This window comes from Motacilla alba, chromosome 1 (assembly GCF_015832195.1).
Source record: "Motacilla alba alba isolate MOTALB_02 chromosome 1, Motacilla_alba_V1.0_pri, whole genome shotgun sequence".
NCBI lineage: Eukaryota > Metazoa > Chordata > Aves > Passeriformes > Motacillidae > Motacilla > Motacilla alba.
This window is the reverse complement of record NC_052016.1, coordinates 68,335,387-68,479,565: the sequence shown is the minus strand read 5'-3', so window position 1 is coordinate 68,479,565 and position 144,179 is coordinate 68,335,387.

Below are 144,179 nucleotides of genomic sequence, written 5' to 3'. Positions count from 1 at the left end.
ATCTGCCATGTTCATATAGCTTTCCCAATATTTTTCTTATCTGATCACTTTTGAAATGTCAATTCTTCATACCAAAAATTCCATACTAAGAAATATACTAAGAAATTAATCCTATCTCAAATTTCCATGTGTGTATCTTTGTAAATGCTTTGAAGCCTCAGTCAAGTCCTGCAAAACAGCTTCAGAAAGCCCTGAGGAACCATTATAGTGTGGGGTGCAGTGCCAGTCCAAAACTGCTCTGGCCATGTTGCTTCAAAAAGCCTGAGAAGATGGACAATGCATGCAGGAAAATTTCTGGATAACATGTTAAGCCAGCTGGTTTGAGGCTTGGTGATGCATTTTATTTTGGCAACAAGCATTATATAGACTTTATTAAAAATAATGACAGCAAGCAGATGGTCACTCTTCATGGAATTATACTGAAGACATTTGTGATTTTTTTTTCTTTGAATGAATTGAAAATGTCTTAAAAAGTGAAGAAATTTTAATTACATTCTTGTCAGTTTGTTTAGTAAGAATTTTTCACCTAAAGAAATGAAGAAACCGAAGCACAAACATGCTTCCAAATATTTTGGACATCATGTACAGCTAACATTGGTTTAAACTCTGTGTGGAAAATCAGTGTAATAAAACATATTAATAGTGTATGAAAGATTATATTTTTTTTTTTCAGGAATGAAACCACATTGTTCAGTAAGGAAATACGCAGACATATGTAAAAGCTTTAATCTCATGAAAAGCTTTATCTGGACAGAATACATTAGTCTTATGTTGTTTTCAGGGTAAATAAACTCTGTAAATACAAATATTTTTAATCATGACGAAGGGCGAGCTGGCAACAAAGGGTTATTGAGAAAGACCAGTGAAAAATCCCATTTTATATATCAGTCTTGAGCATCCCATGAGCAGGTCTCTTCACTTATTTCCCTACAGTGTGCCATTAATGCCTCATCATGAATTTCTGTGTCAGGTTGAATCCTATTGACTTCAGTTTTGTCTGATTGAAGAGCGGAATATGTGTTTTTTACTTGTGTGAACAGTAAATAAGTTTTGAAAGAGACTTTCCTCTCTAAATTTATGATGTTGTACCACCAGCCATCTCTGTGAAACCCCACTGAAGCTGTGTGAAAGCACACCAAACATGTTCATCCTTCCCTTCAGAAATGTGTCCCAAACAAAGAATGGCAGCATCTGGAGTTAGTCCATTTGGTTGAGGGGCAAAGAACTTCGCTGCAGAGCTACAGATTCCCCCTCTCCTGATGGCTCATCTGAGTGGTCTGTGCATTTCTCTGTAGTGGAAGATAGAACTTACTTTTAATTTGATTCTACTGAAAAATGGAGATTGTGGATTTGAAATTCAGATCATGCAGTGCTGTTTTTGCATTTTTTATGTTATTAAACTACCAGAATATTAGCACTGCAAAGTCAAGCACTTAAATTATCAAATGCATTATTTAAGATCCCTAAGCAATCTTAAATCTGCCTCTCTTTCTGTATACCCTTTTGATGTGAGACCACGTTATGTTTTTCAGGTTGTTCCCCTGCTTCATTTGTTACAAAGCTAGATATTGTTGGGACTACCTAAAAGAGTCATAGAACTGTAGAATGGCTCTAAATGGAAGGGATCTTAAAGATCATCTAGTTCCAACATCCCTGCCATGGGCAGGGGTGCCATTCACTAGACCAGGTTGCTCAGGGCGAAACTGACCTGGCCTTGAACAATTCCAGGGATGGGGCATTCACTTCTCTGGGCAGTGTCTCAGATTGGCAAAATTCATGAGGTTTTGCCTATAAGAACCTCTTCCTTGTTTGTGTGTTTGTAGTGAATTTGTCAGGGAACTGAGGAGATAGTGTAGCAAGTTTTTTCTTGCAGTTAATGCAGTAAAATGTCACCCTGGACATATGTCTGCCACAAATGTCCTGAACTGAAATATGATGCAATAAATGTTTATCATTCACTGCCTATTCCACTGGAGAAATGAAATACTTCTAATTTGTTTTGAACGAGTGAAATATTCTTCTTTTACTGACAATGGAAATTAATAGATATTACTAGATTGCCATCACCTTGACCTCTGTGTTCTCCATTTTGAAAATTACTGGAGAAATCATAATACCTACAGATTTCAAGTGAAATTGAAAGAAGCTGCCTTTTGATCAAAGAAAACCTGCTTCCAGATGTTTCATATGGAGGGCAAGTATTGAGTTGTGTCGTGCTGTGTGAATGTATCAGCTTAGTTCTGGAAACTGGCAGGCAAAAAGAGAAGTCTTTCCAATTTCAAGCCTCCATACACTTCATTAACATGAGCACTGATTGGCTTGGACTGGCATCAGCTCAGGAGTCTCTGCACAAGGTGATATTCCCAGTAGGGCAGTGTAGGATATGTGCTGGCTAGTCGAAAATCTCTTTTGCGCTTAGTGATGAAGCTGAACAATAGCAAAATTTTTATTCTGGAGAATGTTATTTCAAATTTCTGAAACACAAGAACAATGTCCAAAAGAAGATTAAAGGGACTCACACATGATAAATTTGATTTGGGGATACATACATAAGGAGTCAAATAAAAATGGAATTCAGTAGTTATGAGTTTAGAGCTATATCCCATGTCCAGAAGAAGTCACATTGTGGATCTTTTGTAAGTATTTATTCAGGCAGTTCCCTGTGTCCCTCTGGTTAGTTAAAGGACGTAGGCGTTTAATAACAATAAAACAAAAATCTGTATGTACAAGGATATAAATAACTAATGTTACTTAATCTGTGTTTATCAGAGGTTTAGCATATAGTAATGGTTTTGATAGCTTGACTATCTGGGGTAAGAAAAAAAGGGAGAAAATTCCTAAGTTGTTATATATAGCTTGGCTCTAATGGTTGCAACTATTTTTATCAGCTGAGGATTTATTTGCTCTTATTACTCTATTATCATATGCCATAAATCCTACAGGCCAAATTATATGATTATACACATTGCTTATGCTGTGTATTTGAGAGAATATTAAAAAAAGGAAGAAAGTTTTAAAAATATTTTAGCTCATTTCTTTTTTTATTATTACTATTTTTCATGCCCTTCTACTTTGAGTCAGGTTGCCTTCTTTACCATGCCCTCCAGATCACGGGATACGCAAGGAGAGGAAAATGGTAGCTAATAAATTTTTGAAACCTCTAAAAATTACCTTCTGTAAAATAGCTTTTCTATATATTATAATGTCACTATTTTATGGCCTGATGTTGCCTGACCTTCCATTATGAGAAGCTGAGGCCCTTCTTCAATGGTGTGAAGCTCACATTTATAGCCTTGTGTGGTTGTAAGATATTGGCCCCTAAACATGTTATTTATGGCTAAGAGAGAATTTCCTGTTCTGGAGCTCAGTATTATTTGAATGCATAGAAAGGAAAATAGGGGAATCGTGATTTTGGTATTTGTGTCTGACAATATATACTTCAGAAATAGATTTAAAGCTAAATATAAAATTCTGACACTAAAAGCCCCAACCTATCATTGACTACCAAGATTTTATTCCATCATGTGGATACTTTACCATGGCTCTGTGTGGCAATACAGCACTCGCTAGAGTAGAAGTCACTTTCAAACAATCTTAAAGAATTTATTCCAACATCAATAATGATTTTTAAAAGATCTTAATGAAAGAGAGTGAGAGAAGTAGCAGACCTTAACTAGGTAATTTTGCAAGGTGATGTGTACTTAAGGTTGTTAACAAATTAGTTTTACTTAAAGAAAAAAAGTCACTAGTTTTCCAAAATCCACAAAGCTGTAGGATCAATGTTCATCACAAAAGTGTCCAGTTCTCTGTGTTTTTATTGTAAGCCTAAAATGATTTATTTTTCATATTTGAAAGATGTATTTCTTCAAAATGTTTCAGTGACAGTACTGGAAATCTTTAATTTTGAATGACTGTGGGTTTTTTTAAAGGATTTGCCGTGCTTGGTTATTAACCCTCAGTGTTAACAAACTCAGGAGAGTGAACACCTGCTACTGCTTCCAGTTTACTCCTTTACCAGTCTCCAAATTTACGCTGTTGGAAGAGGAATTAATCATCCAGTGCAAAAGTTATGCAGATATTTTATTTGGCTTAAAAAAAAAAAGGGAATCCCCTAGCTTTATTGGAATTCTGCTTGCAGTCTGAAAGCCTGATTTTTATAGAAGATGACAAACATAATGTGGGGAGGATTGAAAAAACAGTTAGAGACTAATGATTTCTTTTGTTTGGTACTTTATTTGCAACCAAAACATTTGTGCTGTGCTCTTGAACCATATTATGACGCAAGTTGATGTTTACCCCATCTGTGTGGGAAAGAGCTGATACTATGTTTGAACACACTCTACACATTGGATCCTTAGAGCACAGGTTTCTAAACTCAGTGACGTTAGATTGAATATTTTCAAGTGCTTACTACAGCTTGAAAATCTTTTTCTACTTAGTAAAATCTTGTGTTTTGAAGTGCTGCTGGAGCAGCACAGGAGTTTTATCTGGAGTATAAATCATGAAAGATCTCAATATTGAGTCTCAGAGGTTTTAGTTATATTAACATTCCACTAGAATGCTAAAGATGTTGTTTTACTAGCAAGAACTTGATGTAACTTGACCTGTTAATAGGAAAATGGGATTTTTCTATTCAGGATTTCTAAATGCAGTATCAGGGCAGATGTGGGAAGAAAAAACCCATCATAATGTTTTAAACACCTCTTACAGTAACTGTATTTGCAGTGCTAGAAAAGAAGTTGTATTTAAGTATTTCGTTTAGGAAATCCAAATTAACTACTCCTATTTCTCCTCGTCACATCTCTCACAGCTACATTGTATTAGGCTGTTCCTTTAGAAATATTGCAGAGGAATGAACATTTTGTGAAGGAATTCCTGAGCGCTTCAGTGCAGTTAATTTAAGGAAAGATTAATAGAAATTTCAGCTGAACACAAAGGCAGCCCAGAAACCTTGAGACAGTTGCTTAAAAATTGCTTTTTCATGATTGCACAAGACTGCATTGCTATTTTTTGAAAAAAAATCCAGTATGTTGCTTCAGTGTGATAAATGCTCCTCTACAGCCTAAGTATTTTAATATTGCCTAGATATCTTCCAGTTGAAATCTTGGGTTGTTATTCACATTCGGATTTTGATGAATGTAAAACAGGAATCTTAATAAACAGTAACGGATTAGATGGATAGATCCTAAACACAGGTGGTGAGGAAACTGCAAAGCAGTAGTGGTTCTCAGGTTACAGACTACCTAAGGAACAGCCTTCATGTCCAAAAAAGAAGAAATAAATGACTGATACACCAGAAGGCTAAAGCTATGTCAAAAACTAAATCAGAAATTATGAGGTGGTATTGCTAAAAATTTGAAAGCATCCTTCTAACTCAAAAACGCTCCAAAGTTTTGGGAAGGAAAAGGCTTTTAGGAACTGCTTTAATTTGTTTCTTTTCCTTTTTCTTCATCTTCTGTCACAAGGGCAAGAACAGCTGACTCTCAGGGTCATGGCAAATTGATTTTGTGTTGTACACTTAGAAGGAGATTTCTAAAGTTTTGTTTTACTATTACTTGTTCTCAAACATTTCCATTTTTATTATTGATTCTAATTTTTTTCTTTGCTGTGAAATGCTATAGGAACAAAAGACATTATTTTCATGGAGCAAAAGTATAATCTTGTATGGAATACCTGTGAGCATTTTGGTGTTGTACATCAAATCCAAAACAAACTAGACTAAAAACTGCAATGCATTAGAAAAGAACTACAATGACTATTGTGTGTGGTTTTTTGTTAACTGTAACAGATTTTGTGCTTTAAAGGGCATGACCCTCGATATAGGAGGTGGAGGCTAGAGGACAGAGAGCTAATCGTGGGATTAATGTAGATTTTATTTATAATCCCTGCTGTGTTTATATGCTTTTATCCACTGTTAGTGTGGAAACAAGACAAATCCCCTTTTAATTCTTGTTATTAATGAAGATTTGTCCAAAAGCTTTATTGTGTCTTCAGTGAAAGCTTCATGCTTGGAAAATGCATAAGCTTACCATTGCAGCTGGAGGACTTAGAGGTATTATTCTTCAGGGACTTGCAGTACCATCTCAGGTTCAAGAGAGGCGTTGTGGGAGCACATCTGCTGGTGCATCACATCATGTCACATTCTGTTCTGACACAGAAGGGCCATTGCTGTGAACGTGGATGTGGAGGGCAGTGCTTGCCACCAGCTCCATCCTGCCATTCCCTCCTGGATCCTGACGTTGTTGCAGAGTTATGCTGAGCAGCACCAGCTTGCTCTGAAGAGTGTAGAAATCCTGAGTAGGCTCAGGGCTATTTACACAGGACACTGAGCATTAGTCCCATTGTCTTTTGGCTCATTTAAGGTTTTCATTCAGTGCCTGGACTCAGTAGAGAGGAATGTTGTGAATGGCTATTGTGAATGGCATGAGGAAAGGGATGGAGAGTGAGTACAATAATTTCACAAAAGTCAACCATTCAAATTTTGTACCTTCTCAGCCAGAGCTGATTTGCTGAAGTATCCTTTATCAAATATTAAAAAAATCTCCTCCAAGCTTAGTTGAATGTTGCACAAAATCCCTTGCCATTCTTTATGGTTGGAAGTATTTGGTTCAAGGGCTCACAAGTTTAGATTCAAGATTTGGTTCAAGATTCGCACCATCTTTACTTTTGCCATTCCTTAGGAGGCACTTCTGAGCATTTTTTCGTCATCCATACTTTTGGAACATGACTTTTTTCTTTGTTGAATATACAGCTGCTGAATACTCAACTTAGTGAGACTATTTTGTCAAGGTAAAGGCTTGGTATGAGCTGTCCAAATTTTAGTGCTGTATAAGAGACATAGCTAATATAAACTGAATGGCTTTTGGTTTTTGTTCTTTATTGACAACCTCAGTACAGGATTTTTCTTGTCAGAAATGTCTGTCTCTGAGTCCGAACCAATCCATTTTGAAGGCTAAGTTATAATCAGATCTTTTATTACCTTTGTGTCTGTTGATGTTCTATCAGATAATATGCTGTTGGGAGCTTGTGCCTGACCAAAGTACAACGTTAATAAATAGCCTATCTGCGCTTCCTGTGGTTTGAGCCAGCATCGTGGAGTGTGCAGGCTGAGCTACAAAAGGAATGTGGTAAAGAAAAAAACACCCAAATACTCACAAGATTATAAAAAGAATGACTCAAATTATGAGGGAGAGAAATCGTACGAAGGTTTTCTTGATGAAATTACTTTCTTCACTGCATGAAAATTAGAGAATCCCTAGATCCAAGCCCCTTTAATACCCCAAAAAAGACTCTTGCCACCACAGGAAGTCAATTATCTCCATGGTAACCAAAACAAACAGTGAATATTGCTTTAGCAGCCACAAAGAATAAAAATTGCATCTAAAATTAATTTATGTCTTGGGATCAGACACTTGAGATGAGAGAACTGGTCCATAAAGTACCCCAGAGGAGGTAGTAAAAGGAAAGGAAAGTCACTCCCTTTGAACAGCACAGGGAACTGTGCTTGGGGTGAATAAATTTGCTTTCCTGCTTTTTAAAAGAATACTGTCAATGGGTCCATATTTGCATGCATGCTCCCTTAACTTCCCTCTATATTTCCCCTTATTTTTGGCAAATTTTTGGCAATAGTCGCATGAAAAGAAAATTACCTCATAATCTCCCTTGCTGTGCAGAATAATCTCATATATTGCATTAATTAATTTGGGATGAATTAATTTATTCTCATTTCATAGAATTTGTTTAATAAATATTTCAGTGGAATAAAGAAAAAGAGAATTAAAACTTGGAACCATATAAAATTTCCTTTACATTTATAGAATGTGAAGGCAAGCTCAATATAATAACTAGTAAGGTGAATCAAAATAGGGAAAAGGCCACAAAAATCATGTGATTTCCATGTAACAGTGCAGCTAATCTAGATATTTGTGCACTTGCAGCCAACACCAATACCTTATTTTTCTTTAGAATCCTCCTTTTCTACTGCTGCAGGACAAAGTGTTTTGGCTTAGAAAACAATTGTGTCAATATATCTGAGATACCGTCCCTATAGATGGGCTTTGGTTCATGCTACAGAGCCTAGGGAATAGCATCCTTATCAGAACTGCCTTCAGCCATTGACATTTAGGAAGACCTAGCTAAGGTGAGGTCATTCATCACATACACCCTGTTTCTGTCATCAGTCACTAAGCAGCTCTGTTAGCCACAGCCAGAGAGAGTCCGAGTGAGTCTCTGCTTCTAGGGCATGTCTCATGTTCTTATGGTAAGCATAAACAATGCCCAGAATCTCAAAATGCTGCAAATCTGGCATCTCCTACTACAACACCTCAATAAATGAATTTTCAGAAATCTTTTTTCTCAGGTTGACCTGCTGTGTATTGAATGCCTTGAAAGGCTGTCCCTTCGCCTGAATTTTTGTGTTGTTTTTCTTATTTGTGTATTATGAAAAGTGTAATTTAATTCTGTCTTAAAAGTGTGTTTTCCCCAACACCCTACTCCTCCTCTCCTCCCACCTCCCCCCTTTAAAGATATAGTATTGTGACATTTGTATTGGTTAAAAAAACATCACAAAAATCTTTGGACCATTAGTGAGACACAGCAAAAAGAGCCTTGAAAAGTTCACAGACAGGAAAGAATTGCTGTTATTTAAGTTAAATAAGTCTTGCCACATCTTTCAGGTTTTGCTGTGAATTATCATCTTTCTGTAGTAAAATGCAAAGAAAAAAGCCAGTAAAGAATTTTGATCCATATGCTTTCCATGGCCAATGACATTTTCTCCAATTTAACAAAACAAGAAAGTGGAAGAGGATTTCTTGCCATTTGAATATTATTGCCAATTATTAAATGATGAAAGGACATTACAGCCAGCTCTAAAATGTCCCCAAAGGGAAGAGCCTGTTCTTGGTCCATATTTTCCTTTTGTTAATTTATTAAAAATTGAAAAGAAAACTGCCATATTAGAAATATTTTGAAATTATGGTCTGCGGGATAAAGTTGATTGCAGTCACTAAAAATAACTCAGAACACCTTTTCTTGTTAGCTGTAGAGATTCATCTTCTGGCCTAGCTGGCCAGTTAATAAGTGCAGCCAGACATGACAAATCTGAGCCTTAGCTCCCTTTTTCATTCATTAAATTTCATTGAAGAAAATGCAGACATTTAAAATAAAGTCCTGCTGTCACTTTAGCAATTTCTTTCATGGAAAAGGGAGTCTGTGTGACTGCAAAACGTGCCCATGAGATAATACTTTTCCCAAGTAATTTGAAGTTTAGACATCCAGCTGTATTTGTCAGAACTCATTGGGACTGACAAAAGCAGGGCAGGCTGGTGGCCACTGCTTTGGGACCAAAATCATGTGGCTATATGTGACATACCTGTTGTGAAGAGTCCCTCGTACATTCTAGTTCCCAGACTGTGCCCAGGAGCTCTTTCAAAATGTGGGAATTAGCATTGCCTAAAATCATGCCAGGCAAAGTTTGAGTAAACATCACCAATGGTCTTGCCTGAAAGGGATTCTGTGCATTACTTACCTCCTTAGCACACATCAATCCCCAGTGTGGATACCTATTCTTTTGTGAAAATTCTTGTCTTTTCCTACTCTAATTAAAGAAGGAGTAAAGATGGCCAGTCAGGATCACTTGCCTATATTTTAGAGGGCTGAATCCAGAGGTGGTAAGTATGATTCCTGTAGATACTTAATGTGTTCAAAACATTTTTTTTCAGATGTTATTTTATACTTATCAAAAATATCCACACAGGACCTCAAAAAGGAGAAGAAAAATCTTTAGACAAACTGATGTGAATTCCTCTTACAATATACTCTGTCCTGGGTCAGCCAGGAAACCTAGAATAGAATAAAATAATATGTAGTAAGAGAAAACAAATGAAGAAAAACTCTTACATAATGATTTTATTTATTTAATTAGGACAACATGTTACAGTACAGTTACTAACATGATCCATATTCTAGATTTAAAAAAACAAAAACAAACTAGAATATAGATCATGGTAGTAACTGTACTGTAAATATTATTTCAGTGCTTTAAAAAAGGAGATGTACAATTTATTAATCTTACCTTGAACAATATTCTGTTCTAGGACCTTAAGTATTTTAAAAGTTATTGGTAAGAAATCTATTCAAATCATCTCCTACATGCTCAATGTAACTCGACCTTTTTGTAACACTGCAGGACTCTTGTCCAGTGTTATCTAATAAGCTGTGGAAAATCCTTAAATATAAAATGAAGAACAGTAAAAGGGAAATACAACATTGTAAATATGAAGAAAAAAGAGAAAAATTTAGAAAATTGGCACATGTCTTTACACTAGGAAGGGGTTAAAATCTGGATGATATGACAAGACATAGTAAACAAACCAGGAAAATTAGGAAACTTGTACAAAATTAATGTATTTCAAAAAAGAAAATGAATGAGTAGAATAAATTACCGGTAAAGGCAATTGAAACAAAGATTATAAATAAAATATGAAATATAAAGTATAAATGAGGTTGGAAGACTTAGATTTATTTCCTAAGAAAGAGGAAAGTGAATGATCACACAGGAAAAGAGGCAAAAGTGTGAAGGTGAGACTAATATGTTAAAAATGAAAGGTTGCAATTGCATTCAATAATTTACTTTTCATACTTCATTGAAGTAATTATTAAAGATAATTTATAATATGTAATTAAGAAACAGTAGTCAAGATGATTTTTTTTCCTTGTGATTTAGAAAGACCCCTTGACAAAATGGAAAATAATCAAGGAGAGCAGCAGCACAAATAAAGACCATGATGTATAGGCTAAACATGTGGTACTTTACCCGGAGAAGTTACAATGTAAATATTTAAAGAGAACAGACAAATGTGAGGGCCCCCAACATAAAATAAAGGGGAATAATAAATACCCTGCAAGTTTGAAAGGTCAAAAGTCTCTCAGACACAGATTAAATTTTCATGGTGTTTTTGCTAGAAATATGACTGTGTTCCCTTAACAGAACCATGACCTCAATTAATTTGTGTTCTAAATAGAGGAAAAGCAATACAGAACAGGCTTTTTATTGTTGCAAAATAAAAATAAGTATGCTAAGAATCTTCTATACACAACAGACTATTTATAAAACTTTATGAATATTAAGTTTTTCCTCAGTTCCTTTTGCACATTCAGTGTCATAATCTTTAGGAGTAAAAAGGTTTGCTGTGAAGCATCGGCAACTGTCCAATAGGAAATCACAATAATTTTTTAAAAATTATTTTGTAGTTAAAGAGAACAATAACACTATGCAAGGATAGACAGCATTATTTCAAAGAGGAGAAAAGAGAGATCTAACACTGAAATAACCAGACTTCAGTGGGATGCCTGTGTATAAGGATACTTTTGTTCTAATCCAGGTAGTGTTAGTGCCTTGGGCAATACCTTGCAGAATACAAAGAATTTCACTATTGCAGTCAGTGCCACAATACTAAGACGTCAAGAACACTAACCTCAGCCATATCTTTTAAAGTTGATGTTTTTTAGCTCAGTGTTTTGGCTTTCTCAAGGGCATATCCCTTTTAATGCTAATTTATTTGCAGTCTTTTATCTCCATAGGAAGAATCAATGCCATTTAATACTCAAACCTCCTGGAGGGGAAATAGCAGAACCTGGGTTAGGTAAAGTCCAGAATGAACTTTCAATCATCATAGCATGAAAATATACAAAGACCCTGAATTAATTTCTGCCTCCTCACAACTGGTAGCCCACAGCCTGAAAATTACTTTTCTCTGGCAACATTTTCCCCAAAAGAAATGTGTAACAGTCCAGTGTCTTCCCTGCTCCTGCACAGTCCTGTGCTTACCAGCCATTTCACTCTGACAGAGAGGAGTAATAGGGTACCTCTCGTAAATGTGAGTGACCCAGTAGAGATCACTGGGCTAAGTTAGCAAGGCAGGGGCACAACTGAGATTCCTTTACTGCAGCTGTACGCTATTTCCAGCCCTGTGGTTTGAATGCAATGGATTGGAATGGATTTGAATGGAAGCCTATCATATACAGCAGGGACTGCAGCAGTAAAAGTTGAAACTAGAGTTTGCAGGTGACATTCCAGAACTGGGAGTGGCGTGGTCTAGCAGCACTGAGATACTCATGTTTTGCCATAGGTGTTCATTAGCACATGTATATAATGATTCAAATAATAGGAAACAAGGTAAGTAGAAATATTTCCAAATGTTAGATTCAGCTTAGTGGGAGTATTTTGTCAAGGCTGTCTTTATAGACAGTGGAGGGGAGCACCTTGATAAGGCTGATTGCAAGCATCTAAAATTAGATTTTTATTCTGAATCAACTACAGAAGGAATCACTCCTTTAAATGGCTGTAAACAAAACCTACACAAGCCTCTTTTGATAATGCAAAAGACAGACTTTGTAAATACTTTACACTGTCTCCTCCTTAAGTCTCATAATTTGGGTATCTTTGCTATAGCTTTGGGGTTTATTTACTCTGTTGTCGTGCATTATTTATTGAAGGAGAGCACTCATTGTGCTGTTGAATTCCTTGGAAATAATTTTCAATTTTAAGCACTCGACCTATAAAGGCTTTTCAGGCCAGCAGGGTTTTTGGTAGTGGATGGCTACAGGAGTGGATTCTATGAGAAGTTGCAAGAAGCTTCCTCCTACATCCAACAAAGTCAGTGCCATCTGGGTCCATGAAAGACCCACTACTGGCCAAGGCTGAGCCCATCAGCCATGCTGGTAGCACCTGTGGAATAACAATGGGAGAAATCTGCAGAAATACAGCCAGAGAATACGTGAGAGGAGCAGCCCTGCAGACACCCAGGCCAGTAAAGAAGGAGAGGCAGGAGGTGCTCCAGGGGCTGGAGCTGAGATTCCCCTGCAGCCTGTGGTGCAGACCATGGTGAGCCAGGATGTGCTCCTGCAGCCCATGGAGTTCAGTTGGAGCAGATTTCCACCTGTGGCCCATGGAGGACCCCACACAGAAGGAGGCTGCTTCTCTGTGGGAAGCCTGTGCCTGCTCCTGGCAGGACCTGTGGGCTCATGGAGAGAGGAGCCCACTCTGGAGCACATTTACTGACAGGACTTGAGTGCATGGGGGACCCACTGGAGCAGCCTGTTCCTGAAGGGCTGCACCCTAGCAGGGACCAATGGAAACCCACCAAGATCTATGTATTTTTGATTTGAATGTAAATACATTGGTTGAAAGGTGTGTTGTAGGAGAGTCTGTACTCTCTGCACTAATAGCACTCTTGTCATGCTCACTACTCCTTCCTTTCATTGTGCTAGAAGTCTTTCCTGTGCAAATTAAGTCACAGGAGCACTTTGACATGTAAATCACAATCTGCCTCACATGTGAGGAATATTTTAAATTCCTTGTCTGTGGGGAAGTAATGAATGGTACTTATTTAATATAGACCACTACTTATTTAATATAGACCACTACACTAGGTGCATCTCCAGTACTTAGTAGTGCTCCGTACCAACTCTAATATAGTGCTCATGGTTTTGAGAACACAAAAGTGAAGGACCAAAAATCGATGCTAAATGTATTTATTTTCCTCTTTTCATCAGTAGTAATGTTGATAAAACATTTAGTGGTCTAGGATTTTTGCTGAGAATATGGTACTGTTCTTTCATTGTGGAGTGAATGATTACTTCTATGGGAAAATGTTACTGGATATTTATTTGTAACTGAATCCAGAACATTTTACATTAAAAAATGAAAAATAGAAAATTTGTCAAGTGAGAAGAGAACTGATTTGCCAGATGACAGTATGGTATCCATAAATCAGAGGCAGAAGAGTTAGACAAGCTAAATTTGTGAAATTTAACCATGTAGAAATTATCAATTTGGAATAATATGCAACCTGGTGTATAAAAGGAATGAGAAAAAATATATGATCCAATGTTTTGGGGTGAAAATTTAAGTGAACTTCAGAAGAAGGTAGGGGTTTGTGGGGGAAAAAACACCTGATACTAAAACTGGTATCAAAAGACAAAATGCTGTGGAGTGTACTTATCAAAGAAAGGTCACAGATCCTGTGATGTATGTGACCATATCAATATGAGTGTATTATGCTAAAGATACCTAAGATATTCTGTCTAAAAGATAGATTTTTTTCTTTACCAGAAAAATCGAAGGTTTGTTTCAATTTGATTTAAGTCAAAAAATGAAATCTAGCCTCATTGTTTAACACATGATAAAATGTTTGCATGTTCTAGCCATTTTCTCTGTCTGCAGTGTGGACTCCTCTCTTTTTAATAGTTAAGAATTCATTTCTACCTAAATCTGTATGCCATTCTGCATTCCCTGAAGAATTACTAAAGAATGACACATGTGAATGAGGTTAGTTTTAGAAAGATGAGCGGTCTAGATGATTTTTATTGGTAAAGAACATAGTTAGGCCGACTGGGTTTATCATTACAGAGAATATAAATATCTAGGCACATTTTATGGTGCAGAATTGTAAGTTACCTTTTATATATATATATATATATATATATATATATATATATATATATATATATATATATATATATATATACACACGAGTCATTTTACCATTTTCCCCCATGACCCCTTCCCCCCACCTAAAATATGAAAAGAGTCCCTCTCATCTGTAACTAAACCCACAATAGTTAATTCTCAGATCTTCTCTAATTCTCCGGACTAAGAAACCGTAATGAAATTTTTCAGAAACATTTTGAGGAATGAGAACCAGTTCACTGAATGTAAGCATAGAATAGGAAGGACCATCTAGGTAAGTCATATCCCTTTATGAAGAGAAATAGGCATTTTCAGGGCATGAATTATCTGTTTCTAAAATAGGTCAAAAGATTTGTGCCTTCAAATGCCCATTTTTCTTCTTTGACTAAAAATGGAAATTCAGTGGAATGACTCAAGTGATTCAGACAACATAGGTGTCTAAAATGAGGTGAAAAGTATATTGCCCATAATTATTTCAATGAAATTATTAATTTGAAAAACACTTTTATAAAGATGAAGTTGCATTATCGTCTCTCACTTGCTATACAAGTATGTCCAAGTACATCAAACATTTTTATGTTGGGCTACAGCATATTTTAAAATTACTACTTGAAACAATAAAATTTCAAATTATTAGATTGGATAAATTATTATATTAATCATTCTTTAAAGCCTTCTCTGGTACAAAGGCTTTTCCCCCCATTTGGCTAAAAACCAAATGTAGAACTTGCATTCTCTCTCTCTCTTTCTCTCTCACACATACAGTACTCTTTCTGAAATTGTTTGAACTTGCACAGACAATTGACAGGTTGTTCCTGTTTCTTTGCTTTTATAGGAAAAGTGCTTGAGATTTTTACCTCCTCCCTCTTTTCTCCATGTAGCAGCTTTACATAGATGAATGTGAGCAAACAGAATCCTCAAGGACCACCTTTTCTTCTGTGGTCTAGTGGCCACAGAGGTTAGATTTATCTCAGCTAAATTCGGTCACCACTGCAATTTTCCCTAGCTCAAATAGTTGCTATAGCCTTCTTTTGTAATCAGTAGTGAGAAATAGGTGTTTTAAGGCGTTATTAAATTAAATATTAAATTCCTGTAGAATAATCAGTCCTGAGAAGTACCTTCTTCTCATTCATTGGAAATCATGCCGATCATGAGTAATAAGGCAACTGTACATTTCTCACCAAAATGATCTAAGGAGCAAACTTTTGAACAGGAGTTAGTACTATCTAGGTTCTTGGCTCTGTGTTCGAGTCAGGTTTCTCTTGCCAGAGAGACAGAATATGTACAGGACTGAATAGGAGTTGGGAAATGTCAATTAGTCTTGGGAGCCAGGACTTGTTTTCTTACTTTGGCCTGCGCATGAATGTTTACTTAGCAGGTTGTCTGCATTTAGTCAAAAGAATCCCACTTAAGGTCTTTCATTGCATTTATAGTATCCTGGACAATAAGGCAATGTCAAAATTGCTTAGTTTCCCAGAGCAAAAACAAAACAAAAAAAAAGGAGTCAATTCACTCTGTCCAGCGTGTAGGGAATTTTTGTGTGATGTCCTAAATTCATACAGCACAACTGGCACTACTACTACCCTAGATGAAGCCTATCTGAAAATATGGCATCTATAAGAAACAGACCTTTCTTCACCTCAGTAACTGCAAGCATGGGAAAAACCAGAAAGAAATGCAAGACTGAAGTAAACCAGAAGACATTTAGTGGCATGGAATGGTTGTTGTATGTGTGATGTATGATTAGGAAATAACTTGGAAAAATGACTGTAAGGTTCAAATAAATTCACAGTTGCTAAGTTTTGGCTGCTCTGGCATGACATTTTCCCCTCTCTTTAATATGCCAGTTCATACAGAGCTGTGATTAAGTAATAAAATGCATAGCATCTTCAAATAAACAGCTTGAGGACAAGTGTGGCATCCAGTGGAAATTTAAGCTTTGGTGGTGATGCAGTAGTTAGAAATGTTAGAGAATCATACCTTACTGCATTACAGTACTGTAGATAGTAATCTCATTTTTTTTCTCTTTATGTGCCATCCTACTCTTGTGATGTAAGCCAATTTCTTCATATAACATTTTTACAGTACTTCTCTGGTGCTGTCTGATTCTGTTTAGTTAGATGCTTCTTAAAAGCACAGTAAGATGATATTTTGTGCCCTTTCCCCTAACATTTATAGTAAAGTTATAATGTTAGTAATTCACTGTTTTTCCACAGTTATTTAGTGTTTTTTTCCCTTGTGCTGTAAAACAGAGCTGAAAAAGATTTGATAATCCCTGTGAGAAAGGTATTTTTTGCCTTCCATTAGAATTCTTCAGAGTTTGACTTTATTAGGATACCTGTTTCGTGTTAAATGCATTATGCTTTTTAAAAGTAATTTGAAAAAGTGGCTATGTACATTTTCAGTTTTCTTGTAGAAATGTTCACACTCCTATGTATCCAAAATGAGTGAAAAACACAGTGGTGAATTTTCATTCCATTCTCTTTTAGGCAAATCCTCACTGCTTGCAAAGGAACCTAAAAGAATTGCTGTGGCTTTAGAAACCATTTAAAGGATCTTTTGTAGGTCAGTTGTAGTGTATGAAAAGGTGGTGACAGTACAAAGAAGTGACCTTTATTTATGATCTTTAAACGCTCTTGATATTTTCAAAATAAGTTTCACAGTTTCAGTGATCTGGTGGAAGGGTTTTGTTTTGTTTTGTTTTGTTTTGTTTTGTTTTGTTTTGTTTTGTTTTGTTTTGTTTTGTTTTGTTTTGTTTTGCTTTGTTTGCTAGTGTTTGAAGGTTTAGACAATATAAGGTCAATAAGGGACTTGTTATGACTCTGTATGCCTTCATTTCTGCTGTTATGAGCAGTATTGAGACTTCTGCCCTTTCTAGTAAATAGAGTTGGGTTTTTAAGAGCACAGTATAGCATGCACAAAATTTTTGAGGCTGTGTTTTTCATGTTTGCATCTTTAAAATATAATATGCTGTATACTTTCCAAAAGACACAAAGAGGGCAAAGAAAATCCCATCCAAATAAATGCATGCCAAAGTATATTTACAAGATCCTTCAAAATCATGCTCTAGTTTTTTCTTTTATCTCTTCTTTAGATTAATTCTCTTTGTGTCTGCTTATATTCACGTATGAGTTGTTAAGGAAAAGAAGTGTGTAAGAAGAGAAGTTTGTTTCTGTTGTCACAGTTTGATGTCTAGTCATCAGTCCATAAAGCTTGTCTAGTTTTGATTTTATTTGTTGGGTTTCTAAAAATCATTGTACAATGAGAATATATGTGTTCATACATATTTACTTATCTGTGTATATTTTAGTAAGGGGATTATTTTGCCTGGGCTGGCCGGAGGACACTGCTTGTCAACATGAAAATGTCTCTGCACCTCTTTGCTGCCAGCATGGTGTTAGAGTGGATTTCTGTAAAAATAAGCTCCTTAGTGTATTTATATTTGCCAGGTCTCAAATTATTCAATAATAGTATCACCTTATGAAGCTTGGAACAACTATGCCATTTTTGGGTGAACAAAGTGCTATTGCATTAAAAAAACCAGCAAAAGTGCTGTTCATTATACTTTAACAAATGAAGAATTTAAAATCCATCAGGTTGTCATGTGTGAGACAATAATGTCATTTACATGTTAAAATGCCCCTGTGGGTGGATTACCATTGAAAAGATCATTACATAGTAGGGCTGTTTTTCCCCTTCATCAAAATCTCTTTTAAAATGTCTCTTAGAGAAACAAGTGAAGTGAAAACTGTCTTGATTATATATCTCATTTCATTTCTCTTGTCTTTAAAAATCAGAGAAGTTGAAAGCAAAATGAAAAAGAAACAAAAAAAGAAATCGTAAGAGATAGGAGTAAAAATCCTTCCCAGACTGAAAACAGTTATGGAAAGAGGAGGGAAAAGGTGGAGCAGAGGAAGAGAGGAATGTATTCTGAGTTTATCAATACATGATTTGAGTTTGCACAAGCAGAATAGGCCTAAAAAAATTTATGTCAAAACCCAAACTGGAATGATTGTTCCAAGATCAGCTACTGTCATGTGTACAAGGTCAGCAAACGAGGACCTATTTATTCTACAAAAAAAAAATCAATGCTATGAGTGCATTTTTCTTCTCTGCTTATCTATTAAAAGTACAAGAACAATAAAATTGTGGACAAAAAAAGGACTAAAGTATGTAGACTGTAGTCCTACTATATAGCATGTAGAGGACTTTGACTGAAAGAAGTTTTTGGTGTAGCAGTCATGCATCTCAGATTTTGTACTCTCATAATTATATAATAATAAAAAGCAGAGTGACTGCTTTTGCCTGACATATAAATGCTAACACTGACAGTTCTTGGAGTTAGAATTTCCATCTGTAAAACTTATCCACATATATGGATGTCTGCATGCAAGTTTAGTCCTTGGACCTCCATAGAACTGATGCGACGAAAGTGTAGACAAGTGTCTACACATCTAGACAAGTGTCCACGCATGTCTTTCAGACAAAAGAAGATAATAACTTGAAAATTAGACAATGAAGACCTACATTTCCTCACAGATTTACTTTGTGGCAACACTGCACACACTGGTGAATTTTGATTGTCAGTATGGCTGCAATGTTTTGTTTGGAGTGGGAATTCTTGTATGGGTTTTTTTTGTTTGTTTGTTTGTTTTTTTTGGTTTGGTTTGGTTTTTTTTTTTTTTTTTCCTTTCACAGAACAGACTGCAGTGCCTTTTCTGTGATTCACATCCACTTCCTCTGACGAAGCAATGCAATGACACTTCGTAGAGTGAAGCTTGAAGAATTTCCTAAACTGTAGCCTGTGGTCTGCCTATGATTTGCAGAAGAGTCTTGCTTTTTCTATATAGATTGCTACTGCTGACATAATCCAGCCCTCTTGTTTTTCTTTTCTCTTTATAAATCATGCTAAAGAGAAAAAAAAAAATAGGATTTCAGATATCAATTTACTAACATTATGGTCTGATGAAAATGATGGTTACTGTGTCTAATCATTAGTAAGTTGTTAGTGGTCAATGTGAATAGAGGGTGGTCCATGAGACAGATTCAATCTTTAAACACGTTCCAAAAAGAAATTTCTGGAAACCTTATCTTTTAAAAATTAAATTGAAGCTGACAAAATGTCTCTGTGCTGGCTGCCACAAATTCCTAAAGCCTCTAGCTGCTGATATAGAGATTTTTTTGAGATTGTATATTCTTGAGGCAAGTTTAATAAAAACATTCTGGTTTTGTATAATCAATCTTTTTGTCTGTGTGTTTGCTCTGATCCAAAACCTATTAAAGTCAATTAGAGTGACTGTGTAAATGAAATGATGCAATGATAATGTAGGAGTCATTGTGCTGTGACTTGCATTAAGCTCTAAGCCAACTTCTTGTAACTCAGCTATTTCCATAAACCTCAGCAGATTTGGACTGACCGAGTGATCATTCAGTTAATGAAAATGTCATACTCTATCTGTTGATAAACCCCTCTGTGAAATAGTTTCTAATAGTAGAGAGGATTTTCCATGTCTTTGCTTCTGAAATTCCTTTTGTTTGTTGGTAGTGGTCTGTATCAAGTAGCACTGATATTCTTTGACTTGTTATCAAATGAAAATTACACTTAATATTAAAATTATTATTAATATCATATTGATGACAGAAGAAATGAATAAATCTTCATTATACTGCTTTGGCTTAGTACATATAAATTCTGTCTAGTACATGATTAGGAAAAAATGGGATTTTTTGCCTCCCATTTTAAAGAAAATAATACTTAATTCAAATTGGCTGTTCCTATACTTTTCTTTTTGTTTTCAAATCTGACATTTCCTCTTAGGAGAAAACATGATATATACATGGATGGAGAAAGAAAAAATAGCAGAAGCTAATAAGAAAGTGGATTATGAAGATGGATGTCAATTAATTTGTTAAAAGACTGCAAGGACTGTGACAAGATCACTGTTACTGTCACAGAGTCTCTAGGATTTTAAATATTTGGTTTTTGTTTGTTTTTATTTTTCCAGTGTGGTACAGTCAAATGTTTTTCTGTTGGTTCAGCATTGATTTCAACATGAAATCAAAATGTTAAGAAGGTAGAAGAGTAAGTGGCAAAACTGGAACACAAAAGATTGATAGAACAATAGAAAAAAAGATAGGGAGTACTAGAAAGAAGGCTGTTTCCATTTGTTTTTAGGGAACATATTGCAAGAAATCCTGTTATTTAGTTTCCCCTCTTAGTTTATTCTATAGCTATTGTTTAGTTACCAAGAAAGGAGCAAAAACCAAAAAAGCAGAAAACAGCATTGTTATCTTGGGGTGCTAATGAGGACTTAAGTTCCTTAAAATGTAAGAATGTGAAATAAGATGCCAAATGAAATAATAAATGCTTTTTTAAAATAGACACACAACTTTTCTCTCAGAAGTATCTATCAGATCGATAATGCAATAGTGTAAGAGTTGTGTAAATGCATGTACCCATCCCACTGTAACAACACTGTGGTCTTGGTGCTCCAGCAGTCCTGTAAACTTGCCTGGACAATTGTCCATGTAGTTAACAGTCCTAATCCAAAAACCATCCTTTTTATTTGTTTCATCCAATTTTCTGAGTTTTCTTTCAATAACAGTTTTACTCCTGTCTTGTATTTTTCTGAAATGGGAGTTATTGTCATAATTGTGATTTTTTTTTTTTTAAAGGAAAAGGGCTTTATTGGCTCCCATGAAAGTAAAGTTAGCCCCAAGCTTCATATACTCAGAAATTGAAAGTCATTATATTTTCAAATCTTTCTGTGATCTTCAACCTCTCTACAGTTCCCTTCAACCTGCTTAGGACTTCTAACTCAATGTTCTTCAAATACAAAGATCAAAAGTATTGCAAGCAGCTGTTATTCATGTCACATACTTCAGATAAGGAAAGGTAAATATTTGGTCTGAGCTAGATGCTACACTATAGAGCCAACACACTTGATTTCCAAAGTGTCTTCTCCCACTCCAAAAGGTTTAGGCCTGTTGTTCTGAATGTAATTTTTAATGGAGAGTTTAATCTCTTTAATAAGGATTCTTTCTCTTCTTTAACTCTGAAATCAAGCTTCAGTTAGATGTATGTTTCTTAGCTAGTTACATCTAAGTGAGAAATCCCATTGCTCAGGAAGAATTTGAGTGAGCATGTATCTACCATGAAGCGTCAATATTGCCCTGAATAAGATTCCTCATAATTTCCCAGTCAGGAGATTTTCCCTCAGCGTTATAATTGCCACAGGAAAAAAAGTCCTGAGAGTTATCAACCAGAGACAGAAGCTAAGGAGCACTTTGCAGCACCTTAGAGTCCTATTTCTTGTCCATGGAAAGCGCAAGCTTCAGTCTCTTTAGAATATTTTTATAAATTACATTCCAGAGAGTCTAGGGTACCATTGGAAATACTGCAAAAAATATTAGAACAAGACAGTAAGCTGTATTTTTCTTTCAGTAATAATCTTGATATCACACTGGGTAAGATCAAGTGCTGCTAGCAGAACTTCTGCCTTTGCTATGACAGACCACCTTCTGCTGGTATGCTAATACTAGGGGTCACTCATTCATTCCTTTAATAAACATCCTGTCTGAGCAGGGAAAAAAAGGGCCACAGTACATATTCTATATTATTTAAATTTATCTTTATAATCTTACTTACATTTGCCTGTTATCAAGAAAATGGCATGAAAACGAAGACACAAGCAAAATACGCCAAAGCTTCAATCTTTGAGTCAGGACATTTTTTGGCAATGTAGCAAATTTGGACTAATTATTGTACAGTGCCAAAGGCATTCTCATCAAAAGCATGATGAAGTTCTTTCCTCCCACATTCCCATTAATTTACTTTTACCTCTGTGTAGTTTCTGCTAATGTCACTGTGATTCTGTTTTAACAGAATCTGAAAAAAAAACCCCTGACCCACACCACCTCAGGAGAAATTACTGAAGATTTTATGCAAAACTCTTCAAAATGTTTAGTGTATGCATAGAATATATGGTTGGAACTGCAACATCTTTGAAAGTGACTGTTGCCTTCACTGAGATAGGATTAATTTTTGTGGGGAGAGTTAGATGTACCCCAATCTTCTTCATATGTCTTCCTTTAGGGGCACTGGGGGTCCTGGGAGAGCAAAGAAGGGACATTCTGTACATCTAACAATTCTGAATGGTTTTTGTTTCTACAGGATCCTCAGAGAATCACAGAATACCAGATTAAAAGTCACACCAAGGATCATCTGGTCCAAGTCTTGGCAAAATCATGGTCCAAACAAGATGACCCAGCACCCTGTCCAACTGAATCTTAAAAGTGTCCAGTGTTGGGGAATCCACCACTTCCATTGAGAGTAAATTCCAATAGCTGATTGTTCTAATTGAGAAAAATTTTCCTTTTGCTTTAAATTGGAATCTTTCCAGGAGGAACTTGCACCCATTAGACCTCGCCTTTTCCCCATGACTTCTCATAAAAAGTGACTCACCATCTGAAGATGTTTTTTCTCCTTTTTCTCATCTTGAGAGGCATCTAAGGAACATTTGTTACTGTTTTGATTGTCCTGGTTTGTTGTCCAGTTGCTTGCAATGGAGTTGCCAGATTGGACCCCTCCCCGGGGTCTGTTTAAACCCATCTTACCAAGATGGCCAGCCCTGCTACCACAGGCTCCCTTGCCATCCATTGTAAGATAGGTAAAACCACAAGACTATTGTTTCTGCTTTTTGGCATGAAAACCAATTTTAATTTGCTCCTATGTAATATTTATCATGTATAGAAGAAAGCATATAATGATTGAGTTAGCATGCTCAAATAGAAAAGAGAAAAGTGGAAAAAAAAAGAAAATATATAACCTAAAAAATATCCCTGGAGTTCATATATTTTTAAGCATCACACTTAGTAATAAAATGAAGATTTTCATTTTACTTGTCTCCTAATCAGCTATCAGAAGAAACTCCCAGAAGCTTTTGTGTTGACATTCAAAGGCTTCATGGGCTGCTGAAGCTGCACATACTTCTGCAGAAGATAGGAATTATATGCCTTACAAGCCAAGATTTTGCTGGTGCCAACTGGGGCAAGCTGTACAGTTGCTATGTGAGATATCTGTAATAAAATTTTACTCACCTAGGGGGACAGCTGAACCACAGGTTTCCATCCTTCTTCTGTTGCTGTTGCTGTGTGTGTGTTCTCTAGTGCATCATTTTTTCTGTTGACATAAACATAGCTTACTGAAGTATCTTCAGTAAATATTTAAGAGCAGGCTAATACAGTTTCTATCTCAATGTTTCTTTAGAATTGTATTCCAGGCTTCTGAGTGACATCAAAGAAAACAAAACCATTTTGTTTCAGTGAATAAAATAAATGAAATACACTAATTGTATGAAACTCAAATAGTGGCAGCTGAGGTTTCCTCACACCTCACACACTCCGTAATTTTCTTTCAAGGGAAGACTTCACAGCAGCAATTTTAGATGTGCAGCTGAAGCACAAGGGTAATTTCATTTGACTGTTGAAATAAAACAGCACTGACACATACTTGGGTGGAAAAAGCATAGAGGGAGATTGTAACCATACTGAGGCTATCTCACTTAAAATCTAGGATTCCTCTGCCAACAAACAAGCAAACAAAAGTTCTTGATTTGCTGCACTGTACTTAAAATCAAAGCCTTTCTTGGATTTTATGGATTGAACCTCTGACATCATTGGAAGCCAGTTTTAATTTACCAGAATGGCCTCTGATCTGTAAAGAGCTGGAAGATAGGATGCAATTTGTGACAGCTAAATAACTTGCACAATTTCTCAGCTTTCCAAGAAAATCTACACAGACACATATCTCAAACTGTTTTTGCTTTTAGGCATTCTGAAGATAGATGGAATGATAATGACTTACATGTATCACCACACTTTCCATACAAAAAGATTAAAAATATATGTCATAAAAGGAACATAAAAATAGCCTGAAAAAGGGCAGGCACATAGTCACATTTGTATTATAAATTCAGTAAGTGCTAAACACTGACCACCACTACAAAAAAATGCGTAATGGAGAGTAGAGAAGATTCTTGTATCTAATTGAAAAACAGCAGCAGGGAAATCTGGTTTGTGTTTAATTACTCACACTGAAATTTTTCTCTATTCTACCTGGGCTCTGATACAGCCCTCACCCAAGCAATATGTGAGTATATCCCAGAAGATCATTAATTGATGTAGCTAGCATTTGTCACATCTTATTCTCACTCCTTTCTTTCAAGTGGAAAATTATCTGAAGTTTTTTGACCTAGGAAGATGCATATACTTGTGTAATTTATGCCTGAGATGCCATGGATATTTATGATTGAAAATAAGATCAAGCAAACTCTTACAGGATTTGAAATGGCAGCCGCTGAAATTCACGTAATGATCTCAGAATCTGGGAATTTCTTCTGTGCTTTGAGAGGGGACCACAGACAGCTTTATACAAACATATTGTCTTCCAGGCTAGAGCTGCTGTTTTGCTTGCTGGTTGGTTTGGGTCTGTGTTTGTTTTGTGTGTGCGTGTTGTTTTCGAGTACCGTTTCCTTATTTACAGTAGCACAGGAGTGTCACTGTGCAGTAATGCAGTAAGATTCATTGGTATTTACCTCAGAGGAATATATGAACTATGGATAATCACAGTGGCTAGCAGAACTCAGCAATGCCAGCAATTGTCAGTATAACAGAATTATAATAAGATAATAGAATGACTGTATATTACTATTTTTATTTTACTTTTAGGTTCATATTATGATGTTCTTTATAGATCTATGAGTTTTTGAAAAGACTTTTATATTTAACCATATTGTCTTACACTGTTTTCACGAGTAACTAAAAACTCCCAATTTACTGGCGTAGAATGGTTAATTGTAAGAATTTCCTTATTGCCAAGAGAATATTTTATTTTTTACTTCATCTTTAGTTTGTGGTTGGATGTATGTGACTGTGAGGAATCTATCAAGAAAAGTGAAACTAATTATTACCTTTTCTTCCCTAACATGGTAATTTGAGAAGCTAGTGATGAAGCACTGGAAAAGAAAATGAGAAATTGAAGAGGGCTGCTGGAGGATACAAAGAGATATCAGGCAGATCTGGAAAGAAAGCCTTGAAAAATAGATTTTATGAGATAAACGGAGTAACATGAGATGAAAAAGATCTCATTAATCTCTCATGTTTTTCTCTCTTTACAGATTGAGCACTAAAACAGAAATAATGCAGCTGTTTTGAGATCAGCAGTTTTGTTGCAAATAGAAGTCTGAGGAAACAGTTCAGTGAGCACCAGAGTGTTATAGGGATAAGGATGCAGATTCTCCCTTAGCTCAGCCTTTCAAACCATTCCAGCCTACTGTGATTGTTCTTGAAAGGATAAGAGAGGCAGGACTCCCAGACCCATAAATCATTTAGGAAAGTCTGTTGTATTAAATTTAAAAAGGAGGAAAAAAAACCCCAGTCCCTCTGTTGCAGTAATTCTGCTCCATTGTTGATGTACTGTATTCTTCCTTTAGGATGAGTCCTGCATGCTGTTTGGAATTTGACCATTTGATGGAATGTACTTTAGGGAGGATTTTCCTTTGTGTTTAAAAAAACAATTAAAAAATTACAAAATTTTTCATTACTTTTTAATCTAATAAAGACTAAATTAGTAGTGGTAAGCCTAAAAGTTACAATTCCTTAAAGATCACGTTTGAAATTTCAACACTGATTTAGAATTTTGCCTTTAATAGCTGTTTCAAAGATCAAGGAGAAACTAAGGGTGGATATAGACACTCTGATGATATTGGCTAAATTGTGACTATCTATTTGACTGTTATCTTGTAAAGTGGATTGAGATGTCCTTCAGAACTGGCCCCTCTCTTCTACTCTTGCTCTGCAGTTACCCTGGGAGCCATCCAGATTTTAAGATTCTCAAGGACAAAGCTAATCAAAACCACTTTATCCCTCTCCACTAATTCAGTATCTGCATTGTCTGTTCCTTACCTCAAAGACATGTTATACTTCTGCAATAGACATTATCACTGCCTGCCCTGCTCTGAGCTGTAGTGCCATGGTGTTGTAGACAGCCAAAGGTACAGGTTTTTAGCATTTTTAGAGGATGTCTGGTTATTATGGTGCAGTCTGAACCTGCTCTAGCAGGCCAGATGAGAGACGTGATGTGCTCCTTGAGTTAGTTCTTCTGTCTCTGTATTGCTGCTGTTGGAACATCTACAGCTGCAATAGACCTTGCATGTTGATTTGGAACTGGAAGGCTTCAACAGGCCTTCCTGCTTGCATTTTAGAAGACTCCATCCAGGGTTCTCAAATGAAGACTGAATTTTGGGGTGGAGCAATTTCAAGAGTCTTAGACCTTTCATCATGCAAGTAAGCTCACACTTTGTGTTAGTGAGAGACATAAGTCAGTATATTGTTTATTTAATGCTCCCCAAAGTTGTGTTACAGTGGTTTCTAGATGAGGAGGCACATCTACATATTGTAACTGTGAACTGGTTTTGGCTTGATCCATGAAATACAGTGTGGACCTAGATAAGACAAAAAGTAAGATCCCTTCTGGATGTGAATTGTAAAGCCTATGTTATCTCATGGAAAGAGAGCAAGAAAAAGGATAATTATGTACAGAAATTGTGTGACAAAAAAAGTCTAAAAGCCAAGGAGTTAATGAAATTGTGTGAGACATAAACAAAGGAAATTGTTTTAAGGATTCTCAGATTTTGATACAGATTTTCACCAAGAAATGTAAGATTTCTTTAACAACCAAAACATTCAAATCCATAAAATGAAGTTATTCCACTGAAAATTGGGCTTGCTCTGTTGCTTCCTAGAGAAATACTAAAAACACCAACCCTGTATCAACAAAAAAAATCACTGACCTGAGTCAGTCTTTGAGACTGAGCAGAGAACTGCATTCAGCGTGTGGCAGCACTTCTGTATCAAATTCAATTCAGAGAATTTAATAATTTTCTCTCTTGTCCACTTGTTTCAGGTATTTTCTCTATAGACATTTGAATGAATACAAAATATGTCACTCATTTCAATGGGAGGGACACAAGAGACAGCTGCTTCAATGCTTTTCTCTTTTAAAAAACGACCAACTCTCTGATGCAGATTCTCATCTGGCAAGCATATCGTCATTTTTAAATGGTGTTATCACACTCATCCTCTCCTTTCCCTTTTATATTGATCTTTAGAATAGACAGAATGTTTTAACCTTTGGAATTTATCACAATGGCTTTTCTTGCCTTATCAATTCTAGTGGGTTGAGCTCTCTGTATCTGCATGGAGATCTTTCCTATCTTCTTGCTTTTCTCACATTTCAAGAAGTCTGTCTTGTTGCAAAACTCTTGTTAGAAGACATATATAAATGTTTTTGGGTTTCTAATCTGAAAAAGAAATAGTCGCACTCTCCAGGAATTAAAATTAAGTCTCCAAAGGAAATAACTCTCCTTTAGAAAATCCAGATGTCTAAAGAAAGATTATTATCTCTGACGTGATCCCATCCCTACCATGCCATTTACTGTTTTTCTTTTCTCTTTGGATTTGATATTTCTGCCAGAACATTTAGTTTTATTTAAATGCAATGACACAAACATTGCTAATCTGGTTTCCCTTCATTCGTTTGTGTACTTGCTGTCAACAATGGTTTTATCAGCCATCAAAATCTAATTGAAATGGCAGTGCTGCATGTAGTCATCCAATAATTACAAAATAAATAGACTGAACTTTCAAATGCATTTGAAAAAAAAGGCCCTAAAGTGACATAAACAGAATAAGGTAATTAAAGAGCTCCCTCTATGATTTTTAATTCTTTTAAAATGCATATTTATCTGAAGACATCACTTCTAAGCTCCAGAGGTAAGTTACTATGCCTTGTTTCTGTATTTCAAAAAGAAGACTGGCTGGATGGAGTTAATTTGGAAAATTGTTCTAGTAAATAGTACAAAAAAGCACTTCATCATTGTACCACCAAACCATGCTTTGCTTTCTCTTCAGAGAACTCCTGCAGTAATACACACATGACAGTTAATAATAGATTATAAAAAGCAGTGCCCTTTATCATCTGAACACCAAATCTTTAGAGGCTTGCAAATAGAACAGTCTGTTCAGTGATTGTAGAAATGTGACGTCAAAGGCCTGCTTCTTATTTGAAATGTCTTCATGTTACTCTAGATACTCCATGCCCTATCTTTGAAAAAATCAGGGCTGTGCATTGTAGTACACAGACAACAGAGTTTTGCCTTAATGGAAACCATATAGCAGTAGTATATTTAAACTTTTGGAAGAAAGGGTAACAGAGCTCTCAAAATTAAGCCCTGGTCATGAATGTGCATATATATATATATATATATATATATATATATATATATATATATATATATATGTAGTCCTGTGATGGGTTGGCATGGCAACTATTTCTTAGAACCCTGTTGCTGCCTAAGTAAACAGCTAAAGCACTGAGAATGTCTCAGCTAAGCCGTGCCCATCTATAGAATGAGCATGTAATGTACACGAACATTTTCTTCTAAACATGCGGATATTCCAGTGCTGCTCATTTATGCTGCCATTGTTGTCAGTGTTTTTATCAAAAACCCTAATTTTCTTACTGATCTCATGATGTAATTTATCTAAAGATTCTTTTTTTTTTTCAATTCAGAACAAAGCTTGGCATAAATAGTCTCAACCTAGACACTTTTTTAAGCACTTAATTTGTATAATTTTGATGGCATATTTTTCTGAATGCCAGCAAAAGCTAAATGTGAACATAAATTAGTTATGGCAATCACTTAAATGAGCAGCATACCAGATTGTACATATAATGAAAAGCTATTCCATAATTCAGTCTTTTTATTTGTATTTGTGGCAATTTTTATTAATTGTGTCACCCTAACATATTTTTTACATTCTAATCACTTAGGCTGGTAGCCTTTCTTAACTGTAAAACATACATTTAGATGTATATCATCTGATCCTGAAAAAGAATTGAAGCTTGTGATCCTTTAAATAAAGATACATTTATGAATAGTTTTTACTGAGTTTACAAAATGATTCTTTAAATTGGTCAATAATTTATAATGAAGTCTAACTGATTCGTATGTGTCTTATAATCAGTTCAAACACCTATCAACATGGTTATAATTATCTGCAGCAGATGGTACTAATGTCCATAATATACTGGTAAACTATTAATAAATACTGTTTAGATGGCAATAATCTGCTCATTAGAAGTTACTATTGATAGATACAAGCTCCCTACTATTCTGTTTCAATCTTTAAAAAATGACTAACCATTTTAGTTAATAAACCTTTGCAAACCATTTATCCATTTCTAATGAATGAAAGAATGTTTCAATTAGTGAATTCTAAGTGTCTGATTCCCAGCATGGAATGTTAGATTCTCTTTGATGTGGTTTCCCTGAACATTTTTCTCTGCACCTGTCTCCCTAGTGAAATAGACAATTCATGCCATCAAGGCTCAATAACACACTCTCCTCTCCTTGTGCTTTAATTTTTCTTTCCTAGGATCCTCTTAACAGTACTCTTCTTTCTGCTGCTTAGAAAGGTGCAATTCATGGGGGAAAGCCCTCACATCCCACCTGAGAGCATTTGGGCCCAGAGGATGGTAGGGAACCAAAATTTTGTTCCTTCTCTGGTGTATTTAGATATTATACAAAATACACTGCCTAAAATAAATCACTACAGCATTGAGAGTGGCTATAGTATTGTTTTGGGGAGGGATTTGTCTCACTTCACATTAGTCCTTCCTAGTCTCTTTCAGTAAACTGCCTCTGAAGTCAGTAGGGAGAAATAAGCATCTCTGAATAGGCACATGAGATCTTGGGAGAGGTGTCTTAGTAGATTGGATGAATCAAGCTCTGGAATGGTTTAGTTCTCAAGCTTCTGCTGACTATGGAAAGAAGTTGGCAACATGCTTTGGCTGCATACCAAATTCTGTATAATTGAAATTAAGTGATGTGAATATGCCACTTGTGTGTGCTTCAGCTAAAGGTTAAAAATCCTAAATTGTGTGTAAAGTATCTATGCACCTTTATGTGCACCAGGTATCTAAACTTCCATTGTAGTTGGTAGTGGCCTGTCAACACATCAGTCTGGAGACTGAAGAATAGCTATCCTCTGTAAAACAGGCAGATCTATTCCTTCAGATTAACAGTCTTAGGGACTTCCTTGGCTGAGTTGGTTATATTTCCAGTGATTGTAGCAGAACTTTGTGCTTCTACCTCTTCAAACACAAAACAAGAACTGAAAGGATCTGAATTTTGTCATCCATGTCCAAATGGTGTTCTGCAATGAAGAAATAATCTATGTTGACTTGCAGAGAAAATGCCAAGTTATAGTTATGGCTGTGGTCTGTTCCAAAGCCTGCTGAGAGGCTGTGTGACTTCATTGTCTTTTGTCCAATACCACCATTAGACTAAAAACCTTTAGCAAACATAGTGTCCTGTAGGCTGGCTTCTGTTTCATCATAAGCATGACAAAGCTGTTTCTGAGATCTCAGATGTCTTGGTTTAGTGCAGCACTCCTGCAGAGCGTGCAGTGTCACTGCATTATGGAGGAGCAGGACGCTGTTCCTGTAGGACTTCAGTGTGTACCTGAGGGAATTTATTTTTGCTGACCTTGGGTTTTTGATTTAGTTGATTTTGTATATGATACTGTGTTGGATTCTCAGCTCATCTGGGCAGTTCCGGTATTCTTGAGAAGCAGACAAGGCTTCTCCCACAGCATCTGGCTGTCCTGACAGAGTGTGACAGAATGATAAATGCAATCACTTGTAAATCTATGTCTTGTATCATTTGTTCTTAGATGTGTTGTAGCCCCTACCTTGAAACTGCACATTGCAGACTTAGCTGATGCTTCTGTCTCTCTGCATTTTCTGCATTAATATCAGGCTAGAGATTTCACATTCTTGTTAAGTTACTGTAGTTGTGCACTGCAAGGCTGCTCTGGATAAGAAATCAGCAATGTATTTGTCAGTCTCTTTCATGCTTACACTTTGCAAGTTTCAGTAGCATAGTCTAAAGGCTTTCTGTGACTGACAGTGTTTTTTAAAAAGCACTCCCAAGTGATTTATGGGCACTTACTACTGGAATATTTTATCTATCTTTGACTATATTGTTTAAATTTTTTGCATGCAAACACTGCTACAAGAAAGTCTTTTTCTATTGTGACTTTTTTGGATTTGGGTGATGCTAGTAATCTGTATGAGTATTGCCCTGTGTCCCATCTCACTAGCATCACAGGGACAACAGTTGCTTTGCACATATCTGTGTCTTGATATGTTTAATTGGTATGTTTTATTGAACTATTTGTGATATGATCTCTTCTTTCAACAGTAGATTGAAAGATTTGCACACACAGGCTGTTTCCCTCTCCCTATAAATGCATTTTGTGATTACTAGTAGTCTTTGAGTAATTAGTATCTCAGGTGTAGACTACTTACTTTGTATTTACTTTTTTAGATTTGAGGTGTTGGGGGAAAAGGACTGGTCTATGTGACCTATATTGCAGTGAGTATGGCTCACCATGAAGTCATCTTTTACGTATGCAGTTTTGACTGATTTCCCTGACTCTTGTATCATGCAAAAGAACTTAAAATTGGGGACTGCTATGCCTTCTACAATACTGCGTCTTTCCAACATCAGCTATGGTGTAGTGGATTAATTTTCATTCCAAGGAACATCAGCAGAATGTGGTGAGGTCAACACTTTTGCTACTCAGGAGTACTTGCCAGTATCTGTCTTTTGAATCTTGGAATTTGGCACCAAGTCTTTTCCCTGTAATTTTTAATTTTTGCTTTTGCCTAGGCAATATTTCATGACTCTAGACATTTGGCAGTGAGCACATTTTGTGTTTTATTCAAATAGCTTGTGTCTCTTCAGATGTGGTTTTTGCCTGACATTTCAGTATCTGCCACATTACATAGCCAACATGTATTCTTCGACTTTCACAAAGATGTCTTTATTTATACCATCCTTATTAGTCCCTCTTCTTTGTATACTCTTTTTCTTCTAATTTTGAGTGCTGTTCCAGTTGCTGTTCCAGCAACACTGCTTCAGCTATCTTCATGTGTAATATAGAAGAAACCATGTCAGGTTTTCTAAAACCTACAACCTTTGGCAAACAAGTATCACTGTGAGTTTGCCTGCTCTGTGTGCTTGGGGTTTCTGTGTTTTTAAATTTTGATTACACTGAATCGCTGCTCTCAGCCTGACTCTACTAAATTTTTAAATGAACTTCTTTTATCTGAAAACATTATTCCTGTGTTAAATAAGACACTTGAAATTCCAACCAATTTCTTTGGTTTTGTGCTTGCAGTTGTTATTGAAGATATCATATGATTTTAAAACAGGTTAGCCTGACTGCAGGCTCTGTTGCTCATGGAATGCTAAGGAAATCTTCATTTAGTGAACTTGCTACCTGCCCTTAAATTGCCCATATTTTCTATTATCTTGTCTTTGCAGTTGATGATAGCCCACACTATGTAAATAATGTATTTTTGTGAATTTCCGCTGCATTGCTGTGATATATGTTAAAAAACAACAAAAAAAACCCCTCTTTTTATCAATACTTACTTTTTTTTGACTTGGCAGACTGATTTCTCTTTAATATAACAGTTCTATATATCATAATTTGCAAAGCTTTTTCAACTCTGAGCTCTCAAGTCTTCCTTTCAGCCTTTACTCTGCACTTTGTTGTGTTTAGCCTTTTGGATGACGTACCTGTTGCTTTCTGCAGAGCTTCTTTGGGATGCCTGAGCATTTACATTTCAGCTGCTCTCTCTCTCATCTCTGTTGCTGGTTTATCACAGGGTATCTTCTTGTGTTGAACTGATCTCAGCTGGCATCCACCCAGTAGTTCACTAACCCCCATCCTTAGTGGAGTTGGGGCAAGAGACAGAGGGTAAATGTGAGAAAAACTTGTGGGTCAAGGTAAAGAAAGTTTAATAAGTGAAGGGAAAAACACCCAGGGAAACATGAGGTGATGCAAAGGCAATCACTCACTGCCTCCCATCAGGAATTTGATGCCCAGTTAGTCTCTCAGCAATGGCTGCACTGGCAGAACTCCCTCCCGCAGTTTCATTGCTGACCATTACTTTGTACAGTTTGTGATATGTTCTTGGTCAGTTTGGGTCAGCTCTGCGCCCTTCCAGCTTCTTGCCCACAGCTCAGCTCACCTGTTGTGCAGGTCACAGTGAGAAGCGATGAAGATCTTGACATTGTGCAAGCACTTCTCAGCAACAGGTGAAACATTGCTTTTCTATCAGCACTGTTTTTGTCACAAATCAAAACTGCAGAACTGTATGGGCTGCTGTGAAGAAAATTAACTGCATTCCAATCAGACCCAGGGCATTTCTAAAATTTCCAAAATGCACACCTGCCATCCTGTGAAATTTAACAATTTATTTATTGTTTTATTAGTCTTGATTTTAAATTATTGAGAAAAATCATGCAGCATTTTTCTGTATACATAAAACTTTTCAAAAGATTTGTTTTATTATTAATCATTTTCTCTGAGATGCGTAAGTTCCATTAAAGCTTGGACCATGCATTGCAACTTACAGAACATCATTTTGGTCTTTTCTACACTGAGGAGTATAATAGTGCTTCTCACACTCAGACCCTGATAAATCTCTCTTCTGCTCTGTCATTACAACTTTGGATTAACATTTTCTCTGCCTCTTCTTCACGCCCTTGTTCTTGTATGAAAGAAATCTGAATTTGAAGGAGGATCATGGTGTGCTTCAGTTTTGTCTTCCAGCTTGAGCAGTCCAGGGAAAGGACAAAGGAGGCACAATTTTGGCCTCCAATCTTGAAACATTTTTAATTTGCATCCTTTTAAAATGGATTACTTTCCAGTTTTTTCTGTGGGAATGGACTAAAGATTGCTTATTTAGGGAACACTCTCGTGCTTATCTCCTTATGGGCCTGAATTGTGACCATTTCTTAGTTTCTTTTTTTTTCCTTCTTTTTTTTTTTCCGCTTCTTCTTTTTTTTTTTTTCCTTCTGATTGTACATTTCTATTGGAATAAATTTCTCATACAAAGAGATCAAAGAGGGGAGAGAGAGACAAACAGGGGGGTGGGAGTGAAGTGAGGAGAGGAGCAGAGCAGAAAACCAGCAGTGCCTCCAGATCTTAGTTCTTCCTTGATTCCAGCTGTTGTTTACTACCAATGACCTCCTGGAGCAGGAATGCTGTAAGATCCTACTGATCACACTATAGGGCCACCCTGTCTGGACACTATTTATCTTGGCAAAAAGAAATATGAATCCAAGATCTGAATTGAGCTGTAGCAATAATACAAGTATCTGGATCAATCGGGATCTGTATTTAGTGATGATGGTGGTGGTGATGATGATGATGATAACAACAATAACAACAACAACAATAATAATAATAATTTAAGATCTACTGTTGGTATCTGGTCTTGCATTTCACAAGTTCCCTGCTTATGTATTAATAGTAATTTATCTTACTGCCTTACAGAAGTGCTGAAAGTTTTCATTAGTGCTTGTAAATAGGATTAATATGCTTGTCTGAAATGTGTACAGAAGCTGTAATGAAGTAAACTGTTTCTTTTAATGTAGTTTTACACCTCAGACTTTTGTGTTATGACAAAGTGTTCTCTGTACTAGACCAAATGACGAATGTATGAATATTTTTATTGGAAAAGTAAATGCATTGGATACTGAGACCTATCAAGCAGCTGTCTTGCATACAATGTGACTGCATTATAAAAGCTTTAATATTCAAATTTCTTACCTGTGCTTGGTGTGTGATAGTGATTGTAGATTTTTTTTTTGTGATGATAGAATGCAACTACTTTGAAGGAGGCATTACGATGTATAAAATTGATACACTGTAGATTAAAATTCCTGTAGTTTCTCCTCAATAACAGCAGATTAGAATAATTATGATCTATTGTTCTCAACAATCTGAAGACTCTTTTTTCTCTTTTTAACAAAATAGAGAATGGGGAAGCACAGTCAAAAGAATATCTGAAACCTGGGAAAAATACAAACTGAGAAATTCCCATTTAAAGTTTCAAAACTATTGCTTCAGAAAGTATGTATTGATTTCACAGTCCTGGGAAGCAACAACGAGGCAGAGCTTTGGCAATGACATACCCACACATAATTCTTTTAGTGCAAGCACCAGCAGTTTCAGAAGCACAAGGTAAAGTTTTGTCCCATTCCTGATGAAATCTTAGACAGACAAAAAAAATGCCTCCCAGATTTTATTTTTTTTTTCTGCTTTACTCCTAATCATCTGCTATCTTGTATCTTTCAAAAGCATAAGAAGTCAAGAGGGTGTTGCAGAGTGGAGTGCACATGTTCTGTTGAATTCTTGGTGGCTGAGGTCAGACAATGCCCTGCGTAGGGTTATGTGCTGTGGTTACGGAATACAAATTCTGTGGGCAAGAAATAAAAGTTGTGGAGGGGAAATGCTCTAAGGGTCTTGTGTGAGATGCTGCAATGGCTTAAATGTTAGGTGTCGATGCAGACTGAACATGCCTGGGGCTAGAAAGCTCAATCCAAAACAAACAAAAAAAAGACATAATGTTGAGCTTTACAATGCCTAACTTTTATGCCTCAGACCCTGGATTGCAGTCCAGGATTCTCTAAGGCATCCACATTCTGTGCAATGTGCAGGAAGAGACAAACACCTGCAGAATGCATTCACAGCAAATAGCATAGTGTACAGGTGCTGTCTAGAGGCAGTCCATAAAGAAACATGGAAGAAAGGGATTTTTCTGAATGCCTGCCTCTTTCTAAAGTCCAGGCATGTAGATATTGTGGTTTTTTGCAGCTAAATCTATAAAGCAAGTAAGGAAAAAAATCTAAGCATGTATTTTTATCTTTGTTTTATATGCATTATACCTTTCAGAGAAATCAGCAATTGTGTTTTGTATGGAAAGGCTACTACCATTTAAAGATATAGTCTGCCAAGAGCTGTGGTTTGGGATAATGTGTGTAGTTGTCTCGAGGAAAAACACAAGAAACTATTGCATGGTGTGGCATATGATAGTGACTGGGAGAGCACACTCAAGATTTCTCTAGGGTCAATTATAAAAGCAGGAAACATTTCCACATGTTGGCTTTGGAGGTACCCCCTGAATGGAGCTCATGTATTTGGTGTATCATCCTGCAGAGCAGAGTTGTGCCAAGGAATGAGCTCAGATACCCAAAGCAGTGCTGCAAGTGACAGCTGTGACTGAGCCAGCAATCCCAGCTTCTCAGCAGAGCTAGATAGGTTTAAAATGTGCTCTGTTGATAGTTCTGTACCCCTTCTTGCTAGAAGATAGCCTCAGTGATGAGGCTATTCCAGTGTTTTCATACCACACTCCATTGCTTGTTGGAGACATGCCTGAAATGTCCTGAATTGCCTTTGACTGCTTCATTAGACTGGTCTGTATTTTCATACTGACTAGAGTAAGTTGTTCAATGCTTCAGGGTAAAATACCACCTGGTCTTTTTTTTTTTTTTTTCCTTTTTTGCTATTTGTTGCGATAACCGGTGCCATAAGAGTGCCACAAACATAGGTAAAGATTGTTTTTGTTTAGACAGATATGTGCACTTCTTTCCTAAATATGTGACAACGTGTAACCTGTGTGAGGTATAGGCTTGCAGGCATGAAAGTACATAGACCAAATTCTCATTACAGTAATGTTAGCCTCCCCCCAGTCCATTAATACATAATTTAAAGTTTGACACAACTGGAAATTAAACTTTATTGGGTAAATGAAATAGTCTTTCATTAAGGCCTCAATTGTACCCATTGTTTGGTGATAGAATAGGCAAGGTCTTTCTGTGTTAACCCTTCAGAATCCATTATAAAAGCATTATCCACAATCTTTAATAATAGCTGAAATAGCAGCAACAATAGCAATAATATGTTGAGGTTTATTTTTGTAGAGAAGAACTCTTTCAATTTTTTTTGATCATTGTGTTATTGATCTGCCTTTCTTTTTGTTTAAAACCTGACGAAGCCTTGGGGAGCAGTGTCTGCAACACTGATGGAGAGCTGCAAATACTGTTTCTGTGTATGGGGGCCTTTTCTTTCTTGGTATTTTTGAAAGATAGGCTCTTGATCACACTAGCAGGGATCTATTGATTTATACCTTAGGCTCATCTCCTGAGGACAAGTTATCCTACATTCTGTAGGGTGTATAAAAAAATGCTATTGTAGTCCCATGTGTTGGTAAATTCTGTGAAGAAGGATACATATTATTAAAAGAACTTCAGTGATAATACTTGTAAAATCTTAGCATGTAGGTGAGGCATAACTTTTGTGCCACATATAGTCTCATCAATGATCCTGCAGTTATCCAATGCACATTACTGTCCACACACTGTGCCAGTCTATCAATCTCTCCTCTTTGCTTTTTAAAAAATGCTCTGAAATTCAGGGTGAAAGGTTCCACAAAAAAGCAGCCTCCTTATTCTAGTACTTGGGGGGAACTTAGAAAAAGTCTTTAGTTTGCTCACTCATACTCATGCTGTTGACCAAATGCTTCTAAATTTTCCTTCCATGATGAAACAGCTAATATTCTGCTAAAATTTTTGGTGAAATATTGGAATACCTGGAAACATTAGCTGCTGAGTGTTAGTGCTGGAATTTTCATCAAGTACATACTTGTCATCTTAAAACAGGGGGGTCAGCAGAGAGTTTCTTTACTCGTGTCACAGTAAAAGTTATGTCTGTATGACTTCATCCTGAGTAATGTAACTTTCATTACGTGTTGTGAGCACCTGGAAAGCGTAGTGCCTACAAAAGCATTTCCCACTTAAATAAAAAAAGGGTGAGTATGAAAACTTCATACTGCTTTTTTTCTTTTAGTTTTGTGTCTAAATCACAGCATTGCAAATATTGCATTCTGTTTCATTTTAAGTAGAATGTTTTAGTTTTAGTCTGAGTAAAATGAAAGGTTTGGAAAATTTCTTTTCAAAAAAAAAGAGGAAGATTTACATGCTGAAAATGAAGGCATTTGCCTTTTACAGATATCTACGTTTTTCAAGTTCAACTTAATATGTTTCATTGCAATTTTAATTTCAAAATGGGAAAAATACACTCAAGTATCTTAGTTTTTCTAAATTCAACATATTCACTTGAGCAATACTTGTGTAGTTTAAATTTGCTTATAACTTCATTTTTCATCTTAATTTTTTTGCCTTACAGGGTTTGCTCAGTCATAATTTGTACTTGCAAGTTTCTCTGGAGATATGAAAGTGCTATTGGCAAAACCCAGTTATCCTGTTCATATAGATAGCATGATTTCTTATTTGACTTATTCTGATGAAATTGTTCCCTTGCTAAAAGCATGTAAGACAAGATGGCAGACAGCATTCCTTATTTCCTTCTTAGGAAAATTGAGAAAGTTTCACCCATTCTATCATCCTGTCTGATGAACAACAATTAACTGGAAAACTATTTAGGTGCAAAAGATGTTATGTGCAAGATTCATTTAACTTTTACATTAATTGTTGGCAGCTTGCCATTCTTATCACTTCTTTATTTGAATTTGCCCTTGCATCCTTATGCAATTTTTTTTTACTATAAGTTTCTTACATGAAAGACAGTTTTGTTTTCTTTTTTTTTATAATTAATTCTCATAAAAAATAAATTGTCAAGATGTAATGCTTCACTGATGTTATCCTTCAACTTAATTATAAGATGATCAGAGGCTGATTTCACAAGCTTTTTGAATTTGAGCTATATTTTTAGATATTTTCCAACTACCACTGTAAAAACTCTTGTCTAACCTTTGAAAAATAAAGACTCAAAAACCAGGAAGTAACACCTTTAGATCTAGACACTGCAAATTGCTTACCCTCATGTGTATGAGTGCGTCTAACTCCTCTGCTAGATTTTTGTTGTCTTTAACCAAAATCCTGCTGTCCATATTTAGATGTGACTGTGTTAAGCATAGCATGTTTGGCAGGTGTGGGTACAATAGGCATAACCATGGAGTCAGCTGTACTATCCATTTGCAGAGCTGGCTCAGGGAAATGAGAGTATAAGTGTAGGAGCAACGAATTTCTTCAGTTAACATAAACAAATCTGTGCCTAATTTGTGTTCCACGTGCTCTTCCTCCTGTCACAAATATGAGTTCTTTTTCTAGCAGGGCTTTTGTTCTTGTTGAATGAGGTAAACACTAATATTTACCTTACAGATATTGTTTCCAAACATTGTCTTTTGTTTTGGTAGGCCTAAATGGTCTTACCTTATATTTTTAATATTTTTTCCTATGTTACCTTGGAGTTCACCATGTGTGGTATCTTTAAAGAGCTTCACATGAAACTGAGAGCTCTGGCTTCAGATAAGGCTAGTGACAGGTCATAACCATTCCAGTCTTAAGAGTTAGGACCACTTTCTGCAGCTCCCTGTCCTGAGCAATTATTCTGAGGCTCATGATCTCCGTACTTTCTAGGATACTTGTTATAAATTCAGTTTGATGTACCAGTACACTTTAATCAGTACTACCTCACTCCTGTCAACTGTTCTGGAGAGAGAGTACATAAACCTCAAATCTTTCTTAGACTTGTGTTTGATTCGCAGATCTGATCACCCTAATAAAAAAAAAAAATATTTTTAGGGAATGGGATCCACTTGTTACAGCTTAGTCACATCACTGGCAACTGCATTTGAGCAGCTAGCGAACAAGTTTGCTAAAAATGCATGCTTCACTTCCCTAAAGTGACTAAAAGGCAGTAGATGCTCATGAACACCTCCAGGGGGAGATCCTGTCTGCTGGAGTTTCACATGTCTAAGTTTCAACAGTACATGAAAAAACAAACAAATTGTTTTCAAATGTGGTTGGTGTTGCAATTAAAGAGGTGAACCGTGCCATATCCTGTTACTAAGGCTACACGGAGTCTCCTTCTGCGCCTGACCGTCCTGACACACGGGTTGTATTGAGGATTACGGCTCATTAGGCGACTGGGACCAGACTGCTCTTATCAGACTGGATGTGAATCTGGAGACAACTTAATTTCCTTTTCACTGCCAAAGCACCTTTGGGCTAGGGACTCTTTTCTTAAGATCTTTGAAAGTGTTTACAAAGGTTTGCAAATATCTGTCTTTTACTTTCTTTCCACAGAAGCACTCCTGTTCTCATTGTAAATATTCTTACATACTTTGCCATTTCAAGGACTCCTTGTATTTCTTCCCTGCCATTTTGGGCTGGCATGATGATCACAGACTTAATCACGTCAAAAACAAACTCATAACCTTTTATCACTTGCAATGTTTTCCACATTCATTAGTGCCAGGAATCTGCATGCTTGATTGTTTAATTTGAAATCTGTTGCTCTGTTTTTCTCTAAAGCTTTCCAGAGATATAGGTGATATTCTTCTGCTTTTTTTTTTTTCCCTATATCAAAACATGAGCTTTCTGACTCTTAGAACATTCTGTGACATTAGAATCAAAACCCAGTAAATGGACTAAGGTAGGCTTTTCATAAAAAAATATCTACCAGAAATCTTTATATATATATATATGATAAAAATAATTATTGGGTTGTCTAAATACTTCAGTATTGTTTTCCTTTTACTTTTCTAAAAGACCTATGTAGTTCTTTTTAGCTATATTTCAGTAAAAACTTGTGACCTCTTTTTATTGACCACTGAGTGTACTCACTTAGTGGCCATTCTAGTGACTGTATGATCTTAGATCAATGAGTTGGATTCATTCTTGATTGACCTTTATTAAATTTGAGCTTTTCTTTGTTCCTTGAATGAGAATGTCAAACTTCTAGAATTGTTTTGGTCTCTCCTACCTCTAATAAATGCAGTATTGCCATAATGTTAGTGTTCTGCATGAATCGTTTTAAAGTAAACTTTTACATCTGCATCTTTTATTCATTAGCCAAAACCCACTTTCAGTTTATTTAAGATAATTATAATTGATAGCTATGACCCTTTATGGAACCAGATAGTTGAAAAGTAGCTTCCCCCCAAATTCAGCCACCTGTCACTATCCAAAGCACTGAGAACACGTGCATGTGCCCATATGGATGAAGGAGCTCTGCTAGTTACTGTTTTTAAAGATGTGTATCTCTGTGAGAGAGATGCAACTCCAGAGAAGCAGATAGGCAAGGCTGTAAGCAAGGATCTGATGTATTTTGAACAAATCCTGAGAGTGCAGCTTGAAGAAAAGGTAAAATTAAAAGCTTTTGAGAAAAATTCTGTTTGAAAGTAGCACTAACAACTGTGTCCAAAAGCAATGTTTAATACATTTTAAATTTCTTTATTTCTTGCTAATTTCCTACATTGTTATGAGAAGCAGGATTCTGAACATTTTCACAAAAAAAACCCCCAAGATTATCAAAGAAAAATCTGACTCTATTACCAGTTTATCTTTGAGACAGAAATCATAGTTACATCTTCTTGTTTAGGTAGAAGGCAGACACAAGTACCTGTGTACATATGTGCATATCTCTAGCCTTCTAATGCTGATTTTTAAAATGCAAATATAAACATAAATAAATAAACATCAGAAAACTTATTCTGAATGGAGTGATCTGTATTCCCTAAGTCTCTGTGCTTTTTATTTACCTATTACACATTACTTATTCACTCTCTGTTTCTTACTCCATTACAAAATCAGTGTGTCAAAACATTGGTTATTGGTCTGTGCTGTTGCAGAAGAATATGCCAGCTACAAAACACAGACAGGAGCATGTGAATTATGACAACTTATTTTTCTTATTCAATCTTTTTCCATAATAAGCATAAGTAAGCACAGCATTTGGTCTTCATTTGGAATTTTATTTATTGCTTATTATTAAGGAGTTGTGGCCTTTGAATTGGTTTTCATTTTCATTTTTGTATAAGTTTGTGCAGATACTATTTTTATTTTTTTAAAGGAGATTGAAATTGGATTGTTGTTTCAATAAATAGCTGAATACACGTTTAACTTCTGAAGCATTAATTGTCTATTTGTTTAAATTTGTATTAGGCCTTTTATGAAATATATATTACTTACTGGACTGCTAGTTCGCAACATAGCTCTTGAATAACATGCAATTCTGCAATTCTAAAAAGTTTTTGTAAGATCAGTAGTCTGTTTCATTTAACACTGCTATTTGGAAATTTCTGTACTAAACAAAGTCCAGCGTACATTAATTAATATAATGAAATACCTAATTCATAGCAAAATGTGGCAGTTTTTTATTGATGAAGGAAGACAACAATTTGCCATCTAGGTTTCTCTGTTGGTATCTGAATATTGCAAAACTCGGATTATACCTTTCCTGCTTTTCCCATGGGGTTGCTTTACTGCATTAAAACCTCATAGTAAAAATCCACCTGCTGTGTAGGCTCTTTTCATCTTTCTTAGTTCTGGAGAGCTCAGTCTGTTCAGCTGGGATGTTTCCCTTAGGAAGACAGGAACAGTAAAATTGTTCTCCCCTCCTCTTTGTTATCTTCCAGCAGACAGTTCTAATAAAGTTGCAGAGATATATATTTAATGTTTGCTAATAGAGGACTTGAGATTTATTGTGGTATGTTTGAACAGTCATTTTCTGACTTGTATCCACCCTCTACATCTTGCCTTTTGTATGCTTGAGGGTATGTTGTTTCCTTCTTGCTTTCTTTGGGATGCTGAAAGTTAACCTAGGGCTTTGAAAAGTGACAACTTGGCCCTGTGCAAATAAGGGTTTTTGTTGCTTTGCTCTAAAATGCAAACTTTTTACTGTTAAGTTGAAGGTTTGCACCTCCAGAGATTCTTAAAGATGTATTGCTGAAGCCCAGTCAGAAAAGTGAAGCCCAGTATATAAAAGAAGAACGTGCAATGATGGGACCTTCAAGCTGGAATGTGGCTTCAGCACAGACACTAAGTTCAAGTGGATGCTGCCAGCACCCTTCTCTTCACTCTTCTGCTCACTGAGGAAAGATAGTGCCATCCTTCCATGGGTGCTGTATGTGGTATGCAAGAACGTGGCATGAACTTCCTTTAGCTGGCTTTGCATGTTTGTAAAAACAAATGCGAGTTGTGATTCTGCACAGACCTAGCACTGTGGTGTCTTACCTCCAGTGAAAATTGGATGAAGTAAATTTAAATGCATGCAATTCCTGCAAAGAGATATTAATAGATGATATTGTTGGCATAAAAATACATATTAATTGACTTTCCACTGGGAATTTTTCCTTTTTTTCATGAATGAGATGCTTCTCTATAATTTTATTTTGCATGAGAGCAGTTCTGTAGAAAACTGAAACTTACAGGATTGCAGTCTTCATAGATCTTTGCATTCAGGCTTCAACAATGATATTCAGCATTTTCAGAGATAAGTAGCACTGACTGATGTTCACATGGTTACCATTGCTTCTGATGGGAGAATATCATCAACAGTTGTATGAGGTTGATTTGCAAAAGCTGTCATTAGTAACAGCATCTTATTTTTCTGTCCAAAATTTGCTTACAAACATCCTGCTTGTGGAATTTAAGATACAAAAAGTGCTGGCTTGTGAGGGAAGGAGCTGGATTTTGCTGTACACACTTCCCTACTTGTCTCTGCCAATACACCACAATCTTGATTAGTGATACAGCCTAATATTCCAATCCTTCACATCTCCTGAGCCCAGATTTCCACCCATGCAGAACTGTGCCATATTTGGAGGTTCAGTGGGGTGTGATAAACAACTCATTTGAGACTAAAAGCCGTTTTTGAATTTGGATCTCCTGAGGTAAAAGGCTAGTTCACTTATAATTTATGTTACCTAGCTCATTCATGACAAAGATTTTCTGCACCAGAAACACCTTGACAGGTGTTAGTACAAGACACTATAGTTACAATTAATGCAACAGCTTTATTAAATTTGACATTGACATGTGTATTAATAATCCTTGGACTGGCATAAGAAAATCACTCAGCTATAATTTGAAAGTTTGCTTATACATGTGCATATTTGTGCTTGGTGTATCACACCAAAAGCCCTTTTTCCTTGTCTAATGCCTTCTGTCACATCAGTGTTATAAAGCAGATGTTTATTATAAATGATAGCTCTTTAATATATGAGTATGTAAGGATGCAAAGTGAGTTTATGACTTTTCAAGATTGTGCCTTACAAATTAAACTACATATTAACATCAATCCTACAGATTCATTTACAAATAAGATTACCTGAAGTGCAATATTGCATAACTGAATACTAAAACTCCTAGAGAAAGAAAGTATTCACCAACAGTTGAAGTACTGAAACATATCAAGTCTAAAAGAGACAAAAGACTGCAAGGCAAAAAAAATAGTCTCTTTCACTAATAGAGTGAAAGATTTCTGCGTTGTTTATTTTCTTAATAGTCTTTTCTACTCTCTGTTGTTTCAATTCCTTCCTATTCTGAAAAGAAAAAAAAAAGAAAAGAAAAAGATTTTTTTCAAATTGTTGAGCTTGTATGACATGGTAATTTGAAAATTAAAAAAAAAAAACAAACAAACCCTGAAGTAATTGCAATTCATCTGTAAATCTGTTAATTGCATTTTAACTCTTGCTGAGTTGATGGCTTTGAGTCCAGCTGTACAAGTAGTGCATAAAATTTTAACTCCTTTTCTTTTGTCCAGAATTAGTGCTTGTGAGTCCCTTAACATGCATGAAAACAAATAGAATTGTTTAGAATTGTTTAGAACAAGTCAGAAGCAAAAGGGGCCAAATTAGGAAAAAGAATGCCCACAGTAATTTCAAAAATAAAGAAACCTCTGAAGATGCATTTAAAAAATGGTTTCAGTTTTTCCTTTAGGATAAATCAACATTCCTCAAGTTCATATATTTTGAAATTTATTTTTTGTGAGGATACTAACATATGTACCACACAGAACAAACTTGCAGTTGTAGTGAGTTAGCTGAACTTTCAGTCTAAAATTAAGGGAAAAAGATAACATGCTTCTTCCAACCCACTTTGTGCAGATGAATCGAGGCATTTGTGTTCTTTTTTGAGATGCTGTTTGACTTTTAATCTTTTTTATCTTTTTTTTAATCGTTAAATTTGTTGATTAGCTTTTGAATTTTACGTTACAACATATACATCATATACTAGGAACTCTGATATTATTTCTTCTCTTAGTCCTTTTCTCTCTTTTTCTCTCTTGGTCTTGTTTTCTTTTTTGTCTGGGATTTATATGACAAATTAGAGATATTTACAGTGAGGGTGTGCAATGTAGATATCCGTGTCTGAACTCCTATGGCTCACCCTAAATAAAGACAGTACTGAAGTACAGTTTACCTCATCCTAATGCAGATATTTAAAATGGGTCAGAAGAAACACCTTAAAAATGCCTGTTCCTCCCTACTGACTGCAAAAGGTGACAAGGGGGAACAGCAAAAACGGACATGTGTAATAGCAGGAGTCTAAAAGTAATACAGGCATCTAAAAGAAAGTGATAACATTTTGTTATCTACTCTCTTATATAGTATCAATTTCCATGAGTGCTGCTGATGCAAGATCAATCTCTCCCACAGGGAAGGCTGTTTCTTGCAATTCTCACTCTGCTTTCCAGGGGTTGGATTTTTTAGAGGAACTGCTGCATCTCCCTTTTATTGGGGTGAAGGAAGGAATACCAGCCTTGCCCAGTGATGAAGGAAGAGAGCAAATACAGCTCACTACATATTTTTCATCCTGTTTCTGATAGAACCAAACAAATTTGGATGAGAATTGTTTCTTTTTTGGCTTTGGCTCTCCACTTAGAAAGAAATCATTCTTACGTTCCAACCACTTTTATACTAAAATTCAAGTAAGTTTGGAGCAATAAGGGAGAGTAAAACTGAGCTAGGATTTCTTTTAATTTTTAAATCAGTTCTCCTTGCACTAATTTTATCTATTTTTCTTATCAAAATGGTTACAAGCGAACACTTAAAAAACTCTTCTTACATTTTAAGACAATGCTGCTATGGTTAGGTTGGAGGTCTAAGCAATGTTATTCGTGGCAGTACCTTTCCATGTCTTCATATGCCAGATTTCTTTTCCGTTCCTAGCAAAAGTGGTCTTCTGATTTATTATTTAAGACTATTTCTAACCAGTCCTCTTCTTATAGCTTAGCTTTTGGCTGTGCTTTTTTCGATCAGGATTCCCGGTACACAGCACTGGTTCATGAAATGTTCAAAGTTGGTTATGCCTTCTGTTTTCATTTGGGAATGCAAACAGCATTGTATTACTTGGGATAAAGGTGGGGACCTGTGAAAATACCCCAGTGGAGCAAGACAACTGAAACAATAGCAATCACCAATAGGACATTTGAAATACATACCAGTGTGGAGGTATTTTCTCAGGTTTTGTGTTTTTAAGGGTTGAGACCTTCTGACAGAGAAGCAAAAGCTCAGAGAAAGGAGGAAAAACAGGCTAGCAAGGAAGGAAAAGGACATGTTTTCAGTAGCTGGGTAACAAACTAGAGTAAAGTCTGAATGGGTTATTTTTGAAGCTGAATGTTACCTAGTGTTGGGAGGAGAGGGTTAAAACTGGAAAATTTGTCAAAGAGGAGGGAATAGTTTTACTCAAAGTGACCTTGCAGCTGCAGATGCTAAAAATGTCACTGTGGGAAAACCCTATTTTTTATGCCTAATCTTGTCCAACCTCTCCCTGTTTGGAGAAGTAGAATTCCTGTGGAGAGAGAACACACTCTCACAGACATGAGAGTGAAGCCATGACTAAAGCTTTTGTTATAGTGAGGTGCAGAGTGCCCCTCATCCACCTCTGCTGCCCTCCAGGATGAGCTGAGCCTAACTAAGCCTGTGTGTCCCTGTGTGTCTCTGCTGCCTGGAGTTGTCAGAGTGGTAATGAAATAAATCTGCTCTTAGTGTTTCAGCTGGGGTTTGATGGTTGCCTTTGGTTACCTGTGTTTGTCAATTCACACACCTACCAAGAGCTAGAGGCACTTAGCAAGGAATATGCCTTGTCTGATTCCATTTGAGCTCAAGAAAACCAGTATGTGCAATTTGTTGTAGATAGAGAAGGTTGAATCAAATATATCTGAAACATTAATATGTTCCTCTAGTTGATTTTCTCTTCCTCAAAGCAGAGTAAAATTAGATTAATTGATCAAGTAAAATAACCTAATGGTACGCAGGGGAGTAGAATAGATGGTGTTGGCCTAAATGTGCAGATGAAAATAGTTTCCAGCAAATACTGATTTTTTTGCCTCTTTCTTCTGTCATTTTTGTACTTGAGAGGCCTGTGGCCTCTATTGTCATTCCACTGTCTAGCCACTCACTAGTTGCACTGGTGGCAATATATTTTTGTAGGTCAAAGTGATCCTCCACATGTGTTTTATTGCACTAAACCTGAGAGATTACATTTGTCCTTTTTTTTTTCCTAGCTGCTGTTGTCTTTCTTAGATTATCCCTGTGCTTCTTATCAGCACAAAACGTGGGCATTCTTCCTTGTGGTATACCCTGATGAGGGCAATAGATGCAAAGATTTCAAATGTCAAACTCTTCATTATTGAAACACTTGAAAAGCCTCATTAGTAAGAAACAAAACAGAAACACCTACATCCGTTTTACTTATCTGTGTCATCAGTGACAGTTCAGAAAGACAAACATGTTTCCCCTCTATTACTGGCATCATTCAAATCATAAAGCTTGAAGGAAAACAAATGCAAATAAATACATGAAACTTACTGAAATATTTAATGGTGGCTTTAGCCTAACATGCCAGCTGAATTTGAGCCAGCAGCATGCCCTGGAGACCAAGAATGCCAGTGGCATCCTAGATTGTATCAGCAACAGTGTGGCCAGCAGGACCAGGGCAGTGATTGTCCCCCTGTACTTGGCAGTGGTGAGTCCACACCTCGAGTCCCATGTCCTATTTTTGGCTCCTCACTACAAAAAAGGCATCCAGGAGCTGGAGTGAGTCCAGAGAAGAGCAATGCAGCTGGGGAAGGGTCTGGAACACAAGTCCTGTAAGGCGCAGCTGAGGGAGCTGAGGGTGTTTGGCCTGGAGAAAAGGGGAGGCCTTCTTGCTCTCTGCAAATATATGAAAGAGGTTATAGCAAGGTGGGAGTAGGTCTCTTCTCCCAGATAAAAAGTGAGAGGACAAGAGGAAATGGCCTCAAGTTGCTCCATAGGAGCTTTGGATTGGCTATTAAGAAAAACTTTTATTCACTAAAGGGATGTCAAGCACTGGAACAGACTTCCCAGGAAGCCGGTTACACCAAGAATACCTGAAGATATTTGAAAGATATGTAGGTGTGTCACTTAGGGACATGATTTAATGGTGCACTTGGCAGCATTAGGTTTATGGTTGAAACTGAAGATCTTAAAGGTCTTTTCCAACCTAAAATTTTCTATGATTCTGTGATTCTATGTACTGCAATATTATTTAGTACTAAGTAATGCCAGGAAATACTTGGCAACATCCTATTTTTTCAATGACATCCAGTACTCCTTGAAATCTGAAGCAGAATATCTGTATTATTTCCATAAGAGCTAAGAAAAATAACCTTTCAAGAGCATTTCAAAATGAGAAGAAAGGATTTAATTACTTCCTTTTTGATCTAAAACCAGAAAATAATTTGTCTAAAACTGAGTCACTGAAGAGTGCACATATGAAACCCTCACAGATCATCTTCTGTGTAGTGCATGCACAAAAACTGCTTCTACATTATTAAAACCTTTAATTACTGTGGTTGTGTTTTTTGTTTTGGTGGGTTTGGTTTTGGTTTGTGTTTTTTTGTTGTAGGGCTGTTTTTATTTTTTATTTTTTTTTGTGTTGTGTTTTTATTTTTTCCCAGCAAAACACTATCTACAAGCTATTGGGCAAACTGTTGCCTGCAACATGTAAAAAAATACAACTGGTAAATGTATTAACTGCACAAATATATGTACTACAAGATGAAAGAAAGTACTGTGAGTGCAGAACTGCTACCACACTCCCCACAGTCTCATTCTCACTTGTTTCTCTGGTATGCATGTGTGGTTGGCTGGCAAGTCACTTGATTACAATGTGGGAAGTGTCTAAGTTCAAAGTTAGTATTGCATCTCTATTTTCCCTTTGGAGATTTTTTCTTTCTTACCAGTCTTTTTCTTGTTTCCACTTTTTATTTTTTGAAACGAAACATTATAGCTCTTTATTTCAAACAAACTTTTTCATTTCACATTTTGCTGTACATTTTCCCCCTAGAGGATTAGTAGAGGGCTGAAATAACTTGAAAATAAAGCCAAATATTAAGCTGAATTTTTGTTGTTGGTTTCTCAACTGAATTAAAAAAAACCAAAAAACCACAACATCCACAGTTCAGACAATTCTACTTGAAAGGCTTTTGTAGTGATTGTAGAGATGCATATGAATAAGCATATAGCACATAACTCATGCAGTAAACATTTAACTTCCCAGATGAAATGCCAATAACATTTGAGTTAATGTAGCTCGTTGTGCCTGTGTGCTGTCAAGGTCTTCTGAGATCTTGTGTCATGCTTTTCATTTGCTCCACCTGGGCTCATGACTTACTTTCCAGTTATTCTGTCATTTACATCACTCCTTTTTTTTTTTTTTTTTCTGCATAGCTGCTAGTAAGTGAAACCACTTGTGCCCATGAGGAGACACATTTATTCTTTTATTGAAATGTGTCCCATTTTATGTTTCAGCAGGAGAAATATGACATGGTTTCTGTTTATTTTTATGTAAATGTTTTAGGTGCAAGTGTTTTATTATTTATTTTGTTGCCTCTTGATCTCTATATGCTAATAGCAAATCAGTTCTTTCTCATAGCTTTCTTTTATTCAGATGTTTATTCAGCATTTCTATTGCAATGGAAGAGTTAGAGGATGCTTAATTTTTCTACACTGCGTAGTTAAAGTACAAATTTTTCAAAGTGACTATTTCTACTAAAGTAATAAAGCCTGGATTGTGAGAAGTGTTTGGAAAAGTAATTCTTGCATCTGCATTTGCTATAGGTAACCCCAGTCTGATGTATCAGCTGAGCTAATGGGGAGCAGGCTGGGGAATGTAAAATAGGCTGAAGAAGGTATGGGACAAAATGGATTAGAAATTGCAGCATTTTTTTTTTTTCAGTCTGTCTGTACTGAGAGACAAGGAAATATGTGTTCTGTCCATCTGTAAAGCTAATCAAGTAAGATGAAACTGCATTAGTTTTATAAAGGGATATTATAATTACAATAGCATCAACAGCAACAACAGCAGCAATAATAATAATAATAATAATAATAATAATAATAATAATAATAATAATAATAATAATAATAATAATAATAATAATAATAAAGGATGTAATTAAATTCTTTGCAAAGCCTATGCTGGGTAAAAAAATCACAGATTTAAACTGACTACATTTATTTACAATATTTTCTTTCCCATTCTCCTCTATTTTTAATATCACAAAACCTCAATTCTTTTAGTGGGATGTTGCTACTGCTGCTTTATTTTTAGTTTTTCAAAGCATTTATTATTGATAATTAATTTTAGATAGGAAATGCAGCTCCTTTCTAGCCATCAAAACTACCCTCATGAAATTAAGCAACAAATAAGAATAAACGTTTGACTAAATATATAACAAAAAAAGTCTGTTCCTCTTATATTCACCATCTTATATTTTTACTTTTAATGTTGTCTGCGTTTCTAAATTGGTTTTAATCTGCTTTTCAGGGTTGATCTCAGCAACATCACTGTGTTAGAACTTGTGCAGACAGAACTCAGACAACTGGTCTCTTTTCATACTTGATGACTGCTACTGATTCCTGATGCATCTTCTACTAAGACAGTAGAATCCATTGACTTCAGCTCAGCTTAGTTAGGCTGAGCTGCTAGTGGCCTGTCATATCAGCCACTGATTTATTGTTACTCTGAACTTTTTCTTTCCTCAGATGCAGCTCAGGTTGGATCATCCAAATGCATCCTAGACTGGATGTGCTGGCAAAAGCCCATTGCAGCACTCACAGCAGCCCTCTGGATGGGAAGGCACTTACAGGTGTATCAGAGGGTTGGTGCCTTTGCATTGTGGAAGGTTTCAATGTTTAATTTGTATACTTGCTTAGTTGGCTCATAGTGAGTCTGAGAATCCTTAACTATTTATCCTTACAACATCTCTGAGAGCTAGGGAATTGCTTTTCTCACTGTTTTACAGATAGAGAGCTGAAATGTGCTGCTAACCAGCTTTCCCAAGGTCACATCAGAAATCTGCAGTGCAGAAGGAAGCTGTCTAGAGCCCTAACCTCTACCAGTGTGATCCTCCCTGTACCAGATACAAAGCAAGAACAAACTAAAACCTAAGCCTCAGAGGGAGTTTTTCAGGCTGCTTTGGCAGCATGTTGTATTTCTAGCTATTTCTATTAGGTAAAGTTTCTCCTTTACACTTAACCTACATGTTCTCTGCTGCAGCATAAGCCCATTAGTTCTGTCCTCATTGACTAAGGAGAATAATTTGTCCCTATCCTCTTTATAGTAACTCAATGTATTTGTAGACATGTCATGCCTCCCTTCAGTGTTCTTTTGTTTAATCTGAACATGCCCAGTTCACTTAACCTTTTCCCACAGATCTTATTTTATCTTTTTTGTTGCTCTCCTCTGAACTCTTTCCAATTTGTCTGCCTTTTTGAAAATGTTGTGCCCAAAACTAAACACAGTAACCCAACAGAGACTTAATCAGTGTCAAGAAAACTGCAATCCCCAGCAATCCCCAGGAACAATAAATCAGGTAAGGAAGGCAAGAGACTGGCATGCCTGGATAAGGAACTGCAGGTCAAACTAAGGGAAAAGAACAAATGCACAGGCAGTGGAAACAAGGACAGATAACCTGGAAAGAAAGAAGAATATAGAGATGAAATTTGGTTGGGTAGGGATGGGGTGAGGGAGACCAAGGTAAAGCTGGAACTGAACTTGGCCAGGGAACAAAGGAAAACTACAAGGGCTTCCAACAGTATGGCTTCCAACAGCCAGGAAGGTGAAAGGTGTACTGCCCCTGATGAACAGTGTTGGTGAACAGGTAATAACAGATGACAAGGCTGAGAAACTCAACCGGGGGAACACAGGTATGGGAGGCGGCCTGAAAGAAGAAAGTTTGGGAATGCCTTGGGAGACAACATGTGTGTTATGCAAGCTCCCATGTCAATCACCATGTCAATCACCGCGTCAGTCACCCGCTCCCCACTCCCCTGTTCTAGAAGGTTCCTTGGTTCCCTGTTCCCCATTGGTCCCAGGGTTGGAACCACTCCTACCTCCTTTCCCTATTGGTTCGTGTTGTGTCACCCCGCCCTAGCTCCTCCCCAAACCCCGCCTACCTCCCTGAGTTTATATACCCGGACCCCTGCCAGGGTCAGGGCCTTTTTGCCTCTGCTCCTCTTCGGAGAAGTCTGTGTCCTTGCTCCTCTCCATTTCGTCCCTCAATAAATCTCTCTGGATTAAGCGGGCAAGAAGCCCTCCTGCTCTTCATTTGGTGGTGAGGCATTTTTATATTACGACATCCGGGCTTGGGCGGAAGGTGGGCTGAGGGTGATACCGGATGGCACCATGGAAGCGACGCTCCCGGAGCAAGAGGTAGCCTGGTGGCACCGGCCCAAGGAGAAACAGTAACCCTGCACACAGGCCCTCCAACTGTAAGTAAAAATCCTGTTCATGGCCACCGGGAGAACCTGAATAAGTTTATGAAATGCATTCCAGAGTCATGAGGGAATTGGCTGCTGTAGTTACCAACCTGCATCCTGTGATATTTAAAAAGTCCTGGTAGTCAGGGGAAGTCCCAGGTGAGTGGAAAAAGGGAAACATTGTACCTATCTTTAAAAAGGATTGAAATGAGGACTCTAGCAACTACTGACCTGTCAGCTTCCCAGCTGTCCCTGGGAAGGCCATGGGACAGATCCTCCTAGAAGCTTTCTGACACACATGGAGGACAGGAAGTTGATTTGGGACAGCCAGCCAGCAGGTCAAGGCCTGCCTGACCAACTTGGTGGCCTTCTGTGATGGGGTGACTGCATCAGTGGTCAAGAGAAGGGGGCTACAGATGTCATTTATCTGGTCTTCTGTAAAGCCTTTGACAGAGTCCCTGAGAATATCCTTCTCTCTAAACTGGAGAGAGATTGATTTGATGGGTGCACTGTTAGATGGAAAGATGTTACCCAGAGTGGTTAACCAGAGCCACATCATCTGCTATGGTTACATCCAGGAGTTAGTAGTCAACAGCTCAGAGTCCCAATGACATCAGTGATGAGTGGTGTCTCTCAGGGACAAGTGTTATTTAATAACTTCAGTAATGACATAGATGAGGGGATCAGGTACACCCTCAGCAAATTTGCAGATGACACTGAGCTGAGCAGTGAAGTTGACACACCTGAAGGACATGATTCCATCCAGAGGGACATGGACAAGCTCAAGAACAGTGCCAAAAGGAATCTCATGAGGTTTAACCTCTGTTGTCAACCCAGGCTGGGGGATGCACAGATGGAGAGCAGCCCTGCTGAGAAGGAATTTGGGATGGTACTGCATGAGAGGCTGGATGTGACCCAGCCATGTGCATTCACAGCCCAAAATAGAAAGCCAAACGTGTCCTGGGCTGCATCTAAAGCAGTGTGGGCAGCAGGAGAGGGAGGGGATTTTGCTCCTCTACTCTGCTCTGGTGAGACCCCACCTGCAGTGCTGCATCTAGCTTTGGGCCTCCCAGCATGGGAAGGACATGGACGTATGGGAGCAAGTCCAGAGGAGGGACACCAAGTTGATTTGAAGGCTGGGCATCTCTCCCAGGAGGAAAGGCTGGGAGGATTTTGTTTGCTCAGCCTGGAAAAGAGAAGAATTCTGTGTGATCTGTTTGTGGCCTTCTGCACCTGAAGGGAGCTTACAAGAAAGATGGAGAGAGAATATTCACCATGGTATGTAGTCACAGGGCAAGGGGGGGAGGGGGGGGGTTGGAAGTTTTACCTGAGAAAGAGAGTAGTTTTGATTAGATATTGGGAAGAAATGCTTTATTGTGAGGGTAGTGAGGCACTGGAACAGGTTGCTCAGACAAGTGGATGCACCATGCCTCGCAGTGTGCAAGGCATGGATGGATGGTGCAATGAACAACCTGGTCTAGTAAAAAGTGTCCCTGGCCATGGCAGAGGGGATTGGAACTAGATGATCTTTGAGGTTCCTTCCAACTAAAGCCATTCTATCTTTCTATAACTATATAAAAAACAAAATAATTACCTTGCTTGTTTTACCTGTGATATGTCTGTTGTCAAAATTCAGTATAAAACTTGCCTTTGTTAAAGTGTGTCATTGTGATGTGTTTAGTCTTTAGTTTACAACAAAGCCAATACTTTTCATGTAGCATTATTCTTGCTAACATGCTAATAGTTTCCATACCCACTGATTTGGTAAATATGCTTCACTTATCCTTATTACTGTTACTGCTTGCTGACTAATCTGATTAATCTGAATCAGAGTAAGTCTTGTAAATTAAGGTGGGTAGGGTCCATTCAGATTTGAGTGGGACTACAAGGCACCTGAGAGTGGATGGAAAAGAGAAGTTTGGTGGAATTTGCTGAATTACTGCTGTTTTACTAGCATATTACGGAGTTGTGATCTCTGCTTTTAAATCCATTATCATGTTTTTCTTTCAAATGTCCCTGCTAAAGAGCTAACAATTCCTTGATTTTTCTTAACAAACCCCATGACTATAAGAAGATTTGACAAAAATGTCTTTGCCTTTTTTTTTTGTCTTGACCAGTAACAGCCTTTCTGCCAAGAAATGTAGGAATAAGAAAGAACACCAAAACAATGTTGGTTTAGATTGGGGATTTTTGGTCTAGTCAAGGGTCACTGATACCATCCTGCAGTGGACTTGTCTTTATTGAATCACATTTTATTTATTTTCAACAAAGGTAACCTCTTAAATGCATCATATATGGTAAATACGCCATTCCATGTCTATTTTGTGCATATATAATATCTATAAAATCTTTGCCCAGTTTTAATTACTATGGTAGCTGAATTTGTGTCATATGCCTATCTTTTAACCTGTGTTTAGTCATTACACAGCTTCCAGGTCTCTGTCTTCTAAACATTTGTGTATTTCTATGTGCCAGTCCATAATAGTTCAGCCTTGAAAGCTGCTGCATGAATTAATAGTTCCCCCTGGTGACAGCTGGTATACAGTGATTTACATTTGCCAGCATCTAACCAGATTTTAATTTATTTACTCAAAATATTGAAGATTAATAGTTCAGTTATTAACCTAAATATGAAAGGACAGCCTGCACAATGCTGAATGTAAATATCTTGAGTCCTGCATCAGCTGTTATGGAAAAAAATCCTAGTTAGATATTAGAAAACCAAGCTCCAAGAGAGCTGCTGAGCCAATGTAAACCAAACATCCATGAGTGACATATTTGCCTCCATTGTTCACAAAAGGCCACAGCCTCAGCCAGTTTCTAATCACACTGTACTTCAACACAAGGCACTGTAACTCAGAGTAGAGGGAGAAAGCAGTTTGTTAGGAACTATAAATCAAAACATTCTGTATCACACTACAGTTGATTTAGCATTCTTTTGTTCGGGGCTGCTACCTGACATGCATCTAGCTGGGCACTCATGAAAAGAGAATGTGTAACTGTTAATTATATTCTGGTTATTGCCTACTGACCTCTAACATTGTGGGAGAAATAGAGAAGTAATGTTTCCTCTGTCTTCAGTTAAAGTTTGCTTTGCCGTCGCAATGTCTCCAGTAATTACCTTGTGGATTAGTATTTTGGAAACTCAGCAGACAATGTGGTGTATTTGTAGACTTGGATCCCATGCTAAGGAAGAGCAGCTAAAGCATTTACAGACATCTAGGTGATGAAGAACACACAAGTCTGATTTAGATAACATTTTGAGTCATTTATGATGTAAGAACAGAAGGCCCATAACAGAGTGTTGGCTTGGGCCCCCTCCATTGGCCTTGCAGCAGCTTTGCTCCTAGTCCAGTTTATTCCTTTTTGTCTTTATCACAAGATTCAGTAGAAAGCACAGTAACCTTTAGCTGCCTGGACTGACCAAGGCTATGGAAAGTAGTATATCACTGTAAACAGTCTAGCCCAACAACAGTGTATAATGTTGGAGTCTCTCAATGCTGCAACACAGTTCAGGATTTAATGGGAGAAAATTCCATGTGAGATGCTGTGTCTGTTTCTTCTGTGAATAATTTCCTGGTCAACTTAAACTATGGACCTGTTTAACTGTCCCGACAGCAGAGTTTCTAGGCCAACAACTAAATCAGCTGGAGTGCTTGCAGTGTTCTGCATTTGCAGGCAGGCCTTATGATTTACAAAATTTAAAATGTTTTTTTCAAAGAAATAGCTTTTATTATGGTTGCCAAGAATGTTGTCAAAGATACAATTACCCCTTGGTGTAATAATTTTTTTCTTTTTTTGTTTTTCTTTTGAAAGATGTATAAATCTTTCCAAGTATTGCTAATTCATTAACAGTGAAATTCTGGAGAGCTGCTCTGGCTGGCCACAGTAATACATTAGTGACTTTTCCAGCACTGTTCTGTGGCAGTGATATTTCTTGGGAAGCTGCTGGCAGCTGGAGAGCAGGAACAGGGGGGGAGTACCTACACTGTCTCATTTGTAGCCTAATTTTTTTAAATGAGGGTTGCATGGAGCAAAGTTCCCTGTTTCACTCAGATGATAATTTTCAGTGCTAAGTTCCCATTATATTTTTAAGCAAATTATATTTTTGTCCTAGTATTTTGGTTTCTATTCAAAGTATCAGAACAAATCCAAGTTCTTTAATTAAAAAAGACAGATATGCATCAAACACCCAAGGTAATTTTTAAAGATGACAGATTTTGTTTATGTAGGCTAGTTAACCATTCTAGTCTTTGAATATTGCTGTTAGGAGGAAGGAAAAAATACAAATTTTAATTTCCTACTGAAACTTGGACTTTGAAAAGATAATAAAAGAAAATTCTTCAGTAACTGCAGCATTTTATGGCAATGAATTTCATTAGATATAATGAAACCTGTCATGTTTAAAGACGCTGTGTCCAACTTCAGAGATCTTTGCTCTCTCATCCCTCCTCCATTGATGTTTCTTCCTCTCATTTCTTGCTTAATATCTAGGGCAAAATTTCCCAAAATTTATTAGTCAGTGCTTACATCAGGAGCACACTCCTTGCTCACAGTATAACTTCTCAGTGTAATACTTACTAACCTCCATATCAAATATTTGCTACAAAACCAGTAGACTAAAAATACTTCGATGCAATTTTTCTACCCTGTTTGGTTGTAATACAATTAGATTATTTAAGGATCCTTCAGAGGAAATTACTTTCCAGCCTGCTTAAATCCAAGAAATTATTCCATCCTAATAAAGGTGTGAATTTTGTCAAAATAATGAAGCTATTTTTTCCTTGAAATGTAGATTTAAAAAACCAAGCCAAAAAAAATAGTTTTAATGGAAATTGTTTGTGTTTTGAAAAAATCCCCAGACCCTGTAGTCTTACTTTTCCTGAGCTCACTATTGGTAATTTATATTTGTGTTACTCAGTGTAGTTGTCATCCAAGCTTGTGTTGCCTGTATAGTATGTATTAGAGAAATGTGAAAAAAATTCAAATCTCTCTGATTTTATCCTAAAATGTAGAAAAGTCTAGTTTTCCACTTGAACTTGACAAACTACAGAACAATACTGTTTGCTTCCCCAGCAACTCCAAGACCTGAAGCTCCCCATGGCTGTAACCCAGAGGCTCTTGTCTTTCATTGCAGGGTGCTACTCTTCTTGTTGAGGCTGCTTGTATTTTTTTGTCAGTCACTGTTTAAAACTTTATCACTCTTCCTTTTTAAGACAGCTACCCTAGTGCAAAAAATAACCAGTCATTCCAAGTCTTTAAAAAAGCAGTTTGTTTCCTGCACTAGGTTTCATGTCTTCCATTGTTCCATCCCTTCTCTTACCCACATCCACCTCCTCCAGCTTTACCCATTACATGAATCACTTCCATGTAAATTATCACTGCTGTTTGTCACTCAGCCTAACCCTGAGAGAATATTACCTATTAGAAAGGTATGCATTTTACAGAGCTATTTGGGAAGAAAGTGATAAATAAAAGAAAATAGACATGTTTTTAGTACAACCTGCCTGCAGAATTCACTTTCTCTTGCAGATGTATGGCAAAACCCATTGCAATTAGTGGAGTTTTTTCAGTCTAGTTATTCATTGCAAGTAATAGGTATTATTATTATTATTATTTTCATTGTTGTTGTAATTTCTGTTGATATTATTAGGAAAAACAGTTTTAATATTTTCCTATGTAATTTAAGTAACAAAGCAAAAGTGTCTTGTTTCTATCATAGAAAAACTCCCCGTTTTGTTGTGCTGTTTTACTGTTTTACAATATAAATATACCATAAACAGCTTTTAAGGTCAAGCAGAAAGGAAGATTTTATTTTCCAAACATCTGTCAGCAACCACATGGAAGAGAAGACAGTACTAGCATAATTTAGCGTGCTTTCACTTGGTGAAAAATGTTCCTTGGACACTATGTCAGGACACATACTTTAAGTAAAACTTTTTCCAAGTGCTTTATCTTGTATGGCTTTGCTTCTCTTACACTAATGTTTTTCATTTTCCTTATTGTTTGAGGCTACAAATAAGTCAGAAAAGGATCATAAATGTTATTTATTCTTCTGGCATCCAGGCCTCATTGTGATAAGCGCGAGCAGTTGCTGCTCTGCAGATGGCAAGAAAACTGATTCCAGGTTTTTGTGTACCTGGATGTCATTGATGGCTGTGCTGGAACACAACAAGCTAGTGAAGAAGCATTAGGTTTGGCAGGCAGAGTGCGGTTTGACACGTGTCCTTTTCTGTCAGGGGCTGCCGCAGGGCAGTAATAACCACACGTGTCCAAGGGACTAGAAAATTATTTTCAGTTCCCTCCTCCCATCCCCCCACTTTGGATTTAACATAAACATACAATGAAGCTGTTGGTTCTGTTGAGTCAGAAAAAGAAAAGTTATTGAAGAATATTAAATCTGAACTGATTCAGTATAAATGGTCTTGGATCCTTCAGTAAAATATGCCTAAGCTGTGCTGGAATTATCTCCTTGGGTAGGAAAGACATGCAAATATAAGGTATAAAATCATAAAATCCTATTCTTTGCAAAACAATGTATCTGAAAGGAAGCAAATTTCTGCAAAGAAAGTAGGCTTTGAGCTTAATAGGAAAACTCTGACACTAACCATAACCTGCATGTCTGCAAATCCATAACACTGTCATCGGGCCAACACAATGAGGAACCCAAGAACCCAGTGAAAACTGAAAAGCATTCTGAAACTGAAATCCTGTCAGATAACATCAAGGTCTGTAAAGGCACAACATACCTAAAGGGGGACCTCTCCTCAGTCCAGCAATGAAAAACAACATAGGTAGACTTCAGGGCACAAAGTCCACTTACTGGGTAAGATATGCCTTTTCCAACTTCATTGGAAGATATGAGATAGATGGCTTATTCCAATCAGCCTTTTTAAGGAATTATTTCTTTTCTGATAAGGATTTTATAGTTAGATTACCATATCTGCATATGCCTCCTTAATTGCATTTGTAAAAGTAAACAATTCCAGAGGGGAATTTAGGAGACTTTTAGGGCAGGTCAGAGGAGTTACTTCTGGTTTTTTTTTTTACCTTTAACTGGGAAGAAACCTGGCTAAAGACTTATATGTTTACATTCTGTTTGTTAAAATGTATGAATTCCAGCCCTTGTGTCTCTTACATGATGAAACCATCATAGCTGAAATACTGTTGCTTATAATTTTATGGTAAATAAGGCATATAAAAAGATTTTGTGGGATCTACAGAAGACACTTCTGCTGTCTGCTTACACAGCAGGTTGCATATATGGCAGTGTGTTTTATTGCCAATGTTTTGTTTATTGAAAAAAATTTATAGGATTATGTAGTTTCATATTTCTGCTTGTTTTCTGAAAGAAAATAGCAGATTGTGGGGCCAAAGGAACCTTCTACTGATGCAGAAAATTGTGAGATACCACTTTTCAAATAGTAGTACAGGAGAAACTCAAATTAATAAATAAAAAATGGCTTGTGAGGTAAAGAAGACTTGTATTCTTCTGTAGAGATATGTTGGTATATTATCTCTCCATAAGAAATAGGACTTTCCTGTAACTGATTACAGCAAATACATTTATTCCATATTAAAAAGAAGTGATGAGAAAACTACATTTTCAGAGCTGAATGAGAACACTGTGCAGACCAACTTGCAATAGAAACACACAGTATGCACAGCAATTTAGGGACCCAGTTCTGATATTTAACTGACTTTAGTCCTTCTAGAGAGTGTCAGCTTTATCCCCTTTTTTCAGTCATGGGGCTGCTGGCTATAGCTTTATAGCAAGGTCTCATTTTCTAGAGTTGCTGCATATCTAATGAAGAAAAGAAGTGTCAAGATTTTTTTAACAACATGTCTTCAATCTGAAGTGATTTCAGAATCTGGTTTAGCTGTAAATAAAAGCTTGTGTGCAAGTAGGTAGTTTTAAATTATTTTACTTTTAAAATTTAGAGGATATGGGGGGAAATTTTTGTCATGGGAGAGAATTTCCTGAATCATCCACAGTTCAATGCCTGTGAATTTCACTTGAACTATGGAAGAGTCAGCTGCAGACTAAGTCTGTTACCAGACTGGCTTCTCCTGCAAATATTGTTTGTGTGAATAAGGAAGTGTTCTGGGACCAGTCTGGTCCAGATTTCATTTGTTCTTAATTTTAGGTGCTTGGCCAAAATGTCTACACCACCAATTTCTTATGTAGTGGTTTTTATGGTCCTTTTTTGTCATATTTTTTCTCTTTTGATGTAAAGATCCAGTACAGAATATTCAGTTCTCTTAAAAGTTCAAACTTCTTTCTGAAAATCATCTGCTCATTATTGAGTAGCTAGATAGGTAGGATGGATTTTTGCTTACACAAAAATAAGCTGAATGTATTTATGAATGTACAGCCTGGCAGCAGAAGATTTCATATTGCAGAATCACAGAATGAATCAGGTTGGAAAAGAACTTTGAGGTCATGAGGTCATCAAACCCAACCTATGACCTAATAGCAACTTGTCAACTAGGCCATGGCCCTAAGTGCCACATCCAGTCTTTCCTTAAACACCTCTGGAGACTGTGGCTCTACCATCTCCCAGGGCATCCCATTCTAATATCTAATCACTCTTTCTGTGGAGAAATTCTTCCTAATGTCCAGTCTAGACCACCCCTAGTGTAGCTGGAGGCTATATCCTCTCCTCCTGTCAATACCTGCCCCCCATGAGAAGAGACTGACCCCCATGTGGCTACAATCTCCTTTCAGGCAGCTGTAGAGAGAGCGATAAGGTCTCCCTTGAGCCTCATTTTCTCCAGGCTAAAAAAACTCCATCTCCCTCAGCTGCTCCTCACAGGACTTCCTCTCTAGACCCTTTACCAGCTGCATGTCCCTTCTCTGGACTTGCTCCAGCACCTCAATGTCCTTCCTGAATTGAGGGTCCAGAACTGAGCACAGGACTTGAGTGGCAGCATCATCAGTGCCGAGAGCAGGGGAACAGTCACTGCCCTGCTCCTGCTGGCCACACTTTTGCTGGCACAGGCCAGGATGCCATTTGCCCTCTTGGCCACCTGGGCACACTGCTGGCTTATGTCCAGCTAAGTGTTGATCAGCACCCCCAGGTCCTTTTCTGCTGGGCAGCATTCCAGCCACTTTTCTGTATATTTTGTGACTTTGTTTTTTTTTAAGTTCCAGTTCCTTTCTAAAGCACAGCAAAAAGTAAGTAGTTGAACATCAGCATTTTTCATAAAAACTTATTCTTTAGGCTTGTCAACAGTTTATATTGAGTTCTGTACTGTTATTTAGTTTCCTAGCCTTCTACATAAGATTGGAAGCAACGAAAAGCACAAGTTTTGATACTTTTTTTTATTATGGTATGTAAGAAATGCTTTTTAAAGCAAACTCATCTTTTATTTATCTCACCAAAAAAATAGCCAGATTTCTGAAGAGTTCAGCAGTGAATATGCTGAGCTTTGGGGAAAAAAAATGTACATCTTGCAGCTCTGGACAAAAAGTTATGATGAGAGTCACCCACTCACTTCAAAATATGGCTTGTAATGTGGTAGACATTTAATCAGTTTGGTTAAATCAATATCTGTTGTAATATTTTAGTTTTGCCACTGAATTCACCTGGTTGAGGATTGTACCTTCATCAGTACTGTTTTACTACACTTGAACATAAAATAAGTCTTGTTTAATACTTGGTGATGAAGAAATATTCAGTGAGTGGGATATTGAGATTTTTCTTCCAGCACACCAATTAAAAATCTTTAGTAGAGGTGGTGGGTAAATGCCCCACAGTCTTTCATGCAGTGGACACACATGCTCTTAACTCGTTCTGATGTCATCTTCTTTGGAGGAGGTTCCTGGAAAAACATTGATGCAAAAGATATGTTAAAAAGATCAATGACAAAATGTCACTGAGAATTGAAGACGTGTAAAGATCCTTAGAGTGGCGGAATATAAAGTGAAAGAGATGCTGTCATTCTGCTTTTATCTCTTTGATCCAAAGACTAGTATAGGCCTGCAGCAGTGCTTAAACTACAGCACTAGAGCAGCTATTGACCTTAGCACTATTGTGAACCTAATACCATTTATTGGATTTAGCTTTTACTGATTTTGAACACTGACAAGATTTCTCTAAAGATAGATGTAGTAAAGGTTTCATTTGTATTTCTCAGGAAATGCCCCTAATTCTCAAAACAATAACAACAAAACCAAAACCAATCAACCCACCAACTAACCATACAAATTAAAATAAAAATCTCACCCACAAATGTTGAAAAGTATATACAGGAGTTTGTAATAGCCATGACAGAAAAGGGGAAAATTTATTCACATTTTCTAATTTATTTCCATAACATGACTGGAAATAGCACAGATGAATAATAGTAATTCATCTTCTGATGTATGGAGATGTTACTAATACTATACTGCCTGCAAATGTGGATTTTAAAAGAAAATACTCTGTTTTAAAAATGTATGAATTTTATTTTTCACAAAATTCATTACAAAGAAAAGAGACTGATTGCAGAATACATAGATTGGTCATTCCAAAGAGCTGCTTTGGTCTCTGTTCTGTGATGATAAATTATGTCTATGGTTTGTTTTCTAGGTCAGCTTCAAGTCAGTGCTAACTCTTGAGTATTAACATGATTCTGTATCTTAGGTTCAGGAGAAACAAGCTGTCAACTTTTCATTTGCAGGTTTCATCCCTTAAGTGAAATTAACTCGAAGTGAACACATCATGGTGAAATGGTCTTGCCAAAGCATAATGAAGCATCAGAATAACACATACTGGAGCCAAGTTTTGCTTTATGCAGTACTGGAAACTTAAGCCATGGGGGGAACCCAGAAAAATTTTGGACTTCTTTTCCTAACCTAGTTTGACATGAAGTTTCCAACTAAGGATTTGTGAGTTAAAATGAGTGAAGAGGCATGAATTATTTCCTGCTACATTTTTCTGTTACTTGTCTATGATCAACTTGTGATTTTATGCACCTCAGGTTGCACTGAATAAGCAGTGGCAAAGAATAAGTCTCTTCCCATTCATAGGTACAGCTTTCCAAATTGTGGTTATATGTCTGCTTCTAGTGCTTTGGAGGGGAAAGTTGGTGACTTGTTTTTTATGTATAAAATATTTTTATGTCTAAAATATAAACATACAAATTGAGTGACTAAGCATGTGTTAGCTATGAGACATGGATGGTCCTTGAAAAATATATTTTTTACTAATTTTCTGCTCTGTAATGGGTTTACTTTTCCTGCTTTCTGTGCTTTATATTGTTAGATTATAAAATTCGGTGATACTGATAAAAACTAGAACAGCATGGGCTTCACTGAGGCAATGAAAACTTCTAAAGGTTTGTCTTATATCTCAAGTATTTCCTCCTTTTGATTCAATTTAGCATGGGAAAACACACATATCCTGAGCATACTTCACTTTTAAAAATAGATATTTTTCTATAGAGCAACAAAAGAAAAAGTAGCATGAACTATATTCTACACAGAGATGTGTGTGTATTCCAGTCTGCAGTTCATACAAGTGTACTGTAAAAAGCACAGCTGAAAATCACCAGTCACTTAAAATGTCATAGTCTAGAGTATGCCTGAGTTGTGCTGTCAGTATGGGAAATGAATTCAAATAATAGGTGCCATTACTGTAGCATGAAACTATTAGTTAAAGTTCACTGTGCTTGACTAGATCACTTAAACCTTTATTAGGAAAAAAATGAAATTCTGAATGTTCTTCTTTTCTTCCTTAATTTGAGCAGGGGCTCAAAGTTTAACCAAAAGCATCTGGAAATAAGTTCCAGTGCTGTGCTTCTGGTTCAAGTTTGAAAGAACAGAAGGCAAATCTCCCTGAGCATGGTGCTAACTAGTATCACGGGGGTGTCAAACTTGATTTGAGGTAGATTGACGTGTCATTATTCCTCACATTCCCGCTTCCTTTTTAATGATCTGCACCTGAGCTCTAGTGTGTATTTTGTGACACTTATTAGCGATATACAGGTCTGAGAGAACTGTTGTTTATCCATCTCTCACCTGTTAAAATGTTAACAAGACGAGACGTGCCACAGTGTCTGGTGCCAACTGAAGGTCATGGATGGAGTGAAGAAGCCCCTGACATCTGTCTCTCACAGTGGGCTTTGCACTGTGCTTCACTGAGAACAGCAGGCTGAGCGATTGTTCACCATTAATATCAATGGGTCCTGAATGCCTGCTACCGGCACGCACTCCTCGGCTCCAGGAGTGGAAGTGTGCAGCTATTAACACACCTCATTCACATCTGAATTAAGAATGTTGAAACAGTTCCACATGGCAGATAAACCAAAGAAGTCATTAGGATTGTTCTTGTCCACATGCGCTCTAGTGCCTAAAGGCAACTGCCCCCCACTGTTTTAAATCAAGACTGAGACTCAAGGCTCCTGAGTATCAATCAACATGGAATAATCTTCTCTTGCTCTTATTTTTCTGCTTCAGAACAACTAGGTCTCATTGAGTAAATAATTTATTTTGGTTTTCATGCTGCAAGATATTCATTATGCTCTAGTATTAATGGTATTTGTGTTTTGGAAAATGGTCATACCATTTCAATTAGAATTTTTTTTAGGATGGAATAGATGACTCTCATGTAAAACAGTTTTAAATCATAGAATCAAATTTTTGTTGAAAGGAACCTTAAAGATCATCTAGTCCCAAATCCACTGCCATAGGCAGGCATTCCTCTCCTCTCCTCTCCTCTCCTCTCCTCTCCTCTCCTCTCCTCTCCTCTCCTCTCCTCTCCTCTCCTCTCCTCTCCTCTCCTCTCCTCTCCTCTCCTCTCCTCTCCTCTCCTCTCCTCTCCTCTCCTCTCCTCCTCTCCCTGTGAACCTGTCTACTCCCCTTCTCTTCCTTTTTTTCTCTTTTTTCCCTTCTTCCTCTTCCTTTATTTTAATATTTTCTGTGTAGCAGCTTCCTTTGCTGTGTTTTTGACTTTTTTTTTTGTTGGTTGGTTGGTTGGTTTGGGTTGTTTTGGTTGCTGTTTTCTCTTTAGTTTTATTTTTTTCTGCTAGTAACATTTTCTTTCTTTTGAAAATCATTCAGACATTTTAGCCCATGCTGGGCTGTCACAGACACTAACAGCTTGTTGAAAAACCCTTCCATTTCTTGTGGAGCACATGAAACGATGCTGTTCAGCAGAGACAGTGGAAACAAGGTGTGCAGTCCTTTCAGTTTTTATTTATGGCAATGGGGAGCGTATTGCTGGAGGTACTAAGAACAGATTTACTTTCTGAAAGAGTCAAATTTGTCTCAATTGTCTCTGGATGGAAACCCATCTATCCCAATAGCCATGGAAACAGCTCTTCTGATCCCCTGCTACTTTGTGTTCTGAAATATTCATCTGTTTCCTGAATGGTTAAACAACCTCATTCTTAATCTCATTAGTGTAAGGCTCTCATGCAACACCCACTGAAAACAGCTGAATGGCATTCCCAAATTTGAGTAGATTTTAGTTCTGACACTAACAAATGTCCCACTGGCTTAACCTTTCAAAAGGCAGACAAATGAAAAATAACTTTAAGCACTTCTATCAAAAATAAATACCATTTGTTTTTGGATGTCTGATTCTCAGAGGTTCCCATTGATGTAGGCTATAGCAGGCTTTGGAATATGACATATTTTTATAGGCTGGTTTATTTTAAAGCAAACTCCAAATATTTTTTTTTTTGTTTTGTTTTGGGGGCTCATGGCTATTTAGAACTAACTCCCAACATCTTGCAAGTTACAGCTGCAGTCGTAACTACAGTAGTGGGCAATAAATAGGAAAGATTAAGTATTCTGTAGCTGGGTTAGAGTGGAACAACAGCAAGAGACTGCTGCATTCTTTCAAAACAAACAAAAAACATAATTGGAAAAATTCATTTATATATTCTTTTACATTAGATGGGGCCACTGAGTGAAACATTCACTGATGAATTACTCCTCTAATCTGTGGAGGGAAACCAGCTACTGGTGAATTAGAGTCCTGGAACAGAGCCATGAGAACTAAATGGCTAAAAATGAAAACAGGCAAACATTTGAAGAGTATTCTACAGAACACAGATCTTTCAACACCTCCCCCTTTCCATGGCTAATTCATTGTCATGGAAACTGAATTTATCAAAATGTTCTTGTTCACTCCTAGTGACCCAGTGAGTCGACTTACAGAGCTGGTGAAAGGTAACTCAGGCTGAAGCAATTTTTACAAATGATATGCAGCAGTTCATAAGTCAGTAAATTTTGAATGGCATCATTGTACTTCCCAAGCAGTTTTCCCTAGTCTCAAAAGACTCTTACTGTCTGCAAGCTGGAGGTGTTTGAAACACTTACTAATAAGTTAGCATGGGTGGTATGTATGACTATAGCTCCTTTCTTCCCCCTCTGCTCTCCTTTAATGTTTTTCTTCTTACCCTGTGAATTTATGCTAAAATTTTGTTGTTTGTGTCATTTCTTTACTTGATACATTTTCCACAGCATTTTCCTGTGTTGATATGTAGCCCAAGGATGCAAAAATCCTTCATCACCTCATGACAAACATCTCTTCTTATCTGTTACTGAAGATAGGTGTTGACTACCAAGTGTAATGCACAATAAGTACTGTATGCAGCCAACTCTGCCAAATCCAAAATAACCCTGGAACTCTGAATGTTTTTACCATGTCTCTGAAGGTGGGGTTGCTTGTATTTCTTCATCATACATGAAAATTGTCATATAACTATTTGGAAGGTTTTTCACCTGCCATGTCACTTCCAAATTCTGTCAAGGTTGATTTTTATTTTATTTTCTGTTAGCAATTAGTGACTTGTTGTCATGGAAACCATACTTCGCATGATTCTTGCACTTAAATGGCTGAATGTGATCAGCACCCTTCATTCTTTAGCCTTAGTAGTTAAAGACTTCTTTGTGTGTGTGATCTTGATTACAGAATCACATAAAATATCTATAAACACACAAAATAATAGCAGAAGGCTACATCAATTATAATGGAGTATTTAATAATTCATTCTTTAATTAAAGCTCTTCCTTTTCCTATTGCTGTTACCTTTCAAGTGTTAAAGCAGATATAAAAGCTAATAATTTGCATGAAGTATCTTTTCTAATTAGCAGTTTGTGAAACAATAATGAAGGAAAACAAAGAATGGATATTTAAATACTTTTGCTTTTACTCTTAATGCAGAGAAAATATTTTCTAGAGGATAAGTTTGTATCTGTTTGTGGACAGTGTGCATTAATGTACACAAAAATGGATACACTTGTTTCAGCTTTTTGTTTGTAAATAGATGAAATTACTCTGGAAAATGGAAAGGACATGTCCCAATATAAGCTCAATAAAAGATACATTTGGATATTTTCATCCACTAATTTTTTTATCTCCAAATCAAAGTCTTAAAACTTCATTTCAGAGGCTGTATTTTTCAATAGAAACTACCTCAAAGGATTAATATATTGCATTTTTTTTTCATATGGGTGGCATCTCTACCATTTAGAAATATTCCAGAAATATTGCTTCATCATAAAGATCTGTTTTCATTGAAGAATTTCTAGATATATTGCTCTAATAATAGTGGCAGAATAAGCTGAAGCAGGTCAATATAAAGACTTGTGTGAAGTCTCCTATTCCAGATCCTAATCCCACTCCCAATCTAGATATTGCTATTTTTGTGTGTATGTGGGTATGTGTATGTATACACATGTATAAACACATTTTATTCAGAAAAACAGTTCTACATATAAGAGTTATGCAGACATAGCTACAATATTTTAAATTCACAGTTTGCACTGGTTCAGTTTCTTTGTCTAGATAAATGGTTCATGTGGTTGCATGTTCGTGTCCCTGTCTGATTTGAAAAATGCTGAATGGTCTGTAATCAATAAGAGTTCAAGTTATTTGAACTTTGTAGGAAATTATAAGAATCAGGCCTGGGCATGTGAAATTGTAAATGTCACTAATGAATGCTAACCAGTAGACAGTGATTTTTGAAGACTTTCCTGGTGCTTGATGCATGAGAAGACTCAGTCTTGAAAGGACACTGTACTTATTAAGCTTTTCAAATGCCTCTTTGGAAAACTAGAACTAAACTAAACTATTGGTTAATGTAGCTGTCAGAGAAAAATGAAGTCCAAAGGCATAAGACAATTTATTCCCTTTGGTAACATCTGAATTCAGTGTTATTTCCCCCTATATTTCCTCCCATGTACTGGAGACTCATTACTTGGATTCAAAAATTTTACAGAGCAAAGATATCTGTTTGCTTTTAGTGATACAAAAACAAATATAAATGATTTCAGCATGCTTTTGCTGTGTTCAGGGGTTACTTACAAAGAAGCAATTGTGAAGTGTTTTGGTGGAAAGTGTGCAAGTATTTATACAGCATGTCATAATAACATCAAACATTTAATTAAACTTTTCTTTTTTTGTGGAAATGGGAGAAAAAATAGGCTAAACTGTCTATTTCTTATACTTGGGATAGTAAATACATCTGCCATAAAACACCATAGTTATAAAATTTAACCTGTTTGCTGAAAATTTTTGTTAAACTTTGAGAGAACAGGTACATATTTCATATTTGCTGTCTGTCTCTGTGCTCACTCAAGTTCTAGGAAATCAAAGCAATTATTCTGAAAACCAGGTCAAAAGCAGTGTGAAGCCACAATTTATCTCATATTAAGATACATAGAATTCCATGTTATCATACCAAGTATGGCATTTCCTAGTAAATTGTGAATGTGGGCTTTAAGCTCTTTTTTAACTGTTCTCTTGTGTTACTGCCTCAGATTACTTTTAATTCTTATTTCTCTAGAATAAGTTTTTCAATTACCATATTCTCCTAGTTTGTTAGAAATACAGTCTATACTTTAAACTTTTAAAATCCAAAAACTAGTATCAATAGTTGTATTAGCCCTGTGGTACCTACAACACATGCACATTCTTTCCTGAACACCTCTAGTGCATATTGGTTTTCTAAAGATTTGAGTTTAACTAACACTTATTACTAGTTGCACGATGTATTTGTTTTCACAAATGTGTGAAATTCTATCTGGTTGTTGTTTTATTTCCCATTAAAAAGGTACAGAACAAAAAGCATCAAATTACTAGTTCAAGTTTGTACTGGAGTGAAGCATTTGACCTTGCATTTGTACAGGGTCAAATAGTTCTACAGAACTATTGTTATTATTAAAGCAATTTTAAAGAGAATATTATGGAAATAAAAATACCGAACATGGTTCTTCAATATGTACAATCAGGAAAAAAGTTACTCCCTAAAATCAGATGTAAATGTAATTTAAAATTATGAATTTAAAAACCAGCTGATTTTCTTGTTGCCCAGGATTCCTGTGGGGTGTTATTTCAGTCTTGTAATCTTTTTAACTTTTTTATACTTGGAAAGACAATGGAATGTGACAGGTTCTTTGACAGTTTGCTAACACAAATTAACCTCATTTATGGGAAAACTGGTTGTGCGTGAACGTCTACTTCTGCAGTGCTTTTCAAGACAATCTCTAAACTGCTGAATTTCTGGAAGGTCTGCTTCCTGAATTTTAAGCATTCTGCTGAGTAATAGCATTTATATTGTAACATGTATCTTATGATAGGCCTGCATATTGATGACTCCATCATATTTGTAGAGGAAAAGGAAGAAATAAAACATGCTTGATATGTTCTTTCAAACTAATGAAATTTCATTGCTGCTTAGCATATGATTTCATCAGGTAACAGAGTGGGGTATTTGACCATGGTTTATTCTTTAATTCATAAATAACCAAATATTAAGAGATTTTTGGTGGGAATTCGTCACATAGAAATAATATTATCTAAGGGAAATATGTAAGCTAGTATTTTTTTCTTTCTAGCCTGAAAAATGAATAAATGATTGTTCCCAGGAACAAGGAGAAGAATACAGGAGAATCTGACCTAAATGTAATCCCCTTACAAATACTGGTAACCAAAATAACTGTTAAGCTATTCTTACTTTGCTAAATTTCATTCTTTGTGGATAGAACCTATTTTATAATTAGGTAAATAATTTCTTTATTTTATAATTTTATAAATTATTTACCTATTTTATAATTAGGAGAGGTACAATATAATTTGGGTGAAGATGATAAAGAATATCTATCAAATGAAATCCAATACTAGTGGGCTTTAAAAAGTCCATAAATTTATTTTAAAATAAAATTATAAACTGAATGGCCCAAGGGTCCTGTCTATCCACCTTCTAAAATCATGTGTATTTCTCAATTCAGTTTAAGATAGACTGTTGAAAAAATACACAGCTATAAAGCAGAAGACAATACAAAATGTTATACAAACTCCTATGTTTCTTCATCAAAAGTTTTGGAGGTGTTTTTTTGTGCAGAACCACTGCTGCTGAAGTAAGGACCACAAAGGTTTCATGGACGGTGGGGACAAATGCCATATTATAGTCTCTACAGTTTTCTGCAATGAATAATTTGCAACTGTAAAGAAATATTAGCTCTGTGGTAAACAAACAAACAAACAAATAAAAAAAGCTGACTTGTTCTTGAATACTCTAAGCCTGGACTGAATATTTTCGCTTTAGGCTACCTTTTCTGAAAATTTTTGCTATCAGTTTGATTTGTTCTGGATGACCTACATTTATGGTGGTAAAACCTTTAATGTATAATCATATTTTCTGTACATGCCACATATGTTAGAAATAAACTATTGTAGGTGTATATCAAAGCACTAAAGTATGTTTATGGATTATCTCATACTGTTAAGGTAGATTCCCTGTTTACTGTGGGTCCACTTGTGTGAAGGTTACAGAGGGAGCCTTTGAAATCTCTAAATATAGCTTAAAAGAGTTTCTCTATATCTAAAATGTCATGACATTAACATCCAGTATCTTGGGATGCTCCAAAGTTAGAAACTGGGAAGCTGATCCTTTCCAGTGGCAGAGAGTCTAGTTTCTAGCCTTACAACTATTCAAAGAAATGGACCTACCTTCTGACATTTTAGATATAAAAAAGGTTTTGTGAGTCCAGCTCATCCTGTATATTAGGAAGCCATATTTTCTGAGGAAGAATTACTGATTTAAGAAGGGTTAGAAGGAATGACTTGGTGTTGTATTTAATTAAAAATAATAAGATGAAAAATCCCTACTGGTTTTTACAGGTATTCTGTAGTTCTGACTTTTATAAGAGGGTGTCTAGGTCATAAAAATGATATTAATTACTCAAAAATACATATAAATTATAATCAACTTCATATTTACAAAAAATGGACCTACTTATGTAGTCCTGAGTGAAACTAGGGTTTGAAGATGCAGACATAAATGCTTTTTATGAGCAGAAAAAAGGAGATTTTATTTGTTGCTATTAAGAAGTAAGTTCAATTAAAGAGAATAATTCAGATGTATTGTGTGCTCAGTTTTTCTTTGACCCAGTGCTCATCAGTAGTGATTGTCTGTTCTGGGTTTTTTTTTTGGTGGTGAGACTGAATGTGTAATTAATTGCTGATATGAATATAAAAAGAAATTTACTTTCTCAGTGCTCTTCAGTAAAGCATTTCATTGAGCTGGATGACAAATCAGTGTCTGAAGTTGTGTGTCACAGCCTGACTGCTTTTCCATTTAGGGCCTATTTCACACTGACTGAAAAATGGTAGAGTGGTTCAGCTCCATTTGCTGAATAACCTGGAGGTCCTTAGGGGAAAAGGGGAAAAAATCTGCTGTGTTTCACAGAGTGTTGGATCTAACTTGAATTCTTGGCATGCAAGTAGCCTATTTCTCTTGCTTGCAATAACTTACATTAAGCCCGGCTTTGACTAGTGTGATGGGAATATCAGACATCTCCCCAGAGTAACATTTTGCAATGCAGCAGAAAAAAAAAAGCAGTTATCTGTATGCTTGCACAAAAAATTATATAAACATTTCTGAGCTGGATCAATAATGCTTCTTGATATTGTACATGCCAGTTTATGGAATAGAATTCAAACCCAAAAATTTCAGAATTGTCAAATGTACTACCATTTTTCTGCCTGGATACTTTAGAAAGGCCTTGTTTTTAAATATGAATTTTCACAGCATTATAACCATCATGTCATGGCGACTATGGGACAAAATGGAGAAAACCAAGTTCTTTAATTTATATTAATACAGTCCAACATAACTTCAGAAACTTATCTACCAAAGTTCATTTTAATTTACACCAACTTCACTATTTCCTACATAATGTCTGCAAAAAAAAGCATAGTATATGTGAATATATAGGCATGTTAAAAAATTGCACATAAAAGTTATAGGACTAGACGCATGTATCAACTGCTTTAACGTACAGCAGTTTTAAGAAATTCTATGTTGTACCTATAGTTGATTATGTAGCAAAATAGGCTTCAATATTTTGTTTACATGAAATCTAATTTAATAATGATCTATAAAAATGATCATCATTAACAATGATGACTCAAGAAAGGCCAACATTTGAACTGCAGAAAAACTGGAATATTTAGAGCTGGAAAAATCAAGAAACATTTGAATTTAAGTGAGTAGGAAATGCTTGCTAGATAGTGAAAGCATGCCTGGTTCAATAAAACTCAGATGTCAGTTGAGCTGTTTTATTTTCCTTTTGCACTTTCTCTTCCTCCCTCTATTATCTTATTTCATATTGTCTTCTTTCTAAATGTGAGTTTCTAAATCAGTTATTCTTAGTCGTCTAGCAGTTCCACAAGACTCTTAGAGAGGTAAGAATGGGTAAAATTGGATCTTTTTTTCTCCAGCTTTTGCCTCTTGCTGACAGATGTTGAACATGATCTGAAGTGAATTTTAACCCTAAAGAAGCTTTATAGAGAAATTCTGAGATAACCTTCTTATAATGAGTTCATTGTTAACAATTCTAAGCTGTACTTTCACATTATCTATCATGGCTTATAGACAAAGAATCCCTATAATTCTCTCCAGCAAATTCAGTAGATCTGACAGTGTTGTAGCTGTGGTGATGTGTTTTTGCATGTAATTGGGGCATGGAAGCATCCTTCACCGATATTTTTGCTCCTGGGAGGCCTTGCATAAAAAGAGGATTGATCAAATGGTCTCCTACAGGGGTGCCATTGCTTCAGGCTGGTCATTTAGGGTGGTCAACCAAAATATAAGACAAATATGAGGCAGATAAAAATAAAAAAGAACAAATGAAGGTAGCTAGAGGCAGAAAAACATTGTCAGTCCATTCTTTTGTTATAGCTGTGCTTCAAGCATCAGTGCTTGTAAGAAGCTCCAAAGTGGCCCTAGGATGAAGCTGTGTAATTGCAGGCAAGCAAGGCACAGATGTTAGCTTTTATTAAATATCAACAGCATTTAACAGTGCCAACAGCCCTTTGCTGAAGGAGAAAGGAGGATGGGAAGGAAATTCCTTCTTTGAGATGATTTCATGCTTACTGTCCTTCAGACCTACTCATCAGACCTGTCATTATGCTCTGTGTGTCTGACAGAGTCAGGCTAGATATAAATACCTTGATAGCGTTATGCACTTGAGTTTTGTATATAAGCTTTTGCTCATGAGAGGCAGTAGACTGTCCTGCCTGGCTCCCAGCTGTTGCTACTGAAAGATACAATTCCCTCCTATGTCCAGTGTGGTATCTGTCGTCCTTATGGATATGTCTTTACTTCCTTGGAGTGCCTCACAAGTTATTAGACACTAATGTTTAGGCAACTGAATCCTTCCCAAAATCCTAAATTGATTCCTTGAGTGGATGAAGGCATATATTAGAGATGGTGATAACTGTTCAGCAAAATGTTCCATTCTCCTTTGTCCTCACACTGAAATGAAGAAGGTTTATAGGAGAAGGCAAAAACATTGAGTCCTTATCTTTCTGCTCATTAGCCCTTTGTAGATTTGGGTTTTTTAAATGAAAAACAAGTTGTTAATTTAATTTAGAGAGAGACATTATTGGGTTCTGGTAGTTTGCCATGACATGGCTTCATCCAGCCATGGGATTTGTTAAGGCAGATTTACTCATGCACTTGGACTTTTCTATATTTTACTCAGTGGGTACAAGTGAGGTTTAAGAATATCTCTGTTCTAAGATCTCAGCTCTCCTGCCCCTTCCCTGCATTCACTGGACCAAACTAGTAAATTAAAAATATCAGTCTTGTTCTTTTAGGTTATCCCTCTCTTCAGATTATTTGAATAGCACTGTGTTCAGAACTTAACCTAATATCCTGCCAAAAGGAAGTTTATATAAAGTTATTTTACTTTGTCTAATTCAGAACATTACAATATTGAATTGCAAAGTGTTGATGACAACTTAATGGGTTTTAACTTGTCAATGCACCTACAAAGTTTTTTGTTTTTTCAGATTGACCATATACAAGCTGCCTTTATGCTGAAGCATCCCACCTTGAAAATGGCTACTCAAGAGCCATTACTCAAAGGTAATTGTAGAGTTGAAAGGTATTCAGTGCTATCAACACAATCCCTCCCACCTTTGCCTCTCCTCCAACCCCCAAGGTGCTACAGGAAATGCTAGCAGTAGAGACTGTCCCAGGAGACATTATTTTGCTTTGCAATGTTCATGCCAAAAGACAGCATTATTTTTGCCCGAAGTTCTCTTTTATGACATGTACAGATCAGCATAAAGTACTCTGCAAAATTAATTGAATTCTCCAATAATTGTTCTAAAGCCAAATACCATACAGAGCCTTAAGATATACATGCATTTTCAAATGTCTTTGTAGCCTGATTTGGGCCATTTACCTCACGAAATCTCAGCCAAAGGCTGAGAGCATTAATGAAACTGCGATTCAATGTACACTTTTTTTCTTTTCTGCTATTATTTTTTTGATGTGGATGCTTTTGTTTTCTGCTACAGTGAACATGTTTCTGAGGTTTATTTGATTTGTCCACCTGTTGGTGACAATATGAGCAAGGATGGGGAATAACAGCGAATAGATATGAAGAGAAAGAGAATTGTGTCAAAGAAGATTAGGGAGAAGTATACAGACGCAGCAAATCCAGCTTGATAGTTCTAGGAGATTTAATAGAGCAAGGAAATCAAAGTTTAGTCTTACGAAGCTGTCTAAACTGGGGGCAGTATTCCTCTGCTGTGTTCTGGCTCCTACTGCACAGGTTTTCTGATTCCATCCCACACTGAGGGGGTCTGCTGTCAAGGATGTTGTATCAAAAATAATTAATGAATTCACTTTCATTTAGTATGAAAAATAGATATATCTTCTAGAACATACTGAGATGAGACTGGCCAAAACCAGTTTGGACCAATGAAGAGACATTGAGTTGAACATTGGGGCATTTAGAGGATCACAAGGAGTTCAGCTCCTGCGGACACAAAAAGATTGAGAGATGTGTTTCTTCAGAGATAAATTCTAGAGTGGATCTGAGATGTTAAACAGTTGATCTGGAGGCAAAAAAATAAGGGTAATTTGTACATAGTAAGAATTTTAGTTGGAACAGTCCTTGTTATAAAAACCCTTAAATGGCTGGAATTTGAATGTAAAATACCAGAAATTATGGACTAAATTTACATTAGTAAATAATTCAATCCAGTAGGGAAGGATCAGCAGATCAAAGCAGGACATGTTGGCATTTATGTCTGCCATACATGAAGTCTGTCTGGAGTTTTAGCTCTGCACTGGATTTAACATGATCTCCTTGACTGAACATATCAGCTCTGTATATGGCTCAAAGCAGTCAAAAGGACCAGTCACTGTGTCACATCCTTTTATTGGTCGTGACATGAGGGTACATTTGATCCATACATCAAGCCATCATTTTTATTTAGATTTCTGTAAAAGAAATCAGCTTTGCAATGACTGAAGCTACTCAGAGCTGAATTGCACATTTTGCTGTAGAACAAGTGACAATAGAATAATTGCTTAATAAATTAATAAAAATATATCTGTTGTTCATATACCACAAGATACGTCTAGTTGTGACTCCAATGAATTTATATTTAATATTTGATTTTTCTCCATGTGTCTACTCTACCCCAAATAAAATATTAAGTATGTGATAGGTATTACATAAATGCAAACATTTATAGACTCATAGGATGATGGGCTGGAAGGGACCTTATTTTTTTTATTTTCCACCCCCCTGCTGAGAGCAGAGATACCACCCTGATATAGAAGCATTTTATAAATGTAAACTTTAACTGGGGTTATGTTAAACAATTTTTTTAAATTTTCCTCTCTTCATCTCTTTGTATGTATGCATATAGTGTTTTCACACACTTTTTAAAATTAGTAATTAATTAAATTTTTCATTTGAAAGAAAGACTGTGCTATGTGCTGCTAGTACTGTTAAGTCACAGATGTAGCGGAAGAATAAGTGGTAATATTATAAGTTCATGCTTTTAATTTATTAATTTAGCAATTTTATTTTTCAATGCTGTATGTTTCTCTCGTAGTTTGCATTCTAGATGTTTTACTATGCTGTTTTTCCTTTCTTTTTAAAGCACCACTAATTCACCTCAGTGCAGCAATAATCAGTAACTGGGAAGGAGTTTGGAAGGAGAGGAAGGGAAAAAGAGAGCTATTGAAGTAAATGAAGCATTACTCATGACTTCTGCACATGCCAGTGTCTTTTTCTCTACTAGCATGATATCCCCTCTTCTGAGCATTTGAATGATAACTCATTTCCCAGATCATTCCATGCTCAAGGGCAATAGTTACCTTCACCACAGAGAGAATTAGCGTTGGCTGTTATAATTTTGGAAATACATAGCAATTACTTACAGCAGAAACTTGGATCTCAGAATCCATTAATGAAGAATGACAGAGCTGAGCTCAGAGATGGTGGCCCAGAGCTGCTAGATTTGCTGTTCTACACAATTGGTTCATGGAATCCCTATGCAGATCATCTTCCCTTTTTCTGTCTTCCTCCTATCCACAAGTCTTTATGATTTGATCACTTAGCCTCTCAGCTGTATTACCCTACTTATTCATTGCATTGCATTTCCTTACCATTCTGTTTGGATATTTTTTTGGACTCATCATATCTTAAAAAAGAAAATGCTTAAATGAACTATGTTTTACAATTGCTTTCCATCAGCATGAACTCTTCTTTGTTTTTCTTCTATATTGCCCTGATAGTTGCTTTTGTTTTATTTCATAGAATCATATTCATAGAATTGCCTGGGTTGGAAGGCACGTAAAGATCATCTAGTTCCAACCTCCCTGCTCTGGACAGGGCAATTTTTCAATTGACCAAGTTACTCAGAGCTTTATCTTTGACCGTCTGTATTTCAAAATTAGACTTTATTTTACTTTGAAGGTCTTAAGGATGTATGAAAGCCATGTGTAGGTGTAACTAACCATGTATTTGCACTGTTGGGGGTAGCATAATGTCCATAAAACTTCTTTGGGGATTCTGCAATTTGTGATAAACCAAAAAAAGATAACATTAAAGTTCACTTCTAAGTACATGTACTCTCTAATGACATTTATTTTCAAACTGAATTACAGAAAATCTAAAGTCTGAGCCTGATGTCTGTCTCCCTGGGTAAGTTTCATTTTCACATACTATTAGAAAGATATTTGTAACTGGAAAAAAAAGGCTCGAATGAATGTCTGAGAAATACCATAGATAAAGATCTACATTGTTTTGAATTAATGTTTACTTGGCACTAGTACCTTTCTTTCTGAAGGAATCTCGGAGACACTTCTGTTTAAAACACTTATGATTAGAAATTATTTTATCATAAATGTGCCAGTCTCATGCATACAAATTTCATTGAGCTAGGGACGCACTGCAGAATGATTTACAGCTGGACTGCATGGCACTGACCACAGCCCTTGAAGACTAGTGTTTCCACCAGTTTTCAGTGCGCACTGCTTCCCACTTATCTCTTCCATACTTCCTCATTTTGTCTATGAAGGTGATATGGGAGAGAGTCTTGAAAACCTTACTAAAGTTGGAATAAGCATCAGCCACTTCTCTCACTGCCCCCTGCTACCTCTTTGCCCCCCTGAGTTGAGGTAGTCCTTTTGTTGTGAAGGCTACAAGGTTGATCAGGCATGACTTCCCCATTGTAAATCCATGCTGACCAATCCCTATCACTTTCTTTCCTTTAACACACTTGGAAAAGATTTCAAGGGCTATTTGCTCCATTGCATTCTCCAAGACATAGGTGCAGCTGACTGAATTGTAGTTCTCTGAACACTGCTTACCTTTCTTTAAGGCAGGGGTGACCTTTGCTTTCTTCCAGCCCCTAAGAAGCCTCCACTGATCATCATGACCCTTCAAAAGTAATTGAGATTGGCATCACAATGACATCAGTTTCCTCAGAATTTGTAGGTGCATCCTACAAAAGCAAGGCCTCAGTGACAGGAAAAAAGGAAATATCACACCTATTTTAAAGAAAGGTTAAAAGGAGGATGCTGGGAATTACTGACCTGTCAGTGTCATCCCAATATGTAGTAAGATGATGGAACAGAACCTCCTGGAAGTTATGTCAAAACATATGGAAGATGAAGAAGTGATTAGAAACAGCCAGTATGGCTTCATCAAGGGCATGTTGTGCCTGATGAACCTAGTGGCCTTCTAAAATGAAGTAACTGCTTTTGTAGACAAGGGAAGTCATTAACTGTTGTTATCTATCTGGACATTTGTAAGACCTTTGATATGGTCTCCCACAGTAATCTTGCTGCTAAATCCAAGATAAGGGTTAATAGATGAACTGTCATATGCTTAAGGAATCGGCTGGATGGTCACATGCAGAGCTGCAGTCACGTGTTCAATGTCCAAGTGAAAATCAGAAATGAGTGGTCTCCCTCAAGAGTTTGTATACTGGAACAAAACCCATTTAATATCTTCATCAATGACATATGTAGTGGAGTCAAGTGCAGCCTCAGCAAGTTTACAGATGACAGTGAGTGGTACAGTTGATGCATGAGGAATGCCATCCAGAGGAACCTTGACAATATTGAGGACTGGGCCCAGGCGATTCTCATGGAGCTCAACAAGGCCAAGTGAAAGGTCCTGTATCTGGGTCAGGGTAATCCCTATTACAGCATGAACTGGGAATGAATGGATTGAGAGCAGTCCTGAGGAGGACTGGTGGGTGGAAAATTGGTTATGAGTTGGCAATCTGCACTTACAGCTCAGAGGACCAATCCTGTCCTGTACTGCATCAAAAATAGTGTGGCCATCAGGGCAAGGAAGGGGATTCTGCCCCTCTGTTCCTGCTCTTGTGAAGCTCTATTTGAAGAGCTGCGTCCAGCTCTGGAGTCCTAACAAGATGAACGACATGGATCTCTCAGAGTGGGTCCAGAGGACAGAAGGTGGATTTAGACTGGACACAAGGAAGACATTTTTTTTATGAAGAGCATGGGCTCAGTTCTGCTGCATCCGTCCTATGGACCTCCAACCAGGCTGAGGTCTCCTTTGAGCTGGAATAGCTAATCCAGATTTTCTTGTTCCCATCTATAAAAAATGCTGCCCCTTTGTGATCCACTCTAAATCCAGTACTTACACTGGGATGTCCATATCCTGTTGAAACGTTGTGTGACCTTCACCAGTCAGGAGTCAGCTGGAGCAAGAGCTCAACACCCTTTGATCAAGTTTCTGAAAAAGCTGAAATCTGGTTTCTAAGGAGGGGTGTGAAATTACTAAAACTGTCTTGAATAAGATGAAAAGTGACATATTTTATCATTGACTCCAACACTTTATCTTGGTATAAAACCCCTTATTGTCTACCCTCAACAGACTAATAGAGAAATGAAAGAAAAAAGACAGGGCTGAACCACAGAAATTGTAATTGCTTTAAAAGGCTGATTTAATTGCTAATGAAAAGTAATCCCATGGTGCAGAAGCACTAATGTTTACAAATTTTCCCACTTAGGTTTGAATTTTGAAAACTTTCTGTCCTTCGTATTATTAGTTATCTTACATGATAATAATCTTCAAGAAATAATTTTTAAAAATTAGGCTGATTTTGAATGCAGTTAAATAATGCTTATTTGGTGTTCCCTCCTTACACATATGCTCTTCCAGCTCTTTAATGTTTGTGGAGCAAATGAAGAATTTCTAAACAGTGCCAGAGGGACATTCTGTTAATTCTTTGAGAAAGAAAATCCTTACAATTTTAGTATGCCTTAAGCACTGCTGGTTTATGATAAGGTCTTTGTAGAGGTGCAATAAAGATAATGGCTTATTTAAAATACTATCAATATACTTGGTTGAGAAACGAAAACCCCAGTTCTTCATGCATTGTATTTAAATGAGTGAATCTTATTCTTTCTTTAAAGGATTGCAATGTATACATGAGTACTCTGTTAGGATGGTTTTTATTTTTGGTGTAACTGTGTTTGAATATACAAATATGGCTTGGATTAAGTGCCATCCCTCTCTGAAAGAGTTTTTTTCTGAGAGGAGGGTGAATATACATTGGGGTGAGCAAATACCACTGCAGATATCTTTTTAAAATTCAAGCGTGAATACAAATACCTATGATATAGAACATGTAAAAGTATGTTCTAATAAGTATATTAATTATTTTTGAAGGGAGTTAATAATGCCCAGAGCTGAATAGATTATTAAAAAAATCAGGACAAGTAATCTAATATTTTTGTTGCAGATTTTGTGTTTTATTGCATGTTCTTTGCTTATCAGTTTCAGAAAAGGTTGTTAATGGTATGTGGCACTAATATAGAGAAAGGGCTACACAGTTTACTTTCCAGTGGCTGCTTTTGGCTGCAGTAAACCATTTGAAATGTATTCAGGTAGTAACTGAAAAGGGAATGCAAGGATTTATTTGACTGTCCAGGGAAGAAGAGTTCAAATCTTCTTGTGGATCTCTCATCACATGTGTAAAATATGGGTGTAAAGTTATTTGATCAAAGCTGTGCAACAACATGCCAGCAGCACTGTGACAAGAGCTTTAGATATAGCAATATGCTATGTATCATCATTTTTTTTCCCACTAAAACCTAATGGGATGGTATAGCTTTTGATCTCTGCTGATAAGGCCCTGTACGCGTCCTGTATGACAATGTGTATTTTGAGTATTTTGAGTTGTCCTTCTGGCCTATATAAATAAATATTTTGAAGGCATTGAAGGCAGATATGAGTGCCCTCATTTCAAAAGTTTCCCTATTTCCAACCAGAACATTTTTTCAGGCAGGGTTTCAGGGAAACCCTCGACCAGGGTTTCATGTGGAGATTATATGTTGAGTTGGAATGTTTTCCTTACCTCTGCTAATTTCAAAATAGTAAATTTTAGCTATATTCGAGTGCTTTAAAAAAATACCACTCTTGATGCATCTAATATATTACTGTAGGTTGCTATAAATTCTGCCATGCATCCCTACAATATTTTTTAAAGTCAGTGAAGTAGCCAGTTACAATATGAGTTTCCTGTATCCTGATGTTTTCCACAAATGATGGCTCACAGTAATCCATTTATTAGTCCATCGAGCCTTCAGCCAGATGTTATGTTGCTAACAGTTCCACTGGCTCCTCCAAATGCTGTTATCATTTTCCTGACCTTTCTGCTGCCACACCTTTGACCTCCTATTGATTTGGTATATTATAATGATTCTCCTCTTGTGAGGCAGCAGTTAGTGCTGTTCTCTGGATATTTTCAGGTAGAGTGTTTTTCCACATGACTGTGTGAACAGTATTTTCCTGTGGTGAAATAATTTTTTTCTCCTCTTATTCAAGGGCTTTTTGTGAGCCAGAATGACAAAATTAACATTTGAAGGGCTGGTATTTTTTCAATGTCTCATTAATCTTGTGGGATAAATGCTTGGCAGATTCCAAAGACTGAATATGTTAAACCAGAGACAGTTATAATATGACATTAATATAAAATGTAGTAAGAATTTAATTTTTTTAAACATATATGCTAATGCCATATTGAAAAAGGCATGTACTATTAGGCTCAGAGAATCAGTGCAGAGAAACAGATTGGATAAGTAGTGGAACTGCCCAATTTTTTTTCACAATATTTTAAGGAGCTCAATTCACTTTTCTAATTTCCCATGAAAAAGATGGCTTGATGCTTAACTAGCTCTGTCAAACCATCATAGAATTTCTGAGGTGGGAAGGGCACTCTGGAGTTCAGATGTTCCATCCCTGTGCTCAATCTGGGTCAGCTACAGCAGTTTGCCCAAGAAGTTTAAACTCAATAGCTATTCTTTGAGGCTAACTAGATCTTCCTATCTGCAATTCAGTACTTCAAAAGATTAGACTCCACTGTTAGCAATAATTTGTACTATGCCACCTCTTCCTATTGTAGTTAGATATGGGTAGTTTTAATATTTCTTCTGTGTTTGTCATCTAGGAAAACTCAATGAGCACAGTAGCAATCAATTAAAAGTAAATAGGTATCTCTGACAGTTTAAAGGAGTCCCAAAGAGGATGACAAGAGATTGGTACAAGACAATAAATAATTTATAGCTGGAGAAAATTAATCAAGAACCCCCAATTCCCTCCGTCCCCACACGCAGGTGCTCAATTACAGTACCTCTAAGAAGAGGCAGGAGACCAATAACCAAACATCTGTGACATAAATGAATTTAACTATTAGGGAAGAAAGTCTTGAAGCATATAAACACACTAAAGTAACCAAACCAAATTACAATACAATGTACGTTTGCTGTGTATAATGCCTTTCATTATACTATTTCCCAGAACTCTTCACATAATTAAATAATATAAATGTTTTGGACTGTAAGTGAAATGCAGCAGCAATAGAGAGATTTTCTAATGGAGGCAGAGAACACAATTATAAGCTATTGCAAAATGTAAAAAAAAAAAAAAAAAAAAATTCGAAAAAGAGAAGAATTCAGACAAAGATGACCATGAGACTCAGTTTCAGAAATCTGATGTATGGGGGACAGATGGGTGATGGGTCCCATTTGTCAACAAAAAGAATCTTCAGTTATAAATTTGTCAAGCTGGTGAAGACAGCTTCAAACTAGAATTGCTGTGGGATGGGAATGTCAGTCTATCCCATTCATACCAGTTTGATGCCAGGGCCAGCAAAAGATGCCCAGAGCCTGGGGAGGGAGGATGCCCAGGTGCCCAGAGCAGGAGAGCACATAAGAGGTTGCAAATAGTAGGTCCAGCCACTCCAGCCAGTGAGTGATCTTCATCAGAATCCAATTTAAAAGTCTCTAAAAATGTGCATGGAGCATAGGGAATAAGCAAAAAGAGTGAAGAATATGCACACACCTGCAGGGCACAGTGGCATGGCTGCTACGACTGGAGTGAAAGGATGCAGTCTCTTCAGGAAGGAAGGCAGGAGCACAAGGAAGGGCTATTGTCCGCTGTATCAACAACCAGCTGGAGTGCATAGAGCTCCACCTGGGGGTGGATGAGGAGCTGACTGAGAGCTTATGGATCAGGAATAAAGGGAAGGCAGGGATGGGTGACATTACAGGGGGGATCTGCTACAGGCTGCTCTATAGGCAAGACTGAGTAGATGAGACTCTCAATGGACAAATAGGACCAGCCTCATGTTCACAATTCCTGGTCCTCATGGGGGACTTCAGCCACCCTGATATCTGTTGAAGGAATATCACAGCCAGGTGTAAGAAACCCATGAGGTTAGTGGAATGCATTGATGATAACTTTCTTCAAGTGATAGAAAATCCAGTGAGGAGAGGTGTTGTGCCTGACCTTGTTCTTTCCAAAAAAGTAGGGGCTAGTGGGGAATATGAATCTTGATGGCAGCCTGAGCTTCAATGATCATGAAGTAGTGGAGTTTAAGATCCTTTGGGCAGTGAAAAGGATATGCAGCAAGCTCACTTCCCTGGACTTCAGGAGAGCAGACTTTGGCCTCTTCAGTGGTCTGCTTGATCTACCCCGGGATAAAGCCCTAGAGGAAAGAGAAGCCCTAGAAAGCCGGTTAATATTGACAGGTCACCTCCTCCAAGCTCATGACAGATGCATTCCAACAATAAGGAAGTTGGGCAAAACTAACAGGAGGCCAGCATGAGTGAACATGACCTGCTAGAGCAGGGCCAGAGGAGAGCCACTAAGTTGATCACAGAGGTGGAGCACTTTCCTGTGTAGAGGTTCAAAGAGTTGGGGTTCAGGGACGCCTTATAGCAGCCTTCCAGGAAACTAGAGGGAATCCTGCAAGAAATCTAAAGAGGGACTTTCTACAAAGGTATGTAGCAAAAGGATGACATGTAATGGCTTTAAGCTGACAGATGGTAGGTTTACATGAAGCATTGGGAAGAAAATCTTTGCTGTGAGGGTGGTGAGGCACTGGTGCTGTTGTAGACATCACATCCCTGGAATTTTTGAAGGCCAGGCTGGATGAGCACCTGAACAACCTGCTCTAGAGGAAGGTGTGCCTGTCCATAGTGGGGACTTGGAATAAGATGATCTTTAAGGTCCTCTCCAAACCAAACCATTCTATGAGTTTAATAGAGGGAACAGGAAGAGGAGTAAATAGATATGTGACATCTCTGAAGAGTTTTGGAAATAGTTGCCCGCCTCCTTACTGGTTTCTTCATTTTGATGCCTGCACAATGCAGATTAAATAAGTGAATTGAATTAACAAACCTACCACACTTTAAAGGACAGACAAGATTAAACAGTGCAGTTCAAAATGGTTTCTAAAATGATTGTTGATCCTTATACATGTAGGAATAGTCCCTTCTATTCCATATTTACCTCTTTTGTTTTATAAAGCAGTAGTGCATGAATCCTACTGGAACATTGCTTGTGAGTTTTGAGACTCCCAGGGCTCATTCAGTGGCTCATTCAGTGGCTTGCTCATCTGATTGCTTCAACATTAAACACACAGTTTGTCTTGCCGCTATTGCTGTAGAAGACCATTTCTGTTTAACTCCAGACAAATGAGATACGTAATAGCTTATGCAACATAGTTGGATTTCCTCACCTATTTTGATTTTTTTCAATTGACTAAGGAGCTAGTCAGAGCTATGTTTTTTGATGTATCTTGACTTTATATAGACATATATATATATGTAATTATAGTAAAAGTTTATTTACTGATTTCTATCAATGATGCCATTTATGATTCTATTTTGCCAAATAATACTTTGGCAGGTTCTTCAGAAGCATTCCATAAGACTCAGTGATCTATCATTTTTCTTTGAATGGGTATTTCTCTGTCCAAAATACTTTTTCCTACTCTTCTCTTTTTTTTTATCTTGCCCACATGGAGGTGGGCAATTCCCTTGTCTAATGAGATATAATTTTTTCATTTCTTTCTAAGGATGCCAGAATGAATCATATCCCTCTTGCTTCTCATTATAGCTTATAAAACTATTATTTTCTTTTTACGCAAAATGGGGCTTTAGTTGTCATCGAAATCTTGTTATTGTACTGATGTAGTCAGTAAAAAGATTTATTTTTATATTATTCACTTCCTGAATCTAACTAATGGATTCATTTGAATGAAAAAGGATTTTAACCAGTAGCTGAGAGTACAAGACCCAATTCCTTATGTTTGACAGAAATGATAGTCAAATAAAAATCATACAGAAAAGGGATAAACTACTATCAGAACAGATTACTTCTGAGGAGTGCAATTGACCACCAAGGATGAAATTCAGCAGACACAGGTATCCTATATTAATAGATTTCATTTCCACAGGCACATTCTAGATGACTATTAACAATGTTTCATTAAATGCACTTTCACTATGTTTCTGATTATTTTCTAATGGTATTTTAAAATATATTCTATTCATAATAGGAATTCCAGAATGTAACTTAACAGCCTCCATATCTCCTTTACTTTTTCAGTATAATTTATTTTTACCTGTTTTAGTAATGTCAATAATGTTTATTTTTCTGAAAGATACATACCTCTTACCATTCAGAATGTAGACCTGCTTATGCTGCATTTGTTTAATTTAATTTTTTAGTCCTTTCTGTTGCTCTGTGTAAATTTGCTATATCTTGAAGAGTATGCAACTTCACAATTTAGACTTTTTTATCCAGTTACCAAGAAATCAATTTTGCTGATTTCACCTAAATATAAGAAAAGTGATATTTTAACTTTATTAGGCTTTTTCAAGCAATATTTCAATGTCATTTGTGTATCAGCTTAAGAATCTATTGTGGCTTTTATGTAGTTGCAGATTCTAAATGGTTGTTTAGCTACAGAATTTTTTTACATGTTAGAATCTTTCAAAATTAGTCCTCAAAATTTATTTTCAAGGGGTACTAGTTACCAGAAAAAAGACTCAGGAGGCGTAAAAAAAAAAAAAGTGTATATAGTTTTAAGCGTAGGTCCTGGCACTTTTCCAAATGGCATGGGGCCATTTTTAAGTGATTTTGAAATGCACTAGAAGGTGATGTCATGGTCCTGAATTTGTCAGTTTCAAGTCTGTCTTAAATATATATATATTCCAGAAGGTCCTTGAGGTGATGCCATATGGAGTATGAAGCAGATAATTTGGGCTATTTTGTAGAGCTGGATACCAGATGCTGAATGTGGCTCTGATACATACAGAACTGATCAATAGGTATTTTAGGACTCATTTTAAGCCATATAGAGCGTAATGGATTTAAACTCTATGGAATGCTTGCCAAGGAGCATGCATTCTCCTTCCTGGGAACCCTCTCTCTGCTGAACACTGCAAATGTACACTACAACCAGTATTATTATGTAAAGAAATTGTTTCTAAGTGTTCACTATATGTAAAAATGTTGAAAATTCAATCTTCAAGTCCAGCCTTCAAAGTCCTTATTGTTATAATTTCTTCTTTTTGTGCATACCCAGAACTGCTCAGGCTAAGAGCATCCACCTACGCCTTCTTGGGATCGAGGACATAGGAACTGAACAAAGTTGAATTAAGCATTTAATGAAATGCTGCTGCATCTTTCTTTTTAAAATCTGACTGGAATAATTTTTTTCCTTCCCTCCTCACTTTTCTGTCCTTTGTTAGGAAGGGCAATCACTTACAGAAACAGAAGATCTTAGTCCTTCTGATTTTTTTTAGTACAAAGGATATGAATCCTAGCATTGTCATTTGCCAGGAGGGCCACTTAAAACCTCAATTTATAGAGTGTGCAACAAAGGGTGAGTCAGGAGGAGTTGTGTGGAGACATAGATCCATGCTCCTGTTGATACTGTACCACTGTAACACTGCAGTACTGTAGGTGATGTGCAGGATCAGGAAGAGCATTCTAAGGAAGAGTAACTCCATACTACAGTTATTGAAGTCTTCCCCTACCAGGGGATCATAATATATTATTTTCTGACAGCTTTTGTTTATGTGTGGAGGTGGTATAACCCCAGCCAGCAGCCAAGCCCTATGCAGCCTCTTGCTTATTGCCCCACCAATGGGATGGGGGAGGGAACTGGAAGAATGAAAGGTAGAAAACTTGTGGGTTGAGATAAAGACAGTTTAATAGGGAAAGCATGAGCAGCACACACAAGCAAAGCAAAACAAGGAAATAAGTCACCTCTTCCCATGGGCAGGTAGATGTTCAGCCATCTCCAGGAGAGCAGGGACACATAACTGTGACTTGGGAAGACAAACACCATCATTCCAAATGTCCTCTATTTCCTTCTTTTATCCCCCTCAGCTTTATGTACTGAGCATGATGTCATATGGTCTGGAATATCCCCCTGGTCAGCTGGGGTCAACTGTTACTTCCCAACTTTCCTTGCACCCCCAACTTCCTCACCAGCCTGGCAGAAAAGGCCTTGGCTCTGTGTAAGTCCTGCTCAAGACTCTATCCTGGTCAGAAGCTGCACAGTCATTGGGAAAGCATACAAAAATTATGAATGAAGAAAAGAGAATTCCTTAGGGTAGAAGGGTTTAACCCTTTGTTTTTTTTTTTTCACAACAAGCACTGTTCCATCTTCCAAAGTGTAAATACACCTTAAGCCCTATCCAAGATACCTCATTCTTTGAAAAAAAGCAATAATTGCAGTCTAGATCCAGGAATGAATTCAGATGTGAATCCAAAATGAAGAAGGGTGCCTAGGTTTTTGAGCCCCAAGTCCAGACACAGCATTTAATTTTAGCATTTAGCTAAATTTAGCACAGCATTTAGCATTTTACAGGCAAGTTTAGTGATCAGCACTTCCTTGGGTCTTATTTTTGGCTTCTTATTCATCATACAAGTTTATTTTCATTATCCCTCTGAGATGATCTTCATTCCTCCTATATAGGTTATATGTGTTTACCTAGTTCTAAGATTAAAATTTCATTCTAGGAACCAGGCCTAAATTTACCTGTTATAGAGTATCTAGGTTAGTTAGGCACTATTATTGCATCTGATCCTCAATGACACATCTGGCTTATGACACAAAAGAAGCTGTAAAGAAAAGATTGTCCTCACAATGTTTTGTGGAGGTGGACAATGCCCTCCTGTTTTGCAAGGGCAATTCATAATATCTAGCTTGTGTTTTTGAAGTTATTGAACTGCAGTTTGACTCATCTCCTTGATGGAATATGTGTTTCTGATCTGATTAGGACATGGGTTCTATTCTGAGAGATATTCTGCCACCTCTTCAGCATTTCTCATCAGCTAATAAATTTCATTTCTTGATTAAATTGCATGATTCAAGAAGACATATACATATTTATGATCTCCCCATCAAATTTCTAGAATTAGTACCAGCTATAGTTTGTTCCATTTACTTCGTATCTTTGAGTTGTCCCATATTATTGACTTACTCTTTACATCCTTGTAAGAAAGTACAAATTTTCTTTCTTTGGTGGATAATTTCTGTACTTCTTGTATTTTTTATTTTTTTTAGACTACAATCAAATTGCCTAGATTATGCCAAAGTTTCTTTTGTACTTGCTTTAAGTATCTGGACAAACAGCTTACAAAAATGATAGTGCTTCCCCAGAAAGACCAGGTCATGGAGTGCAACTGGTCCATTCTTTCTTTAGAGGATACTAAACATAGCATAATCAATCCTTATATCCTTCAATTTTTAAAGCTGTATTTTGTCAGAAATACAAAAAACTAAAACTGCCAAAAAGAAATCTCTCTAGATAAAAGGGTCTTGCTTTTCAGCCAGCAAAATTTAAATTGAGCAGTCTCTGTACAGTCTGGATCCTACTCATTTACCTTCTCTGTAAGTTTGTTCCTTGTTTTTCTTGTAAGTCTCTTGGATCTATTTATATTTAAAATCACCAATTTTCTGTTTTTCTCTGTCTGTTTCGCTGTTGTATTGGACCTGTATGGGCAGGTTTTGATTGTGGGGGGAGCTACGGGTGTGTCCTCTGTGAGGTGCTACCAGAAGCTTCTCCCATGTCCAGCAGAGCCAATGACAAACATGTCTAGGATGGACCCATCAAAGTCAAACCAATCAGGAATGATGGTAATGTCTCTCTGAAAACATATTTAGGAAGTGAAACAAAGTTATTGTGCAGATGTAGTTGGGCCAGAGAAGAGTGGCCTGAGAAGGTGTGAGAGGAGCAACTCTGCAGACACCCACACCAGTGGAGAGGGAGGTAGAGAAGGTGCTCCATGTGCTGGAGCTGAGATTCACCTGCAGGCCATGGTGAAGACCATGGTTAGCCAGGTTGTGCCCCTGGAGCTCATGGAAGTCAATGGGACAGCAGAGATTCATCCACAGAGATTCATCCTACAGGGCATGAAGGAAAACTTCCTCCTCTAGTCTGCAGCTACTTGAATTTTCAAAATGAGTAGCTATTTGGATATCTCTTTCCTACCTAAGAAAATGAAAACTGAATGTTTAAAACAGCTTTACTCCAATCTTCTCAGAAATGGCATTTCTTTAAAATGCATAATCTAAAGGACAATGTCACTTAACAGAAATAAAAACTTTTGAAAGTCTTAGCCATGTTGACCAAACCATGGAGTAAGGGACAAATTTAAAAATCAATTTTTTTTGCCTGTACTAGTTGCAGAAGCAATTTTCTGCTTTTTCCCCCTCTGTGCTAATATACTAGCTCAAGTGTAACACTAATAGAGTGTTCTGGATATAGTCTAGCCACCCAACCATAACACAATGTTGATATTAAGCCAGTAGGCATTATCACCTTATATTAAAGAAAAATGGCTGTGTTATAGATTTGTAGTGAAAAGGACTGAGTAGTGTGTTCTACTCTGTGATCTATCTAGGGAAACCAGGGTATCTGCTAATATGAGCATTGTAGCACAGTTTCTGATCCATATGTATTTACAGACTCTTTCAGCATCAACAAGAAGAGCGGAATAGCATTTATAGACTTCTCATCCTGTTACTTCTCCCAGTGTTTATTTCTTCTTATCACCAACTTCTGTGTCCTAGCTTCTCTATAATGCAGGTAAATAAATTACCATTACCTATGGCAGATTGTAGCTGTTTAAGGAGATACATTTTCTGCCATCAAGACAGCATCTCCCTTAGATGAAACAAACACACAGTAATCTTGCAGCATAAAGCTACAGCTGGAAGCTCTTTACAGAAACTATGGACCTGGATTAATTTTTCCTCCCTCTAAATCAGAGAGACCTCACCAGGGAGGTTATTATTTTTGAGAGACTTCTCTAAAAACAAGTTTTATTACCTCACCTTGCTGATTCACTCCATGTCTGCCATAAATATGGTGGATCAGTGATGTTTTGTCCAGATTTTTTGACTTCTAATGGTATGATTGAAGATCTCAAAGTTTGTTTTGAGGAAGGGAAAAGCAAAGGACAATTTTATGGAGTTTTGGGTAAGGCTAGACTCCAAAATGTTGCAGTTAAAACATATGGATAGGCAAGATGTCAAAATGTGCTCCTTAGCATCTTACATTTATGCAAATAAAAATATGAGACTCTTGACATGAATTAAGAAGTAGGGATTTTAGAATCTGAATACAGTTCCAGCTTTGCAGATGGACTCCAAACTAGGATGGGACTAGCTCAAATCCCCAGAATATCTTGTATGAACTTTGTAAGGGGAACTACGTCCATATCTGGATTTTAGTTTAGCAGGTGGAGCGCATCTGCATTCTGAAATCACATTACCATGAATGTACAGGGTGTGTGTGAGAGCAGAATTCTTGATGAGGGTTGCCCTCACCCTGAAACAAAATGAATTTTATAAACCTGTGCACTCAAAGAAAAACTTGGCAGGTGGCACCCTAATAGGAGTTTGAACCTGCACAAATTTGCCACCTCTAACTTTCACACTGTTTGCGAAAACAAACTGACAGACACAACTGACTTTTCTTGACATAGCTTTAAAGCAGGGCATTGTTTCAGTGTGGATTAGCATACACATGCGATGGCAAGACACACTTGATTTAAGTATTTTTTTGTTCCTAGATTTTTGGGTTTTGTTTTTGTGATATTTTTTCTCCTTTTATTTTGTCACCGATGGAGCAGAACCTGCTCCTGCTCATCATTCTTTTTTAATCTAGCCCAGCGATGAAACAAACAACTGGGGCAAGCTTGGCAGTTGAAGGATCCAGATGCTAAATTCCAGGATTAATTTCTCTAGCAGAGGCAACTGGGAGTCAGATCCTCTCTCTGGCTTTCCTAGCAGCTTGGTTTAACTCCCGGCAACCCAAAAGTCTCATATTTGGTTTAGACTGGGAATTCAGTTTTCCTGGAAGGTAAAGAACTGCCAGATTGGCTTTGTCAAATGAAGGATTTTGTATTTAAATATCAGTGCCTTGATTTTCCCAGTGATGGGAACCCAGTCATTGAAGACTTATGTATGTGCTAATGATGCTTTCATTTGGCATTGTCCTCAGAATGTGACGAAAGGAGGAAGTTGATATTAGCAAGTGAAAACAATGAAGGGGGGGTAAAAATAAGCAGAGATGCAGTGACATTAAAACAGGGAAGGCAGTGGTGATACATGAAGAGAGAAAATCGAAGCAGCTTAATTAATGTAAAAATGTAAAATAAGTTAAAATGCCATCAGGTTATTATCATTTTACCTTTTTTTTTTCCATTGGTTGCCTTTTTTTGTTGTTTTGTTTGCTTAGTTACTTAGTTAATTTGTTTTGTTTTAAAGTGACCTTCTTTTATTCTTGATGTCAGGGAAATGAATTGTGACAGAACAGTAGAACAAAGAAATCTTGCATTCTTCCAGTGAATGTTTTACCCTTGTTAAAGTAGTACTTAGTGAAAAGTAAACCCTAAATATAAAACTTAACTCAACCTCTAAATTTTGTGTACTGTGGTTGCAGGGACTATTAGCCATCAGAAGACAAAAAGCAATATAAACACAGTTTGGATTTCCAGTAATGAGTTATCCATTGTGTGTGTTTTTTAAATAAGTTAATTCTGTATTTATCAAGCAATGCATGTTGAAGGTGCACTACAGACTAAATGACAAGTATGTCATTTCACAAAGACATTACCAAGGAAAAAAATTAAGATGAAAGAGAATTAAAGTGTAGCTACTACAGGAAAATGCTTAACAATGCAGTGAATGCTCAGTTCCACATTTGAAAATAGATCTTTTTGTATGACCATATGTAAATTAATAGCATACACTTTTGTAATATCACACCAACTACTAGTTAAAAAAAAGCCTCAAATAAAGTATGCATCTCAAGACCAGATTGATTTATGTTTAAATAATTTTTTTTCTTCCTCCTATTGTGTCTTTCAAACCCACTTTACAGTAGGTATGGATGACTTTAGAAGAGGAAGTTTGGCAAGATCCATAGAACAGTGGGAAAAACTGAAAGTAAAAAATGAAAATTAAACTCTACAATGAAGATTTTCAGCATGGAGCCAGAAGGTGATCTTAAAGGTTACATTTATTTTAAAGATTTATTCTTATGCTCTTTGATTTATTCCTGCATCTAATAGCATTCTTGACCAAACAAACACCAGAAGTGCTCTGTGGGAGAGGACCTGGAATGCAGCTCTGCAGAGTAGGGAAAAGGCTACCTTTTGGGATTTCTCCTTTGCTTTTCTAGATTAACACATTCTACCCAGAGTATTGAAATAAATCTATTATCCTGAAGGCAATAAATGAGTTTATGCTCATTGTTTCCATGTTTTTGCTATGTGCATACTTCAGCTAGCACAGAATCAAGGTCAAATGGATTTTATTTAACAGATGAACTAATTATATGCAGTATAAGTAGTGTGTCTGCTTATGTGTTGGTCTGAAAAGAAATCTGAGAATTTTTGGCTGCAAACAAGTTCTAATATGATGCCAAGATTCCTGGTATGAATCTATGGTTCATAGATGGGAGCACAGGTCTTAGAGTTGTTTGTGAGCAATAAATTACAAGCTCCTGATTAGAGAATTTTGGAGTATGGCTTTGGTCAAGGCCTTGTCAAGTGAAGAAGTGATGGATCAGCAGAGGGATTAAAGTCTGGTCTAAAGAAATGCATTGAGATATCTCTGGGGATAATCAGACCTTGACTCCAATAAAGGAAAAGTGAGAAGTATTATATATGTGAAAAAAACCAAAAAAAAAACCATGCATAGTCTCTATAACCTGTGTTTATGTCCCCTTATAAAATCAGAGTTTTCTTGCCTGGAGGAGGCTACTTTACAGCAGGTAGGCAGCAAAGTGCTATTAAGTCACCTGGCAGAATTTCTTATGCCTCCCCTACCAGCACTATTTATTATGGGTGAAAACAAAGATTAAATTCCCACTGAGTCTCTTGGGGCCATGAATACAGGAGGTTACTTTATAAAGAAATCTTTTTATGTTTTGTGGTAGTTGATGTGAGTCTTTTCAAATTGGGATGAGTAGAGGGGCAGGATTACCTCACTTGTCCTGCTGGCAAGGCTTTTCTTAATGCAGCCCAGGATGCCATTTACCTTCTTGGCCAGGGAGCACTGCTGGCTCATGGACAGCTTGTGGTCCACCTGGACCCCGAGGTCCTTCTCCACAGAGCTGCTTTCCAGCAGGTCAGCCTGTGCTGGTGGGTTATTCTTACCCAGGGGCAGGACTCTGCACTTGCCTCTGTTGAATTTTGGATGGTTCTTCTCTGCCCATCTCTCCAGCCTGTTGAGGTCGTTCTGAAGGTCTGCAGAACCCTTAGGGATATTGGCCGCTCTTCCCAACTTTGTGTCTTCAGCAAAATTGCTGAGGAGGCATCTGCCCCTTCATCCAAGTCATTGATGGATAAGTTGAACAATTCTGGGCCCAGTATTGCACTTTGGGGATACCACTAGAGACAGTCATCCAACATCCATCCCTGTGCCACTGATTACAACCTTCTGGGAGCTGCTGTTCAGCCAGTTCTCAACCCACTCACTGACTTTCCTGAGTTTGCCTACGAGGGTGTTGTGAGAGACAGTGTTGAAAGCCCTGCTGAAGTTAAGGTAGACAATATTCACTGCTCTCTCCCCTTGTCCGTGCAGGTAGTTGTTTCATCATACAAAGTTATTTGGTTATTCAAGCATGATTTGCTTTTAGTCAATCCATGCTGACTTCTCCTGCTCACCTTCTTGAAATCCATGCGAATAGAGATGACCTACAGAATAAGGTGCTCCATTACTTTTCTGGGTATTGAGGTGAGGCTGACTGGCTAGTAGTTCTCTGGGTCCTCTTTCTTGCCCTTTTAGAAAGACTGGGGTGATATTTGCTTTCTTTCAGTCCTCAGGCACCTGAACTGATCACCATGACCTTTCAGAGATGATGGTGAGTGGCCTACATATGGTGTGTGCCAGCTCTCTCAGCACTCATGGATGCATCCCATCAAAGCTCATGGACTTGAGGATGTCAAGATTGCCTATGTGCTCTCTGACCCAGTCCATCACTTAGTTTTGCATAAACTGTAGTTTTAGTAGTTCACACCCAATCTTAGGTACAGGAAAAACAGAGATAACCAGTTGCAATGTTTTGGTACGAAAGAAGCAACATGGTTTGCAATTTTTAGGATATTTTTGGCCTTTCTTTCAAAACTGTTGCAACTCACATTGATCTTCAGTTTAGAGTGTCCTGTCAATAGTCTCAGAGAACTTGCAGAGAAAATAACATCCCACAAAAATTACTATTCTTAAAGAGTTCACTTCTGCCAAATAAAACAAGAAAAATCCTTGCCATTCTTAAAGTACCAGCTTTGGAACTTGCAAAAGGAGGCATGAAGGTAATGTGAATAGTTCATCATGTCAGAATAGTGCTTTATTCCAGGATTTTATTTCATTTGAATCACCAAAATTACTATTTAACAGCAAAGTTCATTAAAAAAGACATAGGTTAAGATAACACAAGAGAATTATTTCATTTACTCAGATAATTTTTAGTATAAGAACTTCATTTATCATGTCATTAGGGCATACAATATCATTGTTCAATTTAGAGTTAGAAATAGCATGTTGTCTCTAAACAATGTTGATATTATGTTCATATTCATTTATATGGGTACTGCTGATATCCGTGTTTGTCAAATTACTGCTGTGAGAGACACTGTAGATCAGTTTAATTTGCAGTAAACCGTGCTACAAAAAAGAGCTACCATGTGATTAATCCATAGAAGCCTATAAAAGCTGTAGGAACTCTTCTTGAGAGGCATAAATGACTTCTTTAATTCAAATACATAAGAAAATAGTTTTGAATAAAGGAACATGAAGAACAGCAGAAAGCATACCATTCATTTTTCATTGAAATACTATAAAATTCTATACAAGACTGATATTTATCATATCAGATTCATGTCTGTTCTGAAAATACTTGGAGATGTAAAGGTTTTGAATTAGATTGTTGTGAACATGGAGCTGTGCCTTGGCTGCTGGAAAACAATTCATCTGACAAAGCAGTTATCCTAGGTTGTGTTTAGGGAAGAATGTGAAGGTACAGTGGTGAAACATCACTAAGTAGCCCTGATTTTCCTGAAAGGGAACTTCACGCAGCATTTCTGTGCTTTTTTCAATTGGTTCTTCTAAGTTTTTGTAATAATCTGTGCAGAATACCAAATAATCTTTCCTTTTAAAAGTTTTACCAAAGTAAGTTATTTCTAGCCAGTAAAATGATATATTCAAGTGTGCCAATGGCATTAAGAAACTACAGGCAACAGCCTAAGATATGAACAAATCTGGAAGCTTTAGCATTTTTTTTTCAGCTTTGTATTTAGAAATTGAAAATGCTTTGGGGTATAAATTTTAACAGAATGCTCCTTACTGAGTTGCATCTGAGAGGAATAGTCAGTGAAAAATGTTAACTTGTGAATTATTTCTCAGCAGATAGTTACACTAGAAATCCCCCTGGATAAATGGTTTCATTTGGATTTTGGTAGAGTGTGTCTCCCTTTTGGTCAATCAAGTGCTGTTAAACCCTGTTTAGAATTCTGTAAGGTATAAAAATGAATTTCTTCCCTAATTCTCTTGAAATATGGAATCAGACATGGAATGTGAAAGTAGAAGTACATAAGATATGTATGGCATATTTTGTCTTGGGAAAGAAGCATAAGGCAAACAGATGTGACAGTAGTCAATGTGTTTTCTTTATCTGTCCAGTCTTCATACCATCTCTCTGCACACCACACTTCTGTAAATTTTAAATTGAATTTTGAGTTGAAAACTTTGTTGCAGAGGTTGTGTCCTCATGGCTGGCTTTTTTTTTTTTTTTCCCCAGAAATCTAATCTGAAGTGATGAGGGTAATCAAATTATTACTTATAGTGTGTTGCTATGTTTCATATTCTTTAGAAATAATAATTTGTGGGAAATAGTTAATCAAGTCTACTCAGAAGAAAAACTGACATCAATCCCAGAACACATATACATTCAAACATTGCCAAAATATTGTTTTGATTTCTGTGTATGTTTATGTCATTATATTATCTTTTTTGTGTCACTGTTATGGTATCTGTAGTACATTTGTGGAACAGTAAATATGTACTTGAAAAATCCGTAACTGTACTTGAAAAACTTCTTTTTAACAAAGTGTATCTATTATTTTACTTTTTCATGTGATAAAAAATATGTAGTTTTATTCAATGTCTCTTTAATGTTAGGAGTATGTGCCCTAAAAATCCAAAGGTAAACCTTTCAACTGACAGAGACAGCTTTGTCCTAGTGAAAGAGTTCACATATGAATCTGTTAAAAAAAGGTGTCTTCCCCTTACTCCCCTTACTCCCTTATCCCTGTTTTGCAATCATTTCACTTCCATGGCCCATAGTTATCCTGCTGTCAAATGAATTAGGTTCTTTCAATTTTTTCCTTTCAAAATGATAGAATCCTAGTTAATAGCTAAAGTATTGTTATTCTGAAAATTGCAGGACCTTCTGTTCTATAAATTTTTTGTATGATTTATGGTAACAAATTCTTCATTGAGGTCTGCATTGGTCACTTCACCCTCATTTAAGTTACCTGTGATTAATTTAAAATCATATGTGAAGAACATCTAGGCAGTCAATTATCCTGCCCAATATAATTTTTATGGCCTTGTAGGGTTTTTGAACTTATTTTCTGTTTACTTTTAAGTCTTAAATCATTCTTTCCTTCAAATTACTTTTAAGTCATTAGGTAACAATAGCTGTCCAAATAATACTTCTATTTTCAAAACTGCAGTGGTACTATATGGACTAAACCCAGGATGTACACTCATCTGAAAGAATTACCCAAGAGATCCTATAATCTTTCTGATAAGGATTATAATGTCTTCAGACCTGAGTACATTGAATATCTACTGAGATTTTTTTGCACCCTACTTCTAGTAATTTACATTTGTAGACCTTGGTTTCTATAAGGCAGCTTGCCTCTTCTAATACGCTTAATGCCATCAACTTTACTTAAAACTGAAGCAAAATATTAATTTAAGTTTTGGGGCCATATCTAGATAATATTTAATCTTTTTCCTTGATCTATTTTTAATTATGTGGATAAGAAACTTTTCACTATTTATTTAATATCCTTTGCAAGATCTAATTTATCTTGACTTTTGCAGTTCTCACTTCTTCTCTAAACATATTGACCTGTAACACATAACTTTCACTACTGATTAAACCCTTTTTTCCTTTCTTGCAGATCTTCTGTTTTTCTCACTTTTGAAGACACAATTTTCATCCATTTAGATTTGAGGGCCTTTTCTCCAAGTTTCCTCTACTTTGTATTGAAAATAGAAGAAAATTCCCATGCTTATGGTTTAGGGAGATTCTAAATCTGTGGTACATTCAATTAAACTCCCTCAGGTTTTCTCTTCTGAATTTTAAATTTTCATTATGGAATTGCTTTTATTTGGTTCCCCTTCATTTCATCTGAGTCACTCACAACCACTTGATCCAGAGTTACACCACTAAAAACAACTTGATAAAGAGTTTTTAATTTTAGTGCCTCATATGAGGCTTGAGTCTCATAGAACTTGTATTAGGAAGTAAAATTCTTACAAATCCACATGTATTTATCTGAAATAGTCAGTCAGTACTTTTCTATATAGCAATAACTTTAACCAGAATGCATTTCTACCCCTAATGCAAAACGGATCTATTTCCTGTTTGCAGCAATTACCGTGGAAAAAAAACAAATAGCAACCAAGAAAACCCCAAAAGTAACCCAAATGAACCCCCGTGGGAAATAAGCACTGTTACATTTGGGAGAGTACAGTAACTGAAGGAAAACAGACATGTAATAGTGAAGAGAATGGATTATTGCTTCTACATTACCTGAATTGTCCAGGAAGATTGGCACCAAAAAATAGCATGTATTTTATTATGGTCCAGTGTAATATTTAGAACTAAATAACACAATTATAAAAACAAAGAAAATGTATGTGAAAGAAGAGACTGAATTACTTAGTATCTAGGATCAGATCTTATCTCGAATCCTCTGTTTCAAAACTGACAGAAGGGAAGGGTCATTCTGGGTGCTGCTACAACCCAATGATAATTATTCCATAAAAAAGTGGAACACCTTCAACATGAAAGAGAGACATGAAATATATGCAGGAGATGGATTTACAGCATGTAACTTTCATATATAATGAAAGCTCAAAAATTGACCTGTTATTAAAAGTGTAGAGATATTTCCTTCTCCATTGGCTGAATTTTCCAAGGTAAGAAGGACTTGGAAGTGTAACAGCAGGATACAGTCATGCTGCTGAATACCTTATTTAGATGTACAATTTTTACTGAAGGAGTTAATGAAAGCTTCTCTCAGACAGAAGTGAGAGGAGTAGTCTAGAGGTAATCTTCTTGTTTCAAATATAAAAAAATAGAAATCATATACCCCACCATCGTTCCATCTTAAAAAGGCAGTCAGCCTTTTAAAGTCATGTAAAAATACTATTCTCAGCAGTACAATAGACTACATCATTAGCAATAAGAATCCCTCACAGTAGTAGAAGTTCAATTAAGAAATGATACAAAGACAATAATATATTTCTGACAGTGGTTCTCAATTTGAAAATATAAGTCCCACAGAGTTTTTCTGGGGGTTCTAGTGGTCCCAGTTGACTGGGAGTTAGAAAATCTACAAGAAGGATCAGAAGGAAGATCAAGGGAGCTACAGTGCTGTCAGACTGACCTTGGTGCTGGGAAAGGTCATGGAACAGATCATCTTGAGTGTCATTATGCAACGCACAGGACAACCAGGGCATTTTTGCCCAGCCAGCATGGGTTTATGAAAACCACATCCTGCTTGAGCAACCCCAAGTCCTCTGATGGCAGAGTCATCTGCCTAGTGAATGAGGGAAAGGTTGTGGTTGTTTTCTCTCTGGACTGTGGTAAAGCCTTCAGCACTGTTTCCCACATCATTCTCCTGGCAGCTGGCTGGATGGCCAGTCCCAGAGAGTAGTGGTTAATGGAGTTCTATCTAGTAATGGCCAGTCACAGTGGGGCTCCTCAGGACTCAGTGCTAGGTCCAGTCCTGTTTAATATCTTTATCAGTGATCTGGACTAGGTGATCAAGTGCACCCTCAGTCAATGTGCAGACAACACCAGGTTGGGTGGGAATGTTGATCTGCTAGAGGGTAGCAAGGCCCTGCAAAGGGATCTGGACAGGCTGAATTAATGGACCAAGGCCACGAAACATAAAGTTCAACAAGGCCAAGTTGCACTTGGGTCACAACAATCCCCTGCAGTGTTAGAGGCTGGAGGAAGAGTGTCTGGAAAGCTGCCCAGCAGAAAAGGACCTGGGGGTGCTAGTCAGCAGCTGGCTGAACCTGAAGCAATGTGCAGAGGTGGTCAAAAATGGAATGGCCAATGGTCAAAAATGCAGGCCAATGGAATCCTGGCCTGCATCAGCAAAAGGGTTGTCAGCAAGACCCAGGCAGTGATTGTCCCTCTGTACTCAACACTGGTGAGACCACGCCTCAAGTCCTGTGTGCAGTTTTGGGCCCCTCATTGCAAGAAAGACATTGAGGTGCTGGAGCACATTCAGAGATGGATAGCAAAGCTAGCGAAGGGTCTGGATCACAAGTCTGATGAGAACTGGCTGAGGGAGCTGGGGTTGTTTATCTTGGAGAAAAGCAGGCTCTGGGGACCCTTATAACTCTCTGCAACTACCTAAAAGGAGGTTGTAGCAAAGTGAGGGTCAGTCTCCTCCAAGAAAGTAGGGCAAGAGGAAATGGCATCAAGTTTCTCTAGGAGGTGTTTAGGTTAGATATGAAGAAAAAGGGTGAAAGAGTGGTTAAGCATTGGAGAAGGCTTCCCAGGGAAGAGGTTGAGTAATTACCCTTGGAAATGTTTAAAAGATATTTAGATGTGACACTTAGGGATGTAGTTTAGTCGTGAACTGGGCCGTATTAGGTTTATGGTTGGACTTGATGATCTTAGAATCCTTTTTCAACCTAAACAAGTCTCTGATTCTATGATTTTACTTAATCAAATATGTAAATAGGAAGTCTAGAAAAACAATCTTTGCCAGGCTCCCATTATGTTATACCAGATGCATGTGAGACTCTTGTCCCCATCTGCCTGTTTCATCATAGATATGAAAACATCATATTAATTGTGACTATCATATTAATTACATCTGATTGTTTAGGACATGAGTTACTGAATGCATCTCTGTCGATGCAGGTGGCACAGTTTTCAATGTGATGAACTATAGCAATCATGGAAAGCTAGATAATTTATTTCTAATTTACACTGAAAGAATGAAATTTAGTTTTTAGGGAAAATATGTAGATCTTTCAGTCATTAAGGAAATTACAGTCACTTTTGTTGTAGTAATTTCTCTTTTATAAAAATCTGACTTAAGGAAGAAAAATTACTTGACTGTAATTGATTTCTACTATATTTTATTCTTTCATGCTACACCTGTCATCTTATCTACATGTGTCTCGGATTTAAGACTACAGAAATGACTGCAGAAGAAGGTAGTATATGTGATGTGCTATGGATTTTATTGAAATCTTTTGAACTCATTTAGGCTATGGCATTCTATGGCAGATTAATTAAAATAATTCACAGTGCCTTCAGCCTGGGACAGGGAAAGGGAAACAAGGCTCAGATATAAAAGGCACTCATCAGGTTCACTCACTGCTTGATTACTCTTGTATCCATCACATTTGTTCTGAAGTGAGTCATCAATATTTTGGCCATGAAAAAAAATGTCAGATGAACACTCCTGTGGTACAACGGCAAGTCTTTTCCTGCTGGAGACACAAATAATCTTTCTGCGTGCCTCCCAAAGTGACATGAACAATGGAAAATACCCTCCTGCTTCAAATACTTTATCAAAAACTCTGTGTGATTCCCCTCCATGACCTATCTGAGCCTCAGTTCAAATGGGAAGCCAAAAAATGGAGTCTCTCTCTCTCTCTGTCTTTGTCCCACACTCTCAGGGCACATCCTTCAGCCCATCTACAAGGCTGACCACAAACTGCTTGAGGGGATGACAAGAGTTTTACTTTTCTGGATGTTTAAAATTCACCACAGGAGGTAAAAAGTCATTCAGCTATCTTACTTCACTTAATTGTGTCCTTCATAAAATGCCCAAGTTAAAAGAGTTTTTCCAATTACCAACAGTTAGCAATCTTTTTAGCTTAGCCTGCCAACTGCCTAGGATTTTTGATTTGGTTTTGCTTTTTTTTTTTTTTTTTTTTTTTTTTTTTTTTTTTTTTTTTTTAGGGAGGGGCATTCTTATGTGAACAACGAAAAATTAAAAATTCATCTATTGAAGCTGATTTTGACTGTCTTTAATACTAGGAAAAAAAGGTTTTCTCTGTGCCTAATATTGTCATATGGCACAGCTGGGACTTAAATTGAGCTTTGTGCTCATTTTCTCATTTTCCAGCTGAAATCTTGGGCTGGGACATGTTGCTACTGTGTTTACCTTCAGTGCCTCCTGCTGTTCTTCCAGAGATCTATGATGAAATGTCTTCATCTTTTCATTCCTAGTTTGGTCTGTCATATAGCCAGAATTAAAATATGTGTTATGTGCATTTCAGAGCCTTGAATGTGATATGGGCCTTCGGGTTTAAAAAGAGTACTGAAATGTCAGAACCAAGATGTGATGCCTTACATCTGCCATCTGATTCATGAGAATATATGGGAAAATCTCTTAGGGAAAAGTGGAAATTAAAAAATTAATGTTTTGCAAACACAAATAAGTTTTCTGAGCAAGTCAAACTCGTGAACCTGGGATATGTTTAATTGAATGCAGCAGACAAAGATGCTCATGTGACATCTATTTGCCCTGTCTGGTGCCTTGTGCAATTTCTGTGAAGTAGTAAGCCCAAGGGCTGAATTGTGTTCAGTGGTGACAGTGAACCTCATAGCTCCTTAAAAAAGTATTTTCTCTGCTTTACATTCTGATTCTATTTCTTTTAGTAAGTCTAATTCATGTTTTACGTATCTATGGTACTGTTAAAATGTGAATCATTCTGAGGAGCTCTTTATGACAGCCTGGCTGTGGAGTGGGAAGACACCATAGTAAAAAAAAAACATAAAAGAACACTATACTAGAAATTTTAGTACAATTCAGCTGTTCTCAGATGTTTGCTAAAGATGTGAGCCCACATTTGTTCTGAGATAAAGAAGCTAATAGGGTTTTGGTATCCTAGCCCAGAGTAATCCTTAAAAAGCGTTATGGCTTTTTCTAATTTTTCACTGGATTTTTAATTCTCCATTTTAAAATTAAGATGAAAGAGGACAAAAAAAATTTTTTGTGAATTTTTTTTTACTGTGACAGCACTTGAACTGTGTAGTCAAAATCATATCTCTATTCGGTAATTCAGTGGAAATATGCAACCAGGTGGCAATTTCACTTGACACACTGAACTCTAATGTAGCAGAGGTAGGGACAATAATTATGTGTTCATGCCTTTTGGCGCAAATAAGTGATTCCAACGTATAAAAACCTCCATATTCAGGATGATATGGTCTTTCCATTAGGAGGAGAAGTTCCTGACAGACAGATAGTTATTTTTTGCCACCATTATTATTTACAAAAAAGTTTGGTTTTCAATGAGAAGAGTCAGGTATAACAACAGGCAGTTTCTTTGCTCAGTTGCTGGCAAATCTTTCCCTGCTCTGTGCTGTCTCACCAAACAACGCTCTCCACAGAACTGCTGAGATACTTGGTTCCTTCTCCATGTATGTGTAAAAGAAATTTGGCATAATGAGGACCTCTACCTTTAGTCTCTGTTAGCTGTGGTGTTTTGTAAGAAATATTACTCAGCCATTAAAATTCAAAGGTCAGTGAGGATTGCACTTGTTTGATAATATTACTTATTTACTGACAATTTATCTACACAATTTACATTGTTGATTTTTGCTATTTACAGCATAAGACCATTGATCCTTTTGGATCAGTGTTCTGGACAGAACATAAACAGAAAGAATCAAATCTTTATTTTATGATAGCTTATATCTCAAGCACAAACAATATTCTTTAGCAGAAATAGCTGTAAAAGAATGGACTTAGGTGCTCCTTACTTCTTTCCCCTTTGTGACACAAAGGGGTTTGTTCAAGCTGTGCAATTAGCTAAGCTGTGTTACTAGGTGACTGTATTAGTGAAGGTATATATTTCTTACCCCGGGTGTGAAAACATTTTAAAGTTTTAATGCTTACATATTTTTAAGCTTCAAAATGACCTTTTTCTTCTTAATCACATTATGGATATTTTACACACTGTGATATTTTTGTCCCCGAGTGTGACTGGATTGCTCTTTTAGGCCCTGATTCAGCAAAGCAGTAGGGTATTTCCTGCTTTAAAAATCAGCAAAACACTAATATATTTCCTACTTAAAAAAAAAGATTAAAGGTCTTAAAGTAATCCTTGGAAATTCTGCCCCAGTTTATTGGAAATTTTATTTAAAAATTCAAAGAGAGACTTATTCTTCAGAATGTATCATATCTTAAAACACTTCTGATGCAGGAATATGAAACATTTCTCACTCACTTTTTGTTTTCTATGGGAAAGTTCATACAGCTGTGATGGCTAATTTGTTTTAATAGTATTGTTTATTTCTAAGAGACAGTGAGACCTTTACATCGCAAGATGTTTTCCATTAAGTTCAATACACAAAACTATGTGGATGATGTTGAAGAAATGATTAATAATACTTGCTTATCCCTGTTAATTACTTTATTTCTCTGAATAATAAAAAAAAAGAAGATACTGGAAATACAAATCTCAGAAAAGAATCTGATGGTTTTGTGGTTTTTCAGAAACTGTAGCTTTTGAGATGTGTATTTTCCCAAGATGTTAGTAATTGGAAAAGTTCTGTTCTGTAAAAGAGGTATCCTATAGAATTGTTGCCACCCTTAATCATGGTGCTCCCTATTGAAAAGCACATAAAGGTATTTCATAAAGCAAATTATTGTATCGTGAATTTTAACGGTGGCACAAAAAAGTGGTTGCCAAACCAGCTGTATGAGTCCCTGCAGAAAATATTCCACTTCAGGGCAACATTCAATTCATGTGCATCTGGCTCTGTAAGTGCAAAAAATGCATGCAGACAAAAGTAAGCTTTAAGGGATTGTCCTTTTGCTGTTCCCAGCTTGCTCTTTCCATCAAAGGACTACTGCAGTAACTGGTCAGATTTGAATAGCAAAACTCCACTTGGGTGCTTAATAGAAAAGCATCATGTTCAGGCACTGGAACAGCATCACAAGCGTTACAGCAGCACAATGGGGATCAAGAGCTGTATAATAAGGAGGTTGCACACAGCCAAAGTAGCTCACAGGACAGAGAAATACAGCTAGATAAAGTGGATCAGTGTTCTTCTTTCAGCCAAAAGTCTCACACTTCAGTAGAATTAGTTCACATTTAACACTGCTTCAAATGAGAATCCTCCAGCTCTGTTTAACAAATGAATGTATAAAATGTTTCTATGATTCTTTTATTTTGGATTATATGCTCCTGGCATAACAGCAAAGTGAACAGACCTGAGACTTCTGAAGACAAAATAAGCGCTGAAACAATACTGTCATGATTCTTTCCTTTGTAAAGCCACAAATGAGACATTTGGGAACAGAAGACTGTTTTGAGGGAACATTAAATTGGCCAAGAACAAATTGCTACAGAAAATGACATCCTTTTCTGAACATCCATTAGTTTCTGATAATCAGGAATTCTCGGATGCTTGAACATTCCATTAGTATGAAGCAGCGAGTTAATTGTAATAATTATCAGCAGTTTTAATTGTTTTGTTATAATGTATTTTGCAGTTTGTTTGACAGTATGAAATCAATATGCACCTCTAGGAAAATTATCTCGTATAATAAAATTAGGCTCCATTATTCCTCCCAACCTTGGAATTAAAATTTGCACATAAATATGTATTTCTGCTTGTGTATGTAGGAGAATTATACTGAATGAGTGGAGATGCATAAATAAATTGGACTTTATTTTTAAAGTGGAAGATGGAGTCTCATCTTAGGAATTTTTTGTAACTTTCAAGTTACAAAAGTTTCAAGTTTCAACTTTCAAGTTTCATTTTCAGGCATGTAATCAGAGAACTCCTGTTATGTCTCTTCAACTTTACTGATTACTTTTTCATGCCTCCAAGAAGTATAGGACTTTATAGAGATTTTAGCAGCGGTTTCTGGAATATCTATATTTATGTGGTGAGGTATGTGAAAGTCATGATGATTTCCACATGGGGATCCCCAAGCACGTGGAACCAATAAAGAATTAAATGTTTCAATAACTGAGAGCCGGTTCTACTTGCAGTTATTACATCTGGTCCAACAAAATCTGAAAATTCTGGAAAATTGTTATTCATATTTACATAACAGTCTTCAATATGAAGAAATCTAAACCCCCAACATTTGAATTCATGTATTGCACTTTAACAGGCAAATAACACTGACTCTTTCCTTACACTATTGAAGGTATTATTTATAATTCCTCAATGTCCTATAGGCTTTATACTATTCCTCAATATTGTAGTAGGGCATCTGATACTGTACAAAGAGTCAGTTTATTGTATTTTGAAGAAGATATTAAAAAATTAGAGTGCAGCAGAAAGAAGCCACAGGAAAAATTTAAGGAGTATAGAGAGATGTACTTCATTAGGATATTCTCACAGTTTTATCTGTCAAAGGAAGATCTACATGCAGTTTGATTACAGCATTTAAATACTGTTTTGTAAGAACACCCTGTATACTTAAGGGCTTTTTAATTTCATTAAAAAAAAAACAAAGAAAAAACCAAACAAAAAACCCCAGAAAAAATCAAACTCTGTAGCTGTAACAAGAACCAATAGCAAGATGCTGCAGATAGAAAAAAAAAAAAAAAAAAAGCCTACCCTGGAAATAAACCTTTGGGTTTAGTAGTGATTTTAATGGGTGATTAACTGGTGGAACAAACTACCAAAAGAAATTAGAAATTCTGCATTTCTATATGTTTTCCAGATACCTTTTGAGAATATTTGTTCTGATCAAATGCAAGTTACTGACTTGTGTAAAGGCATAAACAAGACAAGGTGTAGTGATCTAAGTTAGCATGCTTTATGGTACATGAGATGTCAGACAAAATAATCCAATAATTCCTTCTGGTCTTATGCTGTGATTATTATCCACACAATTTGCATTCTCCGCATTGAAGTATCTTAAGAAGAGATGTCAGTTCCTGTCACTGTCTTGCAAGAGTTAAAAACTTCATTATGTTTGTTCTTTTTTTATTTGCCTGTGGAAAAAGATGGAAGATGCTGCAAGTCCTGGAGAGACTTGAGAGGGTCAGAAGCTTAGCTGGATTCCAAGGGAAGATAGGAAGTCTTCGCTCATTCCTCTGTGTAGACAGAAGTTGGGGAAGAGAAGAAATTAGTCAAGGGAGAAGATGACAAATGGGATGGGGGTGGGAAGCAGTGATACCAACCTGAAAATATTTGTGATCGGTACACTAGGCAATAGATGAAATTTTGGAGCTAATTTTCTTTCAGTCTCATTTACATGCTGAAACCTGAGGTAAGGGTCAGTGCCTAGTCTAGCAAGGAACAATGTAAAAATCTTTTCTGATAGCCTGGACCAGATCTCTATAAAGATCTTCAGAATAAATTTGTTATATATCTTTTTTGTATTGAAGAGGGTTTTTTTGTGGTTTTGGTTTTGATTTTTTTTTTGTCTGTGTGTACTGTTTTGTTGTAGTTTAATTTGTTTGGGTTTTATTCTGTTGGTGGTGTTTTGTTTGTTTCATTTCTGCCTCCTGTAGGCAAGTCTGTTTCTGTTTTGGTAGATATACAGGATTGCTCCTGAGCTGGAGGGAATGGTCCTCTCTCTGCTCTGCATGGAGCAGAGCAGCTGAGAACATGTTCAGCACACCTTTGCAGAGTTGCCACAATGGAAGCTAGCAACATCCTTGGCTAAATGACTGTTTCACAGTTCAATTTCTAGGGGCACAATTTCAAGAAATAAATGTGAATACTGCCTCTCACTGCTTCTCTGGTTTGTGATCTGTAAATAAAAAGAACTTTAACCTTTTGTAAGCTCAATGATAAGTTATTTGTTGGACCAGCAATGTATCAGCCCCTAGCTGATTCAGAAATGACAACTAAGGAGCAAGCAGACTATGCTTCATATAAAATCCAATTGTAGTGCCATCATTATAAGGAAGACTTGAGAGCTCTGCTGTCTTTTCAGTAGCTGTCACTGCCTCTGTCAAGGGCTTCATCTGAATTCAGAACACATAACTTTATTTCCTTATAATGTCTAATGATGATTCATGGTTTTTGCTTTCCACTGTCTTCAATTCCAACAATGCGTGTTTTTATACCTGCTGTCTTAAATCCCTCTATTCACTGTTCAGGAAAACTTCTAAAGCAAGCACACTCAGCTTTCCAAAGGGAATTCAATAGCTCCTGAGGATTCTTCCTTTTTTTAATACTGCCCCATGCTGTTTCAGCTATTCTGCCATCTTCGAGATTATTATTACTATTGTCATTGCTGGAGCTAGACATCTACTTGGGGAGTGTTCCAGAGAGAAGTGAGCTGCACCTCCTCCCTCCCCTGAGTCCAGAAGGACAGATTCTTCTCATCTCTGCTGGTCCCAAAGGCAGGAGGCTTCTGGCTGTTCTTTAACCCTGACCTCTTGCTTTGCAGTAGATAAAGCTGAAGTCAAGTCACTGAGCTGACAGTTTATAAAATGTATTACCTTCTATCACCAAAATTTAAAAGCCTGAAGCAACTTTTTGAATTTTAGCACTGATGTTAGTTTTTGTAGTAACTTTTTTTTTTTTTTAATGTAGCTACTGATGGTTATTTCAAGTGACTTAACACATTTATTTTTATAAAGGCAACTGGTACTATCTGCTTTCTCTGTCTCTCTCTTCCTGAGAACTGAGTTAGTGCTTACTTTTAAATGTGTTTGCTTTTGCTGAAATTATTTAAGACCCCCTCCCCTTTTTAATTTCTGAAACTACTGGGATGACACATCTAATACAGTCTCTTTACGTTTCTGAAAATAAGTTTATTTATTCTAAAGCTGTGGCTTTGATTTTATTTCAAGGTGTTGCTGCTTTCCTCTGATAGGGAAAACCCAAACTGATGCCACATTGTTTGGAGAAAATGGCAAAAACGCCTACCGAAGGAAGCTCAGAAGAAGGAGAGCTACGTAAATGACACATCAGCAGCTGTACTCAGAGACCGGCTATGCCTCATGCATACAAGGTGCACACCAATGGGTACAAAGGGGAAAAAAGAGGGTGTGCTTTGGGGGAAAACCAGTATTTTTCACTGAATGATTTTTATTCCACTGATTTGTAGGGATGAATTGATTATATATTCCTTCACAAGCTAGGTCTTTGCAGGACTATCCTCTGCTGGCACCATGCGATGACAGAACTGCTGCAGACTTGAAAGGACCTTTCGCGCTTTTTATTGCGTGGTTAACAAGAACAGACAAGTTTCCTCCCCATTCCCAAGAAATAGGCTACTACTTCAAAACCTTTATCTGCAACTACATGGGAGCAGGGCAGATCTTCTTTGGTCTAGACCCGATGAACTACTGCAGCTTACTGTGGAGCAAGAATGAGCACCACAGGAGTTTAACAGTCTCACCAGGCTGCAGCATATCCATTTATTTTTAGACTTCCATGGCACAGCTGGAGCTGACAACTCCAGGAGTGGTAGTTCTGTCCAAGAAAAGTAGTGAGAGTTGTGTTCACAACCCATGCTCTGAAAGCCATTAATAATAAAATAATAGAGTACTGTAGGAAAAAAAATTATTTAAGGGATTCTTTCAAGATGGCTTGTGTACTGTCAGACTGGATGCAGAGTAAAATGTGTGAGCAAGTTTCATTAACAAGGTATAAAATGTTCAGAATATCATGTGAGTAATATCCAACCTGCCATTTCCAAGGGGGGCTTAAGTAAGGGAAAAACAAAATGCAGATGTGCCTTTCCAATTTCTTTTTTGCTGTATTAAGAGTCCCTGTGGTATTTTAAAGTGCGTTTTCTGCATATTTTTGCATTAAAAATATTAGGTTATCACATCCTTGTGTATGCTTAAAGATGAACAATTTAGGAGACTTCACAGGAGACTGAAATTTTTGTACTCTTAATAAATCATCTGGGAGGGAAAAAGAACTCTTTCTGTGAGAAAGAAAAAAGATCTTTATACTTTCATAAAAGGGAGAGGCGGTTCTCAGTCTTCTTACCTAGGAGATCCTAAATAAAACTGAGACTGCCATATCTCAAAGTTAAAAAGATCATACAAACCACTTCATCTTAATTGGGAAAACTACAGCTTTTTGCTGCATCTCCATAATCAGGCATAATATCCCTTTCCCTGATTTTATCTTTTTAGCAATTTTCCTTTTTTTGCCTTTCTCCCTTGTACCTCTATCAAGTATTGTATGAACACACTATAGAATAGAATTTGAAAAGGGCCATAAACATTACTTACATGTGAATAAACAATAACAGAGATTCTAATTCAAATCACAGGCTAATTCTCCTTATCACGACTAATCCTGCTATGTAAAATCTGCTTCATTAATGTTGTTAGAAAGTTAAAAGGCTTTTCTTCAGGTTTTGCCTGCTGGATGCAGTTCTCTCATACACAGTAGTAAAGATGTGACCAAAGTGATAATGCATTAAAAAATTGTTAGAATTTTAGTTTTCAAGGGACCTGTTACAGAATAAAAGAAATGTGTGAAACTGAAGACTGAGGCTACTGATTTCATAATTTCTGACTAGTAACAGATAAACTCCTAGTTTGCTGGGGCATGAAAAACACGGAGATATCATTCATTGCACATGTGAAATTGATATTTTTTTCTTTCTATTCTCTGATAAGAAGATATAAGATGAAAAATTTAAGTTAGTTTAAAAAATTTATTTTTAAATAAATAATACCACAGACATCTTAGAAATTAGCTTAATGTTTTCCTAAATTATATTTTTCAAGCTAATTTCAACTCAAATAACTAAAATCCCCTTTTCTTTCTTAAACACTTAAAACTTTACAAACTACAAAGTTTTATCATAATATAATTACATTATAAATGAAGTGTTTTTCTGAAGTGCCCAAAACTTGTCTAATTTGTGGTTTGGTGTGCTTCCTCTTGTTTTGAAACCAAGAAAGGAGGATTATGAGCGGGTAAAAGAAAAGTGGAAGTATATGGAAGAAGATTTCATTGTGGTGAATTAATCTCAAGAATTACATTTTTCAGATACACTTATTATGTATGAAGTTCTTGGTAAAAGGTTAAGAATATGTTAGTATTCCTGATGTTTCACGATTGTAATGAGCTGCAGCTGTTTTCCCACTGTAGCTTGTGTATTCTATACTCCTGTGAAATGAAAATAAGAGAAACATAATGTATTTTCATGCATATGTCTCGAATTGTTTTTCTTTTATAGAGATTTTTCTAGCTCATTGCTGTTACTGTGGTGTTTTACCACTTCTCAAGATTTAGAAAAAAATTCTACTACAGCATTTGCTGTCAGTATAGATTCTTCTCCCAGTTTGCCAGGAAAGAATATGCTATATACACTAGTCTTTATATGTCTGTTTTCCACAAATGCTAAATTTATGTCCTTAAAACCAAAGTTGTTAAGAAAAAAAAAGAAAAGAAAAGTGGGGTTTGCCTCTGAACCTCTGTAGGTTCTGTGATTTTCCTTGGCTTTTCTAGAAATTAACTCCAAAGGCAGTATTATCTTGCTGAGCAAGCACAGCAGTCACCCTTGAGGTAAATTAGCTTCTTCACCCACAGGAAGCAAGCAACAAAAAATAAGATTCTCAAGAAAACCAGTGAGATGATCAAAAGAAAACTACTTACATGGTGAGCTTAAACAAAGCCTAACAAGTCAAGTTTCAGCATCAGTACAAGGTAATGAAACCAACATTCTGATAGCACAGTAGTGTTTTAATCAAGGTGTGAATGGAAGCAGCTATTTCAGCCCAACAACAGCCATCAAGGTTTTCAGATTCATAGAAGAGAAAAAGTTGATTAGGATAGAAAGAGGGGGGAGGAAAGAAGAGACAGAGGAAGAGAGAAAGATCCCTGCTCTTAGCAGGTTACTGACTTCTTCCAGATCATCCATGTGATGTGTGATGCTTCATGCTGCTTTAAACCTGCAAATGTTATTGTTGTTGTGAAATGTGTGTCTTCTTAGAGTTGAATCTTTCTATGTTCAATCTAAACTTGCTGATATTGTAGCTTCCTCGGACGAACCGTGGTGCTTGCAAACATTTGGAAGCCAAGAGAGAGAAAAGAGTTGAATTTGTTTCAACAGAGGCAAATTGGAGGACTTTGAGTAAGAGGACCATTGAAGGATCAAGAGCAATAAGTAAATGGAGTCAGGGAGAGGTTTTTAAATTTTCTTTAGACTTCTGTCTTCCATATACTAGCTAAAGTGCAAACTGATCTATATTGTATGGAAAATTGATTCTGTATTTTACAGAGGATATAGAACTAAGTCTGTGAAAAGAGGTTTCTTTCAGCTTTTCAGTATGCTTAGTTAATCTTCGTTACACCTAGCAGTAGTAAAGAAAGACGAGTTGTTGCTGGATTTTAAAGCAGATAAAGAAAAAAGTGCACTATCTCTTTCCAATATTTTAATTACCATTTCAAAGCTGTTATTTTGCATATGCCTGAACTTCCAAAATAGACATAAATATGATTTGTTGAAACCAGTGATGTGTACTTCTCTCAAAAGGTTACTTGACTGGAAAAGATGTCTTTGAAAAGATGCCTCTACTTTTTCTCTTACAAAAACCCCCATCAGTCAGATCAATTTCTCTTTATTTCTATCTGGTACATAATGCAGTTGTTGGCCAAAGTTAGTCAAAAGTATAAATTCGGAGCATAAGTCCAGTAACATATGTAGAAGTAAAGAACCCAGACTATAGATGGAACTGACTGATGTACAAAAAAATTTTCATGATCTCTTCAGCTTTTGAGATTGTACCAATACCATAGGTGTTTTGATGGCAAACATATTGCTGAGATTTCTTCTTTTTTGTTCTTCCTAGGTAAGTATATTGTCAGTCAGAGCTTCCATGTCAGCCACCTTGGGAAGGAAGGAGCAGCAGCAGATACACTGAAAAGATCCTTCTTTTCTGGTAAGAGAACTTCAGTTCTACTACTATTCCCTGCCATAAATTTTCTCTGTCTCTGAAGCTAGAGAGAATGCTCAAGAACCAACAGCAATCTTCAAAATGTGACTGCTGGAGAAGCATATCAACTGCTGGCTCTTCAGAGCCAGTACAGCTGGAATAAAAAAGGTATGCAGTTGTGTTTGTGGCAGCACTTGAGATAGCATAGCCGGTAATAGTAAAATAAATAAATGAGTAAATAAACATTAAAATGAAAAAGCCCTTAATAGAAGAGAAATATAAACAGAGCATTAAAACTGCCATTAGAAGACACCAGATATATCTGACAAAACATTAACTTGTGTTAACAATCTCTCCTGGAGACCGGATGCTAGGAATAGATGGATCACTCTCTCATCCACTGTAACACTTCCTCTGTTCCTCTTTTAAATGCTATTTTTAAAACTGTATTTAAATACAGGAAGTAGACCATGGAGAAACAGTCTGTTATAAGAGACTAACAAATTTCCTTTTTTTTTTTTGATGAATATGTCTTTTCCTGCTCAAGAAGATTCCTTTTCGTGACTGAAATGCATTCAATCCCTTCCAAGCTGAATCTTGACTCTGCTATAGTGAACTTTAAAAACTGTAATTTATTGTAATTTGTTGATGTCATCAGGATATTTTCCATAGAGAAGGAATAATTTTGTCAAATAAGTTAAATAAGAAGTGTGTTTTCCCTCAAGGTCTAGGCCTATTCCTGTACTTCTGCTTGCTTCAGATAGTCTGTGTTTTCTATTTCAGTCTAGAGGTACTTTTACCACCACCATGGCTTCACAGGTCTTTGGACAGGCCTAGCAATCAAAGTTCCTTTAGCTCCTCTGCAGGCAATGTCAGAAAAAAAATACTGGGCACTGAGGGTGCTATAACTTGTTTGCATTTTGTCTATGTTGAGACACTTGTAATTGAATCATAGGTGACATTGGCTATTATACATCATGATTTAGGATTCAGGTTATTGGTCAAATTATGATTCTTTGAAAGGGGAGCTCTGTAATGAAATCACAATTAAAATCCAACTTCTTTTGTAAGTCAGTGGGAATTACATACCCGAATGTCTTCTGTGCCTTTGAAAATCTCTGCATAAGTTTATAAATTTGATCACAACAGTCCCTTCTGGCCCTCTAATCTATGAATCTCTTAAACTTCCTACCATGGGAATTAAACTAATTTTCAGCTCATAGATTGGTTATGCTGAGATCCACTTCATTTACTTACTGATGGGATTTATTTTTCCCTGTTTTATGCTGAAGGAAATATAAAACCTTCTTATAATTCATGGTAGCAGTTGCTGAATTTGTTTGTTTGCCAGTTTATTTTGGAAGGTAGATGACCATTTCTGTATATGTTGTTTAAAGCAAACAACACCGTTTAAAACAGAGTTTTTATTATATGTTTTGATATTATTAACAGTAAAGAGATCATGCAATCAGCAAGAAGAGAAAGTAAGTACACTGCAGGGCTGGAAGAGAAACCTTATTTTGACTTTTCCTTCGCCAGTGATGCATGGATGAGAAGACATTATGGATTCATACACGATTTCTATATCCCAGGAGGACTGCAAAGTGACTTTCTTCTTTCCCTGTAAGACTTTCTCATGAAACAACAATGTGAGACGAAGAACGGGTAACTCAAAATTTTTATGTACATCTCTTCCTTTGTCCTTTAAAAGAACATCGAAAAATATTAGTTTTTTTTCCTAAAAGCTCAGGGTCCCCATGAAGAATGAATCTTCTCAGTGTAATATAGAAAAATGTTTTCCAACAGCATGGGTTGGACTAACAAGACTAATCCCTTAAAACCCTGTACTGCACATATGTTCAGCTCACCCCCATTGTTGCAATATTACAAGACATGGTGATGAAAAAAAGTTGGATGTATCTGAAATATAACCAGCTGCTTATTTTTTTTAATTCCTAACTCTGCTTCCTTCTAACCTTTCCTGCTTTGAACATATGTACATCATGAGAATTATATATTTTGAGATGCCTGAGAATTCACTCATTTAGTGAGATTACCATCCTCTTATTGATAATCACTACTTGCTCCAAATTAATCTTTGCTGGAATTCTTTACAATTCACAAGAATATTTTTTTAGTGATGAAAGAGAAAGCTTTATTGTGTTTTGGAAACCTGCTTCCCTTTAAATATAAACGTCAGTAAGTCTATTAGAAAACATTTCATTGTTTTCAGAATTTCACTGTTATAAAAATTTTATTGTGAACTCTCATGCATCTTGTTTGTCAACTGCGTACTTTTATAATATATTGAGAGCTAATTGGACTGACAGAGGTAGACAGTTTTCTTTAGAATCAACCATAATAATTATGGGACAAAAATCTAGACTAGCCTTTATTCTGGTCTGCCTAGAAAGATCTGGCAACATTCTTACTCCCAGCTCCTTGGAAAGGTGCTATAGGCCCAAGTTGCTTAAACAAATCCCTCTGGGGCCAGCTGAGACACCTCATGGTGCCTTGCCTGCCCTCCAGCAGGCACAGATTTGAGCATCGTGTTTTCTGCCTTTGTTTGAGCTCTCAGATATTCTGGTTGTTTCAGAGGAACCAAACACCTGTGTGTCAGCAGCTGACAAAAGAAGAATTCTGTTCCAGGCTGTGTCTAAGACTGCTCAGCCTGCCTAGTAGCTCAGTGTTCATCTCCCACTATGGAAATTATTTAGTGCAGTCAGTGGGGAACAAGTCATCTCATGCTAAAGTCATCACCTACAATTCCACTCACCATGTTAAAGTCTGAGAAGGCAGGAAAATAGATGATTTAGAGGCAGGTAGAGACATGTTAATTTTTTAGAGTAACAAAGTTAGAAAAAATATTATAAATTAATTCCCATAAAAACTAAAATTGAGACCTGCTAGTATCTCTTCCTTCAGATCTTCAATTTCCTGTTTACTTTAGCTGAGGCATTGCTACTTAAAAGAAAGTCTGGTTGAATGACAAGTTCACAGAATCTTAGAATGCTTAAGTCATGTCAAAAAAAAAATTGTATGGATTTTCATCATCCCCATCACTTATATGTAACTCTCAAGTAAAGAGTTGCTTTGGGTACAATTCAGTGGCCTTAACACATGCATGTGGTGCTGTTTCAGGTTTTCTGTATCTCATACATTCATGTAGGGCTGACAGATCTGACACAGTGGGGTTCAGTGCCTTTCTTCTGGAATGACAGATGATCTGGTGCATTATGAAAGCATGCCAAAAGTGATATTGTTTAACTCCAGTTAGGCAACCAAATCACACCTTTTTAGGATGGAGATAATGTGTGAAGTCAGGAGAAAAACTTTGATTTCCATGAAACAGGATTTTTTTTTTTTATCATAACCCCGTGGTTATGATAGCTGTAAAATATTAATCACAACCTCTTGTCAGAGGTCTGGAAGAGTGTCATTGGTATGGAACTTTTCCTCCACCAAATATTAGCAGCACAAGATATTTTGCTGACTTTTAAGGAAGTTGAAGAAGGATATGCATGTCAGTCTTAAGAGTATCTGTTACCTGTGAAAGACATAACTGAGATTTATTAAGATCCTTGTGTACTCACAAAAGATGTGCTGTAAACTCTGCTAGCATGGCAAAAGCAATCAAGTTTACCTGTAGAAAAATACAGTGGCATCTGTATTTGTTCAAGTTTGATTAGTTGTCTTAGGAAGTTTTCTATTTCAATAATTTTCATGGTGATAAAACAGTTGCTAGTAAAATCACATCATTATTGAAGCAGAACTATCTTTTTGATCATTTAAACACTAACTAAAGTCACTACTTGAATTATTCATAAAACTTTCTTAAGAAATGGCACACTTAAGAATGACTGCCTATGAACATAATTGTTTTTGTGAATTGTTCCACTTTTGCATGACAGCTTGGCAAAAGGAATTCATACTATCACACTACAATTTATTTTGCTTTGATGTGATAGGAGTTTGAGCATGATTTTGCTCATATGAAGTGACATTTGATTCAGTCTGCCCTGGCATGGTCCAGCAGCACTCTAGTTAAAAGTCAACATATATGACAATTTCAAGTGGATTGCTTGATACTAGTAAGTATTTTGTAGTACTAGGAATTATCCTGGGGGAAAGGCTGGGAAATGTGGCACAGTATGAACAATGCTAAAGTAGATTGTTTGCTTCCTTAAAAAGTGAAGTCAAAGAGGCATCGTGTTGACAGCATCGCATTGCTGGCTGCCAATCAACTATGGATTTCTTTTAAGGAATTACTCTGCTAATAAAATGGCAATCAGTTCTGAGAATTAATTTCAACATAGGCATTAGGAAGTCCTAAAAACCTTTTAAAGTTCCTTAGAAAACATCACTGAGGCAACTACCAAAGAAGTATACTGCAGTGGTTAGGATGGCATCAAATAAAAGAGAAGGGTGAAAAGAGAAAACACATGAACTTTCAGTACAGAATTGTGATGCTGAGAACAAAATTAATCAAGACACCAAAGGACGATGAGCAAAGAAATTCTTTAATCTTTAATTGCCTATACACCAATGATAGGAGCTTGGGTAATAAACAAGCATAATTGGAATTGCTTATTTATGAGCATAAACACAACCTCGTTGGTATAACAGAAACCTGAGGGGATGGTTCACATGACTGGAATTTTAAAATCAGCATTTATGCATCTTTTAGGAAATGTCATTTAGGCAAAATAGTAAGGGGAGGAGCACTTTTTCTTATAAAACCCCAAAAGACAGTTTTATCTTTTCTTGAGTTAGAAATAACTTTGGGAGGATAAAAAAAAAGGAAGTATAGTAACCAGTGTTTATATTAATAAACTTGAGAAAGACTAGCATCTACAAATCCATGCCTCTCAGCAGTTATGCAGAGAGAACAAATTTACAAACCCCAGATTGTCAAATCACACTGTTAAATGGATAGCTGGTTCCTTAACTACTTAAAAAATTCAGGAAAAATAAAAAATCTGAAATGGTTCTCTGTAGTCGAGGGTAGTTCATACTTCATGGCACAAAGCAGAAACCAGGACTACCATTGATAAAATACTTCTGTAATCTCTTGTTATTATGTTAAGTCAATTTTCAAATGTCCTCTCAAAAAAGTCCCAACAATAAACAAATAGGGGAGTCAGGGAAGTGCCACTGGACTGAATAAACACAGCTAAAGGCCAGTGCAAAATGAAAAACTCCTGATATTAAGGTTATTTATCTTACCAAATGAAAGACTAAGAATGACTCTATGATGGTTTATTAAAAAAATAAAAAAATAAGACATTAAAAGATAGTTTATCAACACATAAGGAGAGTTTATGTTCCCGTGTTCAATGCTTGTTTTGGGTGAAATATGTTTTATTTACACTGTGTGTAAGTAGTTCCTGGAAGATCATAGCACAGATCCCTCTTATGCCAGCTAAGTAGTTGTGAATCTAGATTTTTGTCATTGGAAGGAAGACAGTGACCCCAGAAGTGGAGCAGCTGGGAAACTACTGTGTTACATTCCATGCACTTTGTCACAGTGCCATGACAACTCTGGTCATTGCTCTCTTTGATTTGTAAATTTTTTCTGTCTTTGTCAGAAGTGTTTCTCTTAGAAAAGCAAATCATACCAAATGCTATTGAGTATTGGCTGTATAATGAATATAATCTCTGGATAATTTTATCTAGGGTACAAAGCAATGGGTGTGATGTAGCTTGATAAGGAAGATAGTAATGTCCTCCTCCAACTGCCTGAATATTAGGTTGTTACAATTTCTATTAATCAGCATTATGTATGTTATACCAAATTCATACTTTTTGTATATGAGGCAATTTTTTTGTCACCTGCTGTAAATTTTAGAGTGACAGAAGGGTAATGAGACAAAGTGCCACCTGTTTGAAAATCAAATTGCTGCACCTTGTGTAAAGAGCCTGTAAACTGTTACTGCTCAAAGATTTTAATGAATTTAAACCAATTGAGTCCTTAAACTGTAGTATTTAAATACCAGTACCTCAATTCAGGATAGGTGAGCACATCTGGGCTGTACATCTATTAACACAAAATAATTTGCTTCTAAGTTATATTATGGTTGGGAAAAAAAAATCTGCAGTCTTTTCTTTAAAAAGAAAACTCTTGAGATATTTCTCATGATTTAATTTTTTTTCCTTCTCCTGTGATTATAAAAGGCTACTGGGTATATAAAATTATAATGGTAGTGTAGTAAAAGGGATTATAACTTCTGAGAACTGCTCATATACATTAGAAATAATATGAAATGTAATAAAGAATAATTAGCAACTAGACATGAAGGTTCTGTCTGACTGATCTGATAACCTAGTTATAGACACAAGGAAATGTGACTCAGTATCTGAATATATGTGGGAGGCAGAAAACCTTCTAAACCTAACAAAGTTTAATTCTAAATGATTTTAAATTTTGCACAGATATATAAAATCTTAATCATACAGCCTTTTAAACAAAACATTCATTCTATATACTCAAGTATTCATTCATGAGACTCTTAAATTTGACCAGTATAAAATTCCTTTATTTACCCAAATTATTTCATTTTGTCTAATTGAGGTTCCTTCCTGGGTGTGATGTCAGACTGCAGATTACAGGAAAACTGGTGCATCACAAAATGAGTACATTATTCTGGTTTCCAAGTGACCTGTGCTGCACAGACACAAAAGAAATTAAATCATTTAAGTGAGGATTGTTCCCGTTACCCTTGTTATTTGGGAAATTCAGTGCATAAAAAGCATTTCAGTTCCTTAAAATAAACTACATCTTGCCTTTAGCTCACATCTTTGTTTCATTTGTAAAAATATAAACTGTTTTTTACATACAAAGAACAAAAAGGCACAGAATGATACCTTCAAAAGTTTGAACACTGCTCCAGAACAAATACAAACATAATGCAGCCTTTGTCACATAAAATGAATATAGCCTATATAACCACAGCTGTATCTCAAAAGGACAAAAAAATATGGTGACTCATTCTCCTTGGGATAGTGTCTCTAAGTATTTGTGTGTGCTCTACATCTGTTACATGACAGGTTGTTAATGCTGTGTATGTTCATTAAAGGTAAAGTGCCTCCTGTGTGTTATAGTCCTTAAATCTGTCTCTGAAATCCCTTCTTGAGCACCCATGATCCATTTTACCAGATTAGGTCCTCTGGGAAGTCCAAAGAATGACTAGTAGTTGTTTTGTTTTCAGTCAATTTTCTATCAATGGTAACCATTGTTCATTTATTTAAAGTCACATTAAAATATGCATTGTAGAATTATTCAAGAAAAATACAGTAGAACATCTAGTCCTGATACAAGTAATTAAACATTATCCAATACAGCCTCACAGATTTCTGTCATCATCTTTGCTTTAACAGGCCTTAGGCATATTCATAATGTAAAAGAATATTCTTTATTTTATTTCCTATTGCATTGGTCTATCTGCCTACAGATGGAATTGCATTATTGTGGGAAATTAGTTGTGTGCAGAACATGAATAATCTAGCCTTCTCCTTCAACTTTTTTCTACATCTTTTCCAAATGAATTTCACCTTCATCCATTCCATTGACTAAAGTCACTGGCAGCATATTATTTAGCTTGGTCAAGGAAGTGCTCAAAATGTTCTTCTTCTTCCTTTTGACCTGGATGATTTCTATCATCTATGCTTTTGCACTTGTCTGTGCTCATCAGCCCTTTCCTCTGGGGTTACTGGTTTTGGTCTCCAAGGTGTCCAGTACTACTGCCATGAAACTACCCCCTTACTCTGGAATCACTCTTTCTTAGTTTGAAATTCTGCTAAAACTGTGAAAAGTCAAAATCAAAAAAAGCCAACCAAAGTCTAGAACAATGGGCATCCTTGAAATAGAAAGGATTTACTTAGCTAGAGAAAAAATTATTTTGCGTAGAATTGCTCAAGAGATGCCCAGTGTAGCTGTGATAAAATTGGATTTTAACAAAGCATCGGAATTAAATTTCATTAAATCATACTTAACAAACTTAGATTGATAAAAATGATTTTTTAGGCTGAGGAAAAAGGAATTATAAACAAGAGATAGTAAGGATGAACAGTTCAAGGATTTCCATTCTTTCAGTCACAGTTATAAGTGCAGAAACAATGAGCGCTTTGGTAAAACAGAAAGGAAGTTTATAAGAAAGGAAGTTTCTAAGCCCCCCCTTTGTATGGGAACTTCAAAATTGCTGAACAAGTTTGTTTTGACTAAGAAAAAACAAATGAAATGGCTAAAAATAGTACTGAAGTTTTGCAATGGGTGTTCGTGGGGTTAAGATATGACACCAAGGAGAGGACATCTTTTTATACAGTTTTGTGAGGCATGTGGTTGCACTCAGAGCAGGTGCCCAGGCAGGGGAAGTGGGGCTACAGGGTGGCATTTGTGGGTTGTGTCTGGGGCTGCCCTGTGTTGGACACAGCCAGTTCCAGATCTCCCCAGCTGACCCACCACAGAGAATGGCTGACTCTGCAGCCAAGGGGATGGAGTCTCAAAAATGCACTCTGTGGAACAAGGCTGGATCAACTTACATAAACAGTGGTTAGAGTATTTCTCGATTTCTTTCACATCTAACTAGGATGTTTCATAAGAACAGTTTTATTGGCTGCCTTTTGCTTTGTCACTGGCAGAGAGCGGTGGGAATGCAGTTGGGACAGAATGCTCATGGTATTTTGTGCTGTACACAGCCTAAATCAAACATTCTGCTGGAGTGGAAAGGAAACAGAGTTTTCACCTTGTAAGAAATGAATTTCCAGCACTAAGTTCTCTTTCATGGAGATTGCTGAGGTGCAGTTGTTACTGTTAGAGTGCTGTCAATACTCATTAATTTTCACAGTCTCACGTAGAGCATGAAATAATCAAAAAGGCAAATCATGTAAAAGCAGAATTACTTGGATTTTTTCTTTTATTGATCCTACCCACCAAATCCTGCGTTGGTGAAGCCAAAATTTCTCTTTAAATCTCTTTGATTAAGGAAAAGTAAAAGTCACTTTTAAGTCACAAATTTACAAAACTTGTTAAAAAAGTTTTCTTCCTCCCAAAAATCAAAGTTTGCATCTGTGTAGATATACAACATTACTATAAAACTGGATCTTGATATATTAATATTACTGTATTTATTGTTTATTACTGATGGCTGGGGTCAAAACAATAGAAATACTTGTTGTTTCAGATTACAGAAATTTATCTGTAGAAGTAAGTCAAGACAACTGCAACAGATACCGAGCGTATGCTTTAGATCAGCTTGTGTCTGTGTTATGATGAAACAGTCGAGCCTTAGAGGTGTAAATGTGAAGACTGTCTATGTCCTGGGTTGCTAATGTCCCCAAGTTCAAGGTGTTCAATAGGGAGAGATAGGTTCCCCTGGAGGGCAAGGAAAAATCTAAAATTAGATTGTATTATTCCTCTTCTGAGAACTATTCAATCCTTTTCTGAATTGCCTGTAGAGATGCTTCCATCTCTCCGTTAGCTGTAGAAAGAGACTTGGTAGATTAATTCTCCTGTGCTAAAGTTCATTTTTTGAAGCACTGCTCTCCTGTGATTGGTTCAGGTCATCTCAATAGGAACTGCAAGACTGCCCAGTTCTGTGGACTTTGGATACATCCATTTCTTGTCATGAGAAGAGGGCATTCATTTAGAAATTGGGATGTTTTGATTTTTTCTAGGACGAAATTGTCCTAATATTTTAAAACTGAAAACCAGAATATTAAAGAAATACTATGCTGTAGTGGACAGTATTGCATTGCCCTTCTTGACCTATAACAGAATAATGTTCAGAGGAAAAGTAAGTGAGCAGAAATAAAGGAAATGAAATACAATTTTTTTCCTACATGAAAGGTTCCAAATTCATGTATAAAATAACATTTAATAAGAAATGCCAAATATATTATCAATTTTTGTGAATGAAATGTTGAAAACAGATTTCCAAAAATTTTGCAACAGAAGTCTCTCTTGAAACCAAGCTAATCACATTTGGCTTTTAATAACAAAAAAGCTTATGCTGGTTAGCTATAGTTGTCCAATTCTTCAAAAGACCTCTGGTGGATCTCTAAGATTTAATAATCATTTCTACATTGTTAAATACTTGGTTGCCAGGGAATTAAATGTAGCTCTGGGACATGATGTGAATATATTAAAACTATGCTTCTAGAAGTAGCTCTGTTAGTGTATAGAGGCACCCTACATAGCACCTGGCTGTCAGTCTCCTCTCTGTGTATTTGATTGTCCTTTACAATTACTACTTAATATTATGATATTTAGGGTACATGTAGCCTGCCAAGTTTCTAGGGTGCCCTCCCCTGGTCACTTGTTGAGACAAGACCTACAGAAGAAAAAAAATTATGGAAGAATATTTATAAAAACCTGGAGATAAGCATAACAGATGACAGGTCACATTGTGGCTGGTGTAAGGAACTTAAGCTGTTTGAAGCTCAGACATACCATGGCCTCAGCCCTACTCCTGCAACATTCATGAAACTATTATACCTTTGGTTCTGTAAAGCTAGGTTTTATTATGACACACAGACAGGTCTGAGGCAGATAATAGCAAAAGTCCGATCTGTTAGAAATGAGAAATTAAAATAGAAATTGCAAACAAATCTCCTTCCTGATCCTCCTTGCAGGGTAGATTCTTTCCTTAAGGTTTACTTTTTAATCCAGTTTCTGCTTTAGAGTAAAGTGTACAGAATGCCTAACATTACTTTGTTTCTATCACCCCAAAGTTTGTCGCAGGACATTCCATACTCCTACTGGTGGCTTGCAAGATCTCCACTGCCCCTCCACCTCCTCTGTGAAAGGGCACTGTGTCCCTCTCAGAAAAAATTCTGTGAGGCAAAGTATAGTCTTTTTCTTTGCTGAGGTTGAATAATACTAGCTTCTGAATCACTATTATTTCATACAATTTTTTTGTCAAGATGTTAAAAAAAGGAAAGTGGTATCATTATAAGCAAAACCTGTGATAAATAATTGAATCTTACTGAGATATTCATTTTAATAACATTTGTTCTGACTGCCCATGAAAAGCATAATGACTTCCAATGAGCTAAGCCCTTTAAAACTTTCTTCAAGACCTGGGGTATAATTCAAACAGAATAAGTCTAGAAAATTCTTTGATACTTAAAACTTATATAGTTACTTTTATCCTAAGTCTGCTTGAAGTCAAAATTAGCACTAAGATGATTTAGAGAACAGCAGAGAATAATGCTTGTGCTTTTTCAAATTTGGTTAACACCCAAACATTCCCTTCACATTTAAAAATAATACCAAATGGGGGGGCAGACAACATATACTTGATCATGTTAGGAAATAGTGTAGTTAGCATAAAAAATATGTGCTAAAATCTGAACTCAACTAGTACATGATAATTTTAAAAGGAAATGCTGTTTTCTTTTATCGAAGAAAAAATATAATTTCACATTTTTTGGAAGGGAGACATTCACATAATCAGTACAATATGAATACAGAACTTTCCACTTTCCCAGTCTTTATTGATTAGAAACAAACCAAATAATAAAAATTTAGGTACCATCAGACATTATCACCTATTGGGTTCATTTTATTAAGAAGACAGACTAAAAAAAGAGTAACAATTTTGATGAATGTTTTTCATCTTGCCAGAAAGCCTAGAATCTAAATATATAGAACTATGCAAGCATAAACTGTTTCGTTCATCTCTGCCATTAACAGGAGATATAATGCCAGATCACTTGCCAAAATGTCTAATTGTTTAATTAACTAATATGTGTATTTATCACTGAAAGAAGTGTATCTGATGGAAGTCCTTTAGTGTTCATCGGTTTATACAGTTATGTGTTGGATTTATTGTGGGAAGTCACACTGACTGAGTCTTGAAGAAAGGATATTTCAAATAGCAGTCACTTGAACATTTGATATACTGATGAAAAAATACTGATAAAACAAGTTTGATGTTTCAATAGCTGCTTTGCTGAATGTGTTTCTTCACTGGTAAACAAGGCATATCAGCCTCATTTTCCCTGCTGTAGCATTTTGGTGTAATTAATTTTTCTGTTAGTTCTCTTCAAGAAGATTATTACATTTCTGTGTCAACTGTTATTTTTTGAAAATATAATTAGACCTAAACCTTTCTGGGATCATTTTATCAAATTTGATAGTTTAAATGAGAGACATTGTCCTTGGCAAATTCATATGTTTTCATTAGATTAAAAGGCTTCCCATTAGAACTTTTCATTTAAATTTATATGAGATTTCTGATGTGTAATTCCATGCTTCACAATATTCGATTTCTTCCGCAATATTATCCAAACACTGTTGCTTTTTCATTACGTTTAGTGTTACATTTCCCTCCTTTGCTACTCTTATGCTAGAGGAGATGATAATTAAAACTACACAACTTTAGTTGGTTTTTTTCCAAAGAAAAAGATATTTTTATGGGCACCAGAAAAATAAACACTAACAGCTTCACTAAACCTTTAAATGCAGTTCTAAAGAGGCACATTCTATACTGAATTAGATGCTGGTTAGCATGATAAATTTTTTTTTTCTTCAATCTATGAAGGTTATGGTACCAGATAATACTATTAACCCTAACAGAAATAACAGCAGCAATTGTTTCTGTTTGTTTGTTTGTGTTTGTTTGCGGGTTTTGTTTGTTTGTTTTGTTTTGATCAAAGACAAAATATTTGGATTTGAATATGAATCTGAATGTATTAGGAAATGATTTGTTGGCTGCAGTGCAGTTCTGGTGAGCCTGGGTATGGGAGGGACACACGTTAAGGGTGTGCTATGCAGAGAAACCCACCCTTGGGCAAGGAAATGTCACTCTTGAAACACTGTCTTTGTTACTTGGAAATGAAGCACCTGCACTGTACGCCTAACTGGATATCCTTTTAAGTTCATCCTTGTGATTGAAGCGTTCTGCTTGTTCTTTAAACTTGAAGTGAGGGAGTTGGCCATGGCCTCCCTGCTGTGCTCTTGGGAGAGGCAAATCCCTGTTCTGAAACAGATTGCTGACTTCTGCCAAGTGTTAAAGTACATTTCACTGATAACACTGAAATATGGCCTTGTGCTTTGAGGGTAAGATTGTCACTCAGAAGGAACAAAATGGGAGCTATTTAGATTACCTTAATTTATTTCATAACATAAATTGTTTATGGTAGTTAAGTACAGAGCAATAGGCCCACAATTTCAATAGGTTCTTTTGAAAAATATGCTGCATCCTCTCCATTCCTGCAAGCCCCCAAGTATTTTCTGCGTACAATGACAAGAGATAATCTTTAAAAAAATAGATAAGCAGGATTCAGCTGCTTGAGCAGGCTAGTTACTTTGAGAATCTGAAAATAGAGAGGGGGCCTTAACCCCCAAGAGTTGAACGTGGTCAGACATCATATTCCAGAACACAGGGAGGCAGTGATTTCCCACTGGAAATCCCTCTGATATCAGATTGTCAGCTATGAACTTTCTAGAATTAAGTACTTATGGCCAGCTCCTCTCCTGGGAGGCAGGCAAAGACTTCCCTGACATCTATGGATAGTCAATACAGTAGTCCCTGGGACAAGGCTGTGCCTTATCTTGAAGTCCCAGTGGCATAGCTTAGAACAGAAACATAAATCCAAGTTTCCTACAGCCCAGGGCGAAAAACCAAAATGCCAAAAAGCAACAGTCTGAGGGAATGAATAATTTCATTAGTCCATCTCCAAAAGAAATAATTGCATATACAAAAACACCAATCCAAACCACCAAACCCCACAATGAGAAAAAGAATCTGATTTCCCAGTAAAGAATCTGGTTTCCCATATCCCATATGAGAGCTTGACCCACCAAGGGAAAAATCAATCATTTCTTTTTCTCTTTTCTACCCAACTGATTCATTAGATTCAATGCACTATTCATTGCAGGGAATTGATGAGAAATCTTCCTAAGTGTAGGAGACATCAAGGGCTCTGAAACACTCAGCAAGATCTGTGTCTGGTCAAATACATATGACAATTTATTGATGCCTACATAGGTGTCTCTGTGACTGTATCATAAGTGTAGATACTCCAGAGATAGGAGGCATTTCCAACAAAAGAGAGTGTAGAATCTGTAGTTCAGTAACTCTAGGCACTCTGATTAGACACATTAAGTCACATTTAGACACTCAAATTTCTGTATGAGTTTATCCGGGAGGATCAGGAGTTTCAAATATGTCTAGGTGGAAAACAAACATAGGTTTAAATGGTATTCAGTTCAACTCTGCTTTGAAGTCACTTTTTGAAAACTTCATCTGATCAAATCAGCCAACTGTCTGGAAAGGGAAAGGTGGCCCCAGCTGCTCCTAAAGTGCTTATGTACCTTACAAATGGGAAGCACATTCATTTCATACTTGGGCTACTGCTTTGCATCGTGGTCAGTTTGCAAATAGATTTAAGGGATGCACCTCCCTTCAGGATTCACTGAATGGAGCTGATATGCTCAGGGACACTGAAATGATTGTACTTGCTTGGTGTCTTTCCCATATAGTGACAGTGAAGGAAAAAAGTATGTCTTGTCAGGATCATCTGGGGATTTTTTTGGCATGTGTAGCCCTCTGTAGAGATGTAAATGATGGTACAAGTTGCAAGGTTTTATAGAAACATAAGCTGTGTCTAAAACCCAAAGCCAATATGAAAGTGGCAGGCTGGAGTGAGGAATGGTTCCAGCTCTAAGGGACAATCTGAGGACCTGAAATAATGAAACAGTTCTGATAAGGTCTGACACAGTCATTACAGTCCTATACAGTAAATTCACTATCAGAACCAGCTGTTCAGTTGCAGGTAAGGCTGAAATTTTCTGCATTTCTCATCTACTCCCTATTCCAAGAGAAATGTTTATAAAAATACTGCTTCCTCTTCATACCCATGGAATGAAAATTCTTGCCTCAAAGGTCTTTTATTTATCTCACTATTGTATTGCTCCAGGATGCTCTTCAGAGCATTTCTTTCTTCCCTTTAAGAAATTTTGATGTTGTGCTTGCAGAGCAGAATCAGCTGCCAGGAAGTGAACTATTTTATTCTCACAATCATGAACAGGAACAACACACAACTGGCACTCTCCTGTATCTTTTTGGCCACTACTGCAGGAGTGAAGGAAAGGAGGAGCAGGACATGACAGGACTTCTGTGTGCACTAACCAGGACTTGTATGCTGGCATGATATCTTGGTGAATGCCTCTCCTCCATAAGGCTGCAGGGCTCTCTTGTGTGTACACAGCAGGCAGTTCTGGTCTTGCTGGAAGTGTATCTACAGACTGGTCTATTGCTTTCCCCTTTTTTCATTTCTACCCACCTCTCCCTCTTAAGAACATGCCTATCAGCTACTATCTGTTATTATCAAAACATTGTGTTTTATACCAAAACTGCATTTTATGTTTTGTTTATATATATATATATATATATATATATATATATAAATATTTTACCTTATCTATTTACTCTGTTATATCCATTACTTCCAATTAACTGAACACGATTTACACTTATCTGTTATAATTGTCCTTGTGGAATTATGTCATTGGTGAATCTGGGGCACTCTTCTTAATTTGCATGCAATTTTGCAAGTTAAAAGCTATTAAAAATCAATTGAATCTTTCCTGTACATTAAAATTCCTTAGATTCTATGGTTTCTCCATTTTCCTTTCTCAATCTTTTTTATTGTTCCTCCAGGATTCCTGATTGGTTTTTGGTTATTTTTGTTTGTTTGTTTGTTTTTTGGGTTTTTTTTCCCCTCATGTTTATTCTGGGTTTTTTTTTTTTTTTTTTTGGCAACATTTTACTTTCAGCTTTATTTTATGTCTACATAAAATTTCAACACCAAAAAACATAGTATCTTCCTTGCTTCTGGTTTTTTTTTTTTTTTTTTTTCGGACCTCACAGAACAAGCAAGGCATCCACATAATGCCCATAAAATCCTAAAGAAAACAAAGGAATTTCAACATTTGAAACTATACTAAGTCAGGTGGCTTTATGTGGAGAGTATAATATTTTTGAAACATGAAGAACTGCATACTTACTGAAATCCAGTATTCAGAATAACTGTTTTCGTATTTCAAGATCTGGACAGTATTACTTTAAATAATAAGTAATAAACATTTTGACAAACATTGCAAAATCTGGGTCATATGCAAGAAGTGGTTTTCTCTTTTATTGTTCTCTGGAGCTTCCAGATGCCAACACAGACTAAAACAACAAAGGGTGTGGAGACAGATAAACACTCACCCTAATTAGATTGAAGAGAAGTGGAAACTTTTTTGTGGGATAACTGTTCTGTGTATTGTCTAAACTATATTGGCAGAAATTCAGAGAAGGTGATTTGCAATGTTATATGCTTTTGGGCAAGTGAATGAAGCAGTTTTGCTGAGATGACCAGATGATTGTAAGCATGGTATGGTAGCAATTTAAGAACAGCAGACATAGAAGCCAGAAAATATCCAGAAAATGTGTTTTCAGAAGTAAATAAGATTTCTGAAAAACACATAGAAACACATAGAAAACTCTGGCATGACAAATTATCCCCCTGCTTGTCAAATAACCAAAGGGTTACCAAAGGGATTGAGATAGATTTAGGAGTGGGATTCAAACAGAGTTAGGCATTTAAGCTCTGAAAGTCTAGTATCTTGTCCCCATAAGCAAGCAAAATAGTCTAACAAATTTCCTGTTGATATAAGCATTTCTAAAGAGCAAGTTTGTGCTCAAGGGCAGACCTCTTCTGTCATACACACTCCAGGAGACCTTAACTTGATTTTAACAGGTTGTCTATATCCAAACTGGTATCTACCTGCGGTGAAACATTTGCAGAATTTGGGCTGGTCCAGAAGTGTATGGGCAGTGACTTTTAGGCTGTCCAGGTGACTCAGGAGCACTAGCAAGCTTCTAAGTTTCTTAACACTTCCAAAAATTTTTAAAAATTTCTGCAAAGCAAAGTATTTTCTAGGGCTCGAGTGTATTGATTAAGTTTTTCTTTGTGAAGTGTTAAAGCCTGTTTTCCTGTTTGTCTTTGCCTTGATTGCAACACTCCTCTCTGTGGTCAAAGCAGAAAAGCAGTCTGTTAGTGAGAAGCACTCACACACACACACATTGTGTGTGCTCATCTTTTGATCCCTTCCTTAAAGCCCTGCACAACTCATGAGAATGTGTTTATAGCTGAATAGCCCTGAAATGTTATGTCGCTGATGCAGATTGACCTCCATAAATAGCATGTCCTCTATACCAAGATCCATTTTCTCCACTCTCTACTGCTCCTTTGAGATGATTTTTACTGTTGTTCCTAGCTCTAGGGATTTTTGTTGAGAGCCTGTTTGCAGAACACATACCACACATACCTTTCAAGGCTCTCTGACTCTTATTACTGATATTACTTTTAAAAATGATTTAGTGAAGGCTGCAGATGTGCTAAATGGTTTGGCAAAAAAGCATGGAATGCCTCTGGAGAGGGGCACCCACCTGCTGACTCATGAGTCAGTGCTTCTTTGGTTTTACAGTGCTGAATGTAAAATAAATAGCAGATGATGAGAAATTTTGTACACTACAATAAAACACAGAGAATTCACAGTTCGTGACAGAAAAGTAAATCAGTGTTGCACATTTTGTTATAAAATATAACTCTACTGTTCTGTTTCTCAAAATGCTTCAAGTGAAAATGCAAAAACCTCCTGTTGCAAAGCCTTTTAATTTCACATCACTCTTGCAATCCTCTGGCCTGTCTGTTTTCTCCCACAGGAAACAGCACCTTCTTTAAGTACTAGGTCACAAGTGGCAAGTGCCTGACCTGAAGTATTTGGCTGCTATTAAGTTTCTTCAAAAACAAGAGAGAGGGAAAGACAGATTAAATATCACCATCATAAGCTGCTGTTGAGAAGGAAAGTGGCTAAACAAAATGCATTTAGCACAGACACAGTTCAGTGCCGCAAACTGCACTAATGTGATGAGGTAAAGAAGGAAAAATAAAGGAGTGTTGTTTCATCCTCCCCTGGATTGTGGTTGTGCCCAGTAGTGGGTTTCTTAATGTTTCCATCACATCCCCCTATTTTTAGAAGTTAATAGCTCAACTATAACAATTTGCTTCAGGCTGAAGTTTGGCGTACAAGGTCTCAGTCAGGCAGCACATTTAGTGAAATAGAAGATTACCCATTTTAAAGCCATATTTTTTTTTTCTGTCATGAAATCTAAAAATATTCTCCTTTTCAGAAATTACATTTGGTGTCTGATTTATCTATAATGTAATATGATACATTTTCTCACTGCATGAGAAACCAATGAAAATCCTCATCAGAAAAAAAAGATGTGGCTTTTTTGCTTGTTTTTATGTATTGATGTAAGCCTGGTGACCACTGTATTCACACTTTTCAGACTTTAAAAAAATCTGTAGCTATTTGAAATTCAAGGAGATCAAGAAGGAATAGATTACATGATATTTGCCTTCTGTGTGATTTTTTTTTTTTTTTTTTTTTTTTTTTTTTTTTTTTTTTTTTTTTTTGCTTTGGGGAAAGTCAGGAGAAAAGATATAGGACTAGTTGAACTCTGAGTTTAATTTAATACTGCACTTCTTATTTTTTAATGTGTTTCGCAAACCTTGATTGATTGGGTACTTCAGCAACACCAACCCGAAAAGATACTTGCTAGAGAGACAAGGTGATTTGTCTGAGCAAAACGTGAATCCTACAACACAATGCCTGTAAATCTCCTGTAAATTTATTTTTCTGTATTTGGAATTATGCTAAGTATAGCAAAATAGAAGGATGAAAGGAGAGCTTTAGAGAGGAGGCAAACACTCAGACTTTTAGACAAATTAAGATTATTGCAGAAGTGATGCAGCGGTTGTTTCAAAAGCAGCATACTCACATTTTAATGGTCTAAAACACTGTACAATAACAATATTGTAAAATAAAATACAATAACATTAGATATTTTGTGTTTGTTTAGAAGTTATTTCTACTTTTTGGAAGTGAATTTGTTTTTGTTTGTGTTGTGGCTAAGTGAAAATTATTTTCCAAAGTTATATTGCTGCCTTGTTTTATAATGCTTCTGGGACTTCTATGGACTGAAAAGCTGTAGCAAAGCCCATTTCTTCCCACATCTCAGTTAATTTTACTCACATAAAATACTTTTTTTTTTTTTTGGTATAGCACAGATGACACAGTGAAATACATGAAACTTCCATGAAAATAGTGAAAAAGGAAAGGTATCCTGTCTCTCAGGCTTTCAGGGGTGTTTCTGCAGCCCAGTGTTCTGGACATTGACCTGCTCTGAAATGAGACTATGACTCTGTTGAGCATTCTGTTGATTTGACATAGCATCATGATAATGTGCCTTCTCACTGTAGCATCTACACCAATTCTTGTTATAACTCAGCTAAAAAACATAGTATCAGGCACTCAGTGCTTTAAAAATTACCTTGCACTTTTTTCATGCATTGGAATGCACTTTGTTGTCACGAGTTTCTCTATCATCTCACCCCCTTATGTGCGAGATTTTACTTTAGTGCCTTTCTCCTTTTTTTCTATTTTCCATTTAGATGTGAATAACTCCGCAATAGGAACAGCCTTTGTAGGAAGCTGAGTCACCTTCAGGGTACTTTTTTTTCTGACAGGTATGGCACTACATTACAGGGTACTTAGAAATTACCCGATTTGTAATACTGCTTGTTTGGGTGACTTGTAACACTCTCTCCAAAGCAGGGAATCCTGGCTGATCTTCTCCTACTCTCAGTCTCCTACCAAACTGTAAGAGCCTACTTCTCAGCTCCTGAAAGCAGCTCCACCAGGCTACTGACACGTAAGCATGTCACAAGTGAAGTGTGCTGGACAGGTGCTCTAGATGCTTCTGACAGCCCTCCAGAAAGTTGTAATTATTGGTCCTTTGTTCACTGCACACTGGGGAGTGTCTATGCATTTCTTACACATTATGACCTCTAGAATAAGTACAACATTTTTGGCAATAATTTCAAAAAACAAATATCTTCAGTTTCATCAGGCAATGGAAAATCTGTGTTTGAACAGCAGATGTCCTCTCTGAAATATTGAGGAAAGGAGAGAAAAAAGCCTCAGGCAGTCTTTGGAACGGGAATGTTTATCGAACAACTTTTAACAGACTGACCATAAGTTTGGTTGGGTTTTTGTTTTTATTTTTCTGTCATCTACAACATATCTAGTGTAGAATCAACCTTGATAAAAAGGCTGAAATTTATTTTTAATTCACTATTCCCAAATTTTGTGAATATCCATGTTACTTAAACTAGATTTGCTGAAGAATGATAGATGTTAGATTTCCTTTCCTTCCTTCCTTCCTGCCTTCCTGCCTTCCTGCCTTCCTTTCCTGACTTCCCTTTCTTTCCATTTACTTCTCTAAACATAAACATTTATCCTTTGAACTTGTAAGTTATTATGTATCATACCCAGTTTAAGGTAACCTTCACTTTAAATTCCATGGGTTTTGTGGGCTAAGTCAGTATTTCGACAGCATTATTACAGTTTTCTTTGTGTGAGTATTGTCAGGCAGACACTTAGCACAGGTAAGTATATTGCAGTTCTACTTGGGGCTTAGCAGTGAATGTCACCTATTAGGCCTTTGCAAAATCCTCACAACTGCTCAGAATTTCCACTGTATGGAAAAATTGTCCATTGTTAAGCAGAGCTTTAATTAAAGCCATACTTTGTTTTCAATCCAATTTAAGAACAAATACAAAAAAAGGAAGATGTAAATTTTACAATGCCTGGTGATGTATCCAATTCTGAGCTGAACAAAGAAGCTTATATGCTGAAAATCTTGTAGGAATAAAGCAAGTAAGATAAATAAAAAGCTTCCAGTGCTTAATTCCAATCGTCTCCACAACAACTGGAGCTGCTGATAAGACACCTACTCAGAGTAATGATGCATAATGTGAAGAAGCAATAACCCAGACTGCATAAGTATGAAGGAATGCCATTCTTTTAAAGAAAAGTGTGGCAAATGTGAAGCTCTGTTAATGTTCTGAGCCATTTTCAAAGATATTTTTGTGAAGACAGAAAACTGCAAAGGTTTATTTTTTTTTCCAAGAGTGATAGAGAGAACCAGAAACGTAACTAATAAGAGGGTATCATGCATTTGTCCATGTACTATCATGTAAATATTTATGTTCTGTCAGCTCATTATTAGTGGAGGTTCTAATAGGAATATAAATATTATAAAGTGTGTTTACAACAGATAAATCATAGGGGTGCTGAAGTAATTTGCAACATTAAAGCTCATTTTGGATAATTACAGAGCCCCAGAAGATTGTATTTATGTATTACAAAGGAAGGGGATGTTCAGAGGAAAACTGTTCTAGGTTGCTGACATTCTGAGGAGGCTGATCCTGCCTGGAACTGACTTAGGAACATATGCAAATATTAATGAAGTATTTTGTGAATAGAAGGGTAAGAATCATCATAGTTTCAATTGCGAGGCTAACTTTATTCATTAAAATTTAATGCAGATGAATTACTCTAACTATTGAAGTAATGTAAGGAAAGATTAGTTAAGATTAAGCTGGCAATAAAGATACTAATGTTTTATTACACACAGAGTTCTATTTTGCATTTTATGTGGGGGTAAATTAGATTGCAATGCTGTTATTATTGCTCTTGCCATTCCTTCCCTCCTGATCCCCATACCCATTTTACCTAGGCAAACGAAATACAAAATATGTCTTCTTCTTCATGATTTAAATGCAGTTAAGAACACAAGAAAGCAACCAATTCTCTGCTCCATCCCAAAAAGGACTAAGCAGAAGAGACTTTGGAAGGCCATATTATAATGAGATTAAAATGTACCTCTCTGAGTTCAGCAGCAAATAAATGTAGTTCAGCTCTTTTCCATGAATGTTTTATTAATAAGAGTAATTTAAAGTGAACCATATATTAGTCTATTCTGTGACAGGGTAGTCAATGTCTATCTGGTAGATGATCGCTCAAGTAAAAATCCATGAGAAGGAAAATTATTTTCTGAACAACAATAAAAGAGCTTAAAATTAGAGTGAAATCTATCTATCTCACACTTTTTTTGTCATGGTTGTAAAAGCTATCAAAGCCTTTGTTGCTTGTAGATCTGTAATTTTTTTTTTCCTAGACTGGGTATTGAGCCTGGATTACCATTAGAGGACAATGGATATCATACTTTTTGGTCCTTTTCTACCCTTCTCAAAATGTGGTCAGAATGGTGTGTTTTGTTTTGTCTTGTTTTGTGTTTTTTAATTTTATTTTTCATAGTAGATAGATAAATACATAAATAAAGCATACTAAGTACAAGAATAGACAGCTAATTGGTTCTGTCAAGGCAAGGGATCAGGGTAGCAGCTCTCTGAAGCAGGGATTACATAACTTATGGATTTCTTCATGCACAGCACTCCTTTAGACAGAGCCCACACAATCAGAGCAGCATTTCTCCTAAAGCCCCGTATGCTAGAAAAAGACAGGACAGCTGTCTTCACGTAATTAAAACTCATTGTCCTGTCCAGTCTGGCTCTCCAAGTGCTGGCTACAAACCACCCAGTCTTCCTCTTGATACAGCTGGGAACTTCACTTGCTAAGGCTTGCATCTCTATCTTGCTCAGTGTGTTAAAGAGTAAAGTTGCCATGCAAAACAAAACTGCGAGTTACTGCTGGGAAGCCCACAGTCCACTAGGCTGCCTCCAGGGATCTCCCACTTTCTCTCTTCCCAAGTACAGTCCCATTTTCTTCACGTGCTCCTTTTTGACTTGCTAATGCCAATGTTCATCTTTGATGCGCTAAATATCCTGTTATGGGATATGCCCGGAGAGAGAACTTCAGATAGTGAGAAACTGAATAGGAGTTGACTTGTTAACTAGATTCAAGAATATTATAAGTACTTTCTATTTCTAGAACTCTGTCTCCTGTGTGATTCAAAGAATTAATTTAGATAGCATTTAACCAGATGGAAGTTGAAATTTATTTCTGAGAATAGAGTAGGTTTAATAGATTTTTCCATTGTTATTTTTGTATAACCGTTTTATCAGTCTCTTTCATTTCAGATGTCTCCTTTCCTGTGTTCTGTCTTCACCTTCAGGTTTTTCAGTGGACTTTGCCATCAAACCAGTTTCAATATTTAACCCTTTAACCCTTACCATTGTTTACCCAATGTGATACTTTTATACTAACCTTTTGCCTACTAATAATTGTATACAGATATTTTTGTATGCTCAACTAATGAACACTTATTAAAATATAATCAAAGTGAATGCACTGAAAATCTCTTACAAAAAATGGAGAAAGAGAGAAGGAAATTCAGCTTCTTCCCTTATACCACTTTCATTGTAGTGAGACACCTAATCTTCTCAAGCAGTGGTTCTATGCTTTTAAGAGGATTATATTATTAGTAGTTTAATTATTCATTATGCACTCTTCTTACAAATGTTCCAAAGTTTTTTTTTACTTGATTTTCAAAAATATAATGTAATGTTTTAATTTTTTGGTCATGATTTATTTTGGTTTTGCCCATATTTTCATGAAAAATTTCTTCAAGAAGGACACAAGGAGATGTCTGTAGGAGAAACAGATAGATCCCCTGCCAGTGCAGTGACTCAAGCCACTGGGAGACTAGCACGAACTAGCTGTACAGAGTCTATGGTTTGATTACTGTCACTACCAGTCAGATCATTAATCACAACAGTGGTAGTGACAGCAAGTTTCTTGACCTCATCATGAAAGGCAGGGAGGACATCCACTGGAGCAATTCATCCTCCAGGCATAAGAAAACTGTAGGGAGGATGTCGTTGATTATCTAGTGTGTTTTCTTTTATCCATTAATTTTGTCTATAATCTTGGCAAAAATGTGATAGCTACAGGAAGGCAAGATCTTGCATTTCATCTCCTCTTGGAGAAATCTTTTGTTTCTGGTGACATGAAATACATGTCCATTTTCTCAAAATTCTGTATCCCTGAGGATGTGGTAGCTTGGCATTGGAAACTGGAAATGTGAGCAAGTTTCTGCAACCGCCTATAACAACAGTGAATGTGACTCTTGTTCTATTGAGGTTGGCTGCATGGAAAGTTGCTATGGGCCCCCTTCTGAACACCAAAGCATATATACCTTACAGAATAGCTATTCTGTAGGGGCTGAGGAGTATTTACAATGTCTTGCTCCCAAAGGATTTAAACCTGAAAACCCAGAGAGACTTATTCAAAAAACTGAAGATTACAAGGGAGAAAATATCCAGTTGCTGATGGCACAGACACAGCATTGCAACCCACCTTACTGTCCATGAAACATGTGGTACTCTTCCTCAGTCTTCAAAATCTGTGCCATTTTGCTGCCAATATCTGCTATTTGTTGTGCTTTTTCATTTCCTCATGGAAACGTCTCTCATTTTCCCAGTTATTTGAATACAACCAGTCTTCAGAGAAATGCTCTTGATCAACCTTGATAATTGATGCCAATTTGATACTCATTATCTTATAAGATTATTTGCAAAAACTATTAATTTTGTCAACGGAGGATATAAAACTGTGTTTTAAATATTTTTTCAATGTAAGGAAAGTGAAGTTGCAAGGAATTTCTGTTCTGAGACTGGGAAAATGTTTAGGAATGATAATGTCTTCAATGAAAATCTTCAAAGACATGATCAAATATAGTAGCGTAGTACTTGCAGGTCTTGTGAAGAATTGCAAAGTATCTATGCAAATAAATACTCAAAAGGGAGGGTAATTAACATGGATATGTCAATGAGGTCTCTTTATGGCTTCATTTTTTCTCTTCACCTGCCACACAAAGTAGGCAATGCAATATCATTGGATGATTAACTAGAAACACACACTTTCCAAGACCATAGAGAACCCTTCATTGGGCTGTTTTCTGCAATTATCTAGTTTATATACTGCACTGGGAGCTAATGGGTACTTAAATGGTTTTAAAAGCAGTTTTCAAAATGAAATTTTATCAGAAATAGCCATAATAAAACTGTAGTCATGAAACCTCCCTTTGCACAAAGAATTGTGCCTCATTTGGATGGCAATATGTGAAGTGAAAAGCAACTCTGATTCATACACACGTAACTGCAGAGCAGACACTGGTCGTGACTTCCAGTCATAGCAGAGACCTTGGGAATATTAGCCAAAGGCTACGTGTATCCTAGCATTCCTATTTTTTATTTACACTATTGGTGCTAAATTATGAGTGAAAGTAATTAAGTGGATGCACCAACTAAATTGTTTGGTACTTCAAATAAAGTATTTCAAATGCAGCATTTCAAATGCCAACTCCTGGCAGTGCCATGAAAATGGGCATGAAACTGTGAGACTTAATTTTCATTGTGTTTACTTAAAACATCAACATTGCATTTCATAGCTTGCTGCTCAAACTTCCATGTTTCCTGTCTTTGTAGGAAGAAGTGCCAAAAATATTATTTTACTTCTTGTTTCATCTCTATAATTTATACTTATATCTACAATTGTTGAAATTTCCCCAGAAAATAGTCATTCCATGTTAGATTTGTTTGGACTCCTGCTTAAAGCCTAAATCCTATCCTTTTGTTTCACAGCTGCTGAGACTCAGACATCTTAAATGCTGGCTTACCTTGACCAGCAGGATTCTCATTTCTCCAGCTCTGTGCAATTCCAATTTGGATCTTCTTATTTCAGGGAATTAGAATTTGCTGCTTTGATTGGGCCTTGCTTGTCTTTGACCGGTAATAGGATATTCAACTGGTGCTTTGTTTATCACTTTTCTTTCTGATTCTTCTCTTTCACTCTTTTTTTTTTTTTATCATATATTTTCACACAAGCAGTTTGCGACGTTAACATATGATCGTGTAAAGTTGTTTGGCAAATTCCAGTACTTATACAAGTAGGCCACAGTTAAATCTCAGCTAGTGCCAAGTGTTAGCACTGTGCAAACTTCCCAAATAATGCACTGAAACACCTTAGTCTTAACCTCTGTCTCATCTACTTCAGTGATGTGGGCTTAACATTACAGAGAGTTTGTAAAGTGTACAAATGTGACAAGCAGTTATTTATTTTGTTCTTTCTCTTAATATGCAGGGAAGGCAACATGCCAGACTTTGAAATCAAGCCCAATGAAAAAAATTTCAACAGCAACAATGAGTAATAATTTTAGAAAAATCTTACACCCTGTTTATCAGCCTCAAGGAACCATAGATGAATTAATATTTTAGAGTCAATAGCTGACTATAGTCACCTATAGTTTGGGAGGTTTGTCAGTAATTTGAATTAATATTTTAGGAAAATTAAAAAAAAATCTGTCTACAAACCCTCATAAATTTTAAGCACAAAAGTAAAAGAAGTTTTAAAAAATCCAGTGAATATAAATCCCTGTGATTTTCACAAAATTTTCATCTGTTCCAATAAAATTTACTGGTGAATTCATTTCATGCACTAATACAAAATTAATGAAAATGTAAATGTTTGTCAGGCTGAAAGCACTACATCAGCTTTCTTGTCTCTAGTTTCCAGTATGTTTTCAGGTTCATGTAGAGATATGAGGGATTATGGAGAAGGAATATTACTGTTGAGTTTAAAAAGCTGTTTGTTAAAAAGCAAAGAAAAAAAAAACCCAAACCATTAAATGTAGATGGAGAAAAAGACAGTAAATTGAATTATGACACTTACCTTCTAGGGCAGCAATCTTGCTTTTATGCATTGAACAATTTTTTGATGATAATGTGGACTTTGTTCTCCATGCTTAGGGAACTAACTGAAAATCATATTCCATAATGTGTTGCTTTGTTTTGCATGTAAAATTCCCCAATGCAACCTACTTTAGACATAGAATTTTCCTAGCAATTATCCTCCAACAATTTAGGAATAGGTAACTAGATTGACATTTTGTTTAATTATCCCTATTAAAATGCAAGTTTGTGGTATATTATTGTAGTAAATTCTAGCAATAAATGAAATGTGTTGGTGTTCCTACAAAGAAGAACCTTTCTTTTTGGGTGACAATTTATATCATAAACATAAAAAGCCTATGTCATTTGGGCCTGTAATAATAATAATAATAATAATAATAATAATAATAATAATAATAATAATAATAATGGCAATATGAATTATATGATTATCATCTTATTAAAAATTTTACTTGCTCATACCTGGAAAGGGTATGAATTAGCATAGCCTAAAGTGTTATTTTCATCCTTGTATCCACTAAGCACTTGGAATACAGGGTTAAAGCTCAGTCATTTTCCAAGTGAAGTCACTCCTAGCTGCCAGAAACAGATTGTTCTACATTTTTCTATGGATCCTATTAGACTTCTTTCTGATCTGAAGGTTACCAATATGGATAGTGTTTTGCAACATGGTCATAGTGGCCTTTTCCAAACACCTTAAAAACTTCAAGAGACTCGTCAGCTCCTACATTCATTTTATCATCTCAGTCCAGGATTTTGCTTGGTTTTGCATGTGTTCTGTTATAGGTAAAGCACTGCAAGATGAAGTCTAGAAGCAGCATAATTTGTGGAAGTTCTTAAGTGCTTTTAGGAAATGGATCCATTAAAACTGAAATTATTCCTGAGGACTTATTTCCTAATTTTATTTTTTTTTTAATAAAGGGCTGTGTCTAAAATCATGAATTTCTAGTGCACACAACATTTTTACTTTGACCTGAAGTGGCTTTGTTCTGGAAGAATGTGCTTGGAGATTCTTTTTAAATAGTGCTATACAAAGAGCAATTGCTTCTCTCTTTTATCCAACAGCCCCACAGGTATCCAAGGTACTCTTCTAAATGCAGCTGAATCAAGTTCTGGCCCTTCCCTGGCTAGGAGAGTCTGAGGATATCTCTTTTGCCTACTTTTATTACTGACTTCATGAGGGTGTTTTTTGGCAGGATTATTCTTGTGTCCTGCTTTTAACGTTTTTCTGCTTTGCATGGAGTAATTAGGGATTCACAGGGCTAGAGCAAGAAAGGGGGAGTGACTGTATAGTACTACATGCAGGATTAATGTGCTTAGGCAGGTGAAACTCTAGTTTCTCCTCCAAATAATAGTTCCCATGTGGTTTGGTCTTCTGGACATTTTTGATCTTCAGGTTCCATAATAAATTACATGCTTCCAAAAGCTTTAATCTTTGTTGCTATACGTTAAAAGAACAAAACTGGCAGGATTTAAGGTATGAACATTAGGTACAACATAAAAAATTACTGTCTTGAGAGGGTTTCTGATGGATACTTTTACTTATATTTCAGAAAATACATAGATTTCAGGAAAAAAAAATTACCTTGCCTGCATTTCAATGCATAACTTTTCTTGCAAGTCATCAGTTGGTTGGATTGGGGTTGTAATGTTTAGACTGAAAATCTTGATATCCTGCACTTTTAGTAACCCAGAGAAATCTTCATTCTCTGCACACTTTTTTAACTTATATTGATTTTAAAACTAAATCAGATATGACCTCTTTCCTCACACCTGGGCACACAAAATCTCATGGTCTCTTTCCTTCTACCTGTCAGACAGAATATGCAACTTCTGTATTCTTTTCAAGCAGCTTGTCTTCCTTCTTTCCCTATCCCATCCCTGTCCCTATCCCATGGCATCCTGTCCTGTCTTATCCTATAGGGTGTTTTCAGAGAAACGCAAAAGCATCTTTCACTTTTAGTCAATTTTCAATATATATTCTATGTTTGCTAATTAGTACTTTCTACAGTCTCTAATTTGGAAGTATGCATACTGGGAGCCTTTTCAGGAAGGGTGAACATACCCAGGCATTTAATGATATAGTGTAAACCTGAAAATCCACCATGGGCTAATTCCCAAACTCTCATTTCCCTCAGTCTTAATTCCAGTACAGGCAGCTGTAAACCCTTCTTTCCTTACAGCAGATAAGTGATGCTCTAAGGATCGAAAACTCTTTATGGGTAAAAAAGAGAATTTCCTTTTTAAAAAATCTCTGTTTGTTTCATCCTGCTAACTAACATTCACATTTTAAAATTTAATAATTTAAAAGAATTTCCTGTCACAGATACAAGAGGTGGACATATATTTTTAAATAAATGTTAAAGTTTTAATATACCCATATCTTTTTAAACAAATCCTAAATTTTGATATACCCAGCATGAAAACTGTAGTAAGATAAAAAGTTTTTCTTATAGCATACTCTTTTTGCTTGGGTATACTTTTTTTTGTATCCTTTATTTTGAGGGATCAGCAAAATTAAAGTATTGCTAAAAGAAATCAGCATACTTCTCCATCCCTATTTCTATATACTTTCAACTTTAAAGATGAGGCTTAGGGAGGCTAGTAGTGTTACTATGCTATCTACTTTGCAAAATCTGTATGGTGATATATGACATGCAAGGAAGTAGGCAGCTGAAGATAGAGAAAAAGATTGGGAAATTACTTTCTATATTGAACTATGCTATGCAGTGAACTCTGATTTTCTGTTATATCCTGCAGCTATCTTGTCACAATAATTTTTTTGTAAGTCCTTTCCTTTTGTTTCTGGATTTTCGAAGACTTAGCAGCCTGCCTGAAAGAAATAAACGGAATGTCTGAAATTTTTTCAGTACAGTATGAATACAGATTAATTTTCTGATGTATTTTTAGTCATGTTCCATTAAATATGTAAAATGATGAGTCGCTAGTATTGGTGAGAGTGGGAAGTGGAATATAATTAATAGATGAAAGAATGCCCCTTCAAAATGTAGCTGCTATAAGTACACTTCGCTGATCATGAAATTTCTAATTCGAGCTCTCATATCTATATTTTAGATTGAATATGCCCCAGGGCCTCAGAAGTGAGCTCCATTTACTGAAAAGTCATGGGAAGTCATGTTTATTGTCTCAGCAGGTAGCTACACTTTAGACTTAATACTAGAAAACAAGAGAAAGCAGAGGCCAGTTTCTGTTATTTGGTGCACTCTGAAGCATCCTGACTGATGTGTGTGGCAGAAAAGAAAGAAGAATAAAAGAGGTAAAAGAAAAAAATAGCAGCACATGCATCAGGTTCTACCAAGCTTCAAGTTTGTCTGTTTTAAATGTGTCAACCTAAGTTCTTCTGTGTTCGCAAACACATTTGCAAGTGAGAACAGTGTAAGCAGTTTCCTCTGTGGAAGGAAATGTGACCAATTTAACATAGAAGAAACTCTGAGCTTTTGTGCATCTATAAGCATTTCAGCAATATCCTTCAGACTCCTATCAGTTCTCTAACCATGCAAGTGGAAGGATTTTTGTTAAAGTTGACTACAGTAACGAAATGTTTTGTCTGAAAAAAATTTCAGGCAGGCTACTTATCTCTCCCAGGGTGCAAAGCAAAACATTATGCCAACATATTTAATATATGTAGGCAGCAACGAGGCAGCCCCAGACAGTCTGCTCTCTTTTTGTCACATAGTGTTCTTGGTGCCTAATAACATTGTGATGAAGGAGCTGCCCTGTATCTGTATAGCCATGTTTATTGCCATATGGTGGTTCCCAAATTACACTGCACTCCCATGTGGTGGGATCGGCCAGAATGGTCTGGCTGGCTCCCAGCATCGAGCACTTGCTG